General features: G+C 44.1%; 1 protein-coding gene across 3 annotated transcripts; it reads left to right on the top strand.

Annotated features, from left to right (window-relative positions):
* The first annotated feature begins 55,358 nt into the window (after nt 1–55,358).
* Nucleotides 55,359–119,851, top strand: LOC126336507 (uncharacterized). 3 transcript variants are annotated; one of them, XM_050000284.1, is made up of 6 exons: nt 55,359–55,870; nt 76,435–76,721; nt 91,433–91,666; nt 95,642–95,798; nt 105,822–106,076; nt 119,387–119,851. In XM_050000284.1, exons 1-6 carry the CDS (start codon nt 55,481–55,483, stop codon nt 119,549–119,551), a joined length of 1,488 nt encoding a protein of 495 aa, XP_049856241.1. In that variant the 5' UTR covers nt 55,359–55,480; the 3' UTR covers nt 119,552–119,851. The 3 variants fall into 3 exon arrangements, with proteins under 3 accessions (XP_049856241.1, XP_049856240.1, XP_049856242.1); XM_050000283.1 differs by having other exon boundaries at nt 91,430–91,666; XM_050000285.1 differs by lacking the exon at nt 105,822–106,076 and having other exon boundaries at nt 55,390–55,870; nt 91,430–91,666.
* The last annotated feature ends 24,328 nt before the right edge of the window (nt 119,852–144,179 follow it).

The raw sequence follows: 144,179 nt of genomic DNA, 5'->3' as shown, positions 1-144,179 counted from the left end.
TTGTAGTAGCAGCAGTAGGGCAAACACAGTTCTCGGACATTTCGACTTCAAATTTATACGTTAATTAATTAAAAAGATTAATTAAACTGCTCCCTCCCCTTAACCTATTATCTTGTAAGTGGTTTATGACCCTCTGAGGATTGATTTATAATCCCCTGGGAATAATCAGACCTATGAAACTCCCCCACCCAATCCCAACCATCTCTTCCTCCCCCACCCCTCTGGGCAAAGGGACACTTCTTCAGTTCTGAGCCACTTTTCCCCCTTCTGCGATATCCCTCAGTCTTCTCCTCCTTTCCCCCCCCCCCCCCCCCCCCACTTCTCCAATCACCCCAACCATCTAGGAATTGGTGGGAAAAAGACTCACTCTGTGCTGAACAGGATGGATTTCATGACACGAATTTCATATCAGTGTAAATAATATATTGCTGCATATACTTTATTTAATCAGTTTGTGGGAGACAGGGCTCCTCCCTAATGGGAAATAGCTCAGTTGTGGTAGCACCACTTTTGTGATGGCACCTCACATCCTATTGGTGGATACTGATGCAGTTAGGTCAAAATCCTTACTAAATTGGTCCCACAACCCATCGATTCTCCAGAAGTACTGAGGACCTTTGATTGATTGCTTACATATTTGGCAGAAAATATCTTATCAAGTTGATTTGCTGTGTGGAATGTTGCAATTTGTGGGAGAAACATTTCCCATATATCTTAGGTCTTGTAACCACTGACACATGATTACAAAAGCACCTTCCTCCACCACCACAACCCATATCCAGTGAAAAAAATCTTCTAATCACATCTTCATACTGGCCACAGGGCAGACATGACAGGAGCTGCAGCTGCATCAGCCACCTCGCGTATTCCAAGTGTAGGTAGGGAAGAAAGCTAGTACACAGCACTAGTCCACAGTGCAGAAGACAATTTTGTCCTATTACTCTACCCCAGACAGAACGAACCAGAGGTGTTCACCTTGGTGTATGGCCCTTGACTGAGCTAGTTCTCAAAACTGCCAAGGAGGGTGCTTGAAATGGATTTTTTCTCCCCCCACCACTTTCCTCAGGAACACAGCATTCAATCCCTCCCGAACATGAATAATGGTAGGAGCCAATAGGAATGTGTGAACACTACATCTGGCATGCAATAGTGAGTCAGGTTGATATGAGACAGATGCACTGTCACTGGCAGTCAGTCAGTGGGAGAACCATGAAGCATCAACTGCAGCTGAGATCTTCATCTGCCTCCACATCACAAAAGTAGCATGAAAGTAAATATTCATTACATGTCTTTGCTATTCTACTGCAAATAGCGATTCTTCCTCTTCTTTGTTCGATTTCTTTGTTCAACTCGATGTATTTGTCTGTGGATGCTTATTGTTTCTTCTTCTTCTTTGTTCAGCAGCCTTTGGAATGTCTTGACTAGTAGCACCCTCCAGCATGTCCAGATCTTCAGTCATGCCCAGTATATCTGAGACAGCAGCTGCCACTGCAATCTTCTCAGGACCTGTAGTGAACTCCAGTCTGTCAGAGTCTGCAATAGTAGCAGCACTGTGCAATCCTGTAGCGCATCTGACCAGCATGTTGGAGCAGAACAATGAGCTACCTACTCATTGATAAAGATGCCCAGCCAGCCCTTAACTCTCAGAAGAACTGTGCTAAGGTTCCTACTCTGCATAGTGCAGGTCAGTACTGGTCTCTGACGTATGCACCATCCCAGAATACTCAGGTGTTACTGCAAGGGCAGAGTGTTGATGTAGTGGATGAAAAGCTGCCGACTCCTACCAGTGCTTTACTGTCTTCCACTTCAACATTAATTTGACAACCCCAGTAGCTGATGGGTCAGCGCGACAGACTGTCAATCCCATTGGCCCAGGTTCGATTCCTGGCTGGGTCAGAGATTCTTTTGCTCGGGACTGCCTGTTGTCTTGTCCTAATCATCATCATTTCATCCCCATCGACGCGCAAGTCGCCGACATGGCGTCAAATTGAAAGACTTGCACCAGGCATACGGTCTACCCAACAGGAGTCTGTAGTCACCCTTTATTTTACTTTTAATTTAACAGCCAGAGGTTCAAAGCACTTAAATATTGTTATAGAAGCATCAGTGAACAGTGACCAATGTGGTGTATTAGAGACTGAAAATGCATTGTGAAATGTTAAAGTATGGTTTACAGAATTCGATGGGATGAACTGTATCATGCAGAATCCTACATTAATCAACAGATTAACTCTGAGTATTCTCTGCCTCCAGACGTTTACTGTGCTGGCCTGACCCTACGTGTAGCATCATTGTATGATGAGTTAAGATTCCTGGTGAGATCTGGATGCCAGCTCATTTATCCGCAGCACTTTACCATCACAAATTTGTTCGAACAGGTAAAAAACGATGGTTGCCTTGTTTCCAGCTACATAGTTTCAGCTACCTCTGCATGTAACCCAAATATTCACTTTCCGTCGCTTTGCACTATAACCATGCAAAAGACACATATGGATAATATTTTTGGCCTTCTGGCAGTGTAAGGTGTTCTTGACAAAGTAGTGAGGAGTTGGAAGATGTGGAAAAGTAGCTGAAACTAGGTAGTCAAAAACAAGGCAACCTTAATTTCTTGCCTGTATGAAGTCGCCCTCAAACATTGTAAAGCACAGGCATCCCACATTACATGATAATCAACAGTGCTCCTGTGGAAATGGTTGGAAAGACATCACCAATGGGGGCTGGTGTACTGTAGTAAACATCACAGCCAATAATGTGACAAAGAACATATGAGGATCTGCTTAAGAGAGATGATGAGAGGAATTTCTGCATATCCATGATGTTACAGCTGTATTGCCTGTCCTGTTTGTGCACTATAGTTGAACCCTTGTATAGTGTATTATGCAGATGTTTACAAAACGAATACATCACCCCTTATGGTTAGATATACTCGTCAATGTACTGAAACCACAATTCCCTGCACCAAATCTATCCTCCCCTTACTACTTGACATATGTAATTTTTTACAGGAATATGTCTCTGATCAATTCCTGCACCTCGCCCAGAACACTAACCACAGTAACTTTATATTCCAGCAGCATAATATTCCCGGCAGATGGCGTGATTATCATCTATAGGCGTATAGCGCCCGAAACATTATCGTATGTCCAAACTCACGCCTGTTAGGTGTCGTTTCGCACTTTACAGCCCACCATAGCTTCCCAGTAGCAAAACTCTCCCAACATATCATATCATGATATGATATATAATGTGCATAACTACAATTACAATTCAAAAGCCTTCAGGTCTTTTATACATGTTATGTACGTTCTTGCACAATATTCGGTGTTGGCCATAGCAGGAAGAAAGGATACCTCCAGGCAATGTCACCATGCTATGAGAGCGTGTTCCGTTAGTTAGAAGGCTGTTCAGCCCTTCACCAGTCACTGGCCATGTAGAGCTATCACAACGAGAAAATGATAGCACACTAACATTCGGGGAGAAATGCAGCACCATGCTGATGCTCAAATCCAGATATTTCTTACGAATGGTACTGCCTTTAGTGATTTGTAGTCAGTGACGTAATGGAACGCTTCCAGGTCTGTTCAGCTATTTTAGATTCAATAGTAACAATTATCTACATTCAACTCCAAAGCTCACCGATACACAGTTCACTGCAAATCGCTATAACGTAATGGTGTTGGAAACCTGCAACAGACATGGTGGTGGTTAGTGTTTAACGTCCTGTCGACAACGAGGTCATTAGAGATGGAGCACAAGCTCGGGTTAGGGAAGGATTGGGAAGGAAATCGCCACGCCCTTTCAAAGGAACCATCCCGGCATTCGCCTAAAACGATTTAGGGAAATCACGGAAAACCTAAATCAGGATGGCTGGAGACAGGATTGAACCGTCGTCCTGCCGAATGCGAGTCCAGTGTGCTAACCATTGCGCCACCTCGCTCGGTGCAACAGACATCCTCTGAGAAAGGGGGACTCTAGTTACTGTTGCCCTGGCTGTAAATGGATGTAGAAACTCAATCCTGCCTTTGTTTGTGTTTCTAAGAAAGAACTTCAGGAATAATATACTCCAAAATGGACCATAAGGAAGCGCAGGGTCTGCCTTCTCTCATCCTTGCACCATTTTATTCACCATTCCAAGGCTACAAGAGAATAGCCGGTTCTCTTTCCTGTGGACAACCATCAATCTCATTTTGATATTCCAGTGTTAGATGTAGCCGTAGAAAACGGCTTTGTCCTGCTCTTTTCCGCCACACACGTCTCATAAATTGCAACCCTTAGATAGAGCGATGTTTCGCCAATTTCAAAAATATATTAACTCTCTATCAGACCTGTGGATGAAGAACAATGCTGGAAACACAAAGACAATATATGGCATTTCATTTATAGTGATGCTATCTTTGCATAGTGCTGCTAAGCCAAGGAACATCAAGGCTGGATTTCAGATGACTGGAATCTGGCTATTTAACAGACAACAGCGTTTTGCTCTCTGCCATGATGGACCGGCCATACAGAGAATATGAAATTCCACTTTCTGCGTCTCTTACAAACTCAGTTGAAGAAAGCGTTCACAGAAAGCAACAACTGTAGAATCAAGCCCTATTGCCTGCACCTCCACATTTACTGCTGCACAGTCCATACAAACACATGTGCAACATAAACCACTGCGGCTTTTTCCAATGGCTTCTGCCCACAAGAACACAGCAAGAAGGAATAAACGAGTGAGTACTATCCTGACTGATTCGTCAGTAAAAGCAGCACTGACAGCTTAGGCAAATAAGCAAAAGGAACCTGCAGGACGACGACTGATGTTGCCCCAGAAAAATAAAAACAAGAAACTTAAAACAGGAAGACGAAAATGTCAGCTCAAGGAATCATCTGATGAGGAAGACAACTGCTTATGTATATGTATATAGAGCCCTGTTCTAGATCAAGACCACCAACCACATGACTTCAGTGGACAATATCTCAAAGCTGAGCACATGATATGTGTGTCATGCATGACAATTTTTTATTTGCAAAAACTGCAAGCTTGATAATGAAACTGTTGTTCCAAGGGTGTATGTGTTTTGGTTGAGATACATAAGCTTCCCTACTATGCTGCAAACTATCGCATCCTCTCAAAGAGCTAGGCGCTCTCATACAGAAAAAGTATTGCATATTATTTTATTTTATTTTTTTTTGAAAGGGGGGAGGGAGGGAGGGAGAACTGAGTGATATTGCAGAGCACCTCGATCACTGAGTGGTTTTATAGCCTCACCTTGTATACAATTAGGACAAGGCTTTCAGAGTTGGCTGATGGAGAATTCAGTAAAGCCATGTTCTAGATGTCGATATCCACTCACATCTCCATGACCCAATAAATGGAGGGTCCAGCTACATCAAGCTATGAAAAGATGTAGTTGACAAGAAGAGGTGTATTAATGTCCAGAATAAAACAGACAATGCCTGTTTTGCGGGGCCAATCTTAACTTGTGAAAGAAATTACAAGAAAGGCAAGCAGCACCCTAAGCAATACAATGTAGATGATAATATTTGTAAGTATTACAACTTTGATAGTATTGATTTCCCCATCAAACTTTAGGACATACCAATATTCTAGAGGCTGAGTGAGAGTATTTTGACTAAAGTTTTTGGCCTGAAGAAGAACAAGTCAGATGACGATGACGATAACAGTGGTGTAATCACCAATCAAGTCGTCGGACCCCACCATTCATTCGATTTTAAAGGTCAGTGTAAGCTGCGTGTTGAAATGCCACTGATCTGAGATGAGAAAGAACATCAACAAAATTGTGGGTCAAGGATATATCCCGACTCCTTCCCTCCCAATAGAAAAGGCCCTAGAATAAAAAGCATATTTGGTACACGTTCCTCAACTATTTTTCCTCAAGCGAATCATTAGCAGAGCATGCTATTGATTGCTCTTCATTGGATGCAGTAAGTGTTGCAATGCCGACAGAGGAAAGAAATTCTTCAAGTCTAAGAAGCATCACCACCAGGAGCGATGTCCTTTTTTATTATTTGTTACTTTTGGTGCCTCCTTGCTCGTGTGATACGTTGTGAAGGGGATACTGCAGCCTAGCATACAAGTTTCAATGAGAAACACGAACTGAATGCATTTTTGTACCAGGTGGTATATAATATTGATTTCAATCTCAGCCACCACAGATCCTCTGTCAGGGATAATCCTGAGATTTGGTTGTTCACTGAGCTTGAGAAATTTTCATGGGATGTCGGTAAGTGTTATAGCACCAACATTCCCAGGAGTGAATTGCAAGAGAATATTGATCTGTACAACAAAGTGCTTGACTGTCATGTTGGTGCATTGCTGTTAGATTGGAAAGTGGAAACTCTTCATAGGGACCACTGTCAACTTATGGGGAAATTTTGTGGTGCATCTCACAAGGCAAGCAACCTGGAGTATCAATTACCGCGATACATACTCACTTTCTTCCATAATTTGAGTATGATGCTCACTTTCTTGCTGAGCACTTAGCTAAATTCGGTATGGAGATTGATCATGGGAGTGTCCTGACTCAGGACATTAAGAAATATAGCTCATTCCCGAAACGAATGACGCCTAGAATTTCGATCCTGCTTTCAGGCAAGCACTACTCCATAAACTTGTTGAAACTTTACCTCCAAACGATATGCAGTCACCCTGTTCCAGTTTATAACTAGGAAGGGGGTTTTCCCATATGAGCATCTGGATATTATGGGAAATTGGACGAAATAAGACTACCCAACATAACTGCATTCTCCAGTAATCTCGTGGGTGAAGGCCTAATGGATGCAGAATGTGAGCATGCTGTGAATGTCTCGCAGGAATTTAATGTTCCAACTGCGGACCATGATGCTTAACTGTCCATGGACATGGACTTTAGTTTGCTAACGAACGTTTTAGAGAAATTCCAGACTGTATGCATGACCACATACAAGCTCGACCCTGCCTTTTATCACCCAGCACAAGAGTTGTACTGGGATGCAATGCTCAAGAAAGTGAACAAAGCCATCGAGCTATTGACTGACGTGAAAACATGCTTCTTTTCTTTGAGTGAGGGATGAGGCTTTTCAAGTGTGTCATTAGGCAGTGTGTCTGTAGGTATGCCAAGGCGAATAACCCACAGATGGGTGAGTTGTTCAGTACATCTGATAAGTCTAGATATGTCATGTACTTGATTATGGATAGATTATATGGGCACACCATGCACCAGTCACTGCCAACTGGGGGTTTTAACAGGTGCCTGAAGAAGATTTGAAAGTATTAGATGAGATATTTAAACACAAGTGGCATGGAGGATGATTATGATGTAGGTTATGTTGTGGAGGCAGAACTTGCCAACCCTATAGTTTGCATGATGTGCGTGCCAGCTTCCCATTATGTCCAGAACGACTAATCCCATGAGGTACAGGTTCCATCCTGAAGCTGATGACAACACTAAAAACAAGCAGCGGTAAATTATTCATTACCTTAACCTCGAGCAGTGTCATCGGTTAGGCATGGTTCTTGTTGAAGCAGTGTATTGATTTGAAGGAGACAGAGAGGCCTTCTGCAATATCTGACTTTGAAATAAGTTTTTTAAATTAATAAATAATGCAATTTTTGCTAAAACTATGGAAAATTTACGAAACCCCTACGATATCCTTATTAGAACTGAATGGGATGGGCGTTATGGTGTAAAGATATGCACTGTGAGACCAAATTTCAAATAATTCACCATATTTAATAAGATCTTTGTCGCTGTTGAGATGACGATGGTTGCAGTAGAGTTTGTAAAACCTCTCTATGTTGGAATGTATGTACTAGCTCTATCAAAACTACACATGTAGTGTCTTCTTTATGAGTTTACAAAACTTATTTCGCTAGACCAAAGTTACTTTATGTTGGTTAAGATTGTTTCATCTACTGGGTGGAAAATGTGATCCATATGAACTAGTTAGGTACCACAGTGATGGATTTGACATGTCATCATACACGGCTGATAATCCTTATCGTTATTCCATAGTACAAAAAGGTTACTGGCCTAATGAAAGACGAGGTGAATGGACTACTGATATTGAAGTATGTACATTTAAGATCCAAGACATATGAGTTTCGCACATTTCTGGAACTACCTAGAGTTGCGCTAATGGTGTGCATTGTGTTGCATCAAGAGTCCTCATGATTGAAGATTACTTGCAGTCTAAAATCAGCCTCTTACCTCATGACAATAAGTGGATCATTTGTGAGGACAGGGTTGAAACTTGCCCATACTCACACTATTCACTTCACAACATAGATGAAGGAAATGGCAGAGAGTTAATCAGACTGTAAGGTGAATGAATGTGTGTAAAACAGACATACAAAAATATGTATCAGATACAAGTGTAAATAGTCTAGTTTTTATGTTTCATCTGCTACTAGCGATCCCACTCTTATTAGTCTTTAAGTAGTTCCTTTTCCCAGTCCAATGAAACTTGTAGGTATTTCACCTACATCCAGTACTGCTATTGTAATAGTGTCCATGCATACATAGTACATTGCAAAAAAAATTTCATTTTGCTCAAAATTGCTTGGATTGTAGACTGTAGTTATTATTAGTAATAGTACTAGTTTAAGGGAAGAAAGTACCTCTGATTAACTGTTCAGTCTCATTGCAAAACATAAAAGTATTTTTTTCGAAAAGAACCAAATTATAACTGTTTTGCAAAGTAAGAAAAATGTATCTGTCCCCTAAAAAAGAAGTAAATTAGATCACATGAAACAAATTATGTCTGTGAATTGTATCTCTGGAACCAATTTGTAGAAAGAACCAAATTGTATCACTGAACATTGACACACATCTGTGTGTAAAAGAACAAATTTGTATCAAATTGTAACTGTATCCAAAAGTATCAAAATGTATACATTTTCTAAAAGAAGGAAACTGTTCACATGGAACAAATTCTATCTGCGAATTGTATCTCAAAAACAAACATGTAGGAAAAACAAAACTAAAGAAACTCTAAAACTGTATTGCTGAACATTGACATGCATCAGTGTTTGTGCCTAAAGAACTGACTTGTATCTCAAGAACTAAATGGTATCTCAAGTCAGTTGCTTCTGTAAGAAGTCAATAAACAATATATATATATATATATATATATATATATATATATATATATATATATTGTTTATTCACTTCTTATAGAAGCAATTTGATTCTTGAACTAAATGGTATCTCAAGTCAGTTGCTTCTGTAAGAAGTCAATAAACAATATATATATATATATATATATATATATATATATATATATATATATATATATTGTTTATTCACTTCTTATAGAAGCAATTTGATTCTTGAGATACCATTTAGTTCTTGAGATACAAGTCAGTTCTTTAGGCACAAACACTGATGCATGTCAATATTCAGCAATACAGTTTTAGAGTTTCTTTAGTTTTGTTTTTCCTACATGTTTGTTTTTGAGATACAATTTGCAGATAGAATTTGTTCCATGTGAACAGTTTCCTTCTTTTAGAAAATGTATACATTTTGATACTTTTGGAAACGGTTACAATTTGATACAAATTTGTTCTTTTACACACAGATGTGTGTCAATGTTCAGTGATACAATTTGGTTCTTTCTACAAATTGGTTCCAGAGATACAATTCACAGACATAATTTGTTTCATGTGATCTAATTTACTTTATATATATATATATATATATATATATATATATATATATATATATATATATATATATATCAAATAAAATATGTCAACATCCTTATGATGACCAAAACAGAAATATCATAGAATTTGATCCTGGTTTTCCAAAGCAACATCATCAAATCTAAACATGGTGTTTGATTTTATATTTTGTGGTGGAGGTATTTAACTTTTTTAACTGAGTGAAATGTATGTTACACCACTGACACTTTGTAGTATCTTCTGCATCAACTGGTACTTGTGTTGAAACAGTTTTTTTGAAAATACACATTCATGCTGAAATCAGACTTCATCCCTATGTGTTAACAGTGATATGAGAACATTTGCCATTGGATGGACCTACAATTATCACTTGTATATTATCAGGGAGGAGTATCCCACGATTCTTTTTCTTGTTCTTCTTCTAGGACCTGTCACATACAGTACAGTTATGATACTTTACCCACCCTGCCATGATACCAACTACATCAGGTATTGGCATAGAATGGATTTTAAAAGGATAAAACTTGTAATGATATATGTAGCCAAATCAGCACAATCAGCACCTTACTGGCAGAGCTAGTATAGCTACATATAATGAGAAAGTTATGAAGTAAGAAAAATGGAAGGTTTATGATAATATATTTTATTTATACTTCAGTGATTGTACATAGGATGCAGTACATCAGCAAAATCCATTGTTTCTTTCTTCACACCAGTACAGTAGTTACCAAATAATGGTTCCTTGTATGCATACAATTCAGTATGAATTTTCCTCAAACTCATGGATATTGCTTTAGCTTCTTCTTTTGCTCTCATACTGATATGGTGTTCTAAATCAGCATCCACACTATAGATATGAAGATAGTTCACAATGTCTTTATATGAACTTTGAAAATAAGGCAATCATCTGTTCAGTCTTTCAAACACATTGGATAGAAATATCCAGAGACTGAACAATTGTAACATTAGAGTGCTGTAAATAAATGTACCAATGGCTGGATTTCAGCATGAGTGGAGTGCTATCATACAGTGATGTTATGGATAGCATCAGGCCAGTACAGCAAACCTCTGGTGAACAGCGGGATGGGCCATACTCTGTTGTCATCTGCTGATTGTTTTAGGGTTCAGCATTACATAGTTCATATCCTCCAAACTCTATAAGCCTCACTTTAATACCTCTCAGTACATTTTCAATTTCTAACGCAACATGCTAGTCCCTGTCCACTCATGCTGCTATACCAATATTTAAGTGCTTTGAGACATTTATAACTTGAGCTGAATATCATTAGAGCACTGGTATGAACTGCTAGTTTAACACCCGCCACATCTACACCCTGTCCTTGGAATAACACTGGAATGTTCTTGGATGACACCATGTTGGAGACCAGTACTGACCTGAACTATGTGAAATATGATCAACAGCACACTTCTTTACAGTTTCAGGGACTGGCTGGATGTCTTTGTTACATAAATTGAAGAGTGGGATTGATCATAGCAATTGGCTGTCCTGCTACAGCATGCTAGCCAGATGCACTGCAGCATCCCACTGCACTGCAGACGTCAACAGTCCTGATGTTGCAGTTCCCAAGAAGGTAATAGCTGCCACTGCTGCTGGTTTGGACACAGCAAAGGTCGCTTTGGGTTTCAACAACCCAGTGGGTGTTGCTGCTTGTCCAGACATGCAGGAACACCCTCAACAAAGGAGTAAAAGAAACAATAAGCATCTATAAACAAAGACATGGAGCTGTACAATGAACCACAACACAGATAATATTATCTAAAACATGTAATGAGTACTTAATCTTCCACTTCTTCTGTGAGGCATAGGCAGATGAGGATCTCAGTTGCTGTTGACACTTCATGGCTACCACTATTCCAGTGCCTGAGACTGGTGAATTGCCACACTGACCTTACATTGTCCCTGCTATCATGATTATGTTACTGGATGTAGTATCCCTGCATCCCTATTGGCTCCCAGAAATTTCTATGTGGGAGGAGAGAATGCTGCATTCCTATTAGCTCCCTGAGAGGAAGTAGTAGGGGAGCAAATCCCACTTGAAGCACTCTCTGTGGCAGTTTTGTGAAATACCTCATTCAGTCTGGGATTGATGGTGAAGAACACACATTCGTCTCTTAGACATATTAATGGGGAATTTCAAGAAAGGTAGACAGTTATAACATAAGCAGCCATCAGCACAAGTTATGGAATGGATCTTCAACACATTACAATGTATTACCATTATTTGCTGAAGTTATTCTTCTTACACTCATCCATTATCTTTCCATTCCAACCCTCATGTAGGGAGCTATGAACCCAGTCTTCACTTACATACTTGAATGTAATACACCAATTAAAATCCTCAACTGAACAAATTCTGAACAAGACGACTACAATGGAGTAGATGAGCATCTCACCTCTTGTGCTTTTGAAGACTGACTGGACTATTCATGAAAGGTCTACAGTTCCAGCACAAGCATCTATCAGCATTAGTAGCGAAATATAGCTTCAGTCCATTCTGCTGCATCTTCATTATTTGATGAAACATATTCCTATTCTTACACTCATCCAAAATCTCCAGCCACAGGGGTAGCCACACAGTCTGAGACACCTTGTCATGATCCAAGTGGCTTCCACTGTCGGAGGTTCGAGTCCTCCCACAGGCATGGGTGTGTGTGTGTAGTCCTTAGTGTAGGTTAGTTTCACTTAGATTAGGTAGCGAGAAAGCTTGACCTCAGCAGTTTGGTCCCATAAGACCTTACCACAGTGTTTTCAATATCTCAATTTTCCAAGCATCATACAGGGAGCTGTGGATGCAGTCCTAACCTGCATGACTACAATTAATGTAGCTGTTGAACTACTCCTTGTTCAACACCAGAGCATGTCCTCCATTGAACACTTCTCACATACAATAAAGCAAAGAACTACATCCATATTATCTGGCAGCTCAACAGCTGAATGCAGACTGAAGCTTTCCCAGTATTGGAGGGGTGGGTGACATCACAGGAGACAGGAGTGGGGGGAAAGGGGTGGGGAGTTAGGTTAGTGGATGTACCCTAATCGCTCTATTTCTTGCCAAAATTTGAATTTTCCGCCATGACAGTGTGATGATGCTGCATCTATGGTCCGCTGTCTTAGATAAATTTGGCGACATCGCAAGCTGTGCCAGAAACTTCCTAGCCCAACTACTGATGTATCACTGTGGATCATCTGATCGCCCTTATAACAAAACACTTGTACCACAATAGTTGAAGGAAAACTTGAGGTGCAGAAGGCTGCAATGAAACCAATACGAAACAAAGTTCAAGGTTTCGTCTACCGTGAGGTCAGTGGAAGAGAATCATTAGGTCTAGTGGACAAGGATGGCATAGGAAATGACAGTGACCTCATCAGAGGAATTGTTATATTCCCAGTCAGTTCTTAAGCAGACAGTCGGTGTCTGCAGTCTTGTTAGGCACAGAACACCAACGATAAAGTTTCAGTGAAGTCGTTTTTTCATTTTTTATTTTTGTCTTTATTAAGTTATCAGCCATCATCCAGCTGGAAAGTAATTACCTGTGTTGTCCCACTAGGTTCAGTTTTATGCTGTTAGCTACTGCTGTGCATCTTTATGGCATTTCATCAGTAACATTACCAAACATGGAGTTACTCTTGTCTGCTAATCTTACAAAGTTTTTAGGGTTTCAACTTGGTATTAACTTCAACTGGGAAAAGCACAGAACAGAACAAGTGAAGCGCCTAAACAAATTTATATCTGCAGTGTGGATGTTGTCAAATGTGGTAGAATAAAAATAAAATACTAGCATACTCCGCTTTCTTTCGTTCCTAAATGTCATACGGAATCATTTTCTGGGAACTCATCAGCCCAAGCGATAGTTTTCGGAGTTAAAAAAACTACTGCTTTCCAGTATATTTATTCGTCGATAAAATTTTCCAAAATAATATATATCTTTCTCAAAGTAGCAACTAAGTGTTTTGGAATCAGTAACAAAAATAAATAAAATCTTCACAAAGATTTAAATTTAGTTAGTTTGGCCCCAGATTGTCTCAGTTATTCACACAGATAAATTTTCAATAACTTGCCTTCCTATAAGCCATAAAAAAATTAAATGCTAATAATGTTCACTTTAAGAGCAGCCTCAAGCAGTTATTGATGGTCAACTGCTACACCATGACGAGTTTCATAGTAGACCTAGTTGACGGGTATGTATTAGTAATAATATCAAATTACACTAGTGTTACTTAGAATCTGACTTTTCACGTCTTCAGAGCACCAATGTGATCTATCTAAATAACAATTTCGAATGAAATGATCCGCAGTGACTACAAAATACCTTTCATGAAAGGCCACAACTGGTTTCGCGTCAAGTGAAGACGCATCCTCATGAGACCTGTACAAAAATAATAAGGAATTTCTTTTACAAAGAATCCTTAAGAATGACCTGAAGAGTAAAGGGCTACTGAAACGCAGTATTTGGAGAGTACCCATAGAGATTCATTTTAACAAATCGTAGCGGAAAGGTGACTGCCTTATAACCACTCCTCATCACTCACGCCAAGCTATAAAGAAACAACGAGCTAAAAGCGGAAGACCATAATTTAAAAAATGGGGATAGCAGAACCTATAAAAATAACACCTGGATAAAAAAAAGCAAACGGGGCGAAATTGTCTAAGTATGTTACTAGTCTACAGTTTTGTTTGACACGTTTGTTTTTCATTCAACTTTTATTTTTGTAGGTTCTCCTAACCGCTTCATTTTAATTACGGATTATCGCTTTTAGCTCACTATTTGTTTACAGCTTGACGTGAATGACGGTGAGGGCTGTAAGGCAGTTACCTTTCCACTATGGCTTATTATAAAGAATCTCTATGACTACTCTTCGAGTATTATTATGTATACCAATTTTTAGCAGCCCGTTACTCTTCAGATCATAAGAATTCTCTGTAAAAGAAAGGAAATCCCTAATACTTTTGTACGCATCACCTGAGGATGCGTGTTCAGTTCATGTTAGTAATGACTTTTAATAAAAAGTATTTTACAGCTAGTGCGGATCATTTCATTCTAAAGCAAGTGATTGCGTTGTATAAAAAAATTAAAAATGTCTATAAAGTAAATTGCTCAATCTTATTTCTATTTGTGAATGCAGCTCACGTTTAGTACAAGCAGTCATTGAACATAACTGAGAAAATGTAAAGCAGGATTTTCGATCGTTTAACACCCGGATTCACGAACTTCAGGCAGTGGAGTAGTTCCGTGCGTCGCTGGCAGAGTGCAGCAGTTGGCAGGGCCGCCTCGCTTCCGTCACGTCGCCGGCGCTGCGCCTACTTCCGACCACATAGCACACTCACACAGCCACACAGAACACGGCAGTCGCTTGCGCAGCCACATTAGCCGGACGGTGCGACCGCGTAGCCGCTCCAGCTGCGTCGCTACTGGATAGACACTCATTTCCATCTCCAGCGTTCGTCTGTAGGTCAGAAACACGTGTAAATGTAATCAAAGGTGCACATAAAGCTGCCTATCTATAGAGGTTGGCGTCCGCTTGAAAGCTAAAATCGGCGAGTTGCCCTCGAGAGAAATCCATTGGAATGGACGACGGGTCAAATCCCCGTCCCACTATCCACATTTAGATTTACCGAGATTTCCCTAAATCGCTTCAGGTAAATGCCGGGATGGCTCGTTTGAAAAGGGCACGGCCGATTTCATTCCCTATCCTTTGGCAATCCGATCTTGTCCTCTGTCCCTAATGACCGCGCTGTCGACGATACGTTAAACTCTAATCTTGCTTCGAGAGACTGTCTAGCGCAAAACTCGCAAGCGCAGAGACGGGGGCTGAGAGTCACTCGCCGGGTTTGCCGCGCAGCTTTGAGTACGCTCCTCTATAATAGCGAGCAGCCGCTTCGTGCCGTTTCCGAGAGCAGCTTGCTATAAACGAGCAGCGTTCGTACTGTGAGAGCCGCTCTCTGGAAACGAGACGCCGAAACAGTGGTCACCGAAGAAGTAATGCGGCTGATAGCAATTTACAAAGCTAACGAGAGCTTGTGGAACATAATGTGCCGAATAGCGAGTTAGACAGAAGAAACAAAAACTTACGGAGGAACAGGAAAGAAAAGAAGTGCAGAGAAAACTGCACCATTCCAGAAAAGAGATCCCAAAGTTTAATGTTGACAGACTCCTAATCAGAAATAAACGACTTGTGTTGAACTTTTTAACATCTGATTGTGCGAGAGTAAATACCTGCAACTAGTGTTGTTAACGTTTTGTAGTAACCGAAGGCCGGCAGGGGTGGACGAACGGTTCTAGGAGCTACAGTCTGGAGCCGCGCTACCGCTACGGCCGCAGGTTCGAATCCTGCCTCGGGCATGGATGTGTGTGATGTCCTTAGGTTAGTTAAAGTAGTTCTAAGGTTCTGGGGGACTGATGACCTCAGGTTAGCTAGGTTTAAGTAGTTCTGGAGGATTGATGACCTCAGGTTAAAAAAATCGTTCAAATGGCTCTGAGCACTATGGAACTCAGCATCTGTGGTCATCAGACCCTTAGAACTTAGAACTACTTAAACCTAACTAACCTAATGACGTCACACACGTCCATGCCCGAGGCAGGATTCGAACCTGCGAACGTAGTGGTCATGCGGTTCCAGACTGACGCGCCTAGAACCGCACGGCCACACCGGCCGGCAACCTCAGGTTAGTTAGGTTTAAGTAGTTCTGAGTTCTGGGGGACTGATGACCTCATAAGGTGAGTCCCATAGTGCTTAGAGCCATTTGAACCTTTTTTTTTAGCGAAGTAATATTATTTTTATTTTATTGTCTTAGATTTTTAAAATCAGCTCCGAAGTAAAATATTCACAGGAGGCTGTAAATGTGAACCATAACGCATATGTAAGGGTACACTTGCTAAGAATAGATAGCAGCCACTTCTTTCCGGTGACTACTGAATCGTTGGCCTTCAAGAAGGATCCAGATGGAGGAGCCCGCTTGGGAGACGATGGACAGTGCGGTGGGTTCCGAGTGGCCCAAGGTGGTGCTCGAAGAATAAGTAATTACACCTGAGAAAACATAAGTTCGGTTGAAGTTAAGAGAAGTATTGACAACAGTGGATGTGCTTACGGACACGTGGAGGAGGTAAGTAGTAAAAGAGGACTGCTGTTTAAGACATGAATGGCAGCCGTTGGCACGGCAAATTGAATGTCGTAAAGTTTACCATCGACATAGATGGATGCTGGTAAAAGTCATATAACTTTCAGAGGGAGCTAGAGACATACAATTAAATATTTCAGGACGCAAATAGCATGGTGAATCTTTTCCTTGTGGCTAGAGAGAATGAGTGATGTGAGATTGTGATACTAACTAGGAACCACATATGTGGTGTCACCGCCAGACACCACATTTGCTAGGTGGCAGCCTTTAAATCGGCCACGGTCAAGTAGTATACGTCGGACCCGCGTTTCGCCACTATCAGTGTTTGCAGACCAAGCGCCGCCACACGGCAGGTCTAGAGAGACTTCCTAGCACTCGGCCCAGTTGTACAGCCGAGTTTACTAGCGATGATTCACTGACTTCTACGCTCTCATTTGCCGAGACGATAGTTAGCATAGCCTTCAGTTACGTTATTTGCTACGACCTAGCAAGGCGCCATTATCAGTTTCTATTGATATTGTAAATCATGTAATGTCAAGAGCGACGTTAAGTATTCCACCAGCCACGTCCGTTTTTCTCAATTCTAATTCCCTTGTCATGTTCGAGACCTCACGCCAGCCTGCGTGAGCTGAGAGGCGTGAATTTCGGCCTCCTTTAGTAATACGGTGTTGGCTCTCCTACCAACCATAACAACATACGTGTTGCAAGGACAAATAATCGATATTAAAACTCAGTGACCTTTATGATTCTAGTACTAGCGTTAAGCTTAGACCACCATATGCGGAGGAATCAGTGCGCTAGTTGATTTAGATAAGCCATGTCAACGCCAGCGCTTCTGCTCGACCGACTGCAACTAAAACTGAGTGAATTCGCATTAATACAATAAACATTTTTTTTAGTCATCAGTGTTCTGACTGCTTTGATGCGGCCTGTCACGAATTCCTCTCCTGTGCCAACCTCTTCATCACAGAGTAGCAATTGCAACCTACGTCCTCAGGATGTATTCCAGTCTCTGTCTTCCCCTACAGTTTTTGTCCTCTACAATTCCCTCTAGTACCATGGAAGTAGTTTTCTGATGTCTTAACACTTGTCCTATTATTCTGTTCCTTCTCCTTGTCAGTGTTTCCTGTGTATTCCTTTCGATTTTGCGCAGAACCTCCTTATTCCTTACCTTATCATATCACCTAATTTTGAACATTTCGTCTGTAGCACCATATTTCAAATGCTTCGATTCTCTTGTGTTCCGCTTTTCCCACAGTCCATATTTCACTTCCATACAATGCTGTGACACCTTCAAACACGCGACTCGCTATTGTACTGAATTTATTGTTATAACCGGTTTCAGAAACTACGTTGGCATGTGCAGGCCTTCTGCTCCACATTTCACTGAATTCTGACCAAATGTATCCTAGCACAATGGTGACATAAATTCTGCTATTGCACGAACGTGAGCTTGCATAATCAATGCATTATGTACGTTGTCTATGTAATAATTATTTAATGCTTGACTTGCTGATAGACTATTGCTCTCATGTTCATGAAATATCGTTCTACACCGGAGCGCCAAAGAAAATGGTATAGGCATGAATATTCAAATAAGGAGGTATGCAAACAGTCAGAATATGGCCCTGTGGGGGGCATCGCCAATATAAGACAAGTGTCTGACTCAGTGCCGCGCAGGATTAGCCGAGCGGTCTGAGGCGCTGCAGTCATGGACTGTGCGGCTGGTCCTGGTGGAGATTCGAGTCCTCCATCGGGTATGGGTGTGTGTGTTTGTCCTTAGGATAATTTAGGTTAAATAGTGTGTAAGCTTAGGGACTGATGACCTTAGCAGTTAAGTCCCATTAGATTTCACACACATTTGAACATTTTTTTCTGACGCATTTGGTAGATCGGTTACTGCTGCTACAATGGCAGGTTATCAAGATTTAAGTGAGTCTCGGTCCGGCACACAGTTTTAATCTGCCAGGAAGTTTCAAGATTTAAGTGATTTTGAACGTGGTGTTACAGTCGGCGCACAGGAGATAGAACATAGCATCACCAATGTAGCGATGAAGTGGGGATTTCCTCGTACGGCAATTTCACCAGTGCACTGTGGGTATCAGAAATTAAGTAAAACATCAAATCTCCGCCGCCCGCTGTGGCCGAGCGGTTCTAGGTGCTTCAGTCTGGAACCACGGGAGCGCTACGGTTGCAGGTTCGAATCCTGTCTCGGGCATGGATGTGTTTGATGTCCTTAGGTCAGTTATGTTTAAGTAGTTCTACGTTCTAGGGGACTGATGACATCAGATGTTAACTCCCATAGTGCTCAGAGCCATTGGAACCATTTTCAAATCTCCGACAACGTTCGGGCCGGAAAAATATCCTGCAATAACGGGACCAAAGAAGACTGGACAGAGTCTTTCAACGTGACAGAAATGCAACCCTTCCACAAATTGCTGCAGATTTCAATGCTGAGCCATCAACAAGTGTCAGCGTACGAACCAATCAACGAAACATCGTCGATGTGTGATTTCGAATATGACGGCCAAGAATTTCGTCTTCTACTCGATAATGATACACACTCTCTCTCTCTTTGGCGGGCCAGGAATATGCCACGCCCGAGAGACGTCACAACTTCTCTCTCTGGCGGCTCAGATGAGCCTCCAAGAAAAACTCTGCTCTCCACACGAATTCTGGAAATTAGCGCGCCTCAGGCCCTGCGCGCTCCTATGCTTCCAATTGTTGGTGTGCGCTAGATCGTTCGCCAATCATTTCCGTACCTCATGCCGCACACAGCCGCTCCAAAAACAACCAAGCAAAATCCAGCTCCAATGGCGGGACTTGCCGCCAAATTTTATCGGGGCTGTATGACGTCATGATAAACCGTCTGTAGACTTGCAATCATCTCGTGTGCGGGAGCTCAGGGGCGTGAGAAACTTCACTCAGTAGCTGTAGAACAGCGTCTACGGGAGGCGTCTATCTGTCGAGCACTCCACGGTGTCAGAGATCAAGTTGTGAGAACGCCACCCTCACGACGCACATGCCTGGTGCCGAGAGGGCGACCAGTACTTGGCAGTAGAACTACTACGCGAGGCGCCAGCCAGTCGCAGTCGCTCGAAACTGGTGCCGGGCCACTGGCCTCTACTTTCCAGTTGATACAAAGGCTTAACGCTGACCCTTCCCCAGGGGTCGCGTCTGTCGGCACTACCCCGCTACTGTCAGCGACCGGCCGCCTTTCGGGAACACTCTGGCCTGACCGCACTCGATTCTCTCAACTACATAACTCCTCGCAGGGCGACCACACTCACAGATTCACTATAAAAATGTAGAAACTAGACCACAGCCAACAGGCTGTTTAATCAGAACTCTCACCCTAATCAACCCGGCCCCACGGATGACATTTCATGTAAGTGATGAAAATGAAAAAAATGGAAGAGGAGAAGCCAACAAGGGCTTGGTGCCTTTCAGTATAGTACAGTACATCATGTGCTTCCACGGAGGCTCGAATCGCTCCCTTCACTACTGGCTATTAGATTTTTCTTACATTTATGTTTTGTTTTACCAAAATAATTAACATTGAAATGGACTGTTTTCGAAATGGAAGAAAACATTTCTCGTTGTAGGCTGTATTGTGCTTTATTAAAATCATGCTGTTAGCTAATTTCGGCCGTGAGCCATAATCAAGCACATTTGTTATGTCGTGTATTACACATCGTGCTCATCACTTTCTTTTGTATTTACGAGGGTAGTAACTTTACTAGTGGCAACTATTTATTTACAGCTCGTACAAAATAGATACGTGTTTCAAAATAGATACGTGTTTCAAAATAGATACGTGTGGGACTTAACTGCTAAGGTTATCAGTCCCTAAGCTTACACACTACTTAACCTAAATTATCCTAAGGACAAACACACACACCCATGCTCGAGGGAGGACTCGAATCTCCGCCGGGACCAGCCGCACTGTCCATGACTGCAGCGCCTAAGACCTCTCGGCTAATCCCGCGCGGCAAAATAATGCATTGATAATGGCTCAGAGCCATTTAAACCATACTCTAGCTCCTGCAGCCTGACGACATATCTTTGAAATGTTTTGCAGAACTGGGCACACCCTCGGGGACCCGTGCCTGTAGCTGCAGCCCTGGCACTCAATGTTCACATCCAGCAGGGTGGCACAGTGATTAGCACACTGGATTAGCATTCGGGAGGACGACGGTTCAAACCCGCGTCCGACCATCCTGATTTAGGTTTGTGATTTTCCTAAATCGCTTCACGCAAATGGTTGCTTTGACGGGGAACAGGCGTCTTCCTTCCCCATACTTTCCTAATCCGATGTGACCGATGACTTCGCTGTATGGTCCCCTCCCCCGAATCAACTAACTAACCTCAACGTTCACAAAACGTCGTACGTACAGCAAAAACAATCGCGGGATCTACTGCGCCGCAGCCTTTTGTTTTGACACTGCATTAACACCGCTGAACGGCGAGGAATCTGCGTGTGTGGCTGCGGCAGTCGCCTCTCCCGTGGCGAGCGGGTACTTTATTGTGTAGCGTGAGCCGTGAGAAGGCGCAGCCGTGCGTTAGCCGCGCTCCTGCTCTCGTGGCCCCCCGTTCGCTCACCACAGTCGATTATCTGCTGCCGTGTGGCGCGGCCTGCGTCTGCACGAACGAACGACCGACCCACAACCGGCGCGGAGAGGAGCGCATGGGAAGCATCGCCGCCTCCAGCGGAGCCGCTTAATTGGCAGGCTGGGACGGCAGCTTCCGGCCGGCTGGAGGCGGCGGGGGCAGGGGCGGGGGTGGCGGCCACGCCCCACTGGACGCAAATGCCGCCCCCAGCGCCGCGGCGCACGGCTGGCTGCGTGGCGTGCTGTAGGCGCCGGCGGCCGCTTCTTCCCACGACAGGAACAACTCCTCCTGTCGACGCGACGCAGACCGCCTCACGTGGCTTATGCGGTTGACGGAAGCTGCCAGTCTACTAGTGGTTCCAGCAGCCAACACTTGTAGTGAGTCTTACACACTGAAGCGTCAAAGAAACTGGTAGAGGCATGAGTATTCAAACACAGAGATACGTACAGGCGTCGGAAGGAGTGGCTGTGCGGTTCTAGGCGCTACAGTCTGGAACCGAGAGACCGCTACGGTCGTAGGTTCGAATCCTGCCTCGGGCACGGATGTGTGTGATGTCCTTAGGTTAGTTAGGTTTAACTAGTTCTGAGTTCTAGGGGACTAATGATCTCAGAAGTTGAGTCCCATAGTGCTCAGACCCATTTTTTTGATACGTAGAGGCAAAATATGGCGCTACCGTCGTTAACATCTGTGTAAGACAACATCTGTCAGACGGGTATCTGCTGCTACAATAGCAGATTATCAAAATTTAAGCGGGTTTTAATGTGCTATTATAGTCGTTGCATGAGCCATGGGACACAGCATCTCCGAGGTAGCAATGGGATTTTACCCTATGACCGTTTCACGAGTGTACCGTGAATATCAAAAATTCTGTAAACTATCAAATCTCCTACATCTCTGCGGCCGTAAAATGATGCTGCAAGAACGGGACTAGCGAGACTGAAGAAGTGCAACCCTTCCGCAAATTGCTGCAGATTTCAATGCCGGGTCGTCAACAAGTGTCAGCGTGCGAACCAGTCAACGAGAAATCATCGATATGGGCTTTCGGAGTCGAAGGCCCACTCGTGTACCCTTGATGACGGCACGACGCAAAGCCTGGGACCGTCAACGCCAACATTGGACTGTTGGTGACTGGAAACATATTGCCTGGTTGGACGAGTCTCGTTTCAAATTGCATCGAGTGGATGGACGCGTACGGATATGGAGACAACCTCATGAATTCATGGACCCTGTAAGTCAGCAAGGGACTGTTCAAGTTGACGGAGGGTATCGAGTGATGTGGGGCATGTACAGTTGGAGTGATATGGGACTCTTGGTATATCTAGATACACTTTGACAGGTGACACATACATAAGCATCCTGTCTGATCACCTACATCCATTCATGGTCATTGTGCTTTCCAGCAGACTAGGTCAATTCCAGCAGAATAATGCGACACTCCATACGTCCAGAATTGCTACAAAGTGGCCCCAGGAACACTCTTCTGACTTTAAACACTTCCGCTGCCCACCAAACCCGACAGATATGAACATTATTGAGCATATCCGGGGTGTCTTATAACGTGCTATTCAGAAGAGATCTCTACCCCCTCGTACTCTTACGGATTTAGGGATAGCCCTGCAGGATTCATGGTGTCAGTTCACTCCCATCACTGCTTCAGTCACTAGTCGAGTCCATGCCACGTCGTGGTGCGCCACTTCTGCTCGCTCGCGGGGGTCCTGCACGATATGAGGCACCTGTACCAGTTCCTTCCGTAGTTCAGTGTAGCTCCAATGACTGGTTACTCCTGGTTACACGTAACATTTCTGGATGTAAGAGCGACAATATTTAACCAGAAGTTGCAGTTCGGCGGAAAGCCCGCATCACGTGGTCGTGCGGTAGCGTTCTCGCTTCCCGCGCCCGGGTTCCCGGGTTCGATTCCTGGCGGGGTTAGGGATTTTCTCTGCCTCGTGATAGCTGGGTGTTGTGTGTTGTCCTTAGGTTAGTTAGGTTTCAGTAGTTCTAAGTTCTAGGGGACTGATGACCATAGATGTTGAGTCCCATATTGCTCAGAGCCATTTGAACCTTTTTTTTTTTTTTTTTTTTTTAGCTCGGCGGTAAGCGAGAACGGAGCTCTTTTCGGAAATAACACTGCCTTGGTAAGAGGCCCCTTTTCCAAATCTGGTAGCTGTGTATCTTATGCATCACAAAACAGCATCTCCGAAATTCTAGTGGCATTTTAAGGATCTCAGAGTAATTTTGTATAAAAATGTCACTATTTGTCATTTCATAATATTGGACAAGACAAGTGCTTTTTGGTTGATTTGAGGGTGGAAACTGAAGAGCTAGGTCATCGGTCCCATCGGATTAGGGAAGGATGGGGAAGAAATACGGCCGTGCCTTATCACAGAAACCATACCGTCATTTGCCTGAAGCGATTTAGGGAAATCCGGAACAAGACAAGCCATCCCTTTTTATATGAGAACTACAAAAGCCTACAGATCTCCCCAAATTGCAATTCGCCTTAACATAGAGTAAAAACACCAATATGCTGCCGACAAAAAGCTTCACAGGGTTCAGTAATTTCTTTCAATTTGGAGCCAATTTACTCGGTTTTAAATTTATGTACACTGTAATTTTCTCTAGCTCTGAATGTGTTAACCACAAAATGTGTAATGTTAACTCGAATAACTCCGCACCATTTGACAAAGAAACTTTTAAGGGTGATATATACATAGAATTTTTCTCTTAAATACTTTCTATTAAACGTGAAACTTTAAAACACATTATCTCAAAAAACTACTTTTCCATCAAAAATACTGAACCTGTCATAACTCATTCAAATTTTGAGATTGAAGTCATTTTCTTTCCAAACTGTTCAGAACTTATTGGTGAAGTTAGAAATTACAGTAACTCAAAGTCCAAATTTGTCGACGAGAGGTCACTTCTCGCTTTGTATCTCACGTCTAGTTGAGATTGCCTTAGCTGATAATGACATAAGAAGGTGCAGATAGCAGATAGTGCCGAAGGTACCGATTCTATGCGAACTTGTGCCAATTCAGTTATCGGATTATCTAATTAGCTGCCACAACAGTAGATGGAAGGATTACACTTGATCAAGAGCGTCTAATCTCTGATTTTCATTTACTAATATTTTTCGGATTTAATCACATTTAATCAGATACAATCGTACTAGCTATTCTCTACCTACTAAACTATCATCCACTCATTTCCAATTTCATTTCAATAACGACTTTAATAACGTTAAAATAACATCGTTCAGATGAAGCGCTTCGTGCGCCGTCGAGTACCGTCAGAAATACGCGCAGAGCAAAGTGATTTGTGCCGACCACTTCGGTCAGCAAGGAGAGGCCGTACTGCACAGTTCGGCCTGTTGTTGTTGTTATTGTTGTGGTCTTCAGTCCAGAGACTGGTTTGATGCAGCTCTCCATGCTACTCTATCCTGTGCAAGCTTCCTCATCTCCCAGTACGTACTGCAACCTTTATCCTTTTGAATCTGCTTAGTGTATTCATCTCTTGGTCTCCCTCTACTATTTTTATCCTCCACGTTGCCCCCCAATGCTAAATTTGTGATCCCCTGATGCCTCAGAACATGTCCTACCAACCGGTCCCTTCGTCTTGTCAAGCTGTGCCACAAACTCCTCATCCCCCCAATTCTATTCAGTACCTCCTCATTTGTAATGGGATCTACCCATCTAATCTTCAGCACTCTTCTGTAGCGCCAAATTTCGAAAGCTTCTATTCTCTTCTTGTCCAAACTATTTATCGTCCATGTTTAACTTCCATACATGGCTACACTCCATACCAATACTTTCAGAAATGATACTTTCAACATTTCGCGGCCCTGTCAGCAACTGTATAAATATTAAATTCAGAATTAACAGCCTCAGTTGCGGAGTTACCTAGATTTACCTAGGTTTCAATTGGGATAACCCAACCTTCTTCAGAATTACACTTACTAATGTTTGTCAGAATAACTAATGTTTGTTAAAAGAAAGATTAAGTTAAGGGAAACCTACGTTTCTAGCATTTGTAGACTTGGAGAAAGCTTTGGACACTGTTGACTGGAATACTCTCTTTCAAATCCTGAAGGTGGCAGGGGTAAAGTACAGGGAGCGAAAGGCTATTTACAATTTGTACAGAAACCAGATGGCAGTCATAAGAGTGGAGGGGCATGAAAGGGAAGCAGTGGTTGGGAGAGGAGTGAGACAGGGTTGTAGTCTCTCCCCGATGTTATTCAATTTTTTATATTGAGCAAGCAGTAAAGGAAACAAGAGAAAAATTCGGAGTAGGTATTAAAATTCATGGAGAAGAAGTAAAAACTTTGAGGTTCGCCGTTGATATTGTAATTCTGTCAGAGAGAGCAAAGGACCTGGAAGTGTAGTTGAATGGAATGGAAAGTGTCTTGAAAGGAGGGTATAAGATGAACACCAACAAAAGCAAAACGAGGATAATGGAATGTAGTCAAATTAAATCGGGTGATGCTGAGGGAATTAGATTAGGAAATGAGACACTTAAAGTAGTAAAGGAGTTTTGCTATTTAGGAAGTAAAATAACAGATGATGGTCGAAGTAGAGAGGATATAAAATCTAGACTGGCAATGGCAATGAAAGCGTTTCTAAAGAAGAGAAATTTGTTAACATCGAGTATAGATTTAAGTATCAGGAAGTCGTTTCTGAAAGTATTTGTATGGAGTGTAGCCATGTATGGAAGTGAAACATGGACGATAACTAGTTTGAACAAGAAGATAATAGAAGATTTCAAAATGTAGTGTTACAGAAGAATGCTGAAGATAAGGTGGATAGATCACGTAACTAATGAGGAGGTATTGAATAGGATTGGGGAGAAGAGAAGTTTGTGGCACAACTTGACTAGAAGAAGGGATCGGTTGGTAGGACATGTTTTGAGGCATCAAGGGGTCACAAATTTAGCATTGGAGGGCAGCGTGGAGGGTAAAAATCGTAGAGGGAGACCAAGAGATGAATAAACTAAGCAGATTCAGAAGGATGTAGGTTGCAGTAGGTACTGGGAGATGAAGAGGCTTGCACAGGACAGAGTAGTATGGAGAGCTGCATCAAACCAGTCTCAGGACTGAAGACTAGAACAACAACAACAACAACAATGTTTGTCCATAATGGACATTGTCAAACTAAAAATACAAATACACCAAGTGTCGTCATATTTTAAAACCTTAACTGAAGCTGCCTCAGCCCCACTTCTCGACCGCGATGCGGCAGCCACGAGTGTTGTACTGGAAGAGTACCTCTGCCTCGTGATGACTGGTTGTTGTGTGATGTCCTTAGGTTAGTTAGGTTTAAGTAGTTATAAGTTCTAGGGGACTGATGACCATAGATGTTATGTCCCATAGTGCTCACAGCCATTTGAACCATTTTTTAACTTAAATATATACTCGATGTTAACAGATTTCTCTTTTTCAGAAACGCTTTCCTTGCCTTTACAGTCTAAATTTTGTATCCTCTCTACTTCGACTATCATTAGTTATTTTTCTCCCCAAATAGCAAAACTCATTTACTATTTTGAGCGTCTCATTTCGCATTCTAATTCCCTCAGCATCGCCCGACTTAATTCGACTACATTTCATTATCCTCGTTTTGCTTTTGTTGATGTTCATCGTATATCCTCCTTTCAAGACACTGTTCATTCCGTTCAACTGCTCTTCCAAGTCATTTGCTGTCTCTGACACAATTGCAATGTCATCGGTGTACCTCAAAGTTTTTATATCTTCTCCATGGATTTTAATACCTACTCTGAATTTTTTTTTTGTTTCCTTTACTGTTCCAATATACAGATTGAATGGCTTTGGGGAGAGGCTACAACTCTGACTCACTCCCTTCCCAACAACTGCTTCCCTTTCGTGCCCCTCGACTCTTATAACTGTCATCTGGTTTCTGTACCAATTGTAAATAGCCTTTCGCTCTCTATATTTGACGCCTACCACCTTTAGAATTTGAAAGAGAGTTTTCCAGTCAACATTGTCAAAAGCTTTGTCTAAGTCTACAAATGTTAGAAACGTAGGTTTGCCTTTCCTTAATCTTTCTTCTAAGGTATGTCGTAGGGTCAGTATTGCCTCACGTGTTCCAACATGTCTGCGGAATACAAACTGATCTTCCCCGAGGTCTGCTTCTACCAGTTTTTCCATTCGTCTATAAAGAATTCGCGTTAGTATTTTGCAGCTGTGACTTATTAAACTGATGGTTCGGTAATTTTCACATATGTCAACACCTGCTTTCTTTGGGATTGGAATTATTATAATCTTCTTGATGTCTGGGGCTATTTCGCCTTTCTCATACAACTTGCTTACCTGATGGTAGAGTTTTGTCAGGACTCTCTCTCCCAAGGCCGTCAGTAGTTCTAATGGAATATTATCTACTCCCGGGGTCTTGTTTCGACTCAGGTCTTTCAGTGGCCTGTCAAACTCTTCAAGCAGTATCGTATCTCCCATTTCATCTTCATCTACATCCTCTTCCATTTCCACAATATTGTCGTGAAGACTTCGGCATAAGGGCCGGTACTTAAGATCTGAGAATGCGCCGTGTACAATGATATTAAGAAACCGCGATTCTATGAGCAATGCAGAGATGAGAGTATAGAATGTCTATACTGATCTATGAATGTAATTTCCACAATTTACTTAACACCAGGATTAGAAGGGTTACTTACATGAAATGGGTTTCTTGTGACTTTTTGCGCGTACCTTCCTCCAACGCTTTGTCATGAGGCTTTAGCTGCTCCTTGTGTGATAAAGAAATAGCATTAGCAGTTAACGTTCAATAATCATTTACTAACGTAGTAAGCCTTAGCCAGCGTGCTAGTATGTTTCACAGCCTCATATCAAGAACAACTGATTCGTGCTGACAGTCATTGGATCTCGACCAACGCGAGCAGCAATTTCACGATACGATAAACCGTAATCGCGATAGGGTACAATCCGACCTTTATCAAAGTCGTAAACGTGATGGTACGCATTTCTCCTCCTTACACGAGGCATCACAACAATGTTTCACCAAGCAACGCCGGTCAACTGCTGTTTGTGTATAAGAAATCGGTTGGAAACTTTCCTCATGTCAGCACGTTGTAGGTGTCGCCAAAGGCGCCAGCCTTGTGTGAATGCTCTGAAAAGCTTATCATTTGCATATCACAGCACCTTCTTCCTGTCGGTTAAATTTCGCGTCTGTAGCTCGTCATCTTCGTGGTGTAGCAATTTTAATGGTCAGTAGTGTACTAAATTTACTTAAGTCTTAGTTTGGTTGAGAAACTGTTAAACTAAGCTCTCTTCATTTATGTTTTTCAAAACATGTTTTTTACATTGTAAACTAAACTCTGAGCAGTGCACAGTGTTGCACACAATAATTAAAATACATAATCTTGCAGTATTACGAGTTATATGGTTATAATGTCATAGGTTATGTGGTCGTGACATTGGGTGAGAGCTATTTCACTGATCACTAGTAACTTATGTTGCGGGGCAATCATGTTTTACATTGAAAATACTATTTTTAGACAATGAGTAATGTTATACACACTACATGGTTTTTGTTGTTTGTTGTGGTCTTCAGTCCAGAGGCTGGTTTGATGCAGCTCTCCATGCTACTCTATCATGTGCAAGCTTCTTCATCTCCCAGTACCTACAGCAACCTACATCCTTCTGAATCTCTTTAGTGTATTCATCTCTTGGTTTCCCTCTACGATTTTTATTCTCCGCGCTGCCCTCCAGTACTAAACTGGTGATCCCTTGATGCTTAAGAATATGTCCTACCAACCGATCCCTTCTTTTAGTGAAGTTGTGCCATAAATTTCTCTTCTCCCCAGTTCTATTCAATACCTCCTCATTACTTATGTGATCTACCCATCTTCAGCATTCTTCTGTAGTACCACATTTCGAAAGCTTCTATTCTCTTCTTGTCTAAACTATTTATCCTACACGTTTTACTGCCATACATGGCTACAGTCCACACAAATACTTTCAGAAACGACTTCCTGACACTTAAGTCTATACTCGATATTAACAAATTTCTCCTCTTCAGAAGCGCTTTCCTTGCCATAGCCAGTTTACATTTTATATCCTCTCTACTTCGATCATCATCAGTTATTTTGTTCCCCAAATAGCAAAACTCATTTCCTAATCTACTTCCCTCATCATCACCCGACTTAATTCGACTACATTCCAATATCTTCGTTTCGCTTTTGTTGATAATCATCTTATCCTCCTTTCAAGACACAGACCATTCCGTTCAGCTGGTCTCCCAGGTCCTTTGCTGTTTCTGACAAAATGAAAATCTATGGAGAAGATACAAAAACTTTATGGTTCACCGATGGATGAACCTCACAGTTTTTGTATCTTCTCCATGGATTTTAATTCCTACTCCGAATTTTCCTTTTGTTTCTTTTTCTGCTTATTCAATATACAGATTGGATAAAACACTGATAAGGAGAAGGGACAGGATGATAGGACATCTGCTAAGACATGAGGCAATGACTTCCATGGTACTAGAGGGAGCTGTAGAGGGCAAAAACTGTAGAGGAAGACAGAGATTGGAATACGCCAAGCAAACAATTGAGGACGTAGGTTGCAAGTGCTACTCTGAGATGTAGAGGTTAGCACAGGAAAGGAATTCGTGGCGGCCCGCATCAAACCAGTAGGCTACAACCCTGTCTCACTCCCTTCCCAATTACTGTTTCCCTTTCATGCCCCACTACTCTTATAACTGCCACCTGGTTTCTGTACCAATTGTAAATAGCCTTTCGCTCCCTGTATTTTACCCCTGCCATCTTCAGAATTCGAAATAGAGTATTCCAGTCAACATTGTCAAAATCTTTCTCTTAGTCTACAAATGCTAGAAACGTAGGTTTGCCTTCCCTTAATCTATTTTCTAAGATAAGTCGTAGGGTCAGTATTGTTTCACGTGTTCCAACATTTCTACGGAATCCAAACTGATCTTCCCCGAGGTCGGCTTCTACTAGTTTTTCCATTCGTCTGTAAAGAATTCGCGTTATTATTTTGCAGCTCTGTCTTATTAAACTGATAGTTCAGTAAATTTCACATCTGTCAATTCCTGCTTTCTTTGGGATTGTAATTATTATATTCTTCTTGAAGTCTGAGGGTATTTCGCCTGTGTCATGCATCTTGTTCACCAGATGGTAGAGTTTTGTCAGGGCTGGCTCTCCCAAGGCTATCAGTAGTTCTAATGGAATGTTGTCTACTCCCGGGGCCTTGTTTCGACTTAGGTCTTTCAGTGCTCTGTCAAACACTTCGCGCAGTTACATTTCCAATGCATGGCTAAAATACACAATTTTAAACTATAACATGATATATTGTTTAAATTTGTGGCGCAACTAAGGTAATAAATACGAATTACGGAGCAGTATGTGTCATTGTGGCGGTTTGTGGGTGTGTAGCCGGTTGACTGAATCACGCAAAGCTTAAAAGTGGGTATGTACTCTGCTATATTTTATCATTTAGAACCAGCTGGGGATTTTGAGCTAAATGTCTGTTTACATCAAGTGCTCCTAACTCATTTAGCTTTATTCCTTTGTTGGCTATATGTAATATTTCTGTGTGGACTTGGAATCTGTCAAAGGTAGAGACTGACTTATCTAATCTCCAGCTGCATTTGTGTTGAGTCAGCCTAGTTGTTATGGCCCTGCCTGTCTGACCAATATAAAGTTTGTTGCAGTCATAGCAAGTGATTTCGTAAACACCGCTGTTACTTAGTAAATCTATTTTTTCCTTGTTGTTGAAAAGGCCATGTACTGTAGAGTCTCTTTTATAAAACGAAGTATTGTAATTGCAGGATTTGAGGGTTCTGGTCAATTGATGGATACCTTTCCTAAATGTGTTGATAATACACCAGTTGGTTCTAGTTATGGCTATTGCTGCAGAGGGGGCACACACATGGGGCAACATTTTCTTCTTTTTTTGTGTAAAATTTTGTCAATTAATTCAGAGGTATACCCATTGTTTGATGCAGTAGTTTTAATGGTGTCTAACTATGTCTGAAACTTCTGTTTTGACATTGCTACGGATTTAAAACGGTGTACTATTATATGGAAGGCAGCGTTTTTGTATGATACTTGGTGTTGTGCACTTAAGGGTATTACCGTGTTACCATGTCTGTTGTGGTAGGTTTTCTGTCAATTTTGAAATTCTGTGTTTTTACTGATATCTATTCTAAGGTCTAAGAAATTAATGGATTTTTCACCAATTTCCATTGTGAAATGTATGTTTTTGTGTTGTGAGTTGTTCCATGAATTTGTTCAATTATCTATTGGCTCCAGTCAGCAGGCTCAGCCCATCGTCTACATATCTGTTCCAATATTTGGTATTATCACTGAGAGGCTCGTTATGTAGCAACTGTTTTTCGGAATGGTCCATGAAGATTGCTGCTGAAAGAGGGCTAAGGGGAGACCTCTTTGCCAAGCCATCTAGCTGTTTGTATAGAGTACAAACTGAAAATAATTTTGTTGTAAACATGTCAGTGTCCATAGTTTTATGTCTTCTACTACTACAGGGTTGACACCTGCGCTGTATAGTAGCTGTGTCAAAATATCGAGGCATTCTTTGACTTGTATGTTAGTAAACAAGCTGCTGCTATAACCAAAAGATACTAGTACTGCACTATGTGGAATACGGAGATCTTTAACTATTTTAACGAAGTCCAGTGAATTTACAGTTCCAAACTTCGATTTAAATTTTTTATTGATTTTGATGCAGAATGTAATTCTTTGGTAATTTTGTAGGTTGGTGTGGCGTAGGTTGTCACAAGACGTCGCAAAGGTTGGCTTTCCTTTTGTATGTACTCTGCCAAATTTTATAATTTAGAACCAGCTTGGGATTTTGAGCTAAATGTCTGTTTACGTCAAGCGCTTCTAACTTGTGAAGGTTGTAAACGCAGTTTAGGAGCTACTGGGTTCATTTTGATCAAATACGTAGCCCTATATTCAGGTATTATGCTTTCGCAGAGCTTGATTTAGTTTTTCATGTCTTCTTTGAAGGTTTTCGTAGGATCTTTGGTAACGATATGAGGAATGTGGTGTGAGGAATTGTTTAACTTTCTCAACATAATCACTTTTGTCCATGAGAACCGAACTATTACATTTGTCTGCTTTCGTAAGAATGTTGCTTTTTAAGTAAGTAATTTATTTCTTTAGGTCCTTCATTGTGTTCTGGTCCATAGGTTTTGATGCATGAGTGTCTAAATCAAGCAAATTTAGTATGTCAAGAATTACTATGTGCTTACATGTTGTTGCGGAAGCATAGTCATACATGCACTCGGTCAAGGACATTTGCAGGCTATGCAATTTATCCGAACTGGCCTGGCACAATTTTATTTTCGCTGCTTCGTCACATCTGTGGGCTTTTGTAAATGGTTTTCAGAAGTAACGGAAAAAAAACGGAAAGCATTTTGAGCATTTATTGCATTAATGTGGTATTTACAGGTAATCACGCTGTAACAGTCTGAGTTCTCAGAAATGGTATGTACACAAAGGTACATGTATCACATTGGAACAACCGAAATAAAATGTTCAAAGGTACTTAAGTTCTGTATTTTAATTAAAAAAACCTACCTGTCACCAACTGCTGGCCAAAAATTGTGAGCCATATGTTTGTGACTACTACAGCGCCATCTATCACAAAGCGAAAAAAGTGGTCCAACTACAACATTTATATTTCTTTACGTACTACACGAATATGTAATAAAAATTGGGGTTCCTATTTAAAAAAAAAACGCAGTTCATATCCGTTTGACCTATGGCAGAGCCATCTAGCGGGCCAAGCATAGCACCATATGGTTTCCCCTTTTAAGCTAGACGAGTTTCGTTCTTTGTAGTTTTTTTTTCGTTTGATGTTTATTTCGTGAGGTATTTGGCCCGCTCACTATCAATGGACCACCTTCTATATTCAGACTGTCAATTCCGGTTTGTGTCAGTGCGTTCCTAGCATAGCTTCCACCACCCAGATCACTCAATTTTCCACTGACTAAAAAATCATTATGAGTGCAAAATATACCAGAGTACGTTCATTCGGAGTTAATTTTCACGGACGGAATAGGTGGGTTGAGAAACCGCAAAACTGTTGTAGCCTAAGCGCATTTTTAGGTTCATGTTGCTATGCACTGTACCTGTTCCACACTTTGGAGCAGGAGTAGAATCACCGCGAGAGGGATCTGTTATTTCAGCTGGCAAGATTGAGTTTCTTACGAAAAAAACAAAAGAGCTTGTTAGAGCGTCATACAAAGATTTTGTTTGTTACATGTGAGAGAAAACCTGACTTAGTGATACAGCCACGTTTGGATCCAATATCGTGTGTCGGGAGCTGAATTTTCAGAAAGGATTATCATGCCATGTAGAAACCTCCTATAGACCTGATTGCAAAGACTGCTTAATTACAAGTGTGCAATAAACTTTTGTTTGTCTCTCTGAGCGCACTAGCTTCATGTAACTGAGTAATCCCTATGAATCCATTGTCATTCAGTTATTCAACTTCAAGTTTGTGCTGGATGCCTGTGAATAAGGTAATAACTTAGTTCTGAGGGGTGGTAGTGAGTGTAGTGTGCGAAGTATGGTCAAGCTTTAGTTACCGCTATTAAAGGGAGATAGTGATTGCGCAACTCTGCTTGTTCAACAACAGAGCTGTAGCCACACATAAAAGAAATATTCCATAGCTCTTACGTCCTTAATATGTTACAAGGATTACTCTTGTGGACTATGGATTTGTGGGAAGTGAGAATGTTACTGCTTACAGCGTGTTTGAATGGGTGAAATCAAGAAATATGTGTAATGTGCTCTTGGATTTTTATGTGAAACTGAGAAAGAATCGTCGCCAGGTGAAGGGTTTTGATTACTACATGTTGCCTACACAACTGGTACCACTACTATGTGATACGTATTTTATTTGCCACCCGCCATATTTCAAAGTATGAGCCCCGCTTTATGCACTGTGACCAATGCGCTATATCACACTGATGGTCCACTATCAACTAAAATTTATTGTATTGGGGATATAGCTGAAAAGATCAATAATAATACCGTGTGTTGCGTAGCCACCTAAGACACTGTTAGTTTTTAATGGCTTATTTCTTTACTTCATGCTTTCTATGATGATGAGAGTAGACACATCATATTTAAAGATGCTGTATTCGTAGTGCGCTCAGAAGATGCAGGAGTAATAGAGACATTATCATTAAACATTGCACCACCGAGGTCTTTTAGGTATGTGAAGTATTCTAAGACACGTGAGCGTGCAAAGTGGTAACCCATGTCTCTCATGGAATTCACTGGTATGATACTGGCATAGCCTATAAAGATACGGTGACGTGGCTTCGATTATTTGACTAACGTCTACGTTAAGGGGAAGTAGAAGATCTCATAGATGTGTTGAATCGTCAATATTCAAGACCTGTAATTCTGTGGGGGTCCTGCTCTCCATTGTCTCAAGAAGAACAAGAAGATGTGTGAAAATAGTGTTGCTGTGTCTGCTTATGAAACAATAAAATTATTTATTTTAAGTCGCATGAGAAATAAGTGAATTTTTATCTCACAAAGTCTGTGTTTTTTTTCTGTTTCAGCTTTAACAGTGCTTAGTTTTAACCACACGCTATGTATGTGGATTTTTTCAAGCGCAGGAGATATAATTGTAGGCATGTCTTTAGAAGCAGACACAGCCACGTCCCCCTGTTCCCATAACCAAATTCGTGCTGCACGATATGCGTAACTCCATGCAACCATTCTATATATTTTGTTATCTTCCATCTTAAGCTACACCTCTTTAATAGCATTCATCTTCAGCAAAACTTAAGCCATTTGTGACCTGCAAGGCCTTTATATATAATGCAGTAGGAGACAGGTCTTTTGTAAATAACAACAAAGTCGTATGATGAATTTTTTTTCTTCGTTTATTCAGTTCACACCGATACAATATAGTTCTTGAGATTACAATATAATTCTTGATGTACAATTTGACTCTACTCTTCCAATGCACATATATTTTTAACCTACATGCTACAACAGTAACACTGGTCAAGAATTTGTTTTATAAATCTACGCTTAAAGTTAATGCAAAGATACTTTCTTTACTACAACTAAATTCCACAGCCCCAGGAATATAGCTTTTACAATAATTCTGATGGACTGTGCATGCTTAGAATCTAATTTCAACAGCCCCAGAGCAAAGGCTTTTACAGTAACAATTCTGATGGACTGTGAGCTATGTAGTTAAATATACACTTAAAAACTATTCTGACTTGGATGGCTAGCGGCTGGTGAAAAACTTAAAAACTATTCTATTCACAAGATGCACATTATATATATATATATATATATATATATATATATATATATATATATATATATATATGATGCACTTACGTTTTGTATGAATACATGAATAAATATACAGATATTTTTTCTGTTTATGCTTTTTAATATTTTTTGTTTATGCTTTATTAATTTTTTTTTTCCACTCACATGGTTTGCATATATATACACACACACTTTTTTTCTTTTTCTTTCTTTTGTATCCTCCCTTTTTCATACATCACCAATGACCCTTTTATCGTCTTGAGGCGACAGGGCGATATTGCACTGCAGCACAGTGTACACCTGGTGTCCTCTCGATCGAATACTGCCTTCAGTGCCATATGCAATGGCTGCGGTGTAGCACCGCGAACACCACTGCGCAGGCACCACAAATAGTCTTCGATAGAGAGGGCTCTGTTTGCCATACGACGCACCCGTTTAGCCCACCTCTGGGAGGCACCTTCCAGTCTGCGATACGCGTACAGTATTGAGAGTAAAACTACAAACTCCACAATCGGCAATCCATTCACCCTGTCCTTCATAAGACCGATAACCTTCTTGTTCTGTGAAATAATACGATAAGGATTGTCAGTCATGTATGAGGACATGTCGAATTCATTACCGTGGTACATCATTACTTTGTATGGATCGCAGTTCTTCACCTGATAGACGAAGCTACCTGCATTCATATAAAGTAATTTATGATCTGCAAAATGAGACTTCAAAAAAATCATAATGAAAGCGGTACATGTGGAGTATAGATAGGTCTAGTAGGCACATCCCCACATAAATAAATTTCGTAAACTCTACTGCAGTCTTCGTCATCTCCATAGCAACAAAGTTCTTATCGAGTATGGTGAACCACTTAAAATTTGGTCTGGCAATGCATTTTCTTATGCCATAACGCCCATCCCATACAGTTCTAATCAAAATTTCACGTCCTTCTTTCAAATTTTCCAATGTTTTACTTAAAGTTGAATTATTCATTAATTTGTAAAAATGCTTCTCAAAGTCACACGCCACGGAAGCTCTCTGTCTCGTATTCAAATCAATACACTCCTTCAACCAGGGGGACTGCTTGAAGGAGATAGCATGGATGATTCTAACCAGGTTCATACCCAAGCTGAGAGACTGCTGGAGATTACAATAGTGAATAATCTGTCTCTTCTTATCCCTCAGCATTGTCATCAGTTTTGGCATGGAGCCTCCTCACGGAACTAGTGGCTCTGGACACATCGGTAAATCGGCATGCACATCATGCAAACTAATACAGTATATGAGTTCTGCCTCCACCACATATCCTATAACAGAATCAACTGCCATACCCCACACGATTTTTCACCTAATACCTTGCATTTCTCTTTGGGCACCCATCGAAACTCACCATTCGGCAGTGACTGCTGCATGGCACGTCCGTATAAGTTATTTATGTCCAGGTACATTGTGTAACTCACATCAAGGGATGCACTGAACCTGTCACCCATCCATGGGTTATTAGCATTGGCGTGCCTATGGACACACTGGCAAAGTCCCCCACTGATCCCCTGCTCAAAGAAAAGAAGCATGTCAGCATATTCAATAATTCAATGGTGCACTTCGTTTTCTTGAGCATTGCATCCCAATACAGCCCGGGTGCCATGTAATGGAAGGCGGGATTCAGAGAATATGTGGTCATGCATAGACTCTAGAATTTATCGAAAACGTCGGCAAGCAAGCGCACGTCTGTGTGAATGTAAAGCAGTGCGTTCTCCCCTAAAGTGGAAATACTGAATTCTTGCCAGACATTCATGGCATGTTCATACTCTGCATGCTATGGCATCGCCTGTAAGGTTGATGGAGAATTCAGTTATGGTGGGTAGCCTGGTTTCGTTGAGTTTCGCCATGCTATCCACCTACTCATATGGGAAAAACCCCTTCCTAGTCACAAGTTGAAACTTTTCCTCGTTGGGAAATGCAGCTGGAGTGAGACGCACATCCTCCCAAGGCAGAGTTACAATGAGTTTCTAGAGTGTCGCCTGCATAAAACGTAGTCTATCACGGAAGTGGAGCATAATTCTTGGCGTCATTCATTTGGAAAATGAAATTTATTTCTCGATGCTCTCAGGTAGGACATTGACCTGATCTTTCTCCAAGCTAAAAGCAGCCAAGTGCTCAATTAGAAATTTAGTGTCATACCTGCTTAAATTATGGAAGAAAACGGGTATGTGCCTTGGTAGGTGGTACTTCAAATTGCACACATTGTGAATTGTGCCACGGAACTTCCCTGTAAGCTGACAGTGGTTCTACGAGGAGTTTCCACTTTTCTGTTTAACGGCAGCCCGCAAATATGACAATCAACTGCGTTATTACACAAATCTTCATTCTCCTTCAATTTGGTCATGGGAACGTTGTCGCTCTAAAGCTTATCAACCTCACATGAAAGTTTTTGAGCTCAGTGAGCAGCCAAACCCCAGGATTATTCTCGACATAAGGTTAAGACGGGACTCATTGGACGATACAATTTGGTATGCTGCCGCATATGGTATATGTTTTCTGTAAAGGTGGTATGTGAGGCTATAGGGTCACCTTCACAGAAGGTCACAGGAGTGAAGAGGCATTCAAAGTCAGGATACACTTCAAATGGGAATCGGTCCTGGTGGTGAGCATTCTTGAACTTTACAAATTTGTTTTCCTCCGTAGGCATAATAACAAAAAAATGGTTCAAATGGCTCTGAGCACTATGGGACTCAACTGCTGTGGTTATCAGTCGCCTAGAACTTAGAACTACTTAAACCTGACTAACCTAAGGACATCACACACATCCATGCCCGAGGCAGGATTCGAACCTGCGGCCGTAGCAGTCGCACGGTTCCGGACTGCGCGCCTAGAACCAAGAGACCACCTCGGCCGGCGCATAATAACAGATACTAAGTCCTTGGAAGCACAGTCTACTAGATGCGCTATTAATAACTTGTCCAAAGAGAAATAAGCAAATATGTTTTACACTATGATTAACTGATAGTTGGGAGAAGGAGTCGGGACATGTTTTTGATCCACGCATAGTGATAACTATCAGCTTCAGAGACGAGCAGCATGTTTACATGTAGCTCACGCTCACTGGAAAATTCTGGATAATGGAGGGGCCCAACAACAATATGCTTGTCTTGCTCATCTGACTTGCTATTCTTCTCCAGGCCATAAAAATGAACCGATATTCCAGTATTCTGTGCCTCAAATTTAGGCATGTCCTGGATATTGACGAGGAACTTGATACCATCAAAGTTAAAACACATATGATGTCAAGGTATCTACCATATCAATATGTGGGCTGTGGAACTTCTGTGTAATTTCTATCAAAAGACAGGATTGACCATGCACAACAAGCCTGATCCTTTCTATTTTCGATTTTAATGCATGCCTGCTTATTAGCTGTATCTGAGGGAGCTTGATATACCTAGACCCTACATTTACCAGATCATAGACATGTGTATGGATGCCTAGGTATAGTATTCGGGTGAGTGCTTTAGCCGATCCTCTGACTTCCATCTCTGAAAACTGGGCCAGTACAGCACTGAAGATGGATCTACAAAACCACTCGGCTATTGACATGCCACACGTTACCACGCCATTTCCCCCCCAGAGATAATGAAGACTTGTCTCCTCAATTCCAGAATTGACTTTGGGAGGATGCGACAGTTCTATGCGGAGCACCACACTGTATTTAACGGCGGGATACCGTGGATCATTGACTACTTTGAAGAGCTCTTCTTCCACGACAGGAAGGCACAACCTTAGAAAACGAACAGGTTTGCGGTACCCTCCTGCCGGGTCTCGATCCTTGTAAACGAGATTCTTTCCTCAAAGGCGTCAGCAATCATCGAGTATTCTAGTTGCGGTATGGTGTCACTGACCTGATGTCCTTCACTAAAAGGATGGGAGAGGGAACTGCCACTAGCCATAGGATCTTCTCTATTACTAATACTATAACTAACACTAGTCAAAAAATGGCTCTGAGCAATATGGGACTTAATATCTGAGATCGTCAGTCCCCTATAACTTAGGACTACTTAAACGTAACTAACCTAAGGACATCACACATATCCATGCTCGACCCAGGATTCGAACCTGCGACCGCAGCGGTCGCGCCGTTCCAGATTGTAGCGCCTAGAACCGCTCAGCCACACCAGCCGTCACAACTAGTCGATGGAACTGGTGAAGTAGACAGGGTATGTGCTGTACTTTACGTGATTAGCGAGGACGGGATGGGGGAGGAAGAGGAGGAGGCGCTGCAGAACCACGCCTCTGTGAGCAGCCTGCTTGCTGCACCCCTGAGCCGCTAGCCTGGGGAGGGCAGCCCATGGGCGCCAGAGCGGTGCTGTGAAGGCCGCCGCGATGGCGGCGGCGGCGGTGTCCCGCACAACGGCTAGTGGCGCACTTGCCGGCGAAGCTTGACGCTCAGGGACTCGTTTAGATTTATAGGCTTCGTCGCTCCTGGTACCCCAGCCACGACGTATGTAGCAAACAAAATCTTTGTATGACGCTCTAACAGGCTCTTATGTTTTTTCGTAACAAACTCAGTTTTACCAGCTAAAATAACAGATCCTTCCCGCAATGATCGTACTCCTGCTCCAAAGTGTTAAACAGGTACGTTGCTTAGCAACGAGAACTTAAAAATGCGCTTAGACTACAACAGTTTTCCGTTTTCTCCAACCACCTGCTCCGCCCGTGAAATTTAACTCCGAATGAACGTACTCTAGGCGTACTGGAGGCGGGCTGCACGATGTTGGGGCGTGAGCGGAAAACGGCCTAACGGTGTGCGGGACCGTAGCCCAGCTTCATGGAGACGGTTGCGAATGGTCCTCGCCGATACCCCAGGAGCAACAGTGTCCCTAATTTGCTGGGAAGTGGCGGTGCGGTCCCCTACGGCACTGCGTAGGATCCTACGGTCTTGGCGTGCATCCGTGCGTCGCTGCGGTTCGGTCCCAGGTCGACGGGCACGTGCACCTTCCGCGACCACTGGCGACAACATCGATGTACTGTGGAGACCTCACGCCCCACGTGTTGAGCAATTCGGCGGTACGTCCACCTGGCCTCCCGCATGCCCACTATACGCCCTTGCTCAAACTCCGTCAGCTGCACATACGGTTCACGTCCACGCTGTCGTGGCATGCTACCAGTGTTAAAGACTGCGATGGAGCTCCGTATGCCATGGCAAACTGGCTGACACTGACGGCGGCGGTGCACAAATGCTGCGCAGCTAGCGCCATTCGACGGCCAACACCGCGGTTCCTGGTGTGTCCGCTGTGCCGTGCGTGTGATCATTGCTTGTACAGCCCTCTCGCAGTGTCCGGAGCAAGTATGGTGGGTCTGACACACCGGTGTCAATGTGTTCTTTTTTCCATTTCCAGGAGTGTATACAGGGTGAGCCACCTAACATTACCGCTGGATATATTTAGTAAACCACATCAAATACTGACGAACCGATTCCACAGACCGAACTTGAGGAGAGGGGCTAGTGTAATTGTTTAATACAAACCATGCAAAAATGCACGAAATTATGTTTTTTTAAGACAAACCTACGTTTTTTTTAAACCCTGTTAGTTTTGTTAGCACATATGAACATATAAACAAATACGTAATCAGTGCCGTTTGTTGCATTGTAAAATGTTAATTACATCCGTAGATATTGTAACCTAAAGTTGACGCTTGAGTACCACTCCTCCGCTGCTCGATTGTGTGTATCGGAGAGCACCGAATTACGTAGGCATCCAGAGGGAACGGTGATGGACCTTAGGTACAGAAGACACTGGAACAGCACATCACGTCCACATGCTAACACCTTTTTATTGGTCTTTTTCACTGACACACATGTACATTACCATGAGGGGTGAGGTACACGTACACACGTGGTTTCCGTTTTCAATTACGGAGTGGAATAGTGTGTGTCCCGACATGTCATGCCAATAGATGTTCAATGTGGTGGCCATCATTTGTTGCACACAATTGCAATCTCTGGTGTAATGAACGTCGTACACGCCGCAGTACATCTGGTGTAATGTCGCCGTAGGCTGCCACAATACGTTGTTTCATATCCTCTGGGGTTGTAGGCACATCACACTACACATTCTCCTTTAACGTACCCCACAGAAAGAAGTCCAGAGGTGTAAGATCAGGAGAACAGGCTGGCCAATTTATGCGTCCACCGCGTCCTATGAAACGCCCGTCGAACGTCCTGTCAAGGGTCAGCCTAGTGTTAATTGCGGAATGTACAGGTGCACCATCATGCTGATACCATATACGTCGACGCGTTTCCAGTGGGACATTTTCGAGCAACGTTGGCAGATCATTCTGTAGAAACGCAATGTATGTTGCAGTGACGTGGTGAATTGTGATTTCAACACATTGAGGAAGATATCCTAATGCAAGGGGCGATATATTCATTTTGCAAACAGCTGCACGATATAGCAATTCAAGGGCTCAACTGGACCTGGTGTGGTGTGCTAACAGGATGGGCAATCCGGCTGTGAAAAAGAAGTCAGCTCGTCGGGACCCTAGGTGTATCCTCGGGTTTTTCTTCTCACATTATCGACATGTTGATTACAGTACACCAACCCATATTAGTGATATCCTTCAAACCCTTTCGCCCTTTGTGCATTCTTGTTTATCAAGTAGTACCAGACTCTTGTGTTTCATAACACTTGTTCGAGAGACTTTTGGCAGGATACAGCAGCTCCCAAAAGTGCTGACTAGAAAACATAAACGTCAGTTAATTTCCTATAACTGAAGAGAATCGATAAATGTAGCTGGTGTGAATGTGGACATGTCATAATATTTTCGGTTGCTGTTCACATATAAACGATCGCTGCACTGTTTGTCTGAAATGCGTATATGTCGCAGTGTAAGTTACTGTGGTTTATGTTCTGACATGGCCAGAGAAAAAGATAGTGTGTCCTATCGTAAGGGAGGTATAGATGCAGCCGTAAGGGGAATGCAAGATTTTTTATGTGAAAAATTATGTGCGCTGTAGATATTGAGATTCAATCCAGAACCACGGATGTCAAGAGGAGACATGTCCAGTACATTGCCTGATGTCAAATTGCAGCAGTAATCCTAATATTTAATAGTAGTTACACTACTAAATATGTGCCTGGTTCCCAATATACTGGTGAGTCGGGAGATGGACGTAGAAAGCACAACAGCAAGCAAATAAGTCGGGGCCGGAAAAAGCATCTCATTGGACATATTTGCACCTAGCTGGGGCTTGCACGTGCTTTGTATACCACTTCCGAGAGTCCGAGAAAGCTTCTGGCTTATGACGATTTGGCTCACGGCTCCCCCTGGAGAGGTGAATAGTCAACTAACATTAAGTTCGCGTTGACTCGCCATCGGAACCGCATCTGTCGCATGTATACTTTGCGGAAAGTTGATAAGATTCAATACGACGAGTGTTTGGGCTGGGAGTATTGATAGCGTTTAAACTCCTCCCACTCAATTCCTCCGGGGTGTGGGGTCGTCCATGGCCGGCAGGCCTCTCTATGCCAGACACGCGCTTCCGCGCTGGTTTTATGGCGGCACTTTCCTCCGTCGGCTCTGCACAGTGGCACGGTGAGTACGCAGGATGTATTTGACGATCTGTAGAACACTTTTGCGGGATTTTACTGTCAGTGCAATATGGCGATCCTTACAAAATAGTTTTGTCGCTGAAAGCCTCGTCTGCAGAAAAAAGAGGCGGACAGTGCTCTCACATCGGCACCATCAGTAATTTGGAGAGTAAATTCAGTAAGATTCAACCAGAATGCTGCATTCATTTTCAAGACGTCCATCCTGATGGGGCATAGGAGCCTCTACAAAGTAATTCAAAGAAGATGGAGGCAAGGTATCTATGGAAAGTTCTTAGAAAGCAAGTGTTCACAGACAAGTCAAAGCAGACCATCCATCTCTGGTGTGAATGCCGCCACTCATTTGCTACTGTGGCATTAGGACATCTCCAGGCCACTAGGTGGACGACACCGAAAATTCCAGACATTTTTCTCTTCTGTAGGACAGTGCTTCGAATTCTGTTTGCGTAATTGTTCTGATTTTGACGTCTGTGCTTAGGCAGTGCCCTGTTTCCAAAGAACAAGAACGCTTTTATGATTAACGGAGGTTTTGGGAGCATGCACAAACATGATGAAGGATTGTAGCAGCGAGAAAGTTTACTATTTCTGAGATGTATGTTGAAAGCAGGACGTCACGATCTCCAGGAAGGGAACATCAGGAAGAATGCAATGGGAATTATTCTGGGCTATTTTCGTAAACAGGCCCTGTTAGGACAAGAATTTCCATGCAGATAAGCTGAGACGTCACGAAAGCTCCTACGCCAACAAAAGCGACCATTAACTATTTCTGCGACACTTTAAGATTTCTGAAAGGAAGACTTGGTTTTTATTTACATATACATGTGACATTGGTATAACACTGACAAACTTTTAACTGTTCCTGCGAGGGTGAGCTGCTATGCAAACATCTCACTGAGGGTGATCTGCTACGCAAACATCTCTCTCAGTACTAGAGACAGCTATGCGTCATCGCGCCAGCAACAGTGCCTAGGTGAAGACTTATTTCGATAGATATTTTTCAGGTGCCATGTATGAAAGAGATGCCGCCACCTCATCCTCGAGTGACACGAACTGACACGTGTTTGGGCGATTGCTGGCCGCGTTGTCACTTCATGGGGGGCCGCCGGTGCATCCTGGCTCCTGGGAGTGTGAGCGGTGGCATTCTGTACGGTCCAGTGGAGGGGGGAGGGCTGGCGGTGCAAGCTTCGCGGTCGAAAGATTTTTAATTGTGTGCATTATATGTGGTGTGTGTTTAATAATGGTAGCACTTGCGCAATCAGACTAAAAAAGGTAAGCAATCGATGTAATTACTTTTTACAAGATCTGCGTCTTCCCAAACAGTAGAGAACGATGAGTGAGAGAAATCCAGCCCCCACAAACTGATTCTTTTATAAATAAACAATATACCCTTGAATTTCCTTCGTGAGATCCTTCCTCTCTACCGCAGTGCCGCCAATTTCCAGGTAAAGGGTGGGAGAGGATGAAGAAGGGGGGCGGGATGTGGTGCTGGGGAGGGGGATCCATTCCCTGAAAAATTTCTTAAGTAAATAAATAAACTATATTCCATACACTGCCTTGAATCACCTAAATTGTTTAAATTAACAATATTCCGCACATTGTCTACATTGTTTAAACAATATTCCATACATTGCAATCGATTTTTTAACTAAATATAAAAACTATATTTGATACACTGCTATAAATAATTAAACAATGTACTATACATTGCCTAAGTCGTTTAAACAATATTCCATACACTGCAGTCGAATTCCCTTCAAATGACCCATCAATTACTGGAAGGGAGGGTGGGAAGGGAGTGGGTTTACGAGAGGGGAGAGGTTAATTAATTAATCAATTTAATTAAGTAGTCAATCATATTGATAAGAGTAAGAGAAGGTAATCCAATAACTCAGACCTGAAAGTGTACCTGTAGCAGTGAAGGGGAGGGGGTGAGTTGGAGGTTTGCTGAGGGAGGGTAGGAGTGGGAGGGGGTAGGGTAACAATTGTTTAAGGACCTTTCAATCAAAAGGAAGTATCCTTTCAGCAGAACAATAGGTTAAGGACCTGTAAATCAAAGGAGAAGAATAGGTTAATGGCCTGCCAGTCAAAGGAGAACAATAGGTTTGCCCCTGAGTGCATACCTGCCCCTGATGTAGGCATCTCACACTAACAAAACGCACTGGTATGAACTTTGTCCCACTACTTCAGTGTGCCTTCCAAAGGAACCTTGTAACTCGTTGGCGATACATTTCAATTGATTATGTAGAGTGTTACAAAAAGGTACGGCCAAACTTTCGAGAAACATTCCTCACACACAAAGAAAAGAAAATATGTTATATGGACATGTGTCCGGAAACGCTTAATTTCCATGTTAGACCTCATTTTAGTTTCGTCAGTATGTACTGTACTTCCTTGATTCACCGCCATGATTTGAGGTAAGGAACCTAGCAAAGTTCGCACTGCTATTTTTTATTTTTATTTTTTTGTAACTCTTGATATAAATTTCTTGTGTTGCTCTTTGTCAATGGAATTTTTATATTAAAGGGTATGTATCTCACGCCAGTTTGGAAAAATTTAACTTGATTTATAGTGAAGTAGTATATTACCTTGCCTTAAGAGTCCAAGTCTAACATTAAATATTATTCATTTTCGAATATTTTTCCCTGTCCCAATCATCCCACGCTGAATCCCACGAGTAGCAGCAGGTGTGTCCATTCCACATCAAATCCCTCCACACCCTTTCCTGCCTCCCAAAGTTTGACTGTAAATTAAAACTGCCCGAAGTATTTCAAGATTATGTTTTACATGTTACCTCCACACATAACTCTAAGGGTCATTATTGGTCAAGACTTTCCGATCAAGGAAATAAAGTACCTCTACATATCTGCAAGAATTATGAACTTATGCTAATAACTCCATGCAGCTCACTTAAGGTATTTTGTTTGTTACATTAGACACATGTCGTCATCAGAATCAAACCCTTAATTCTTTGCAGCTTTTTCTGCTCCTAACTCCGAACTTCATTTCTCAAGTTCTCGATTTTGAATTTGATGATTGGAGTAGCAGAAACCTATCGATTAATGTAATAAAAAAAAGCTCTTGTAACAATCTAGATGGTATTATTCGCATAATGGCATGAACATAACAATATGATTGTTAGTCACTTAGTTTTATGTTGCCTGGATCTTTTTGCACCATACGGAACGAGACATTTTACATTCACATAGCAATTTGATTTTTTACACACGGTTAGATACTGAATTCTTTTTTATTTACGGGAAGAAACATTTATACAGATGTGAATACGTAATACCTACCCAGCGCCTTTTACAAATCACAGTAATGGAATTTCCACGGAATTGAATGAGCTGTCAAGGACATACTTTCTCAGTTTGTTTTCAAACTGTACCACTGGGTACATTATCAAAAACTTTTGTGCAGCATTGTTCACATCTTTTTGTGCTAAAGATAACCTTAATTTGAAGTAATGATTGTCATTCTAACTTCTAGTGTTGCAATTATGCTCATCGTGAGACAGAACAAGGCACTCTCTCACTTATTTTCATATTCAGAACTATTCATTAATGTTGTTTTTACTCCCCAGACAATATTTTCTGTGAGATGACAGGAAGTTATCAACATGAGCAGGCGTTAATGGCAGCATTGTTAATGCCTTGAAGAGCTTTATAGTAGCTCTCCTTCAAATAGTATTTCCTGGAGTTGAGAACAAGTAGGTGCTTTGGTCATATAGCAGTAAGCCTCGCAGTGGACATTTGGGGCTCAGAAGCAACATGCAGCTGCTAGGGAGAGGAACATCTCCAAGCGCTTACTGGGGAAATAATGCTGGTCCGAAGAATTTCTCACACCAGTGTGCAGACAAATGTTTTTGGTCAAAGAGGAGAAAAATAGCCTGCATTGGTCTACCTGTTAGGCATTTCTGCCCCCAGGAGGAATAGTGACACAGAAGAGAAATTAGTCACACGGCCGTGGCGTTTTGACAGTGTCGTAAACGCTCATAAAGAACCACGAGTTTCCACATTTGGACCAGACGCTATAAATGGAGCCATCAGGTGGTGTCGTCCCTCTGCCTGCTGAGTCATTTGTGGAGCCTCAGGTCTTTGGAGGAATTTTAGGATGGCCCACAACATTTATGGCGTCTCTAAATGGGTCTATTTTCAAACACAAAGGCACTTCTCTTAGTTAAAGTGAGGTCCCTGACAGGACGTGCTGTAATGTTTGGCCTCTTTAGACAATGATCCCTGTGATAAATGTGCTGTTCACTTTAGACCTGAACAAAAATCCTCAAAACTCACCACCTACAGTAGTCGTGGGAAGCACAATTCTGGAGCATAATGTCTTTTCCTCCCTGCGCATAAATTTACAAGTCTCTGGCAGGGAAAAGAGTATCATCAGCTTTGGTTAGGATTGGTCAAGAGGTTGAGCAGGCGAGCTAGTGGGGAGACATGACGCTCGTGGAGCTTGTGATTGACACAAAATCCATGTGGGGGCAGTTGCTTTGGTTACTTTTCGAGTTTACCAAGTTTTGATGGAAAGGTTTCGAGGTGTTAAATGTTTCTTCTGACTCAGATCCCGTCCTGAAGAGGAAATTTGTGTTGACTCTTGTTATGAGTGGGTTGCGCTTGGGACACTCGTCCTGAGTGTGACTTTTCACTGCCACTGGTCTTGATTGGAGAGCCTGTGGCGAAGTCTTAGCTGCACCAACAGTTTGGACTTCAATCATGTTAGACAACTCACTGTGCTGAGGACAATCTCATTTGTATAATGTCTGCTGCCTTAATGTTTCATCTTCTTGTGCACACTGCCATATAAGTGAGCGAAATTGGTCCATTGTATGACTGGCAATTGGGAGTGTCACACGTTTGAAACTACTGGCAATTCAGTGCTCCATCACAGATCCATATGGCAGATCATCTGCCTATGACTCTGCATATTTCGTGCCTACGAATTACTGGCGCCACACATCACTACTCTGCCGAGCTTTGCTCCACGACTGTCATCTAACACAGTGCTGTGCGTCAAGAAAGGCTCTGTCTTTTTAGGGCAAACAGAATAACTGTCTCACCACTTGTTGTCAGCTCCATCAATGTAGTGTAACTTCTGAGTAGAATAAATCCATCAAAGTCTTTTCAGCGTTAGATAATTTCACATGCATTATCCATGTTTTGAGCCGGGATAAACAGATTACAGATAAACCTTAGTCTTTGGCATTCAGACGCCACCCAGTGGAGTGACAATTATTTGTTGCTTACATTTGTGTAGCCAACAGTTCATGGTTTATTTCTCATCTAACTTAACTTGTGTTGTTTGTCCTATTTTGTGATTAATAAACTCCTGACTTTTTATAAAAGATTGAACCTGTGTTGATATATTAATTACCAACACTAAGAGAGTACAATAGGGCCACCATTTTATTAATTTCTCTCAGCATTCAATGTTTGCTTAAAAGTGATAACCACCAACGCAGGTTGCCAATAGTGACGACTGTCAGAGGACAGATTTAATTTAGCAGACACATGACGAGGTAGACAAGTGGAAGGCTTCCAGGTGAAAGCTACTGCTGTCAGGGTTCAAAATTGCACTCGCCTGTAAACTTTCAAAACAAAGTGCAAGACCATTGTAGTCTTGCAACTGTTCCTTTTGAACTGTAGTGGAGTACTTACAACAGACTTCATGAAAGAATAAATGTACTATGAAGCAATGGTCGGAATGCCCAACTCCTTAAACAGATTCCTGCAAGATGATCGTGGGGGAACACCACATATTATTCTTACAGTGCGTTTCTGCTCTATGAAAACTTCCTTTCTTAAAGATGAGCTACTCCAGAACATTATTCCATATGGAATTACTGAATGAAAATATGTCAATTTACCGATCTGCCTCTCCCCAGGATCTGAAATGATTCTAAATGCGAATATGGCTGAACCAGTTCGTTTTAAGAGTCCCAAAATGTGCTTTTTCCACTTTAAATTCTCATCGATCTGGAGGGCTAAGAATTTTTAAGTTTCTGCCGCATTTATTATTTTCTTACCGTGTGTTACAGTTATCATTAGTGTAGTATTTCTCAAGTCATTCGAGAGCTACGCTTATAATTTCATAACATTGTCACCCACAAAAATGCAGGCGCTAAGACTATTTTGTCCTCATAGTAAGTATTCCGCTAGTAAGCATACGTATACCAAATTTGGTTGAAACTGCTTCAAGGATCCGGAGCAATTGACCAGGTAGACAGATGAAACTTAATAACTGTGTACCCAAGGGTTCAGTTTTGACACCGGTTCTGTTCAACTTATATACATCTGATCTAGCTGAAGCAAAGTCGAGGAAGTACACCTATGCAGACTATCTGGTTTGAAGTTGGGGAAGAGGTATTCTTTGCAGATTTAATTTCAATGCAAGAATACCTTAAAATGTAGAAATTAACACCAAATCAAAGAAGATCGAACGAAGTTACCTGCTTTTATCCTACAATGACCAAAGCAAAGTTAAGTGCCTCCTTTAGTGGTCAAGTTCGTCACCAAACTAAAATATTTAGCAGTAAGTCTTGATAGAACATTGTCTCAGAAGAAACACTTAGAAAACACCGCAGCAAGTCTGAGATCGCGCAATAACATCAAAAGCATGAGGCGCAAGAGCAACACTATAATGTTCCTCCTTAGAACTCGTCTACTCTACTGCCGAATACAGTGTGTCTTAATAGTTCAAAAATGAGAAAAATAAATGTTCAGCTAAATGCAGCAATGAGATCAATAGTAGGTTGCATCAGATCTACTTTTCTTCATTGGTTACCGCCTCTAAGCCATATTGCACCACTAGGCCTCTTAAGCAATATGAAAATTTGATTAAAATTCCCCAGCTCACGGTCTCCTCTGCTGTGCCTACACTTATGATGATCTGATTAAATCAAGGAAAACTATCATACTGGTAGAATCACTGCAGGCAGTGGATTTCAACACGAGCAGGAAGCAGCCATAAATTAGGAATAGCATTGCCCATTAGGAATATCAGCCTCGCATGAGATCTGGTACAAGGCCAGCCAGCATACGATCACCATGACGAGCTTGAAAGACAATTAACAGATATTGTACAGACAATGACATCTGTTGAGAAAGCCTGCACCGAAAGGGAAAGGCTTCATCTTTTCAATGTGACTAGGGCAATGAACATCAGTTCATCAAATACCTTGTAGCAAGCTGTAGCAGATGAGTTTATCCTGGAAGTCTAGACAACGTCTTAGAAGCCACAGAATTAGCCCTTGAATTGACTAAAACTTGGGTATAAATGTGGAGATTTAGTGTTTTTGTTCTATTTATTTTTTAAAGCTATACAGTTCATGTGTGTCAGTTGCGCTGAGTTTATATTACCACGAGTTAGTTAAATTAGCCCGCACAGGTGTGTTGGTCCTGCTTGACACAGAAAGTAGCCAAGACGGACGGTCGGGGCACCTGAACTCACAGCCGGCCCGGCACGGTAGCTCAGCGTGTTCGGTCAGAGAGCTGGTTGGCCTCTGCAATAAAAAACTGAGTGAAGGGACCAACAACGAACTTGAACGGATGTTACGTGACGTCCTCAACGACCAAACACAAAAAAAATAATAATACGCTAAAGCACAATTCAGCCGCGGCCGGCCAGTGATGTAGCCGGGCCAGAAGGATGACCGGATAACACTACGGAAACTCTGAAAATCTTGGACGCAGCAGAGAACAACGAGGTAGCATTACCTCTGAAATCACGCAGGCTGGGTTATTTCCAAGGATATTTACTCTGAGAAGCGTGCCATTGTATGTATTCTTAATTAACGGGGACAGGTATTTCCTCCAAAATTTTCCACGTCGGGCAACAAAAGACTAAAATATGGTTGGTCGGCGTTTAGAAGAATCTGTAGAGAGGGAGAATATTCCATGGTTTTGAGAATATGATTCGCTTTCTGCTGTTACGAGGGAGGGGAGCCGAGCTTTGCTGGGAAACCAGAGAAAATGATCTTCCGTTTGGAGCACCCATGTTTGATGGTCGCAAAGTATCAGCTTTTGTTGGTACAGACGGATCTGCTGTCTTTGCTCTCAGGAGATTTTTTAGTTAGAACGGTTAGGCACTGTGCTACTGTTGCGAACTTATAAGATTTTGGACTTCACCTCCGGCTAGGGAGTCGTCGTTGAGTACGCAGCGTTCAGTGATTGAGAGCACTTCCTCTGCCTGTACTCACGTTGAGACGTTATCTGAACTCCATCCTTGTGGCTGGGAGTTCGCTTTCCTTGTCTGTAGAACACAGAGAGGATTGTTTGAATGAGGTTTTTTTTATATTTTGTGGCTGGAGTTCTTCCGTCATCACAGACGTCTACGAGAAGCATCACTCTGACGCACTGGACGCAGTACATTCGGTGATATTGCTAACTGCTTCAGCTTATTAGAGCTATAAAGCTAAACAGCTTCGATCACGTAAATTTTATTTCCGTTGAGGTTGCACACCGCAGTAGATCATCTTTGAAAGTAGTGTCCTCTAATATTTGGTACATAGGTGATGCCAGTCATCTCGCGTTATTTATATTAAATCGCGTAGTCATAAAAAGGGCAGATTTTGGCAACTGATGAATCATATTAGTTGGGAAATCCAGTTGTATCTCTTTATGTCCACTGGATAGATAAAGGGGTTTTAATCCACAACAAATGTATAAGCAGAAAATGCATATATGATTTGTAGTTACTACTTCCCTTAATTATTCATTTATGTTGATATAATTTATATGTTAAAGAGCAAGCAGGAGGAAATTATAAGATCTGCTTCAGGGGGTAGTCACACAGGATCAAATCTTCATTTTCTCGTTCAGTATTTTCCGTTCCGCACATTCATTTTACACCCGCCTGTAGTAGCATCTAGAAAACATAATGCGGAACATACGCTTAAAGACCTTCAAAGTAAAAGGCGTTGAGCTGTCGAAATATTGTACAGTGAACAGTTAGTAAAAACGGAGTAGCAAAAGAGCTCGAATTTTATTATGAATTAAAATTTGTTCGATATGTATATCAGTTTGAGCATTCGAAGTCTGCATTTGATACCGTGCTTGATTGTCTGGGCAGCGTAAACTTGCGCCAACGTAGTTAGGATAAGAGACAAGTATTTACTTTTTGCGAATGTCTGAGAGTGAAGCAAAATGTACCACTACACGCAATGTAACCTGGTACTTAACGTGGCAGAGAAATAGGTTTACAGTCTTCTATCCCAACAAATCCCATTCCAAGCGCCAAATTACGTTGTGGGTTGAGTACTCATGGCTTCTAGTACATTTTTAGTATTAAAAAACAGGAAAACTGTCACAAAGCATCCTCCTACTCTCTCTCTGTCCACCCCCACCCCATCCATACAACACAAACACACGCAGTTACAATCATTTTTGCATACCTAGATACTGACGTTCGCAGTCGATTAAACAGCGCAGAGTTACGCACTTAAAATGGGAAAATGAGAATGAAACTTGATACGCTGTTTCCTAGTAAGCGTCTGCGCAATTATTGCCAATGCATAGGGCTCTAAAACAGTTCATAAGCCGATTTACTAGCAAAGCATCTGGCTGGTCACGTATACACTCCAATATCGATCCTACAAAAGCGGTTCTAGCTATCGGATTTCAGGTTCCTCATTTGATGTTCAGTCCCAGGTAGACGCTATACCGTTGCTTTTTAAAACATTTGTTAATAAAGAGTAAGCATTGGCTGAGGGCTCTAGAGAATAAACTGGCTGTACTGTAGTACTTATGTTTAAAGTAGGACTGGCGCTCTAAATCTCATCATTTACTACCGTATTTTGAGCGTACTTTAAAAGTACTATAGTACAACTAGTTTAATCTTCAGAGCTGTCAGCCAACTTTAAACACGGTGTTTAATTACAATTGAAAGAAAACAGCCCTAGGTCACTATTTTTAACGAATTAACCAGGTTTCAATACTGCTAGGATCGTCTTCCTCAGAATTTAAATCAAAGATGGTCTGTAAGGAAGTCACAGAATTATGACTAAAAATGTATGATACAGAGTATAAGTACGGAATCATCGTGAAAGACTGCCAGTACTTATGTCATTTATAAAATAATAAATATGCCAAAAGGGCATTAGTCACAAAGATATTTAAGACCATGGAGACTGTGATGGCGAGCCACTAAGGGCTGCTCGTTACTTGCGTGGCGCAGGCTTAGTCCATTTTTCAACCTGCACCACTCAAGTAACGAGCAGCCCTTAGTGGCTCGCCATCACAGTCTCCATGGTCTTAAATATCTTTGTGACTAATGCCCTTTTGGCATATTTATTATTTTATAAATGACATAAGTACTGGCAGTCTTTCACGAAGATTCCGTACTTATACTCTGTATCATTCGTTTTTATCATAATTCTGTGACCATGTTATAGACCATTCCTTGATTTAAATTCTGAGGAAGACACTCCTAGCAGTGTTGAAACCCTGTTAATTCGTTAAAAATAGTGACCGAGGGCTGTTTAATTTCAATTGTAACTATTCACGGTCTCTGAACGTGCTGCCATGTACAAAATTTTACGGTGTTTAATGCTGTCAGTCAAGTTTTTGCTGTATATTCTGACGGTGCTCTTGTTCGTATGAAGAGTGAAACCAGAAAAAAAAAACGAAGTGCGACTTTTGGCTGTTTTGAAGAATTCAATTTTAATCGTCGCTTCCCCTGCAGACAATGCCTGCTCTTGCGACACTTTATCTTTATTAGACGTAAATGTTAAAAATGGCGATATGTATGACGGGTTAGAAGAATCGAAACTATTTGGAACAAGCCAGTTTTCTGCATACTCTGTTAATTTGTAGTACGCTATACACACGCTGCTCAATTTCGCGTGCACAACGAATGACAAGTGACAGACGTATCAGTTATTTTCTACAAAGGAGTATGATTGCTCCTGTACGCATTTAGGAACTTTGCTAGCCATTCGATGTCTGAAAAACGCTAGAGCACGATAAACTTCCACCTGTGATCACTTCATATTTTTTAGCTGGGCCAATGAAGCAGTTACGCACGCGTTAATTGGCCAAGGTAAAACTTTTAAACATCTCCTCTGCTACAAACTGCTTCTCCCTTTGTTACAAATACTTGTAGTCTGTAAAAAAATAGTAGAGTCTGTTTAATGAAAAGCTCAGAAAGCACTGTTAACTTCATAATGCAGATGAAACCACACAGGTGAAACCTTCTATGAGGGGGGAAGGGGGGGGGGGGGGGGGGGGAATCTCCGAAAATCGATATTTCATTGGTCTAGGAACATTGATTGAAACACGGAATGGCAATCTTTTTCCGAAATTAGGTTTTTTCTCCCGTTTAGTGTAATAAATATGTAATGTACTGAATCGACTGTGAGAAAGCTAAGTGTCAAAGAGAGACTCTATGATAATTATATCGTTGACTCGGAATATTCCTCTCTCTCTGTGGTTAACTCGTAACTAAGGGTAACTAGAGTATTCTGTTCGCTTCTTTTGATGTTATGTGGAGAATTGTACATGAAACACAATAAACCGTTATTATTTCACGAGAAGAAAGGTGAGCGTGTCGACCTTTATTAGTATTTTTGGAAATATTGAAATAGCAGAATTATTTCAGATTGAATGCGACGTGTACGGGAAGAGACGTGGACAACAGTACTCGAACCTGCAATCTCATGTTTGAATAGTTGCTAAAAACATCCAGCCGTCTCTCCCAATACTCTTCATACGCGCAACAAACAGTAATTCTTTTAACAGCACTATCAGAGACAATTTTATCACGTTGTTACGATCTTTTACTGAGGGCATAATACATCGACAAAAGACAAACAAAAAATAGACAAACACATAAAAGAATCTACCACACCCGCAAGATGCGACGCCTGTAAAAGTGGTGAATATAAGCCTGTTTCATGTCTATGTCGTATCGGCCAGTCGGAAATATAAGTGAAAAGTAATCTTACATGTCAAGTAGGGAAATTCGGGTCGGCACGGGTTAAGGTTGGCAGCTGGTACGAGAGAAATGTCGTGCGCTGCCTGTGACGTTACGGGTGAGTGTCAACACGAGCAGCCAGACGGGGCCAGTGGTCGAGCAGCGGTGCAACGCGCAGAGGAAGGGACGCCTTCCTGTCAGCGCCGACGCAGTGGGGAGCGCCTGAAGAGCTGGCGATGGCTGCACTACAACAGGCGCCGGAGCAGCAGCAGCAGCAGCCGCGGCTGCACGTGGAGGTGTGCGTGGAGCTGGCAGCGCGGGCCGCGGAGACGCGCTCGCCCGGGGGCTCCCGGAAGGCTGCGGCCACCGCGACGACCACCATCGAGGTAGAAGAGTGTGGGGAGGCGCAGGAGGAAGCGGAGGCGGCGTCCGACCCGGCGGAGGCGGTGCAGAATCCAGTGGCCCAGCCCAGAACCCTCAACTGGGTGATAGCGGACGGGCGGCGCGCCCTGCTCGAGACGGAGCCGGCCAAGAGCAATCTGGCCAGGACGCACACTCTGCAGGGAATCGCGGAGCGCATGCGCGAGCGCGTCACCGCAGAGGCACACCAGCTGCTCAGGCTGCAGGTACGGTCGCTGGCCAACACACGCATCCTCCGACCGACAAATTGCAAATGTGTAAGAGTTCTGACCGACCGACCCACTGACCAATATTCGTTGTCGGGATATCGAAGCAGGTAGCACCACCAGACTTCCCCGTTCCCCCCTCCCACCCTCGCCCAAATCATCACCACCAGCACCCCCACCCACTCCTCCAAACAAATTGAGCCTTGTGTAGCCCTGTCATGCCAACCGCTCGACTAAAGTTTTGTCACTGCTCGTGGGATTAAATGCTGCTCTAGTCTCTCTCATCACTCCATTTTTCGTTATGAGTGGTTTGATGGTCAGCACCGCCGAAATACATAATTCATATACTGTTAATTACGAAAACAATCGACCCCAGCTCCTTAAAAACATGACATGGCTAAATTTCTTTCCTTGCATTTGCTTCTTTGCCCACAGCTTTCTCTAAATTCTTTTTGGTCTTGTTACCTCTTAAATCAGCCAAAGCAAAACCCCGTTTTTGTTTGTGTAGAACCATGTGGGATCACATAAAATATAAAACCGGTGAACTTAAAAAAACAGCGTGGTGCAGTAATCGCCGTGTGCTGTCTATCGGAACGAGTGTAGGCTGCCATGAAATTGGTCGGTCGGTCGGTTGGTTGGTCAGTCAGTCGACCAAGAAATTGGTGCGTTTGTAGGGGGCCTCAACAGCTCTTTGTGGCGCGGGTTCCCAGCGGGTTTTTAAATGGTTTCATTTTCCGGTTTTCCATGTAAACGCTTTTATTGTACGATTGCAGTTCATATGGGCATCTACAAACATAAAATCAACGCAGCAAGAAAAACGTAATAGTGCATAAGCAAGCGCAACAAATTTAGTCTGTAAAATTCACACCCTCAATGGATAAAAGAAAAGGCCTTGAGCACTATGGGACTTAACAGCTGAGGTCATCAGCCCCCTAGAACTTAGAACTACTTAAACCTAACTAACCTAAGGACAGCTCACACATCCATGCCCGAGGCAGGATTCGAACCTGCGACCGTAGCGGTCACGTGGTTCCAGACTGAAGCGCCTAGAACTGTTCGGCCACCCAGGCCGGCCCAATGGATTAGAGGTCTAATTACGGCATGTAGACATTTTTAAAATAAAATGTCCTACGACCGTCCCACTCTTGCTCCGCTTTAAATAAAGATCAACGGAGGCGTCCGATCCGACCCGTCGGCTTTGACCCGTGACATAAGGGTGTCGTGGTGTATGACGTCACGACGGCTCGGAGTTTAGTTTCTGTGTGTCGTGTTTGCAGATGTTTTGTTGCGGTCGATGATGTCTTCTGGTGGTGTTTATGGTTCGCGTGTTATGCGGTGTATTGGATTCATTTTTGTATCCCTGCTTGAAGTGTTCAGTTGTCGAGTATGACTGTTCAACAGAAATTCTTCTACAGAAATTGGTTTGTGAGTTAAGAATTAAGTTTCTGTTGCGTTCAAGTTATTGTAGTGTTGTTTGCTGTATGTCGCATGGTAAGTGGTTTAATTTGTGGCTGCTTTTGTTAGGTGTGGATATGACTGATAAATACGATACTGCTCGTTTCTGGGCTGAAATGATAAGTTGTCCCTCATTAAATTATTGCAATTATTCGGGCTGCTGGCTGAGATCGTGAAATGCGGCGTGTTTCGGCAGAACATGCGGTTGGCCAGAGTTTCGGCGTCTCGGACCAGGGACATGTGGCGGTGCTTAAGGGGGACACTTTGGAGCTCCATAAAACGTCGTACCTGTTCAGAGAGGTCTAGATTGGGCATGAGAGAGAGTTTTGATGATCTATTATTTTTGTTATAGATCATCCGACAGTTTTTGTGCACATGATACTGGTGGGAGCGAGAGAACGTTTTTTGACTTGTTTTCGTTTAGTAGGGAAGTTTGTTCTGAATATATTAGGTATAGGGGTAACGTGGATGGGCCTTGGGTCGTGGTGGAGGTTGTACGGTCGTAGTTTATGGGTGTGGGGGGGGGGGGGCGCTGTCGTTTCTGGATTGTTTATTCAAAATGGGTTTTTAGGGTTTTGGAGGCGGTATGAATAGGGATTTGGTGAGATTAATTGAAGAGTACATAGAGGAGGGAAGTAAAATAGTTTCCGATGCTCTTTCATCTTATGTGGGGTTGGGCCACACTGATTGATTATTTAGTAGTTCACCATAGTTTAGAATTCAAGAATTAAGAGACTGGGGCATGAACAAATACGATAGAGGGGTTTTGGAGGCTGTTAAGTCAGTTGTTGGGAGGGGGAAGAGGTGCTCTTCTAACCTCAAGTCTCATTTAGATCAGTATTATTAGCGGAAGAGCAGTCTCTGGGGAATGCTGTATTTTGGCTTTCTAATGGCTATTAGTAAAATGTATAGGCCAGGGTGGTTGGTTAATGTTTTGTGAAGGTCTGGGGCTGTGGGTCGGGAGGCGGGGGCGGGGGGGAGGAGGAGGAGGAGGAGGAGGAGGAGGAGGAGGAGGAGGAGGAGTTGATCGCAATGTTTGTGGTTGATGTAGGTGGGTGGGAGGTGGTGATTTTGATTATGTTGTGGAGGATCGGTTTTACTGCAGTTGTTTCTGAGTTGTAGTGTGTGATTGAGATTTTTTTTTGGGGGGGGGGTTTATTTGTAGATGGATCTTTGACTTCTAGGGGAGGGTGAAGGTTGGGTGGGGGGTTGGTAGGTAGCGGGGGTGTGTGTGTGTGTGTGTGTGTGTGTGTGTGTGTGTGTGTGTGTGTGTGTGTGTGTGTGTGTGTGTGTGTGTGTGTGTGTGTGTGTGTGTGTGTGGGGTGTGTGTGTGTGTGTGGGGTGTGTGTGTGTGTGTGGGGTGTGTGTGTGTGTGTGGGGTGTGTGTGTGTGTGTGTGGGGTGTGTGTGTGTGTGTGGGGTGTGTGTGTGTGTGTGTGGGGTGTGTGTGTGTGTGTGTGGGGTGTGTGTGTGTGTGTGTGGGGTGTGTGTGTGTGTGTGTGGGGTGTGTGTGTGTGTGTGTGGGGTGTGTGTGTGTGTGTGTGGGGTGTGTGTGTGTGTGTGTGGGGTGTGTGTGTGTGTGTGTGGGGTGTGTGTGTGTGTGTGTGGGGTGTGTGTGTGTGTGTGTGGGGTGTGTGTGTGTGTGTGGGGTGTGTGTGTGTGTGTGGGGTGTGTGTGTGTGTGTGTGTGTGGGGTGTGTGTGTGTGTGTGTGTGGGGTGTGTGTGTGTGTGTGTGTGTGGGGTGTGTGTGTGTGTGTGGGGTGTGTGTGTGTGTGTGGGGTGTGTGTGTGTGTGTGGGGTGTGTGTGTGTGTGGGGTGTGTGTGTGTGTGTGTGTGTGGGGTGTGTGTGTGTGGGGGGGGTGTGTGGGTGGGTGGGTTTTCGTTTTTATGTTTATGTAACGACGTCATAGGAATCTTATTGGAGTCGTTGTGAATGGTCGTTTACGCCATATTAGTGGCGTCATTGTTCAAAGCAGACGGGTGGATTGGAAACTTCTGTAATCCTAGTTACTGCTCATACGGTAGGTAAAACATATGCTACAAAATTACCGAACAACAGTCCCAAAATGCATAAGAAAATCACACTTGCGAAAAGTGGATCCGGAAGGAGGACATTGCCTTCCATTATAATGCTGTTGTAACAGACAGAATAGTCTGTAATTCTTGTCAAGCTAACGTAAGAGTCCTATAGAGCACGGACAACAAAAAGGAGAAAATACTCACGAAACGAAACCACTTAAGCAATGAGAAAGTTGTAAAATCAAGTGGTAGATGTGAGTTTTTATTGCGGGTGAGCAGGTAGGTGTTCTTCCACAAGATTCAGGTCGCACGCAATCACAAACTAGAATTGTAAATCCTCATCTAGTGCACATCTGCGAAAATACGATCATAATGTCTGCGGCACGGGGAATCTTTGAAGGTACTGCATACTAGGTAATCTGCAAGTAAATAACACAAATCTACCTACCATATTATTTGCATCAACAGCAGATGACTGTTTTATGTACTCTAGCTGCTGTGGCGTGCTCTGCTCTCGTGCAGTTTAATTTCGTCGCACCTATAGCGCACGAATTCGTAGCCATGAATTATTTAGAGTATCTACGGTGACACTGTGCTACAAGGATGTTGTTCTTAACCTGTTTCTGTGTCGTAATGACATCTAATCTTGTGACAATGTAAATGTTGACAGACAGCACATTTGTTCTACACAGTTCTTCCGTAATGTTTTCCTTAGTGGGTTTTATTATATTTGTAGATTGTTCGATAATGACACATCAGCCTAAATTACAATAGGATAATTAAATTACAGCGAAAAGTGGAAAACGTCATTTAAAGATCCTATAGGTATTCCTGAAATGACATTAGCGATACAGACTGCAATTTTTCCACTAATGGCCAACTTGAAAGGTTTTAGTTTTTATGCTGTAGTCAATGATCGTGGGGATAAGCCGCTAAGCATCCTAGACACCATCATACAGCGTTCAAACATACTACTTGAAAGTAGTCACGCTTACAGCAGGTGTTAAAAAAATGAAGTTAGTAGTAGCCGAAACTAGAACACTATCGGGAGCGACAGAAATAACGGTCACAGCTACGTTAATCGTCAGACAAGTAAGTTGCTTATTTTTCATAGCTGATGTACAACATAGATATGCAATATGCTCCAGACTACCGGTGGAAGATTTGTAGTTTGTTGGTTGCAATAACGGTGCGTTAAATATGAAATGATCGTACAGATTGCGCTGCGTTAGTTTATAACTACAGCAAAGATTGAGTTGTTACTGTAAAACTGTAAGTTTCGTTGTTAATCATCGAATAAAACAAATATGAACGACAAACTTTTAAAAGATTGATCTAACCTTGTATTGAGACAGATTGACTCCACATACAAAGTGTGAAACAGGGTTTCTGCATGCCGATACCACATATTGTCTTTCACCCTTGACGTGTGACTTCATACTTCCTGCACAAAGAGGGAAAAACACGTCGACAATATTTAAAATTGCTGTAATTTTGGCAATGTAGGTTTCGTGACACACAGATCTGTAACGCAGCTCAAGGTTTAAGTTAGACTGGAAAGTTAGCATGAATTGGCGAAACAAAGAAATCGATTCATGTCGTAACTTTAATTCTTGTACATGGGTTTCATAGCCGGACTTAATTTCAATAAAGTTCTTCTGGGCCTGTTAGCACTTTATAATGTGAAAATACTACCCTGATGAGTTACTTGAAATAGCAGCCAAAACGTCTGCAGAATTCAGTACTCGCTGCTATGACACACAAAGCAGCTGTTTTCTTCAATTTAAAATTTTTAAGGCAAATGTTTTACGCAAGTTGGATATAGATTTGCTTTTTACGGAACGGTGTAGTTTCAGCGACATTACACAGCTCTTGGTAGAACTGAAGCAGTGATAGTCTCTTAATATTGGAGTAGAAACTTTTCACTAACGGGTAGACACTTGTAAGCTCCCTGTCCTGTATATCGACGGAGCGTTGCATTAGAACCCGCCTTGCCGTTTTTCACACGCTCAGCAGCTGACTCTGACAGACTTGCCTTTAAATTTCAGCGCATTCCAAAGATAGTTTTGTCAGTACTTTCACCGACAATCTTACCACTGCACTATTTTCAAGAGGTTAAGACTGCTGTTAATGTGTAATTCTACTTTAATATCTCAGTTCGTAGAAGATTATTCACAATATAAGAAAAATATTCGAAGCGTAACTCGAGACCTAGATTGCCCTGCGTGGTAACCTTTTGGTTTACGGGGCGAAGATAGCGATTATGACTACGAAATAATATATGGTTTTTATCTAGCAGCGGAAGTATACAGCTGCTGATTATAAAGTCTGTTTCGTTGGTTATTTCAACCTTTAAGTGAAAAGCAACTTAGTTTCGTTAATTAACTGCTCAGTTTGATTAGTAAATTAAAGATTAAATTACTCGCTTTAATTAATGATTTATTATGGACATTATGTCTTACACTTCGCAAAGAGGAGAAACGTTAAATTTATTTATAATAACTTGAATGACAAAGGGGCAAAGAGGCAGTTCTTTAAACATGTTCAACGAACGTGATGTTCACCCTGAGGAAAGAAACGTTAGATATTTGTACTGGACTCTATTGTAGCGTACAAAAAACGTCTACAAATCCAATGAATAGTTCAGCCAAATTCCACAAATAATAAATGCATTTAAATGCCGCTTTCACTGTTCTTCCAAAAGATTTCTACCATAATCACAATGTGTGCGGCTGGATGCAGGATTGCAAACCTAATAGTCTGAGATCTAGTACGCAATTGGTCATAGAATTTTGAATGTTTTCGTTTCATCTCTAGCAATGACTTGTTAATGTTACGCGGCAAGATGTTCGTTGGATCGGACTCCGTCAAACTGTCATAACAACCCAGTTCCGGCCAGTGAAGGTGAAGGCTTACCATCCCCAAACGTAGCTACAGGACTGATGTTGAAAACTTTAGTTTAGAGGGTAGCCTTGCGGTAATAACAACTTAGCCAAGATGCTGAGCGCAGTATCACCGTAAAATGTGGGAATGCATTTTTCGAGAGCCCATCTCTAAACATTTGGTGGTAGAATGAAGTGTGAATTTTAAGGGCATTAGCATAGCGCTGGTGTTCCTGAGTTGATTAGTAACTTGCCATGATCTTAAAACTGCTTTTTTGTTTTTTTAGCCGATTTTACAAACTGAATACTGCTTCTGAAACGAACAGCAATGAAACTAGGTAGCACTCTTTTAAAATAAGTCTAGTGTAAAAGATGTTCTCTAAATTTATCAAGGCTTTGGTTCCCATCCTTAGATAGCACTCTTGCTTTCAGAGGAGTGCGTCTTTCAATGGGTCAGGTGGGCGTAGCAAGGTGCGAGCTGGAAGGTGGATGAGGAAGAACGGTACAACGAACTCTTGCGATATCTTCTAGGGTGTGCAGACTGGAGGCTTTGGGTTGTCATGGAGAAGTTGGTTTGCATTTTTATTTAGGAGGCATTCATACGGGTATCACAGCGTTGTCTTAAGACATATTCTGAAAAGTTCTTAAATCTCTTTTATAAGTATTACTCTAGTGCTGTAAATATATTAAATTTTTCGTTAACGTTTGGGCTCTAACGTCAAAACAAGATTTGGTGATTTTTCTTAACTTGATAATTTTTCTGTTAGTCTGTCATTGGAGCCATATCGCTTTCATTCTCGAGAAGAATGTCTTTTCCTCAAAGTGGCTTATGTTTTTGTTACTTTTTTCTGGACCACTCTCTACTCTTTAGCTTCCTGCCTGAAAATGTTTTTTGTTGTTTTTACTTCTAGTGCAATTCATTTTGTCTCTGTTTTACGTTCACAGATAGTTTCAAAGAATTTCTCAACTTCTCAATTTAATTCAGTTCGTTAAATTTTCATGCGCCCATACTTTTAACCTGAGTATCTTATATCCAAACGGTGCTTTACTTTGGAGTTATTTGCTCTTAGGCCTTGCGATGTTACATAGGGAATTTCGGAACTCAACATTTTCTGTTTATTTTACGTTCATTAGGTTAATTTCTTCAGATTTTATATTTAAAACCTGTTTTAGGCCAGTGCAGAAAGTATGGTCTCATAATATTGTTATGAGCTGCGTTTTTGCTGTGTGAAAGCGATGGAAACAAAAATCTCATAACTTAGTCTTTGAATTGTTCCGCCTCAAATTCTTGTTGAGACTTTAGTTTCAAGCATTATCTAAAGCACGTTGCTGCTAGACATGTAATTTTTCAATAACTTTTGGAGAGCTAGTCTTCCTTAAACTTCAAAGTTTTGTTTGTGTGCTGCTTGACTTTCCAGAAGCAGGATGGCCAGTCGTCAGAAAAGTGTCAGTCTGCCGAGTTACTACTTTCCGCAATTTGATTTCTCAATTTAAGATCAGATTTGTGTTGCATTGCTTTTACAAGACGCAATTTAATTGCGATGAAAGTTCCATGACCCTGTATGTGGTGGTCAAAAATATTCTAAAGTTTCTCCCGTAACTACATTTTACACAATTCTGTGTTTCTGTGACAAGCGGTTTTAAGTTAGACTTCTCTCTCTCTCTCTCTCTCTCTCTCTCTCTCTCAAAACTTAGCAGAGAGGGTTACAGTTAGAATCGTTGTATTACATTGTTGCAATTATCATAACTAATTAATCTCTCTAATAAAAAGTTGTCATAATGTTGCTGTTTTAACATTTAAAAATTGTAAGTTTGAGAACGCAGGTGCGGTCTAGACTTAGGAAATGAGCTCTCTTCCGTACTTTCAGAAATTTCGAATGTACACAAAAGTAAAATCTAAGACTTCATTGCTTCACGTGCTTTAGTTTTCCAAATTGCTTCCAAGATTCCTTTACTGAATCCTCATAGTAATGTCAACATCACTCAGTGAATGTGCGTTGGCCTGTGCCGACTGGCCGACTGCTGTCTGTAAGGCGATATGAAGAGTGACCTACGATAGTGGCACGTGTGATAAACATGTCGCACCACCCATCTTTGGGGGGTTCGTGGTCGTCTACCACGGGGCCCCAGCCTTTGCAGAGTTTTATCCTTCCTGTGCTGGATGTCAGTCCTCTTGCTATTCTTTCTCCCCTCTCTTAAAGAAAATGTCTAGGGTGTTATTGGGAATATTCTGAATTGTCTGCAGCTGACGAAAGTAGTCTCGTCTTTGTCTTTCATCCTCTTTCTTCCGCTTCGGCGCTTGAGGTTCCTCTTTATTTCTTCCTTCCTATGTGCTCCTGAATGCTGGCCCACGCGCCTGACGCGTAACAGGTGGCTGGGTAACGCACAATCCTCAGCCCTGGGTCGACAGGTAGGGTTCGAATGTACCCCATGGTACAAGCAAGGCAAAGGAGGGGTGATTGCCTGAGCTGCAATCTTCCCAAACTGCCGATTGGTCCCTCTGTCCCACGTGCGGGAGGTGTGGCCTTAGACGTGAACAGTCACCTAAGGCGGGGTACGCCCCTTGTGAAGTGAGCCCCCCGTTGGAAGCAGCGTGCCATCGAAGACGAAGACAATCATGGGGATTTTCTCGCAATGAGTCAATCATCTTCCCAATCAACGTCAACAAAACGTAAACGTATTGAGACTAATGAGTCTAAGACCCTTCCCACTGCACCACGGTTCCTCGTGGTCTCACGTACTGGAGACGGTCAGTCCTTCACAGTAAATCCGTTTATTCAGAAACGTGCAGAAGCAATTGCTGGCCCACTGATATCCTGCTCTCGTTTACGGAATGGCATTTTGCTTTTGGAGACTGCTTCTGATTCTCAAGCACAACTACTGCTTGCTTCATCGCTTCTCCACAGCTACCCTATTCATATCGAGGTCTATAGAACTTTGAATTCTTCCCATGGTGTAATTTACACCAGGCTGCTCGACGGTCTAACCGAGGTTGAAATCGAATATTAAGTCTCTGATCAGGATGTCATTGTCGTCCATCGTGTAATGAAGGTAGATTCCTCCTTAGTGCTCACCTGCACTCTTTTCCTCACCTTTGATAGTGGTGCTGCCGTCCAAGATAAAATCAGGCTATGAAATTGTCACAGTCCGGCCGCAAATTCCGAACGCGATGCTCTTCTACCAGTGTCACCGTTTCAGCCACGCTAGAACATCTTGTCATCATCGACCCAAATGTTACCTGTGGTAGGGATGCACATAAGGGCGAATGTCCGCATCTCCTCTCTGGGTTGTCCCGTGTATCTTGATGAGCGGGCTGTCTAAGAGATTTGGGTCAACGAAAAAGTGCCTTACCCAGCAGCTCGCAAGTTACTGGTTGGTCGCAAACCCTGTGTTCTCTCGTCTGGCACCTATAGTTCTGTTCTTGTTACCCCTCGCTCTATGAAGGACATGGCCATGCAGACATGCTACCTGAATTTCAGCTCTGAAGTTGTGAAATAGTAAAGTGTCAAGGTAGCATATCATCCCCCCCCCCCCTCCCGTCCTGCTGTGTAACAAACCGTCAAACTCTACCATCAAGGGGCGAAGCCACCAGCTACACAATCTTTAGGCAGAAAAGGACAGTAGTAGTACTCCCTAGAAGACTTCCTCCATCCCTCCAACCAAACACCAGTCTTCCTCCAATGAGAAAGGCTCAAAAAGTCCACCAAAGTCAAACGGTCGTCTCCTTCGCCAACTCGAAGATCCTGTTCGACGGTGTCGCCACGTGGTACCTTATCACGGCCGGCCTCTGTCTTGCGCACCACCAATCGTTTTTCAGCCTTGGACTCCATGGATCGACTGCACAAGCAACCTGATGCTTCTGTGGACCCCAATTAAGCAGGATGCTCCTGCTTCTGTGCCCTGTAGTACTGACTCGACACCGGCTGACACTTTGCAGCCGCTGAGTTGACACCCCTGCAACTCTTCCTTCTCATGTCTGTCCTCCAATGGAAAGTTCGCAGCCTTCGGTCTCACAGAGAATTTATGCTAGCTTGTGCAGGATCCCCTTGTACTCTGCTTTCAGGAAACTAAATTGCTCCCCCATGACCGCTTTGAGCTTTCACATTTCTTACCAATTCGTATTGACCTTCCCCCTCATCCATCTCACGGGGGCGTCATGCTGCTCTTACGGGATGACTTTCCTAGTCAACCCATCTCCATGGCTATGTCTTCAAGCTGTTGCAGTTCACCTTTTCCTTCCCCACCTGACTTTCTTCCTTTGTACCATTTATGTACTTTAATCATTCAATGTCATCAGGGCAGACTTCTTTCAGTTTATTACGCAGTTACCTCCCTGATTTTCGCTACTCAGTGACATTAATGAGCATCATCCCCTTTGGGATTCTCCCAGGAGCTGTCAGAGAGGTGCCCACTTGGCTGACCTCCTTAACCAACTTAACTACTCCTGCCTTAACTCTCGAGCACCAACCTTCCTTTCCGACTCCTTGAACCCCTATTCCCATTTGGACCTATTCTTCTGCACTGCCCAGCTTCCCAATTGTACTGAGTGATTTGTTCTTTGTGACACCTACTCGAGTGACCATTTCGTGTGTGCTATCTGTTAGCTGACTCCTAACCCATATGTGTGCACTCATATGGCCGCTTACTAAGGTTGACTGGCAGCTTTACTCCTCCTTGGAGCCCTTTGATGAACAAGATTTCCTCAGTTGTGACGGCCAGGTGGACTGTCAAGAACGTTATCCTTACTGCTGCAGAACGATCCATTCCTCGCACTTACTCTTCACCACATCGTGTCCCAGTCCCTTGGTTGACTGAGGCATGCCACGATGCAATTCGCGCATGGAGACGTACTCTCCACGTTAAGTCATCTTACGATGGCAAACTGCATTCACTGCAAACAGATGCGTGCAAAGTGTCGTTGCGTTCTTCGGGATAGCAAACGAGCTAGCTTGATTTCATTAACTAGTTCCTTTAACAGTTCCACACCTTCCTCTGTCATGTGGGCCAACCTCCGACGGCTATCTGGAACAAGGCTCCAATCCCCAATTTTCGGCCTGACAGTAACTGACAATGTCATCGTGGACCCTGTTGTTGTCTCCAACACCTTGGGCCGCTATTTTGCAGAAGTTTCGAGCTCTTCCCACTATCACCCTGCTTTCCTCCATCGGAAAGGAGCGAAGGCGACTTGGGCTATGCGCTTCGCTTCTCTTCTCTTCTCCGAATCGTGCCACAGTTCCGCCTTTACTATGAGAGAGTTACACCATGCTCTCCGCCCCAGGGCCGGACGCCATCCACATAAAGATGTTGCAGCACCTTTCTCTTGCGGGCAAGCACTCGCTGCTTAGCACATACAACTGCATCTGGGTGGAGGGCACATGTCATGGACGCTGGCGTGAAGCCACCGTCATACCTGTACCTAAGAATGGTAAGGACAAAAACCTTGCTTCTAGCTACCGTCCAATCTCTTACCAGCTGCGTTTTTAAGGTGGTGGAACGTATGATACATGCCCAGCTGGTGTGGTGTCTGGAGTCTCGCCATTTACTAACGAATCCGCAGTGTGGATTTAGCGCGCGGCGTTCAGCAGCTAACCATCTCCTTTCTTTGTCCATTCCTGGTTTTCTTCGGAAATCCCATTTGCCGTGCTTTTCGATTTGGAGAAGGCCTACGACCCCTGCTGGAGGACAGGTATCCTCCACACTCTTTACACGTGGGCTTCCGTGGACCCCTGATCTGTTATCTTCGGGCATTTTTACAAGGCCGAGTTTTTAATGTGCGTAAGAGTTCTGCCTTGTCGGACACCTTTATCCAGGAAAATTTTGCTCCTCAGGGTTATGTCCTGAGCGTCGTCCTGTATGCTGTCGCCATTAACCCTATAAAGGCCTGTCTCCCGCTGGACATATCTGGCTCCCTTTTTGTTGTTTTTGCCATCTCATATTGCAGTTATCCAGACTTGACTCGCTGAGCAGCGTCTTCAGCGTTGTCTTGATAGTTTTTAGTCCACGAGCATTGAAAATGGCTTTCGCTTTTCCACTGACATAACCGCCTGTTTGAAATTCTGGTGGAGCAAATGGTTTCTCCCACCATCTCTACAACTTGGGCCTGCTGCCCTTCCATTCGTTGAAACTACAAAATTTCTGAGGCTCGTGCTCGACAGGAAACTCCCTTGGTCCTCCCTTGTACCTTACCTGACAGCCCGATATACGTGGTCTCTCAGTGCCATATGTATTCTCAATGGTACTGCCTGGGATACCGATCTAACCACTTTCCTCCGTTTCTCCCGGTCCCTTGTTTGTTCGAAACTCTACTACGTGTGCTTTGTTTATGCATCTGCACGCCCATTCCTCTTACGCCGTCTCAACAGTATCCACCATCGTGGCATCCCTTCAGCCACGGGCGCCTTTCACACCAGCTCAGTTGAGAGCCTGTGTGCTGAAGCTGCTGAACTACCACCGGCCTACCGCCGTGGCTTTCTCTTCGGCAGATATGCATGCCGTTTGTTTGCCAAGCTTGGCCACTCCTCCTATGGCTCCTTCTTCGATGATTCTTTTGTCAGTATGGGGCTCGTCCCTCTCGTGTTACCTCCTGGACTCTACTTGCGGCACTTGCTATGGCCGCTTAACTTCAGACTACAGACAACTTTACTGGTGTGTGTGAACCATTCACCACCTTGGCTTCATGAAGCGGCCCTTGTTACCCTTGGCCTTCATTCGCTTCCTAAGGACACTACTCCAGCCTCGGTCTATCGCCTTCAGTTTCACGATCTTCGCGTGGGACTTCACGATAGTATGTCTACACGGATGGCTCTCGGACTTACCATAGGGTCGGGTGTGCCTACGTCATTGGCACCCAAGCGTTTCGATATCAGCTTCTGCCACACTCACCAGTATTTACAAATGAGCTCGTGTCCTTGCATCAGGCAATGCAGTACATCCCCGACACAGCCTTTTTAACTGTGTTCTCTGCTCAGACTCCCTCAGTACCCTTCAAAGTCTGTTCGCTGTGCGCTGCTCATTTGTTGTTGAAGTGAGTCCAGGAAAACTGTCACTTGCTTATTCTTCGTGGAGCCAGTGTCTTGTTTCTGTGGGCTTCTGAACATGTCGGTCTGCCAGGAAACATGGCTGCTGACGCTGCTGCCAAGGCTGCAGTCCCCGTACCTCAGCCCGCAGTTACCTATATTCGCTCAGATGATTTCTGCGTTGCTATCAGGAGGTTGTGTCCCTTTGGGATCGCCAACGGTCCTCACTTCAAGTGAATGAGCTTCGGCATATTAAGCCTCTCCCAGTGCCTTGGACGACCTCCTCTCGGCCGTCCCGCCGGAAGGGGATTCTTTTGTGTATTGGGCACTGGCTTTCCAGCCATCGTCACTTGCTAAGCGGCGCAATACTTCGTACCCATTGCGCACAAATGATAACTGTCCACCTCTTCCTGATCGAAAGCCTTTTTATAATCAATTACGTTGCATCTTGGGTTTGCCGTTTAATTTATCAGCCGTTTTAGCTAATGACGCGCGTGCTGTCGACCGCGTTTTAAGTTTTATCGACCGCGTCTTACGTTTTATCCCCCCAATACTGCGAAGGTCATTTGATTTGGACCTCCGGCTCTGTATGGTGTCTTTTTAGCCCTACTTCAACGTGTCTGTTTAGCTGTCATCTATTTTGTCAATTGGGACTGTCAGTTTAACTGCTCTTTTTGTTTTTGCTCGTGTTCGTATTCCACAGTTCTGACTTGGACGCTTGTGAATGAAGTTGTTTCTTGCGCCCTAAAGCAAAACAAAACATGTCGCTAATTCCTCCAGCCGTTATTGCAAATAGACGAATCCTGATGCCGCTGCTTCTTCATTCAAGCAGCTCCTCCCAGGGCCTCATTAGGGCTGAGTGGAGCCTGTACTAGACGTCCTTACATCAGAAAATGATACGGTCGCAGGTTCGAATCCTGCCTCAGGCGCGCGCGCGTGTGTGTGTGTGTGTGTGTGTGTGTGTGTGTGTGTGTGTGTGTGTGTGTGTGTGTGTGTGTGTGTGTGTGTGTGTGTGTGTGTGTGTGTGTGTGTTAGGTTTAAGTAGTTGTAAGTTCTAGGGGACTGATGACCATAGATGTTAAGTCCCATAGTGCTCAGCCCCATTCGAACCATTTCAACCATTCGGCTACAGAGCTTGCAAATAGATAAAAACTGGACTTAACTGTTGTAACAGATCAGGCTAAAGTGCTGCTCATTGTAAAATTAGTAGGATATAGGATATAGGCTACAGACTATTTTATTCCTTACACGTTCTTAGGCCTAAAACTGCACTCTAATTTTCATACAAGCTGTAATAAAGAATTTAAATGCAGGAGAATTTGAGGTCTTCATAAAGGAAGCACCCAGTTAGCTCTAAACTACTGTTACGACACCCAACAGTCGTCGCACTGGAGTTACCTCTGGTTCTTGGTAGAGCAGACAGAGTAATGGCCCATTGTAGAGTGAGTCTTTTCACTGGACTATCTGCTCGAGAGGTAGAAGTTGTAAACAGAGGAGAGTGAATTGTCTGTTCTGGTATCTGTTCTACAGCCAAGGGAATCCTCCCGTAATTCTTGTTCAGCAACAGGCATTGGCAACTGCTTTTAACTCTCAGATGATTCACGTAAATTCTGAAAGTGTAGTGTGACAGTGTATGCGGGGCGATCAATAAGTAATGACACATTTTTTGAAAGCATGTTGATTTCATTCAGTATTTCAACACACCATCTTATTCTATACTCCATTGCCTATAAAAACTCTGTATTTCAATATAATGTGTTCAATGCGACAGCCTTACACCACTTTACTGGGAGGCTCCACATCCCAGAATGGTATGACTCTTCTGATCGACGTAGCAGCCAGTGTGTTGTTGCGTCAATAAGATTCCCAGCATCAACACTTTGCTTCCCGTGGAGTGCACCCGTCATTGGGCCAAACAGACGGACGTCGGAATATGGGAGACTAGTGCTGCCCTCCCTGCGGGTCCAGGGGTAAGAGGCGACTAAAAGGAGTCTCTCACGTTTTGGCCTTTATGTGATTGTCCCCTGTAGGGCTTGACCTCCATTTTTCAAAATTTTCCCGAAGAGCGATTTAATTGGGAACAGGCGCTTTACAAGGTACATCGTGTCCATCGCGCATTGAGATCTTCAGCCCACTTTCTCGTCGTCACATTGCAGTCCCCTCCCCCCACCCCCTCTTCTCCATCTCTTGGGTAGGACATCTTCCTGGGTGCGTTTCCCACCATGCACTATGCAGTGTCGCTTTCCGTTCCCACGATGACCACAGACTTGTACTTCATGTCCAGCATGGTAGCCAATCCACTGCGTTGGGGCCACCATTGTACCCTGTTGGTTGTAGCCCCTGACAACACAGAAATCGCTCTACTGATTCCTGCACCGTTAACTCCCCATGTGTGTGAACGAGTAGATGCCCATCACCCTGGGTCATCAGGACTCTCAGCAATGGCCATCCTGCCAGGTGGCTTTTGCTTAGCTGGGTGGTAACAGTGGGGAGGGCGCCTGATTGGAGTGGGTGGCATCTGGGAGGATCACTTGCCATGAAGCATAGTAAGTCATCTCTTGCTGGTGGTCTGCAGCCAGCAGTCTCTAAGCAGGCAAAGTCATAATTTTAATGATAAGAAATATGACCCCAAGTCCCCTCCCTGGTCACACCATGGGAGGAACGCCAGGCTATGAATGCAGTAAAGCTTATTCACCTCTGTACCTCTTACGTACGAGGGTTGATGGAGAATCTTTCTATGTTCACGAAGCCTCAGTTTTTTGTGGAGCATTTGGAGGAAAAGTTTGGTGAGGTGGAGGGCTTGTCCAAAATGCGCTCTTAGTCAGTTTTGATAAAAACAGCATCATCTGCCCTGTCGTGGGCATTATTCCCTTGTGGCAAGTTGGGAATATTGCTGTTACCATCACTGCCCATAAGAGCTTAAATATGGTTTGGGTTTTATATTCCACAGGGACCTTGTTTTGCTGTCTGATGACGAACTGTGCGCCAGTTCGTCTGGGGCGTCCATCGGGGTCCAGGGGATAACCAGGTTGCCACTGGTGCCTTCATCTTGCCCTTTGAGGGTGATACATTGCCCGAGAAGGTCAAGGTGATGGTCTACCACTGTGAGATCAAGATCCCTCCCCTGAGGAAGCGCTGTAAGTGCTAGAAGTTTGGCCATATGTCTTCCCACTGCACTTCCATCATCACATGTCAAGATAGTGGACGTTCATGACATCCCAATGCTGTGCCCAGACTCCCATTTGGTTAACTCTGGAAAGCATCATTCACCTTGCTTACCAGACTGCAGGATTTTATAGAACCAGAGGAATATCATGGAAGAAAAGACCCTGGACCGACTGACCTACAATCAGGCTTAGAGGAAATTTGCCTACATGATGTGGCTATGAACTCGTACGCTGTTGCTATGAGAACAGTTGTCGCCTCTCAGAACCAGGTGACAACTGCCTCTTGATGGTGGGGCACTTCTCTCACTGTTGCTCCAGCACCACCTACGTAGGTAGCAACCCCTCCCTCCCCCCCCCCCCCCCCCCCCCAAGCCCAGAAGGATTTGTCCCCACAGCTGAGTCAGAGAAGCATAAGGCATCGGCTCTTCTCGCTATGGAGGGGTTTCTGATAATGGGAAAGATGACACCACTGGCAGCTGAAGCACCCAAAAAGCAGGTGGTTGTAGGGCTTCACGCTCATCCTCACTCGCAGATACTGATTCAGTGAAGTCCTCCCAGCCAGGGAAAACCAAGGAACAGCGAGAAAATCGAAAAAGACACCTGAGAACAAGGAACTTGCGGTGGCAGCCACACCACCGCTATCTAAAAGTTCTGCGTCTGAGGATGGGTTGCAGATTCTGCCATCCACTGAGGACCTATATCTCGCCAGACCCTCGGACACAACGGATATTGACTGCACAGGCAAAAAGGCGGTAAGAGCAGGTGTCCCTGAGGCGTAAACTGCCTCATTGAATGTTCCATGTCTTCCCACTCTGACAATGTTGTCATCCTTCAGTGGAACTGCGACGGTTTTTTCCAACGCCTGACTGAGCTACAGCAGCTCTTAAGCTTTACACTTGCTTTCTTCGTTGCTCTCCAGTAAACGTGGTTTCCGGCAATGCTGACCCCTGCCCTCTACGCCTATAAGGGATGCTACAGGAACTGTAGCGATTACAATAGTGTTAAGAGTTTCTGTATGTCTCCTAAACTCAGTCTGTAGGGAACCTGTGCCCCTTCAAACCCCTATTGAAGTTGTTGCTGTCAGAATATGGAAGACGCAGGAAATAACTGTGCAATGTATATCCTCCTCCATATGGTGCAGTACCTCTGAATTTATTAGCTGCAGTGATTGATCAACTCCCTAAACCTTCCTTACTTCAGAGAGAATTTAACGGCGATAACCCCTTGTGGGGTGACACAAAGCTTACTGGCCGAGGCAAGGATGTCGAAACTTTACTGTCTACTAATTACTGGGGCTGCCACACATTTCAGTGTGGCTCATGGTAGTTACTCGGCCACTGATTTATCAATCTGCAACCCATGACTTCTCCCATCGACTGGATAGCACATGACGACCTGTGTGGTTGTGACATTTCCCCATCTTCCTCTCACTGCCACAGTGTCAGGCCCAGCGACGCCTCCCCCGATGGGCTTTAAATGTGGATGACTGGAAAACTTTTACCTCTGCTGTCACAGATAAATCTCCCCCACACGGTAATGTCGATGTCGTAGTTGAGCAGGTGACTACAACAATTGTTTCTGCGGCAGAAAACGCGAGCCCTCTCTCTTTAGTGTGCCCTCGGTGTAACGCAGTCACTTGGTGGTCGCAGGAAGTCACTGAAGCAATTACAGAGCGTCGCAAACTTTATAGTGTCAAAAGTGGCATCGTTCCCTGGAGCACCTCACAGCCTTTAAACAGCTCTGTGCCCGCGTTCGCCAACTTATCAAACGACGGATGCAGGAGTGTTGGTCGAGATACGTCTCGACCATTTGCTGCTATATGTCACCTTTCCAAGTCTGGGCAAAGATCAAACCTCTTTTTGGGTACTAGAACCCAACAGGTGTACCCGATGTTACCAGAAATGGCATGTTATCTACCGCCGAAATTGCCGAGCACGTTTCTGAGCACTTTGCTCGAGCCTCTGCATCGGAGAACTACCCTCCAGCCTTTCGCGCACTCAAACGGCGGCTGGAAGAGAAGGTCCTCTCGTTCACTAAACGTTACAGTAAATCCTATAACGCCCTATTTACAGAGGGGGAGCTCCTCAGTGCCCTTGCATATTGCCACGATACAGTTCCTGGTCCTGATCGGATCCACAGCCAGATGATTAAACATCTCTCATCCGACTACAAGTATCTCCTCGTCGTCTTCAACCGGATCTGGTGCGATGGAGTCTTTCCATTGCAATGGCGGGACAACACCATCATTACTGTGCTGAAACCCTGTAAAAACCCGCTTGATGTGGACAGCTATCACCCCATCAGCCTCAGCAACGTTCTTTGTAAGCTGCTGGAATGTATGGGGTGTCGGCAGTTGAGTTGGGTCCTGGAGTCATTTGGCCTACAGGCTCCATGTCAGGGTGGCTTCCACCAGGGGAGCACTACATCTGATAATATAGTGTCCATCTAGTCTGCCATAAGAACAGCCTTTTCCAGACACCATCACCTTATTGCCATCTTTCTTGATATACGCAAAGTGTATGACACCTCTGGCGAAATCATATTCTTGCCACACTATATCCTTGCAACATAATATGGGTGGGGTCTCCCAGGCCACTCCCGATTTTTATCCAGAATTTCCTGTCGCTCCGTATTTTGTGTCCAAGTTGGTGTCTCCCACAGTTCCCTCCGATATCCAGGAGGATGGGTTCACACAGGGCTCTGTATTGAATGTATCACTATATTTAGTGGCCATTAACGGTCCATCAGCAGCTGTAGGGCATCTGTTCCACCCTCTGTATTCAGACGACTTCTGCATTTTGTACTGCTGCACCAGCCGTGGTGTTGCTGAGTGCTGCCTACAGGGAGCCATCCACAAGGCGCAGACATGGTCTCCCACCCAAGGCTTCGTTTTCGGCCGCAAAGTCGTGTGTCATGCACTTCTGTCGGCATCGTACCGTTCATCCGGAACCAGAACTTTACCATCTGTTTTGTTTTAGTCTCTTCATCCCGTTTCTTGTATTTGTGGTTTTGTTCCCTTCTGTCCATTTACATGTTTGTTGCCCATCATCGTTCTTGTGACTTTTCCTTTCATTCTGTTTTGAGTTGTCAGTCTCATTTGTTTTATTCTCACACCTGTAACATTGTTTTATTCGGAACAGGGGACTGATGACCTCATAGTTTGGTCCCTTTCTCCCTCTTTTAACCCAACCTTCTAATCATGGTTGCAAGGGGGATGAGGAAGAAGAGTCCAATGAAGTTTTGCAGGCTTCTTTCGGGTAGAAAGAATTGAGCCTGTGCAGAAGACCGCCACCGTGATGTTAACGGCTAATGGTGTGAACTTTTTCTTCTGAGGAGAGGTGGTGTGGCGCGACTCCATGGATTCCAGCATTGTTTCCTCTTCGAAATTATGAATCCATCTTCCATTGCCTGTGACAATAATAGACAAAAAATTGTCGCGATCAGCCTCGTGACGCGCAAAATATTCCACAAAGATTTTCCTTTGCTCCTTACGGTTTCCTGATAGGAGAGTAAACCAGCAGGCACACACCTTTGAGTACCCCAGCTGGTGGATGAGTGTGTCCGCACTACCAGCAGATGCGTCCACTTGTGCTGCAAGGTGTTTGACGGGACTACCATTTCGAATGAGTGTGTCTGCACGTTGTAACATTGCAGAAGTGACAACTGTGTCATGTTTGCGTGACTTGTTGCGATGACGACAGACAACCTTGTCCAACGACTCAACGTCCCTTTGTTCCCTACCAGGTCTCCTTAGGCTTTCTGCGAGCACCTAGGGATATGTGATGATCTTGTTTTCCGAGGAAAGAAACTCAATGACAGCTCTCTACTTTGACGCCATTTTGAAGGCTGCTTATGGCGCAGCCACCTATTGTAACTATAGGGGCTGAAGCAGAAATATTCCATGAGGTCTCCCAACAAATTCAGCAAGAAAATGTTGCATTACTTACTGAACGCCAGTCGTATCTGAAGCTGACTACGCCAGAGCTACAGCAGAGTGCAGACGGCGCGTTGCTGCGGTGCTTGCAGGGGGAGGTGGAGTCTGCGACGGGGGCGAGCGCACTGGACGCGGTGCGGCTGTGGCTGCTGGAGCGCGGCCTGGAGCGCCGCGTGCACCACCACCTGTCGCTGGTGTTCCGCGAGATGCACCTGCTGCGCGAGGCGCACCACCAGTTCGACGCGCGGGCCGTCGCCCCCAGCGTCGGCAGCCCCGCGCTGCACCTGCTCCACGACCCTTCGGGCTTCTCCAGCCACATCTCTGGGCCCGGCGCACACGCGCTGCCCGCCACCGGCAGCCGCCCCGCACTGGGGGCCAGGTAAGGCACCACACACAGCCAGGTCAGCTCTGGTGTTCCCGTACTACTTCACGGCTCCATGCCGGGAAACGGTTAATCCTTAGCGTGCGCTTCACTACTTCGTAATATTCCATTTCAATCGCTATGCAGCAAAGTTAAACGTCAGAGTGCGTTTCAGGTGAAAGTACTGGCACCTTTTGGGCTGCTTAAGTAATGTTGTATAAGGTCGGGTGTTAATCACACATATTTCTTAGTCAAAATTGGTTCCATTGCGTACTGGGCACACAGAATAGCAACTGGTTATGATTTTATTGAAATAAGACAGTCTGTTGCAAAATGGTTTTTTGATTAACAGGAACTGACACGTTTAACCATTTTGGGCATCACATTGGAGTAAAAAATTTGTGGAAAACACACATTTTACACCCACATGCGGACATCTGTGGACAAATGTTGGTTTCCACATTGGCGTAAAAATCAATCTGATGATGCCCCAAGAGGGAGTAACGCATCATTTCCTGTTAATAAAAACAGATTTTGCAGCTGAGACCCTAATTTCAAGAAAATAGACATTTATTAGCATTTTTCGTCATTAAGATGTTAACGGGTCTTTGCGAGACAGTCTGAACAGACCTCTTAGTGTTTATAGATAATGCTTTAGAGCTCAGTAAAGTCATCAGGTCATTTCGAATAAAAAATAATTCGAAAAAATATCTGCATCCTGCGAAAACTGCGAAATCACCCCGAACAATAAGGAGCCTTGTCGATGCCACTACTCTTGGCTGTTAGTTTCAGTTCCATGTAAGTGTCACTCTCCTAGATGTCTTCAAAGTGTTTGTTTTTCCCAGCATTTTTCCTTAAAGAATACTGATATTACTGGCTGATAACTTCGGTAATTTTTTTTCATTTCCTTTAATAATCGTCTCTTCGTTACCTTCATGAAAGACTTCGTTTTTCTTTGCGTTGTCATTTTTCGGCCGTATCTACATTTCAGCAGCTTCAAGCCGATTCCTCTCCAATTTTGCCAGAGTCCAACTTACGCTTCCATAGAGAATTGTACGTCATACAAACGATTTTGCAGAAGTTTTTCTAACATGATGGTTTCTGGTTAAAATGTTCTTAGACACAAATGCCTGCCTTGCCAATGCTAACCTTCTCTCGACTTACATTGCCCATCTATTATCCTCTATGATTACACTGATCAAGTAACGAAATCGTTTCACCTGCTCAGTTCTGACAACCACGTTGTGTCGACAGGGCATTAGCGTTCAGAATATGATCAGTATGTATATAGGATGTCCCAAAAAACGCGGACCTCATCTGGGAAGAGAAATTCCTTGCATCAAAATAAGAATGTCTAGCAAACATTGGTCCTACAATGCATGCCTTAAGAGCTATGATCACTTGTTAATCTTTGCTAGACTGAAACAACTGAACTACTGAAGTAGTGCCCATAGCTCTTAAGGTATCCATTTTAGAGCCCATGTTTACTAGACTTTGCTTGTTTTAGTGTGAGAATCATTTCCCTACGACTTCGCTGGATACATATAAAGTGAGAGCGTGTGATTCAGTGATATCCTCCACATGGTTGCTGAAAGAAGCCATCAGATTTCGGTTGCACGATAAGTGACAAAAATTTGAAAGTTATCCATTCAATTAACTACGTAAGATTACGGTCACGTATAATTTAAACTGGAACAATAACACAATAAAATATTGTGGCGAAGGAAACCAAAGACTGAGTTTTACTGTCAGATCACCTACAAGCTCCAAAAGGTCTACTTAAGCGACTGCCTACACTATCCTTATTCCTCTACTCGAGTATGGTTGCGGAATCTGGAATCCGCATCGCATTGGACTGACGGAAGATACAGGAAAACTTCAAAGAGCAGCTTCTTTAGTATTATCGCGAACGAGGACAGTGCTAAAGATACCATACGCGAATTGTGGCGGTATTATTAAAACAAGGGCGCATACATGAAGAACTGGGGCACAACGCCCGTATTTGTCCCATCTCCCCCGATAGTATTCGCGAAAAAAATTTTGTTTCAATAATTTTATGTTTTTCATATTTAACTTTGACGAAAAGTACATATCTTTAGAAATACGAGATTTAGAATTAAAGGAATATAATATTGGTTATTCGAATATTATTCCATTTCCGGAAATGTATTCTAGAATGCGAATTCGGTCATCACTAACTTCCAAACATTTTAGGAACACGAAATTCTTCAGAAAGTAAAGGAAATATGGTTTCAGTGTCGGTATGTGAAGTCGAATATACATAACTTTTTTTTCTCGTGCAGGTAATGCGTGCTTTGTAGGTATACTAATTTCATATTTCTTTAAATAACATATTTTAACACTTTGCTGTCAGCACGTCTCGTACAGATTTATTCGTTTGGCGCCGACAGCGCTAATTCGGATTACTTGGCTTGTCCCCGGCCGTTCTTGACATCGAGAGTTTAGAAACTGTTAAGTTTTACTAATCTCATAGTTTGTTCTCATAAGTTCGCAAACCTGTTCCCCTACTTTAATGAAATTTCGAAGATTTACATACGTAAATAAATAATTCATATTTATTTGCCTTGTTTTTGGTACTTGGTATTTCTCTTCCATATGATATGCAGCAAAATAGTGGCAAAGATCTTACGCAACTCTAAAAGACTTGCACATTGTTTGTTCTTTTTTGTTTTTTGGAACACACATGGCTGTTTAGTTTCGTAAATACGTAGCCCTGTTAGTTGATGTTTTATGTGACCAGAATGTCTATCAACCGGATCATGTAGTGGCACCTCCAAGTTTGGCTCCGCGCATTCATCGTAAATATTCGTATAGTCTTTTTCGTCTGCCATGATTTAAGGGCAAAAGCACTTATGAAAACAAAAAACTTTTCGACGTGTGTAACTTACTGTTACCTAAACAAAACAACAGAACGTAAAAGATACTAAGTGCTGTCGTTGGCCACTGAGCGATACTACGCATACGACGATACTGTGGTGTCGCCGGACGCCAGAATGTTAATAAAACTAACCGAATTACTATCAGTGGCGTGATAACTAAATACTGCGTAATAAAGCTTGATGTGTAACAGCTTTAATAATTTTGGGCAGTATGTGGAACATATTGATTACACATTACGTATTTGAGAGAGCAAGTGCTATTTAGATCTTTTTACAAAATGCATTAGACTGTGCTGTCTGTGACAATATTTGCTCCACCGGTTTCGATCTTAAACCATCTTCAGTGGCAGAAAACTTATCGCAGATTTATACCTGCCATGAATGCATTGACATCAGTTACTTCTGAAATCTGTAACTACCTAGATAAATGGAAAAATCGCAGCAAGATTACGATATGATGGCTCACGCACAAAGCTGTGTGTTTCCTGCACTTTAAGATGGTTTAAGACTAAATTGGTACCAAAAAAAAATCGTCATACAGCACAGTGTAATACATTTGTAAAATTCGTACGTGCTGTTGACCAGCGCCTAAAAAAGATAAAATATTTAGAACATTAGTTCACCTTTTATTGTTAATTAGCTCCTTTATTTCTTAAACGTGCTAAGGCACCATTTTTGCTATATTTTACACATGCGTGTTTTACTTGGCTATAGCACGAAAGAAATGATTCTATTAGGTACAGTATACACTGAATGAAATTCCTTAAGTTGCCACATGCATCATGTATATTATCCACAACTTCTGTAAATATGTCTCGACTACGACGCTAAAGGAAATTTACCTGCCTACTCTATAGATAAATTTCAACCTAAACATTAGAAAGCAGTTAAGGTGGATTTGAGACTTTTACAGATTAATTCTGTGTGCCAAACTAGGACTGTGGCCCGGAATCCTGGCATTCACCAACAGAGCAGCTTATTGAGTTATCCAGGGGAGCATTCGACCTGCACTCACCAGCTTGAGCTAGTGCTTACCGTCATTTCTGATTTTTTTTTTTTTTTTTCAGACTAGAGGCTCCAGCAACTTACATACAATTTGAATGAGGTTTGTAAAGTGGTTGATACAGGTAATGGTAGATGCAATGCTGTGGAACTGGGTAGTGAGTATAATCTTCCCGGTGCTCCATGCAGGCCGCTCTGCTGCCCAGCGTGTTGCCTACCAAACAGGCCAGTCAGTCTGCGTCGCTGACAACGTTTTGAGTGCGTTTGCGAAGACCTGGTTTTATCATGGTTTAGCGTCACTTCGTTTAAAGATGCAGGAGAGGTTGCCAGCAGATTCACAGGATGTAACTACTTGCATCCATCAGTATAGTCAGTTCACTTTTTAGCTCCAGATACTGAATCTATACGTACACTTTTAAGATTGTAAGAGTGTGAGACTCGTGGCTTTTAGTCGCTTTTCTTACGTAGTTGAAAATAGCTCTGAGCTCCTCCGTACAACTACCTGCCACGACGAGAATAAATTATAGCCCTGTCAAAAGTCCACGCATAGGAGAAAGAAAATATAATCAAATTAACTATTATACAGAAGGTTGCCACTGGAATTTACCACATACGAAAACGAAAAAATTGGGTTGTCCTTCGTGTGGGTACGAACAGCGGAGCGCCAGTACTGTTACATTCTAATGGTCGTACCGTGAGGCAAAATGAAACGTAACTTATTAACTCACAAGATGAGTTTTCGTTACTCAAAGAGTGGACATTACCGGAAATTAGCGGGTACGTTTAGCATAAGAAAATCACCGTTACACACTGCTCCTATACCGAGGGGCTCTTGCAGTGATTATCACACTGGAGTCGCATTCGGGAGGACAACAGGTCCAACCCGGGTCCGGCCATTCTGATTCAGGTCTTCCGTGATTTCCCTAAACCGCTTCAGGCAAATGCCTGGACGGTTCCTTTGAAAGGGCACGGCAGACTTCCTTACCTAATTCGATGGGACAGATGACCTCTGTTTGGTCCCTTCGCCCAAATCAACCAACCAACCTCTAGTCTGATACATCAGTACCTGCTGCCAGAGACATCCTCCAAATAAGTCATATGCTAACGGTTATATGGCAAGTTCAGAAAATCTGAAAAATTTCTAAAAGTGTTGTAGGGTAGGCTGTGCTGGAAAAATGTTAGATACGCTGTATAGTTTACTATTTAATTAGCATTGAACTTAGCCAACCAGATCACTGTGCATTAAAATTAAGCACTTGCATGCCCTAAAATGCGGTAATGTGTAGGCATGACTGGGTCTGTAAATTACTTGTTCAAATGCTGGTTACAAGTAGCTGGTACCTTCTGAACGTGACTGGTCCTTCCGTCTGTTTCTCGGGAGATACAACCTGAGGTGTGGACAATAACCCAAGGTTGGAGTGGTCTCAGAGAGAGCCCCTACGAGGAGGGAGCGCGCCATCGGAGATACTTTCGCAATGGTTTTCAATGCTTCTAAAACTTCTGCCCACATGATAAAGCTAGATGAGTCTCAGCCATGGACAATTCTTCTATCAGTTCCAAACTTCCTAGTTGTTTCTCGGTCTGACGAAGGTCAAGACTTCTCCACTGTTAACCCTTCCATTATTCAGAAAGGTGTCGACGCAATTTCAGGTCCTGTAATGTCTTGTTCCCTATTACGAAATGGCACTTCGTTGTTAGAAACAGTCGGTGTCCTCCAGGCACAAAAACTGCAGTGAACTACACTGCTACAGACCTTACCTGTCTGGGTGGAAGCGCACTGTACTTCAAATTAATCATGCGGGGTGGTTTACACACGCTCACACAACGGATTATTCAACGAGGACATTCAAAATTACCTGTCTGATGAGGGCGTAACGGCAGTAAATAGTCATGCTAAGGGTTGACAAGGACATGGTATCTACCCATACTCTCTTCTTGACATTTGACAGAGTTCAACATTATAGTGGGATTTGAGGTATTTCAGTTCGCCCTTAAATCCCCAACCTTACGCGTCAGTGGCTGAATCATACCAGCCAGTCGTGTTCCAATCTGGCCAAATGCGTTACATGTGGCAGGGACCCCTTCGTTGCATCAACTACATGGGGGCCACGCTTCGTAAATACAGCACTCTCCTTGCGTCAGCACTCTCCTAAGGAGGAAGCCATGCAGACTTGCTATCTCAACTTCAGCGCCACGGTCGTCAGATCCGCCAGCCCAAAGGTCACCCGTTCAACCTCCCCACTATTATTACCTGCTCACTCTAAGGCTCACCCTTCATAGGCTCCTGGTAAATCACAGGCCCCAAAATCGGACACCTGGGCTTCCAAAAAAAAAGGCCACTCGCTAAGATGTTTTACGTACCCTGACCACGCAACCATCGATTCCTCCCTCATCTCAACGTCCTGCTTGCAAGAACGCTCATAAGAAAGTTTCTCTCCACGGTGTGTCTCATCTTCAGCGTCACCCAGCGGTAGCCGCCATAGGCCGTCTTCTGTGTCGCCGAGACACAACACTGCGGCAGGTCAACCAGCCGATCACCCGAACAACCTATGAATCATGATCTTCTGCCTTTGGCTGAATGCCGTTCCATGCCATTGGCTGCCGGCTTTCAGCGGGTGGTCGTTGAGCAGATGGCAACCGTGTTCAGTTTTCCCTTTCCTGTCCCTCCCATGTCAGTTACCCATTGGAAAATCTGCAGAATTCGTGCCAATCGGGATGCATTATCGATCCTCTTACCATCTTACTACCTGGTCGTCTTCCGTCTGCAGGAAACAAAGCTACATCCAGATGATCACTTTGTCTTCCCTCATTTCCAATCGGTCCAGTTTCATCTCCCATCTGTTGATTGCACTCCGGCAGATAGGGATTCTTCTGCGTGATACTGTCAATTATCACCCCCTCTTAAAATCTGGCCGCTGTGACCGAGCGGTTCTAGGCGCTTCAATCCGGAACCGCGCACCTGCTACAATCGCAGGTTCGAATACTGCCTCGGAGTGGATGTGTGTGATGTCCTTAGCTTAGTTATCTTTAAGTAGCTCTAAATCTAGGGGACTGACGACCTCAAATGTAAAGTCCCACAGTGTGTAGACCCATCAATCCACTTAAAACAGTTTCTTCTCTGCTGTTACTTTCTTTCCCTTCCTGGATACACCTCTCTTTTTACCATACACATCCCATCGTCCACACCAATGGCAACAGCCGATACCTTCATTTCCTTGGTCAGATAACGCCCCCGTATTTGCTGTTTGGGGACTTAAATGTCCACCACCCACTTTGGGGATATCAGTGTCCTTGACTACGAGGCTCCCTATTGATTAACCTCTTCCTCCAAACGGATCTTGTTTGCCTCAAAACTGGGAAGATACGTTTTTGTCTGCCTCCTCGTCAAACTACTCCCATTTGAACCTTTCGGTCGGTACTGTTCAGCTAGCTTGGCTCTTTGATTGGTTCGCTCTTGCTGATACACACTCGATTGACAATTTTCCATGTGTCCTTAGATTACAGCCACAACTGCCTTCTATTCGCCAAATACGCTTGAAGTTTTCCAAAGGCCATTGGAAACTTCTCTTCTCCAGCGACATTAGATGAGCGTCAATTTCCTAGTGTCAACGATCACTCTCTTGGTAGTGAAATTATTCCTATAGCCACGGAACGTTCAATACCTCGTACCTCCCCTTCGCCCCAGCACCCTCCAGTTCCTTGGTGGAATGAGGCATACCGTGACGCAATACGCGAGTGGAGACATGCTCTTCGCATTTTCCGCCACCATCCTACGTTGGCCAACTGTTTCGCTCCCCCTGTGGGTTAGAGTAGGTCAAAGATATTCCTGCCTGTCGTAAGAGGCGACTAAAATCAGTCTCACACGTTTCAGCCTTTGTGATGGCTCCCTGTCGGGTTTGACCTCCGTAGTCCTCAATTTTCCCGAAGACCGAGTCAATTGGGGAAGGGCGCCTTACCTGTTGCATAGTGTCCATCGTGCATTGAGAACTTTAGCCCACTTTCTCGTCGACGCATTGCAGAACCGCTCATTTTCCATCTTTTGAGCGAGAACACCTTCCTGGATGCGTATTCCACCATGCACTATGCAGCGTAGCTTTCTGCGCCGACGATGACCATGGAATTTTTTGCACTTCATATTCAGCTCGGTAGCCAGTCCGTTGATGTGGGGCCATCATGTACGCTGTTCGGTGTAGCCCTCTGTCAACACAGGAATCACTCTGCTGATTCCTATGCTGTCAACTCCCCATTTATTCCATGGAGTAGATGCCCATCGCCTGGGGCATTGGGACACCCAGCAATGGCCATCCTGCCAGGTGGCTCTAGCTCTTGCTTGGTGGCACTTGTTGGAGAGCTCATGGTCAGAGTGGGTGGCATTAGGCCAGATGACACGTCATGAAGCGTAGTATGTCATCTCTTGGTGGTGGTCTACCGCCAGCAGTCTCTAAGTGGGGAAAGTCTAACTTTAATGCTAAGAAATATGACCCCAAGTTGTTGCCGTCCCCAGCCGCACCATGGGAGGGACGCCAGGCTAAAGACAGCAGTGAAGCCTATTTGCCCCAGTACCTCGTATGTACGAGAGTTGGAGAAACTTTCATGTCTGTGAAGCCTTAGTTTTTTTTTTGTGGAGCATTTAGAGGACAAGTTTGGGGAGTTGGAGGGCTTGTCCAAAATGCGTTCAGGCTGTTCTGATTAAAAACAGCATCCTCCACCCGGTCATGGGCATCACTCCCTTGTGGCACATTGGGAGATATTTTTGTTACCATCACGGCCAATAAGAGCTTAAATATGGTCCAGGGTATTATATTCCACAGGGACCTTGTTTTGCTATCTGACGATGAAATGTGCCCCAATTCAGAGCGGCGAGGTGTTTTTCTCCTGGTGTATCCATCAGGGTCTGAGCAATAATCATGTTGCCACCAGTGCTTTCATCTTGGCATTCAAGGCTGTCAATTTGCCTGAAAAGGTCGAGGTGATGGTCTACAGCTGTTATGTCAGGACATACATCCCTCACCTAGTGTGGTGTTTTAAGTGCTGGAAGGTTAGCCATGTCTTCCTGCTGTACTTCCAGTATCTCATGTTGAGATAGTGGACGTCCATCTCAATACTCCATGAGCCCTGCCTCTCATATTTCAAATGTGGAAAGCATTCACCTTGCTCGCCAGACTGCAAGGTTTTATAGAAAGAGAGGAAAATCATGGAGTATAAGACCCCAGAAAGGCTGACCTACACTGAGGCTAAGAGGAAATTTGAGCACCTACATCATGTGGCCATGACCTCTTATGCTGCCGCTACGAGAACAGTTGTTGCCCCCCATCATTTCCTCGGATTCCTGCCTCCCTTCAGAACCAGAAGATTGCACCTGCCCCCTTGATGATGGTGATGGCGGGGGGGGGGGGAGGGGCACTTCCCTCCCTGTTGCTTCTGCATCCCCCAACCATCAGGGATATCAGTTCCCACTTCTGATCTGGATCTGGAGAAGCGTAAGTCTTCTTAGACTCCTCTTAGAAGGAAGGGGTCCCTTGGGTCACTCTCTTCCTAGGTTTCTGCTAGTGGGGAAGATGACACCCATCAGTGGCTGGTCATAGGTCTTCACACTCATCCTTATTCCCGGAGACTGAATCAGTGAAGTCCTCCCAGCCAGAAAACCAAAGGAGTAGCGAGAGAAATCCAAAAGAGGTCTCAAAGACTAAGGGAATAGAAGAGGCACCCACAAGCTCTGCATTTACCGATGTAGGGCCGTCCGTCTCGCCCTCTCTGTATGCAGACGACTTCTGCATTTCTTACTGCTCCACCAGTACTGGTCTTGCTGAGCGGCGCTTACATGGAACCATCCATAAGGCGCAGTCATGGACTCTAGCCCATGGATTACAGTTTTCGGCTGCAAAGTCGTGTGTTATGCACTTCCGACGGCGTCGTTCCGTTAATCCGGAACCAGAATCTTACCTTAATGACGTATAGATTCCTAGGACTGGTTTTAGACGAACGATTGACTTGGCATCTTCACCTTCATTAGCTTAAACGGAAGTGCTAACAGCACGTCAATGCCCTCTGCTGCCTGAGCAAAACCTACTGGGGTGCAGATCGATCTACGCTGCTGCAGCTCTACAGAACCCTTGTTCAATCTCGCCTTGAGTATGGGAGTATGGTTTATGGTTCGGCGACGACCTCACCGATGCGTTTATTCGACCATGTGGTCGCCTAGCGACAGGAGCTTTCAGGCAGAGTGAAGTGACCAGCGTCCTTTTGGAAGCCAGTCCCTCCATTGCAGGTTAGCGGTGCCAGTTAAGTTTCATACGTTAGTAGTTTTCCTGCGCATCCGAATCACCGTATCATTTTCCCACTCATGGCGGTTCATCTCCTGCATCGTCGGCCCATGTCAGGGCTTCCAACTGCAGTTCGTGTCCAATCACTTCTTTTCAAACTGGAGTCCTTGGATTTACCACCTATACTTCAGGTCCATTCACGTGCACCTCCATGGTGTACACCCAGCCCGCGGTTTCGGCTACACCTGAAGGACCTGGCCTGAAGGATTCAGTTCTCTTCTGCTCTCCACTCTCAATTCTTGACATGTAGCGAGGCCAGGAAGTGGTTTAAACAGAGGGTTCGATGGCTGATGCTCACGTCGGTTTAGCGTGTGTCCGTGGAGGATATACTGAACATCATTCCTTGCTTGATGGCTGCAGTGTTTACGTGCTGAGCTGGTGGCTATATCTCGTGCTCTTGAGCGCATCCGTTCATGCTCTGCCGGGTCGTTCCTTCTGTGTACTGACTCCTGGAGCAGTTTACAAGCTATCGACCTGTGATAACCTCGTCATCCTTTTGTAGCTACCGCCCAGGAATCCATCTATCCCCAGGAACGGTGCAGTCGTTCAGTGGTGTTTCTCTGGACCCCAGGTCACGTCGGAATAGCAGGCAGCGAACTTGCCGACAGGCTGGCCAAACAGGCCACTCAGAAACCACTTATGGAGGTTGGCTTCTCTGCAACTGATCTGCATTCAATATTGCACCGCAAGATTTTGCGGCTTTGGGAAATGGAATGACAGTCTCAGTACGCACAACAAACTGTGTGCCATTAAGGAGACTACGAATGTGTGGCAGTCCTCCATGTGGGGACTCGGTGGTTATCTGCTGGCTCCGCATTGGCCACGCTTGAGTGACACACGGCTACGCTCTGCGCCGTGATGACCCACCTCAGTGTCGGTGCGACGCCCGGCTGACAGTGGCCCATATCTTGGCAAGCTGTCCTTTGGCTGCCATGCGACGAACTCTTAAGTTACCGGACTCGTTGCCATTAATTTTATCTGACAACGTCTCATCGGCTGACTCAGTTTTACGTTTTATACGTGACGGTGGGTGTTACCTTTCCATATAAGTTTTAGCGCGTGCCCTTGTCCGTTTGAGTTCTCCCACTCTAATGCTTTCGTGGATGTTTTAATGTGTTATAGAGTGGCTGGCTTTTCCTTTTTATTCTCGTGGTCTGCCAGGCACGGTCATCTGCTTTTGTTTTTACCCCTTCTACGAGTTTCCTGCTTCTCTGTGGTTTTCTTTTCCAGTTTTGTCCATAGTAATTTTGGTTGTCCTCCTGTCGTTCTGCTGGTTCTTCCTTTCTCCTGTTATTGTGCTGTACGTCTCCTTTTTCTTCCTTCCATTGTGTAATTATTTTACCAGGAACAAAGGACCGATGAACTCGCAGATTAGTCCTCCCTCCCACCACCTCTTTTAAACCGGTATAAGCAGTCACGTGCGCGATGCCGTAGCATCATGTGCGATGGCAAGAACGCAATTCGAACTTCTTTGCCAGCTACTTGAACATCCCCATTCCCTCATCTGTAGTTAGGAGCCGTATTCGACGGTCATCTGGTACGTCTAGCTTCTCCCCAATCTCTGGGCTAATTATCGCCCATGATACCTTAGTGGACCCAGTCGCCATTTCTAACTCACTGGGTCAACACTTCGCTGAGATTTAGAGCTTCTCAAATTAGCGTTGGCTTTCTCCTGAAGAAACGAGCAGCGGAAGTGGGACCTCTTGCTTTCTCCTCTAAAACTTTCGAAAGCTAAAATACTGTTTCCTCTATGCAGGAACACCAACACGCACTCTCCTCTCGCTCTTCCGCCCCGTGTCCGGATACCATCCACTTCCAAATGTTGCTACATTTATCATATCTTAGTCTGCGTTACCTCCATCGCCTTCAGAATCGAATTTGGACCGACAGTACCTTTCCCAGAAGATGGCGAAGGCTATCGCAATTCCTGTTCCGAAACCTGGAAAGGACAAACATCTCCCCTCTAGCTATCGCCCCATATCCCTCAGGAGTAATGTATGTAAGGTTTTGGAGCGTATGTTGGCTTGCCGTTTAGGCTGGTGGCTGGAGTTTGGAAACCTTTTAACACCTGTGCAGAGCGGTTTCCGAAAGCATCGTTCCGCATTTAACCATATTGTTGCTCTCTCAACTTATATCATGAACAATTTTCTCAGGGAACGCCAAGCGGTATCAATATTTTCTGATATGGAGTGAGCATACGATACCTGTTGGAGTACAGGCATCCTCCGCACACAGTTTTCTTGGGGCTTTAGAAGTCAGCTACCCCTTTTCATTCGTGAATTTGACAGAATACATATTTACGGTGCGGGTGAAAATTCTCCCAAGAAAACGGGGTGCCTCAGGGCTCCGTTCTAAGTGTTCAGTTGTACTGTTTACCGTCGCCATAAATCCAATTATGGATTCTCATTCCAGATGTCTCAGGCTCCCTCTTTGTCGACGATTTTACAATCTACTACAGCTCTCAAAGGACCAGCCTTTTTGAACGATGTCTTAAAGGATGTCTCGATCGCCTCCTCTACTGGAGCATTGAAAGCAGTTTCCGATTTGCTCCCAGTAAGGCCGTTTGTGTAAATATTTGGCTTCGTATGGAGTTTCCTGGCCTTCTCTACATCTACGCCCCGTCGATCTTCAGTTCGAGGACGTCACCAAATTCTCGGGACTTACGTTTGACAGGAAACTTCCCACGTTTCATATCTTTCAGCCCGCTGTCTGCAGTCCCTCAACACTGTCCACTCCCCAGGAGGTACTACTAAGGACGCAGAGTGGTCCTCCTCCACCTGTATCGCGCCTTAGTGCGCTCGAAATTGGACTATGGAAGCTTAGTTTACTCCTCTGCACGGCCGTCTATTCTTCGGCGTGTCGAGTATGTCCACCGTGGATAGCGTTTAGGGTCTGGAGTTTTCTACACTAGCCCCATGGAGAGGCTTTACATTGAGACTGCTGAACCTCCGCTGTCCAATCGGCGAGCTGTCATGAGTCGTTACGCTAGTCATGTCTTCCATGCCTGCTCATCCGACCCATGCTCGTTTATCGACGCCTCCTTTGATTTAGGGTATGCAGGCTGCCCTTCCTCTCTACCACCACCTGGAGACGGCTTCCGTCGACTGCTGCCTTCTCTTTCCTTCCACTTAGCTAAAACATTCTTGATGAAGGGAGGTACGCGCCACCTAGGCTTCGTCCCCAGACTTGCCTTCAGTGGCCTTTGTCAGCTTCCTAAGGATGGTAACCCCCCCCCCCCCCCTTACGGTTTATGGTCGAGCATTTGCTTCTCTATGAGCACAAATGGAGGATGCCACATTTATTTACACTGACGGCTCAGAAACACATCATTTGGTTTTGAGAGTGCCTATATTTTTGGCGATACCTCGTATTAGATTTCGGCTTCCCGAGCACTGTTTGGTTATTACTGCTTAGCTTTACACTGTTTTCCAAGCTGTCCAATGCATCCGTCGCAATAAGCGGCTACAGTATGTTACATGCTCGGATTCATTCAGCCCTCTTCTCATCCTCAAAGTTGTTAATCCCATCCACTGTGTGGTCCACCGGATTCAGGACTGTCTCCATTTGCTCCACTTAGTGGGCGCCTCTGTGTCATTCCTCTGGATCCAAGGGCACGTTGGTATCCGCTGAAACGAGGCAGCCGATATAGCGGCCAAGGCTGCAGTCTCTCTTCCTCGCCCCGCTGTTTTAATGGTTCCCTTTGCCGATCCAGGGCGTTTTATGTCGTCGTGTTGCTCTTCTATAGCACACACATCGGTCTGCACGTCCCGATAATAAATTACGGGGCTTAAAAACATTCTGTGCGTGGACCTGTTCCTACCGGTCTCATCGTGGAGAGGAGGTAATCTTGACTAGGCTGAGTAATGCACTGTCTTTTTAGCTGTCGACATCTTTTAAGTGGCGATCCTCCCCCGCTTTGTCCCCACTGCTCTCAACCGTGGACGTTGAGGCACCTTTTACTTTAGTGTTTCTATTTTAATCCGATACGTGCCCGTTTACAACTGTCGCCTCATCCTACCTTCCCTTTCAGCAGGTGACACGCGCTCAGCCTATCGCGTCCTTGAGTTTGTCAGTGAGATGACATCGGTCATTTGAAGCTTTTTTTTCTTTGGGGGGGGGGGGGTGGAGGAGGAGGAGGGAGGGAAACAACTCCTTCCCTTCAATAGTAGTTTTGTAAGATTTCCTTCCATTTTTAGTTTCCCATTGCTGCTGATTTAACATAAGATTTTTTACCCTTCCCTAAGCCACTGATCGGGCGCTCATGGCCGCAGCTGTTTCGCGCCCTCAAACCATAAGTCACATTGACCCCTGTCAAAGTTCAATAATAAACTTTAGCGAACTGCTGCGAGAGGTACAGTATGCTGGTCAAAGATGTTATGCAAGGTACCGGCATGGATGTGGAGCCTCGCTGACTCATTCCCTGGTCAGCTGCGCTAGGTTTCTCGGTCGAGGATGCTCGACACGAACAGACTGTGAGTGTAGAAAGCGTGTTTACTGCCAGCAGGCGACGCGGAAGGAGCGGCGGCCCGTCGTCCTGCTCTACTGCGGCGGCAGAAGACCACCACCATCGCGTATCGGAGGCGGAAGAGCCGTCCGCCTTGGCAAGCAGCGGCGAGAGCGCGTGGGCGGCGGCCGAGGTGGCCGTTGCCATGGCGACCGCTGCGGGGGACGACGACCACGACGACGACGACGCGTGCCGCTTCTCGCCCGTCCAGTGGAGCCGCGACCGCTTTGACACGTAGGTCGCCTCCGCACACACTGACTCCTCACATACCTGGTCATACATCCAACGGTTCTGTAGCTGCTCGCATTGTCTTTCCATACTTGTGGCGCGGGTTAATTCTGAACAGAAATACGGAATACTCAAAAGTACCTCTGGGGTCTCAGAAGACTACGAAGCTTAAGCTGGCCAAAATGACACAAAAGTATATAGAGCATCCGTCTCTTACGTGCAGATACCGCGCCAGTCGGATTTCGATATTTTTTATGTTCTACATCTACATCCGTACTCCGCAAGCCACCTGACGGTGTGTGGCGGAGGGTACCCTGAGTACCTCTATCGGTTTTCCCTTCTATTCCAGTCTCATATTGTTCGTGGAAAGGAGGATTGTCGGTATGCTTCTGTGTGGGCTCTAATCTCTGATTTTATCCTCATGGTCTCTTCGCGAGATATACGTAGGAGGGAGCAATATACTGCTTGACTCTTCGGTGAAGGTATGTTCTCGAAGCTTTAACAAAAGCCCGTACCGAGCTACTGAGCGTCTCTCCTGCAGAGTCTTCCACTGGAGTTTATCTATCATCTCCGTAACGCTTTCGCAATTACTAAATGATCCTGTAACGAAGCGCGCTGCTCTCCGTTGGATCTTCTCTATCTCTTCTATCAACCCTACCTGGTGCGGATCCCACATTGCTGAGCAGTATTCAAGCATTGGGCGAACAAGCGTACTGTAACCTACTTCCTTTGTTTTCGGATTGCATTTCCTTAGGATTCTTCCAATGAATCTGTCTGGCATCTGCTTTACCGACGATCAACTTTATATGATCATTCCATTTTAAATCACTCCTAATGCGTACTCCCAGATAATTTATGGAATTAACTGCTTCCAGTTGCTGACCTGCTATTTTGTAGATAAATAAGGCACCTTTCCTTCTGTGAATTCGCAGCACATTACACATGTCTACATGGAGATTCAATTGCCATTCCGTGCACCATGCGTCAATTCGCTGCAGATCCTCCTGCATTTCAGTACAATTTTCCATTGTTGCAACCTCTCGATACACCACAGCATCATCTGCAAAAAGCCTCAGTAAACTTTCGATGTCATCCACCAGGTCATTTATGTATGTTCATGTTTATAGCATGTGAATTTCAGCGCTGGAATATCAATCACACAAATCGGTTCCACACAACTCTGGAAAGTTTTCGAGGGAATCTACATCGTTTCCGAGAACCTTTAATACCGTAAAAGAAGGCAGATTTTTCGACGGGCAGTGTGGCTCCATGGTAGAATGCTTGCTTGCAATGTGGCCGGTCTGGGCTCGATTCCAGGCCATATAAATAAATTTTTAAAAACTAAAAGTTCTACGCTCATTTCTGTGAGGAGCAAAATACCTGCATATTAAAATATGCAATTTGTCACGGTTTTTAAATATATTTTTTAACTGTCTTTTACACAATGTCAGTACCATAACCAAAATCTTTGTTTACAATGAAAACTGGATTTTTGTGCGCAAGATGGAGTTACAAATGAGACGCCAGCGCATTTTTCACTAAAATGACAGATTTCTTGAGTAGCATATCTTCTATAAATTCTTCCTTCAAACGACGTAGGCATTCGAACTCAACGGAAAACGAACGAGCGGAATCATTAGATCCAGCAACTAGTCTCGAGCGCTATCGATAAGTTCATCTACATGATGCGGGGAAAATTTAAAAATAGCAAAGATGACATAAATTAGTTTTTATCGTAAGCAAACGGTTCAGGCAATTCAAGCTGTTACCTTTTGGTCTTCAAAAAATTGTTACAAAGCACGTTCCATTATGAGTTAGTACCTCATGCCGTGTTGTCATTATGGTCGATAAAATTGACTACGTTATTTTTAGGTTTGTCGACAGTAAAACTTTTCAGTTAAAAAGCACCTTGTGCACAGGGACAAGTTCGTATACGTAGCATTTACAGGTTTGTTACTTCTTAAAACGTAAGATACACAGTGAAATGCACATTTATACATCCGTTTGCGTGACGCGTTAATCGTAGAACCACCTTAGACGAAGTATGTGGTGCAACTGCTATACTTCGTGCAAAGTGGACACAAGATGCATGTAACATACCTCGCAAACATAAACAGATGAATAAATGGTCATTTGAGTGTATATCGTGCTTTTTAAGATTTAACAAGCGTCTCAGGTATGTGAACAAGCCCATTTGAACAAGGTGCTTTTTAACTGTACATGGTTTTAGTGTAAAAAAAATCTGAAAACAATGTACTGAATTTTATCCACCATAATAACATAGCATGAGGTACTAACTTATAAAAATTGTTACGAAACGTGTTAAATTATAAGACCAGACTATGATAGCTACTACTGTCGAAACCAGTTGCCAACCATACTTATTTACGCCATCTTCGCTACTGAATGTTACTTTCCTAAGTAGAGCATAGATCGCTCCCAAGTTCTCGACAGGGGAATATTGCCATCTTCATTTACGCTTCACGGAAACTGTTGTAGAACATGAACATTCGTTTAAAAATTAGCGTGAGTTAGGAAACACGGATTCTACTACAGAAGCAAGCTGCCTGGCGAAAACTCAACAGTACTTTACGATATTAAGAATAGTCAGAAAACTTAAAAATTGATTTCTCGAGAATATTTGAGAGTTGAATCGAAGAGCTTTGTAAGATTTGTTTGGGTTCTGAATTTCATGCACAAAAATACTAAAAAATTGTAGAAGCAAGACTGCCATGCAACCTCCTTGTTTTTATCACACAATACAGATTCTAGCCATGGACACAGTTTGATACACAGCAAACGTAAATACGTCTTTGAAAAACCGATACCAATTGCTGGAAAGGCATGACAGGAAACCACTTTGAAAATCTACTCATTGGCTTGCCTAGCTGCAAGCTCCAACTAATTCGATGTGACAAGGAGCTGCTGACTAGTCAGTCTTCAGACACGCCTGATACAAATTTCAGCAACTCCACGGTGCCTGTTAGGAATCGAAACTAGCGGTTACGCTCTGTGCACAGAAGTCATTTTTGTGCATCTTGTAGTTTTGCGGTGGTATCTTCTGAAACTTCAGAGGTTTTTATGAATAACAATGTACTTGAATTAGCCAAATATTAGCTTTTACTTAAGGAATATCACCCTAAAACCACTAAAACATGCTATTGCGATTGTTTCTGGTTCGTTTCTATCATAGTTAAACAGATCCATACAGTATTTTAAGAGCAGTATGGCAGGGCGGTTTATTGGCTTCAGATATAAAAAGGAGTTACTTTTCAAAAGGCAGCCTGTAGCGACAGAAACATCTAAGATTCTTTTGACCAAGGAAGTTCCAACCACTACTTCGTTAAATGGTACGCTTTGCTACAGCTTTCTTGCTGTCGGGCACTGCTTCATGCTGCCCACAAATTCTTGCAGAAAACAAATATTAACGCAACATTAACTTCCTACAAAATAAGCACAGGTTCTGTATTGAAAGGTAAACTGTCCCAAGATAATAAAATAACGATGCTAAGTGCTAAATAACATAGTATTACATTAGAGTACATATTTTTATCACTATTGCTTCTCGATACTTTCATGAAAGGGATTTTCTCTGTTCACATAATCACAGGACGATTTACGCCTCCCCCACCTACCTGCTACATGCCTTCTATTGATATTGTTGGTCAAAAGGCAGAAGTCGTAACCTGAGAACGGAGTCATCTTTTCTTACATGCATCAGACTGGTTCGGTAGACATACCGGCTGCTGCTGACGATACAAACCTTACACCCGACTTACCACACACCGACGAGTAGACTGAAGTGTTTAGACAGGGTGTCCTGCCGCGCATGCGCAGGCAATTGGTGGCGCGACAAAAGTAAGGTGAACAGCCTTGTTTTACAGTACCGAGATCGTGTAGACTTGGCATACCAGCAGAGATTAGCTATTAGGAAATGTAAGCTGTTTATAGACCTACAGCAGAAGCTTTGCGTGCCTGCAGGGTACGGACCAAGGGCAACTCAGATTCCATCAGCAACAACAGCGACGGCCTTCTGGACACAGCGCGCGCTCTCCAGGACGTCAACGCCGGCTCCAGAGAAGATGCCGCAGTGGACAAGCTCATTCAGGCCACGAGTTCCACCACAGCTGTTACCGAGGTACACAGCAAGCGCGTCCACTAACAGTGCGTGTAAACGAGTAGTTCCGTTAGAGGGCTATATTTCTTTCAAGGTCCGGTCGGTCGTGGAATGGAAGCAGTGAAAATCGCAACATTTAACCTACACCTTTCAGATAATTCTCTACATAGTCGTCGCTCCGACTTCATCTAAGCGTGGACCTAACGTTCAGACTCGTCACAGAAGGTAGCCTCAGAGGCTTTCTGCCAATTCTTTACGCTGGTCTGCAGCTCTTTGTCTGCGCTAAAATGCTGTCCTCACAGCAGCCCGTTCCTATGATCTGAGATGAAAATCAGAGGGAGCAGTGTCAGGGCTGTTTGGTGGGTACACACTTCCTACTGAAAGCGCTGAAGCTGCGTCTTTGTTACAGTTAGTGTGTAGGACGAGCATTGTTATGAACGAAAATATCTCATAACTTCCCTCTTCACTTCTTCTGGTCGCCCTTCAAGGACGATTTTCTCCAACTGTTCCACTCGCTGGACCAGATCATCGGTTAACATTAGCTTCCTTCGTTGAACTCCTGCATCATGAACGTCTAAACGTCCTGCTTAAAAGTTCCGGCGCCATTGCCACACTTCGCTGGCATGCACGAGTTAAGTTACATGGGCTGCATGAAATCAGGTGGATCCCCTCAGCATGAAGAACTCAAGTGACAGCACGCACTTTACGCTTGGGAGGAGACTGTGTTGTTCAAGCGATCTTCACGTGCTCACCGTGTGATCAGAACTGAGAACCGTGACATGACGCGAACGACGGGTATAGTAAAGACACCGCGCAACATACGTGTGCAAAGCTTCTTCGGATTTTCACTGGTTTTCATTTCGCAAGCGATCGGACCTCAAACTAGCTTTCGTATTTACTAAGCGACGCCTTTCTCCCGTTGTCACAAGATTTTGTTACCATTGTATGACTTAGGTTTCTTCCTTCTGCATGAGCCCCACAGCCTCAATAAATTTGAGAAAACAAATTTTTCTCTAGACCACGTATACATTTTTCACTCTACTGGTTTCAGGCATTGTCCATTCTTACACTTGCGTCCAGTAACATACGTGGCTACACAGTTGTCATTAGTCACATGCCATGCAAAATTGTGCAAGCACACTCGTCAGACGTCTTCACTTTGCAATACTTCCTACGAAACACACTGTTTACACTCACAGGAGGAACTCATACGCGTAACTTGGGTGGGAAATTTCGCATGCAAACTGCACATGAAACAGTGCGTCGAGTGAGTGTAAACAGTGCGTGTCGTGGAAAATATTGCAATAAGAGTACGTCTGACTACTTTCCTTTGCACAATTATGCATGGCATGTGACTTTTAAATCCGTGACGACCATGTAGCAAGGTATGTTACTTGACATAAACTTAAGAATGGACGATGCCCAAAACCAGTAGGGTGAAAATTTAAAAAAAAAGTCGGGTAAAGTTCTTCAAACCTTGGTTTCTGATTGAATTCCCATTTTCCAGTACAAAACTGTTCCGTCCTGGAAACTGGATGTAAAACCTGAAACCTCCCTCATACGAAAAAAAATTTTGTGAAATACGGCAACAAATGTTCCGGTTAGTTAACATAACGTACTCTTTCATAAAGAACACATATCTGAATCAATAAATGTTGAATCAATAAACTTGGTAATGTTTTCAGCGGTTCTTTAATTGCTATATAAATGGATGTTATTTATTTGTAGATTTTGCAACTGCATTTTTGTTTAAAAACGTTTCACCTAATTTAGGTATCTTAAGTGTTCCACAAAAGTACAAGAAGTAGATCAACAATAAATATTTTGTGATGGAGTTGAAATTTCAATTTCATAGCAACACTTTCAGGCCATGTATAAGTAAGACATCCATCAGGAGTAGAAAGACCACTACTGGTCGATGTGGCTGACGTTGCACAACTTTTAATAGCACTTTTACTGAAACAAGTGCTTCATGTGGCAATTAAGTTCATTTTATTCACACAACTATTCTCAGTTCAATTAAATAATTAAATGTGTTAAGTGTTTATGCCAGTGAAAGGGTATACCCGTATTGAAAGAAAAGTTTGGATGAAACGCTTCGTTGTCAGCTAGGACGCCACTTCTAACAAACTCGAAAATGATGAGTCGAAACTGGTTTTCTAAAGGGAAAAATATGTAACTGGAGCACTTCGTTTAAATTAAAGGCTGAACATCTTAATCTACCTTGGCTCTTCTGTCGACACTTACTCATTTCCTCCTATATCAGTAAAACTATGTTCAGCTTATGCCAATGAGTTAATTTACTCTCTAACGTTCACCCTTCCGTCCAGTGATGTTGGGGAGTCGGGTCATAGGTACAAACAAGTGATTTATTTAACGCAACCGACTTCAAATGTAAGGTGGTGGGTGCCCTGGCACTTGGATTCCCCCCACCCCCACCCAGAAAGCGTTTGTTCATCTTATTTAGATTAATCTATCATAATGCGTATGGTTTGCCTATCCTTTTCCTAGAACTATCCTCCCCACACACCTGCAGGATACGCGACAAGTTGTCAGCCGCAGAAGTTGCAGTATATCAAATAAATCAAACATCAGTAAAGTAATTCAGCATAAATTACTACCTACAACAGAACAAATGCAGTTACTTGAATGCGTGCTGTCTGTTCCTTCGAAAGCACAGGCACCACATACATTAAACGTAATCAATGCCGACGTGCGAAAATGTGTACTGGACCGAGATTTGAACCCGGGATCTCCGGCTTAATAGGCACGTGCGATAACGACTGCGTCATCCGTGACTGAGTTATCACAACTGCTTATCAATAGCCTGGCTAGGAAATGGATCCACTTTCTTCAGTGCGAGTGTACAAATGTCAAACCACCTATGGGAATCTCTAAGTAGCGAACGGGAGTCCAATGTACAGGAACTGCGGGAAGGTGCCGCTCGGTGGGAGTGTGGATCGGCCATGAGTAATACAGAGATAGCCCGTGCAGTTGCGACGTAGCTTGTCCCGGATGGCGCAGTGGTTATCGCCCCTGCCTAGTAAGCAGGAGATCCAGGGTTCGAATACCGGTCTGGTACACATTCGCTCCTCGCTCTGGTTCGCTTAGTGTCCCGCTGCCTCTGGTAGCAGTGATTCCCCCGACCCCGTTCAATTTAAATACAGTTAGAGTAGGTATTGAATGGAACTGGGGAGAAGAGGAGTTTGTGGCACAACTTGACAAGAAGGGACCTGGTGGTAGATGTTCTGAGGCATCAAGGGATCGCAAATTTAGCATTGGAGGGCAGTGTGTAGGGTAAAAATAAGAGGGAGACGAAGAGATGAATACACTAAGCAGATTCAGAAGGACGTAGGTTGCAGTAGGTACTGGGAGATGGAGCTTGCACGGGAAAGAGTAGCATGGAGAGCTGCATCAAACCAGTCTAGAGGGCTGAAGACAAAAACATCATCTTCATCATACATGTAAGATGGAACCAATAGATACTGAAATCACTGACAAAATTAATATGCTTCAAAATTAATATGCTTCAGAAATGATGTACATATTTTCGCTGTATTGGTATCGGCTCTTCATTGCTTAGCTATGCACGCGATCGGTTTATATACACGGAAATAATCACATCCACACTGCACGAAATATTAGAAGAAATGTCTACCGCAATAACCAATGTGAAATCGCAGTGCAGAAAGAATAGTATTTGTGATATCGGCAGTTTGTCATTACGTTCGTACAGTGCTGGGGTATGCCATATCATCGTAATGACAGAAATGCGGCAACGGAGAGTGCTGCTTCTCGAAGAAGACGGCTCCAACAGCACTGCTGGAGCCTCTCAGATCTCTGGACTACGGTCCGAAAACCTTGGACGGCTAACAGCGGTCCATATACTGCTAAACGAATACTGCCTTAGCACTTCATTGTACAACAAATGAAGTGCTCTCTATCACAGTTTGCCTAAGCTGACCGAAACTCCCAACCATGGAGAGTTCAGATAACGTTTAAGTATAGCACCAAGTACAGATTCCTAACAGTTGTCTACTACAAAAAAGCACGAGACAGCAAGTTCGTCCGTCGTCTGCACAGAGCGCGTCAAGTCTGAACGAACTCTAACACGGAAGTCAGCAGACTGACCACGTCTCCGCTGCGTTTCCGGCACCAAGTCCCATTTACCCCTTCCCCGTAAGCGTGTGTGTCGAAGCATATTTCTGTGTGGCGAATCATGTTTCTGAAAGTCGCTTTCTTCCACGCGTCGACCTAGCCCCGATTTTGGCGTCGAAGCTTCTGGAATATCTCCCTACTTGATCGATGAAACGTGAAGCTAGCAATTCGCGTCAAGTCGGTTACGCTCTCCGCAGGAACACGCCGTGCCTGCGTGCTCAACAGGGTAACGGCTATCGGCGCGGTGGCGGCGGTCTCAAACCTTGCGGAATCCACTGTATCGTCTACAGTCGCGAAGACCAGGCGCCGGACGCCACCGCGTTCGGGGCCGCGACTCTTAAGCCGCTGCCCCCATTCACAGCCAAACGCTATAAAGACGGCCGCTGTGGACTGCTGACTCCTTCCCACGGCTGTCTGAAGAGCTTTCCGGAGAGAAGACTGCTTGGTATGACCATACGCTCCCAATCTTTCTTACACTGAGCTAGTACAGTATTGCTTATCCAGTCGCCAAACATGCACAGATAGTAACAATTAAACTAAGTGTACTTGATATCAATGACTCAGATCACCCATAACTACACTACTGGCCATTAAAATTGCTACACCATGAAGATCACGTGCTGCAGACGCGACAGGAAGATGGTGTAATACGCAAATAAGCTTTTCAGAGCATTCACACAAGGTTGGCCCCGGTGGTGACACCTACAACGTGCTGACATGAGGAAAGTTTCCAACCGATAGCAACCAACACAAATAGCAATTGACCGTCGGTGACTCGTGAAACGTTGTGATGCCTCGTGTAAGGAGGAGAAATGTGTATCATCACGTTTCCGACTTGGATAAAGGTCGGATTGTATCCTAACGCTATTGCGGTTGATCATACCGCGACATTGCTGCTCGCGTTGATAGAGATACAATGACTGTTAGCAGAATAGGGAATCGGTGGGTTAAGGACGGTAATACGGAACGCCATGCTTGATCCGAATGGCCTCGTATCACTAGCAGTCGAGACGACAGGCATCTTATCCGCATGCCTGTAACAGATCGTGCAGCCACGTCTCGATCCCTGAGTCAACAGATGGGAACGTTTACAAGATAACAACCATCTGCACAGACAGTTAGACGTTTGCAGCAGCATGGACTGTCAGTTCGGAGACCATGGCTGCTGTTACCCTCGACGCTGCATCACAGACAGGAGCGCCTGCGATGGTGTACTCAACGACGAACCTGGGTGCACGAATGGCGAAACGTCATTTTTCGGATGAATCCAGGTTCTGTTGACATCATCCTGATGGTCGCATCCGTGTTTGGCGACATCGTGGTGAACGCACATTGGAAGCATGTAGTCGTCATCGCCATATTGGCTTAACACGCGGCGTGATGGTATGGGGTGCCACTGGTCACACGTCTGTCACCTCTTGTTCGCATTGACGACACTTCGAACAGTGGACGTAGCATTTCAGATGTGTTACGACCCGTGGCTCTACTCTTCATTCGATCCCTGGGAAACCCTACATTTCATCAGGATAATGCACGATCGCATGTTGCAGGTCCTGGACAGACCTTTCCGGATACAGAAAAAATTCCACTGCTGCCCTGGCCAACACATTCTCCAGATTTCTCACCAATTAAAGTCTGGTCAATGGTGACCGAGCAACTGGCTCGTCACAATACGCCAGTCACTACTCTTGATGAATTGTGGTATCGTGTTGAAGCTGCATGGGCAGCTGTACCTGTACACGCCATCCAAGCTCTGTTTGACTCTATGCCCAGTCGTCTCAAATCCGTTATTACGGCCAGAGGGGGTTGTTCTGGGTACTGATTTCTCAGTATCTATGCACCCAAATGGCGTGAAAATGTAATAACGTGTCAGTTCTAGTATATTTGTCCAGTGAATACACGAGACAATTGTTCAGAGCTGAAAATACTACCTTGTTGCTGCATACTGTGACCTTCAAGTCTTTTAATGTGTGTATTTTATGATTCTACTTGGCAAACGGAAATATTAGGGCGTTAGTGCTATAGTGTTTCATAAAGACAAGCAGAAGTTAACACTAACATTGTTAGACACGTATCTGACTTCAGAAAGTGCATAACACTTCCGGAGGAGGTGTTCTTACGGATCTTCAGAAGTAGTGCAAACAGTCCATCAATAACCTAACGACTAATTTTTACATAAAGATACAACATTGCAGTATATATATATATATATATATATATATATATATATATATATATATATATATATATATATATATATATATATATATATATATATAACAAGGACAAGACGTGGATTTTTCTTAAAATCTGACTCAGGTTCAACAGGGCTATCCTTGAAGCAATCCTGGAATTGAAAAAAATTCGTATTTCGTATTCATACCTGCTGGATCATCATAACAGTTGGACAAAGGTTTCGAACGGCTAAAGGACTTCAACACAGATTTCTCCAAAAATATAAGTGGAAAAATTAAATACTGTAACAAAGCAGAATATGCTTAAATTAGCAAAATAAGCTTAATAACAGAAACTGGTGGAAGCCGACCTCGGGGAAGATCAGTTTGGATTCAATAGAAATGTTGTAACACTCAAGGCAATATTGACTCTAAGAATTATCGTATAAGATAAACTAAAGGCTGCAGACTTAAAGCAAGCTTTTGACAATGTTGACTGGAATACTCTTTCACATTCCGAAGGTGTCCGGAGTGAAATACAGGGAGCGAAAGGCTATTTACAATTTCAACAGAAACCAGTTGGCAGAAGAGTCGATGGACATGAAAGGGAAGCAGTGGTTGGGAAGGGAGTGAGACAGGGTTGTAGCCTCTCCCTGAAGTTACTCAACCTGTATGTTGAGCAAACAGTAAAGGAAACAAAAAGAAAATCTTTCCTACTTCTCAAATAGCAAAACTCTTACTACTGTGTCTTTTTCTAACATATTTCCCGCAGTCACCTGATTTAATTAGATGACATTCCAGTATACTCGTTTCTCTTTTGTTTATTTTATATCCTTTCAAGACACTGTATATTCCATTTAACTGCTCTTCAAAGTCCTTTGCTGTCTGACAGAATGACAATGTCATCGGCGAACCTGTTTTTATTTCTTCTCCATGGATTTTAATACCTACTCCGAATTTTTCTTTTGTTTCCTTTACTGCTTGCTCAATATACAGATTGAATAACATCGGGGAGAGGCTACAACCCTGTCTCACTCCCTTCCCAACCACTGCTTCCCTTTCATGCCCCTCGACTCTTGTAACTGCCATCTAGTTTCTGTACAAATTGTAAATAGCATTTCGCCATCTGTATTTTACCCCTGCCACCTTTAGAATTTGAAAGAGAATATTCCAGTCAACATTGTCAAAAGCTTTCTCTAAGTCTACAAATGCTAGAAAAGTAGGTTTGCCTTTCCTTAATCTTTCTTCTAAGATAAGTCGTACGGTCAGTATTGCCTCACGTGTTCCAGTATTTCTACGGAATCCAAACTGATCCTCCCCGAGGTCCGCTTCTACCAGTTTTTCCATTCGTCTGTAAAGAATTCGTGTTAGTATTTTGCAGCTGTGACTTATTAAACTGATAGTTCGGTAATTTTCACATCTGTCAACAGCTGCTTTCTTCGAGGCTGGAATTATTATATTCTTCCTGAAGTCTATTTCGCTCACCGGATGGTAGAGTTTCGTCAGGAGTGGCTCTCCCAAGGCCGTCAGTAGTTCCAATGGAATGTTGTCTACGCCCGGGACCTTGTTTCGACTCAGGTCTTTCAGTGCTCTGTCAAACTCTACACGCAGCATCGTATCTCCCATTTCGTCTTCATCTACATACTCTTCCCTTTCTATAACATTGCCCATGTATAGTCCCTCTATATACTCCTTCCACCTTTCTGTTTTCCCTTCTTTGCTTAGAACTCGAGAAAAGAGAACCACTTGTATGACTCAAGAGCTCAGATGGAAACCCAAAGGTCTCTGTTTCCTGTAGGCAGTATCCATCTTACCCCTAGTGAGATAAGCCTCCACATTTTTACATTTGACCTCTTTGAAACATATATTAGTCAAAATTAACTATCTCAGTTGGTACCTGGGCCCTTTTATCTGTTTGTGGAGTTCCTCCTCCTCTGTGTGACCTCAGTCTTTCGGTGTTTTTGCCGGTCTGATTGCTTATGGGTTCCACAACTTTTTTTTTTTTCTCAGGCGGTTAATATTTCCAATAGTTTCTCACATTGTGCCATTAGCGTCTTTCTTTTATTGGAAGTATTTGACCTAGTAATCTCGAGTGCACTCCGTTCCTAGTGTTCCTCACTCAGTCCAGCTTAATTCTTTTGCGTATGTGCCACTTGTCTATTGACCCATCATATGTTTCCTCGTTGGTTTGTGGTCAGACGCTGTTCTCCATTAGTCCGAACCACTAGTACGCAGTACGGTCTTCTCAGGTTTCCTTTGTTTTCTTCCGTCTCTGAGAGCACCGTAATTTTTTAAATTGGTTTTGCCTATTAAGGAGCACATGAAATAGCTTGTGTATTCTTTCTTTCCTCCTTTCCAATAATTTTTCATTCTGCCTTGTTTTCCTCTGTTTCTTCTGTCTATATTGCATTTGCTTTTTTGTTTTCTCGTGGAAGCCCTTGAAACCTTTTACTTTTATTCTGAAACTCTCGTTCTCCTGTTTCTTCCTCCATTATTTCCGTTTTCATCAGGTCTGCTTTCACTTGTTATCCATGTCACTGATATTTTTGAGTTTCTGTGAAAGAAATAAAAAAATCATTTTGTTGCCCTGCTTTAATCTAGCTTTTCTAGGTGTCCGCAGAATAGAACTCATTTCTCTATCATAGTGTTTGATAGTCGTTCCATTTTTTGATAAACTTCTGCATTATCATTAATTTCCGTTTCCAATTATATTTTGGTCCCAAGATTTTCCTGATTATTTTCCTTTCCTTAGTTTCTGTTTCACTTAACTGTTCAGCTGTTTTCAACGAAAGGCATACTGATCTATAAACATTCTGGTTTTATGGAAGTATTGTAGTGGCGAAGTTTACCATTTATGGAAATAACTGCTAGTTACAGAGCTTTTGAAAAGCCTTGAGAGTTAGCATCTTCATCTAGAGCATTTAGTTGTATTATTTCACCTAGATGTTAAAATTTTGTAGCCGTTCTTATTCTATCAGCAGCTTCCTTAACATCTGTCTTGTACTTTTTAACACATAGGGTTCCGGCTATGGCCCCCCCCCCCCTTTAAATCAGCCTATTATTTTCAGCGACATGGTTTTCACAATAGAATGAAATTCTAGATGGGGTGGGCAGGGGGGAGGGAAAGTGGGGAGTTCAATATCAATTGTAATTCAGTATTACGTTCTAACTGTAAGAACTGGTCGTTCACATATTTTATATTAATTCCATTCAGTCACTTTTTGTAGGGACCTGGCTGTCTTTTTTATCAAACATTGTCACTTCTGGTCTTATTTTGCGGTTTCTTTCTATTCATTAGGTCACCTTACAATGGAGCTAACGTTACGATATCAGTTGTACTTTTTAAATAAAGTAATTTTAGCAGACCTTCTTTATGTAACCCACTTTAGAATCGCGGGACTGATGACATCGCCGTTTGGTCCCATGCTCTCTCAATCACTTAAATAAAGTAACCATAAAGCTGCAGAGGTGTCCTTTAATTGGCAACAAGTTTCTTAGCTGTAATGTCAGTAGAAATCCTTTGTTTGTCATTAAAGTTCTTATGCAAGCAGCAGCTCATTAGTTAAGTGACGTTCTTAAAATGTTTGCAAGCAGTTGGGTGTGAAGTACTAAACTGAACGGAATGAAAGTATTGCAAGAGTCAATTATATTCGTCCCGAATTTGGCTGTCTGCCCCGCCGTACTAACCTGTTCGCTGTCGACGCCACTTCAGGCTGTGGAGGCGGCGGAGGCGTGCGCGGCCATGGCGGTGTTCCGCGAGCTGCAGCGCCAGTTCGAGTCTCTGGCGGACACGTTGCGCCAGCACGCCTTGGTGGCGGACGGCGTGCTGCGGCAGGCCGGCCAGTGGAAGCTGTCCGGGGGCGGCGTGCCGGGGGCCGAGGGCGAAGAGGAGCAGCGGCCGCCCTCGCAGCAGCAGCTGCTGCTGCACGAGGTGGCGCTCATGCACTGCGAGACGCAGCGCACACAGGTGGGGCGCGATGACGCCGCGATCTACATGCACGTCCGTTCTAGGGTTGATAAAATATCGATACATCGATGGTTCTCCTAAAAACGTAGCGATGTACAGGGTGTATCAAACAGAATCAATCGATTGCCACGTCTGTATGAAAGTCTATACAATGAGTTCAGCTTTCTTGATAAACTCGTACCTTTTCATAGGTGTTCCAAACCACACCACCACCACCCCGGGATGGTCGTTATCGTTGTGAAGCTAAGGCGAATGCGTTCGACCTCTGTGTAAAGGCAAATCACTGCGCCGTCCACGAGTGTGGTACAAACGAGTTTCTCGGAATTGCTCAGGCCGTCGTCTAATGCTTTGTGCTGTAAGAGATCCACACCATACCTCTTATTAAAGTCACACTGAATAGTTACTATTGACCCTCACTGTCTAAAACGTACAACACAAAACGCTTTTTGTCCCTGGATCATTTTTATTAGAACTGGTGTGGCTTCATACTATCGCTTCCTAGCGGGAAACATGTAAAACTCGAGTTTGCTCTTTCCAGCAGTACATTGCTCGCACACACATCTCAAATAACATTATAGTTACGTTTATCTTAAATCGGATGATTGTTTTCGATACATTTGTATATGTAGGTGATGATATTCCACTATATATCGATATCAAAACGGCAATACTGACTGTCGATATTTTTAGTTCATATATTTTTTCACAATTTTCGGAACATATTTGAAGTTATTCTTTTGAAATTGTGGTAGGACATAATCTTACTCTCAGCGCGCAAGAGTCTCTTACCAGGTTTTGAGCTCGCATCACGTCCAATCTGTCTCGTTGCCTCTATGAAACAAGTATATGTGGCACAAGAAAAATTCAAATTTAACTAGAGGGGGAGGGGTGATGAAGGGGAGAAACTGGCGGTACGAATCGAATAACAAGCTTTCAATATGAAGAAACAGTACACCAGTTCCGCTGAAAAAAAATTTTTGACGGAACTGGTTTGCTGTTTCTTCACATCGACGTTCTTCAAAAACAAAGTGCTCAAACAAAGAACAAAAACCTAAATGACAAGACTGGTCGTTGTGGTGGCAGGAGAAGTGTGGTGAGGGAGGGGGGGGCGGGGGCGGGGCGAGGACGCTGAAGTAATAGGTGCTACTAGAGGCTAATACAGGAACTGCGACGTTTAGCTTCACCACGCAATTTTGACACCCTTAAGACATGTTATTGTGCCACTTGACTGCAATTAACACAGTCATCAAAGTCGTTACGGCCAAGCGTGAACGTGCTTCGGTTTCCTTTCAATTCTTGCTCGAAGGTGCGTAGGGATCATGTTTGCTTGCTTGCTGATTTACAGAATATTTAATAATAAATCAGAACTTAAATGTACAATTCTGAAATCCGCAATAAATTTCAAAGTGCAGCCGTTATTTTTACTGTGTGTAAAACACACACACACACACACACACACACACACACACACACACACACACCACCACCGCCACCCCCTGCGGGTCCGGGGGTTAGAATAGGCCCGAGGTATTCCTGCCTGTCGTAAGAGGCGACTAAAAGGAGTCCCTCCCCCTCAAGGGGGTAGTTAGCGCCTGCGTCCGGAGACGGACGGTTTCACGACCTATATTTGAGTTCATTTTGGTTTTTCGCTTCTTCTGGTTTCTTTCTTCCTTTGGTTGGTTCCTTTCTTTGTTCTTCTCCATCTCACTGTCTTACTTACTCTTCTCCTTGCCTCCTTCTCTGGTCTCCGCTTCGGCGTTTGAGACAGTATGTCCTTTCTTTACCTCTCTCCTTTCTTTTTCCTCTTCTTCCTTCCTCCCTGTGCGTGCCTGAAGGCCGACCCACGCGTTCGCACGCGTAGCCGGTGACGGGGTAACGCGTAATTCCCGCCCTGGGTAGACAAGTAAGGCACGCACGTACTCCCTGGTAAAGGCCAGGCCCAGGGAGGGGTGGCTGCCTGAGCTGACACCTTCCGACCATGCCAATTGGTCCTTCCGTCCGTTTCTCGGGAGGTGTGACCTGAGGTGTGAACAATCACCTAAGGCGGGAGTGCCCTCTGAGAGGGTCCCCACAAGGAAGGAGCGCGCCATCGGAGACGCTGACAATCATGGGGGATTCCTCCGCAATGGATTTCTCTTCTTCTCTCTCGACTTCTGCCCACAAACGGATACTTGACCAGCCACCAGTGACAAAGTACTACCGCCTGCCCCACACTTCCTCGTAGTTTCTCGATCTGAGGACGGAAAGGATTTTTCCTCTGTCAACCCTTTCGTTATCCAGAAGGGCGTAATGCCATAGCCGGATCTGTCAAGTCTTGTACCAGGTTGCGTAATGGTACCTTGTTACTAGAAACTGAGAGCGCCTTTCAGGCACAAAAACTGCTTCGGGCCACACTCCTGTACACGTTCCCTGTCCGGGTGGAGGCTCACCGCACTTTGAGTACAGACCACTCCACGAGACGAATTCAATCACTCGATGGATTGACTGACGAGGAGATTCAGTCTTTCCTCGCTGAGCAGGGCGTGACGGCTGTCCATAGCGTCATGAAAAAGGTCAACAATGACCTTGTACCGACCCGGACACTTTTCTTGACCTTTGATAGTGTTCAGCTGCCGTCGCGCATCAAGGCGGGCTACGAGGTTATTTCTGTTCGCCCCTATGTCCCGAGACCTACGCGCTGCTACCAGTGTCAGCGTTTCAATCACACTCGCCATTCTTGTTCCAATGCGGCTACATGTGTGACTTGTGGCAGGGATGCCCATGAGGGTGACTGTCCACCTCCGTCTCCTCGTTGTGTGAACAGTCGCGGTGACCATGCAGCGTCCTCCCGCGACTGTCCCGTCTACAAGGAAGAACGCTGTATCCAAGAAATCCGGGTCAGAGTCTCCACCTCGGCTGCTCGCAAGCTATTCGCTAGTAGGAAGCCCACGTTGCTCCCAGCGGGGAAGTACAGTACTGTCCTCGCCTCTCCTCGGACTACCAGGGAGTGGCCACGCAGACATGCGATCTGACCTTCGACACTACGGTCGTCCGTTCGGCCAGTGCTAAGATCGCCCGGTCGACGTCTCCTCTTCCTCCTCTCGCCCCTCCGACACAAGCACTTTTATCAGCTTCTGCCAGGACGAAGACCCAGAAGTCAGAAGCACGGACCTTCAAGAAAGAACCGTCTCGTGCAGACCTTCTACGTACCTCGAACCCTCAGCCATCGACCAATCCTTCCACAAAACGGCCTTCAAAGAAGGCTCATAGGAAGCACAGTTCTCCTTCCCCGCCACGGCGCATTTCTCCTCCTGCGCCCCCCAGCGGTTGCCGCCCCAGGCCGTCATCCGTTTCGCCTGGCCGCACCGCTGGTAGCCGAACATCTGGCCGTTCACCAGTGGAGGAAGCTCCCCCTTCCGGCCATCTTCACAAGATGGCCGATGAACCTATAGAACAAATGGACGATGACTGTCCGCCTCCTGCTAGCGGCGGCAGTGCTCGCTCGAAGCCGGGCCCTCAGCTGCCTTCTAGATGACCCCTTCTGGCATCTTCTTCTTCTCACGTTGGCACTTATTCTCTGGAATATTCGCAGCATTCGTTCCAACCGAGAGGACCTGAAATTGCTGCTTCGCTCGCACCGTCCGCTCGTCGTAGCCCTCCAGGAAACGAAGCTACGCCCATGCGATCAAATTGCCTTCGCACACTACACCTCTGAGCGTTTTGACTTACCCCCTGTGGCAGGTATTCCGGCTCATGGAGGGGTTATGTTGCTGGTCCGGGATGATATCTACTATGATCCCATCACATTGCACACCGGCCTGCAGGCAGTTGCCGTCCACATCATTCTCCCCAATTTTACATTCTCCATCTGTATCGTTTACACTCCATCGTCGTCTGCCGTTACCAGGGCAGACATGCTGCAAATTATTGCTCAACTCCCTGCACCATTTTTGTTAACTGGAGACTGCAATGCTCACCATCCTCTTTGGGGCTCTCCAGCATCCTGTCCGAGGGGCTCCCTGTTAGCGGACGTTTTCAACCAGCTCAATCTTGTCTGCCTCAATACTGGCGCCCCTACTTTCCTTTCAGACACCTCTCACACCTATTCCCATTTAGACCTCTCTGTATGTACTACCCAACTTGCACGCCGGTTTGAGTGGTATGCGCTTTCTGATACATATTCGAGCGACCACTTCCCGTGTGTTATCCATCTCCTGCATCATACCCTCTCTCCGTGCTCAACTAGTTAGAACATCTCCAAAGCAGACGGGGGGCTCTTCACTTCCAGGGCGACCTTTCAGGATCAAACCTTCACAAGCTGCGATTATCAGGCCGCACACCTCACGGAAGTCATTCTCACTGCTGCTGAATATTCCATCCCTCACACTACTTCTTCTCCACGCCACGTACCGGTCCCCTGGTGGACCGTACCATGTAGAGACGCCTTACGTGCTCGTCGACGTGCTTTACGCACCTTTAATCGCCACCCTACAGTGGCGAATTGTATCAATTATAAAAGATTACGTGCGCACTGTCGTCGTATTTTTAAAGAAAGCAAGAAAGCCAGCTGGGCTGCTTTCACAAGCACCTTAAACAGTTATAATCCTTCTGTTGCCTGGGGTAGCCTGCGCCAGCTATCTGGCACTAAGGTCCACTCACCAGTTTCTGGCTTGACGGACGCGAATGACGTCCTTGTGGCCCCTGAGGATATCTCCAATGCCTTCGACCGCTTTTTCGCAGAGGTTTCGAGCTCCACTCATTAGCACCCTGCCTTCATCCCCCCGACAACAGGCAGAGGAGGCAAAGCCACCTAACTTCCGCTCCTCAAATTATGAAAGTTATAGTGCCTCATTCACCATGCGGGAACTCGAAAGTGCACTTGCCCGGTCACGGTCCTCCACTCTGGGGCCTGATTCTATTCATATTCAGATGCTGAAGAACCTTTCTCCTGCGGGTAAAGGTTTCCTTCTTCGTACTTACAATCGCATCTGGATTGGGGGACATGTTCCCGCATGCTGGCGCGAGTCTATTGTTGTACCGATTCCTAGGCCGGGGAAGGACAAGCACTTGCCTTCCAGTTATCGACCCATCTCGCTTACCAGCTGTGTCTGTAAGGTGATGGAGCGAATGGTTAACTCTCGGTTGGTTTGGCTGCTCGAATCTCGACGCCTACTTACCAATGTACAATGTGGATTTCGTAGGCGCCGCTCTGCTGTTGACCATCTGGTTACCCTGTCGACCTTCATTATGAATAACTTCTTGCGGAAGCGCCCGACCGCGGCTGTGTTCTTTGATTTGGAGAAGGCTTAAGACACCTGTTGGAGGGCGGGCATTCTCCGCACCATGCATACATGGGGCTTTCGCGGTCGCCTCCCTCTTTTTATTCGTTCCTTTTTAATGGATCGACAGTTCAGGGTACGTGTGGGTTCTGTCCTGTCAGACACCTTTCGCCAGGAAAATGGGGTGCCACAGGGCTCCGTTTTGAGCGTCGCTCTTCGCCATAGCGATCAATTCAATAATGGATTGCCTCCCAGATGATGTATCAGGCTCCCTTTTCGTGGACGATTTTACCATCTATTGCAGCGCGCAGCGTACATGTTTCCTGGAGCGCTGTCTTCAGCGTTCTCCTGACCGTCTTTACTCCTGGAGTGTCGCCAATGGCTTCCGTTTTTCTGCCGGGAAAACGGTCTGTATTAACTTCTGGCGCTACAAAGAGTTTCTCCTACCGTCCTTAAGACTCGGCCCCGTTGCTCTCCCATTCGTGGAGACAACAAAATTTTTAGGTCTTACATTTGACAGGAAACTTAGTTGGTATCCACATGTCATATTTGGCTGCCCGTTGTACCCGTTCTCTAAATGTCCTCCGTGTTCTCAGTGGCACGTCGTGGGGAGCGGATCGAACCGTCCTACTTCGCCTATATCGGTCGATCGTCCGCTCCAAGCTGGATTATGGGTGCTTTGTATACTCCTCTGCACGGCCGTCCATCTTACGCCGCCTCAACTCCATACAACATCGGGGTTTACGGCTTGCGATCGGAGCGTTTTATATTAGTCCCGTCGAGAGTCTTCATGTTGAAGCCGGTGAATTGCCACTCGCCTACCGGCGCGATATGCTGCTTTGTCGTTACGCCTGTGGGCTTCTGTCAATGCCAGACCAGCCATCGTATCGTTCCTTTTTTGACGACTCTCTCGACCGTCAATACGGGTTATGTGTCTCTGCCCTGCTACCCCCTGGAGCTCGCTTTCGTCGCCTCCTTCAACACCTTGATTTTTCACACCCTGCAACCTTTAGTGGGCGAGAACCACACGCCACCTTGGCTCCAGGTTCGCGTTCTCCTTGACTTCCGCTAGCTCCCAAAGGAGGTTACCCCGGTTCAGTATACCACTCCCGTTTTGTCGAACTTCGTTAGAAGTTCATTAATATGACCTTCATTTATACATATGGCTCTAAGACCAATGACGGGGTCGGGTGTTCTTTTATTGTCGGTGCACAAAGTTTCAAATACCGGCTACATGACCATTGTTCGGTCTTCACAGCTGAGCTCTTTGCCCTCTACCAGGCTGTTCTTTACATCTGCCGCCACCGACATTCTGCTTATGTCATCTGCTCCGATTCTCTGAGCGCCATCCAGAGCCTCAGTGATCCGTATCCGGTTCACCCTTTCGTGCACCGGATCAAACGCTCTCTTCAGCAGCTGTGGACGACGGGTCTCCAGTTAGCTTTGTGGGTTCCTGGCCATGTCGGTATCCCTGGGAACGAAGCTGCAGATGCCGCGGCCAAGGCTGCGGTCCTCCAGCCTCGGACGGCTTTTTGTTGTGTCCCTTCATCTGATTGTAGCACGATGATTTGTCGGCACATTTTATCGCTGTGGCATGCCGATTGGGCTGCACTTGGGGACAACAAGCTTAGGGGCCTTGAACCCTCTTCCCGTGGATTCGACATCCTCCTCACGTCCTTCTCGGCGGGAGGAGGTCGTTTTGGCCCGGCTACGAATTGGACACTGCCAGTTCAGCCATCGCCATCTGCTGACGGCAGCGCCGGCGCCGTTCTGTCCATGTGGGCAATTGCTGACGGTCCGCCACATTTTAACGTCCTGTCCTGATTTTACTACGCTGCGTCTTAACCTTGGCCTGCCGAGTACTCTGGATGCCATTTTAGCGGATGCCCCAGGAGCTGCTGCTCGCGTTCTTCGTTTTATCAGCTTGACACGCCTGTCTAAGGACGTTTGATTATGCTGTAGTTTTTTAATCCTATGTCTGTTAATACGTCTTTTATAGTGTTGCTGTTTTAACCTTGTGCCTCGCGGTACATTCCTAAATTAGTCAGGGCGTTAATGACCATTGTAGTTGTGCGCCCTAAAACCACAAAAAAAACCACCAACACCACCATCACCGTCGCGCTTAATGTCCCCATCCAACTGAAGGATCACCATCGACAGTGTCATGTGCGTGTTCGAGATGACACTCTGCGCCACTGTCCTTTGTGAAATTCTAAAATCTCTGCAAAGTATGGCGGTGAGCAACCGTGCGCCACCACCTTTCCTAGCTCGCCAAATACTAGTGGTGAACATCTCTTCCACCGTATGGCAAAAATACTTGTTCAAAACCGGTGGTAGGCAGAAAACATCTTCCGAGATTGTCCTAAATGCTTTCTCCGAAAATTATTTCGATCAGTTAGTCCACGAACCCAAGCGAATTGTAAATGGTTGCGAAAACACAATTGACCTCTTAGCCACAAACAATCCAGAGCTAAAAGAGAGCATCATGCCTGATACAGGGATTAGTGATCACAAGGTCGTTGTAGCTAGGCTCAATACCGTAGTAGCAACAGCAATTGAGAGCTTCATACCTCATAAATTGGTAAGAGATGGAACTGATCCCCCCATAGTACACAAAACAGGCCCGAACGCTGTTGCAGAGGCAGCGGAAAAGGCGTGCGAACTTCAGAAGAATGCGAAATCCCGTAGACTGGCTAAAATTTACAGACTCGCGAAATTGGGCACGGACTTCAATGTGAGATGCATTTCATAAGTTCCACAACGAAACATTCTCTAAATTTGGGAGAAAATCCGAAGAATTTCTGGTCGTATGTAAAGTACACAAGCGGCAAGACGCAGTAAATACCTGCGCTGCGCAGTGCCGATGGTACTGTTACCGACGACTGTGCCTCTAAAGCGGAGTTATAGAACGCAGTTTTCCGAAATTCCTTCACCAGGGAACACGAATGGAATATTCCAGAATTAGAAACACGAACAGCTGCTAGTTTCTTAGAAGTAGATACCTTAGGGGTTGCGAGGCAACTCAAATCGCTTGATATGGGCAACTCTTCAGGTCCAGATTGTATACCGATTAGGTTCCTTTCAGATTACGCTGACAAAATAGCTCCCTACTTAGCAATCATACAACAGCTCGCTCACCGATTGATCTGTACCTACAGATTGGAAAATTGAGCAGGTCGCACCAGTGTTTAAGAAGGGTAGTAGGAGTAATCCATCGAACTACAGACCTATATCATTGACGTCGGTTTGCAGTATGGTTTTGGAGCATATACTGTATTCAAACATTATGAATCACCTCGAAGGGAACGATCTATTCATACGTAATCAGCATGTTTTCAGAAAACATCGCTCTTGTGCAACGCAGCTAGCTCTTTATTCGCACGAAGTAATGGCCACCATCGACTGGGGATCTAAAGTTGATAATGTACTTCTAGATTTTCGAAAAGCTTTTGACACCGTTCCTCACAAGCGACTTCTAATCAAGCTGCGGGCCTATGGGGTATCGTCTCAGTTGTGCGACTGGATTCGTGATTTCCTGTCAGGAAGGTCGCAGTTTGTAGTAATAGACGGCAAATCATCGAGTAAAACTGAAGTGATATCAGGTGTTCCCCAGGGAAGCGTCCTGGGACCTCTACTGTTCCAGATCTATATAAATGACCTGGGTGACGATCTGAGCAGTTCTTAGGTTGTTAACAGATGATGCTGTAATTTACCGTCTAGTAAGGTCATCCGAAGACCAGTATCAGTTGCAAAGCGATTTAGAAAAGATTGCTGTATGGTGTGGCAGGTGGCAGTTGACGCTAAATAAAGAAAAGTGTGAGGTGATCAAACGGATTTCCTTTGGAACTCATGTGGAATTCGATTACTCGATAAATAGTTGAATTTACAGCCTTGAGAATTGTACTAAGTACCTTGGTGTTAAAATTACGAACAACTTCAGTTGGAAGGACCACATAGATAATATTGTCGGGAAGGCGAGCCAAAGGTTGCGTTTCATTGGCAGGACACTTAGAAGATGCAACAAGTCCACTAAAGAGACAGCTTACACTACACTCGTTCGTCCTCTGTTAGAATATTGCTGCGCGGTGTGGGATCCTTACCAGCTGGGATTGACGGAGGACATCGAAAGGGTACAAAAAGGGAAGCTTTTTTGTATTATCACGTAATAGGGGGAATGTGTGGCAGATATGATACGCGAGTTGGGATGGAAGTCCTTAAAGCAAAGACGTTTTTCGTCGCGGCGAGACCTATTTACTTTCTCTTCCGAATGCGAAAATATTTTTTTGAGCCCAGCCTACATAGGTAGGAATGATCATCAAAATAAAATAAGAGAAATCAGAGCTCGAACAGAAAGGTTTAGGTGTTCGTTTTTCCCGCGCGCTGTTCGGGAGTGGAATGGTAGAGAGATAGTATGATTGTGGTTCGATGAACCCTCTGCCAAGCACTTAAATGTGAATTGCAGATTAGTCATGTAGATGTAGATGGGTTCGAACACACTAGCTAAAGAGACGAACGCCGCGTGCGTTAGTGACCTGTGCTACTGAAAACACCTGGTGTTCTTCACAAATAATTGTCGTAATTTGCGCTAACACGTCAGGAAAGCTGCACGGTTTCTACATCTATATCTACATGGATACTCCGCAAATCAAACGTAAGTTCTTGACAGAGGATTCATTGGGCCACCTTCATAATTCTCTATTATTCCAATCTCTAACAGCGCGCGGAAAAAACGAACACCCACATCTTTCCGTGAGAGCTATGATTCCCTTTATTTTATTGTGATTATAGTTTTTACACATGTAAGTCGTTGTCAACAAAATAATTGCGCGTTTGGAGGAGAAAATTGGTGATACAAAATTTCGTGAGAACATTCCACCGAAACGAGAAACGCCTTCGTTTAAATGATGTCCACCCCAAATCCTGTATCACGTCAGTGACTTTCTCTCCCCCTATTTCTCGATAATACAAAACGAGCTGCTCTTCTCTGAACCTTCTCGATGTGCTCCGTTAATACTACCTGGTACGGATTTCAAACTGCGAAGGAGTATTCCAATAGAGGAAGGACAAGCGTTGTGCAGGCAGTCTTAGTAGATCTGTTAAGTTTTCTAAGTGTCCTGCCAATAAAAAGCGGTGTTTGGTTTGCCTTTCCCACATCATTTCGAGCGTGTTCTTTCCAATTAAAGTTGTTCGTAATTGTAATTCCTAGGTATTCGGTCAAATTTCGGCCTTTAGATTAGACTGATTGTTCGTATAACTGAAGTTCAGAGCGATTCCGCTTAGAACGCACGTGGATAACCTGACACTTTTCATTATTTAGTGTCAATTGCCAATTCTTCCACTATGCAAATACCTCTTGTAAATCGTTTTGCAAATTAATTTTCATCTTCTGATTTCACAAGGCGATAAACGACAGCATCATCTCCAAATAATATGACGACTGCACAGATTCTCTCAAATCGTGTATATAGATAATGAATAGCAAAGAGCCTATAACAGTACCTTATGGAACACCAGAAATCACTTCTGTTTTACTCGATTACATTCCGTCTATTACTACGAACTGTTGCCTCTCTGACAGGCAATCACAATCCAACCTCATTACTGAGATATTACATAAGCACTCAATTTCACTAGAATCCGCTTGTGTGACGTCAAAAGCCTGCCAGAAATACGGAATAAATTTTAAATCCCTTGTTAATAGCACTCAACAGTGCATGCGAATAAAGAGCTAGTTGAGTGTCCTGCCTCTCACCTACTTTAAATACGATCAGAATTTCTTTGAATTTTCTGCCAGGTTTCGAGACAGTTTAGTTGCAGAAACCATTGTAAGCAACTCGCACTGATGTCCGCGCTAAATTACGAACTTCTGTAAAATATCGCCAATCTTGGAGGTTTTGCGTTCGTTTGAATTTAGCATGCTTCTCTCCTTGTTTCTGCAACATTAATCTGACAGTGCTTAGCTATCGAGAGGTCCTGACAGAGGAATGATAGCTGGCCATTTAGCAATTTTGTTACCTACAAGAAATGATACAAGGGCATCATTAAGTAAATTCAGAGTTAGAGTAGTTCAAAGAACTGAGAACACACCGTTCAACCCTCTAATAATTTGGTTTCCAACCAGAACCTATAAACTATGTATTATCACGACGGTGTATTATGCAGAGTAAAATGGTGCAGATTTCTGTAAGAGTTTCTGTGTAGATAATTAAAATACTGTGTTTTGATCTTGTGCCATTCAGCAAGGAACATAAGCTTAATAAACTGGCATTGGTAAAGCGTAAATACTACTGACACTAAATTGTGATGGTAACCACAAGAGAACACAGGCGTCAAGTATGGAAAGGAAGATTAATGTGGGATAGTGGGTTGTACTTCTTAGTTATGACATAGATTAGAGAAATGGTACTAGGGTATTGTGGAAGCACACGCAAGACTAAGGAAAATCTCTTGGTCGTCTCGTAACGAAGCTATACCAATAAACTGCCATGTGGTTCAGTGTGCAGTGGAATGAGCTAAATTGGCAGTCCACAAAAAAGTAATGGGCAAAAAAGCCTGTACTACATGAAACTAACGATATCCTTAAAACATTTCGATAACTTTAAAAATACTTTTATCCATCTCCAGTCGTCAGCTGCACTTTGTGATGTTTCAGCAGATATGTGCAATTATCTGCAGTGTGTAACTGCAGTCGGCTCCAACAAAGCCGTGCTCCTCAAGTTTTGCTTCCGACCCCCAGTGACGACGTGGCTACGGCAAGTGCCGGTTTGTTTCCTGATACGAAAAATAATTTTAAAACGGAATTTTACACATCCATTTGATAATGGTCCCAAATCAGCCTACTTCGGTATTTTTTTATCAGTATGTATTCACAAGATAGTAAAACACTAAGAATTAACCGTACCTGAGCAGTGAGTGCAGGCCACAGCGCTACTCAGTCGCTGCTGGAATACGGGTAATTCTTAGTGTCTTACTATCTTGTGAATACATACTGACAAAAAGAATATCGAACTAGACTGGCTTGGGACTTCTCATTTTATGGCTTCCAATCGCAGGTGTCATTAAGACAGTAACAACTGTCAGTTACGTTTTACTGGTGCACATACTAATTTCTGCCACTTCTTAGTCACACGAAACATCAGCTAGTGTCTTCATATCTTCCAACCAAATACCTTGTTCTTTCGCGAGGCTGTGCTCAGGCTTCGCTTGACAAAGCGTTTGCGACCAGCACAGCGCTCTCGTGCTGTCTGCCCTGTCAGTGGTGACGTCATTACATACGTTGCTTTAATTACTCACCACAAACTCTACAACCCCAGTATCGTTATGTAAAAGAGCAGGGTGCACAACCAGCCAACCCTGTTCTGGGAAACAGGACTCTGTAAATCCTGGAAGTTTCGACGTAAATTTTCAAGCAAATACTTACCTTTCTCCCAAATATCTTAGTTAGGTCTCTGCCGAATCTGCTTTCCTGTTACATGATACTGTACGCTGAGCGTCTCTGGCTTCCCTAGATTTGCGAGTAAGTGTGGCAAATAAATTACCCCGATGAATGGCGGAAGAAACAAATCAGTGTTTCAAAACTTTTATTGCGTTCTACCAATTAGAGTGCAGATACTTACTTTGTCAGATTAAACCTTACTATGTCCACTTTCAATTAATTTCCGTGCAAAGGCAATTACTAGAAGACTTTGCCACACTTTTACATTCAGTAGTGTTTCATAGCTTTGTTTCCACAGAAAATAAATCTGTCGCTCTATTCATTTATATAGTTTGATATTTTTTATGGTCGTTTGGTTTATTTTGCAGCCAGTGCCATATATATGGTTATGAAAAAATTTAAGTACATGCAGAGTACACAGTAACTGATAAAAAATCATACCACATCATGGTAACAAGTAACAACTGAGATTATATTTGACTGAGAAGAGTAAGGTAACGACAGATCGTTTTAGACGGTCATACTTCGGGACTCGGTGGACGTGTAGCGGTGAGACAGGTGTGAGAGAGCACAGTAATGGTGCAACTACTGTGTGACGGCTGATCTGCTTGCCGCAGGTGTTGCTGTTGCGGAGCGAGAGGGCACTGCAGCGCATCGCCGACTCCCTGCCGCCCGCCCCCACGATGGTGCGGCTGCCACCGTCGCCCCCGCTCCGCCGCCGGCGCCTCGGTCTAGACTGGTTCTCCACCATCCTCAAGAGGCGCTTCTTGCGCCGCCAGTAGCCGCACGGGGTAGCAGCAGCCGCCTCCGCCTCCACCACCACCACAACTGTTCACCTCTGCAGGCGCTCCCTCACAGCACTGACAAATCTCACTTTGCGGGAGAAGACAAATCACCATTCCATCAAGTTGTGGCCCCGTTTAGTGACAGTCGGAACATCTTTAACGTTGACAAAAATACATCATCTTTCTGGGAAAATGGATTTGTATAACTGCAAGACTTGGAATCTTTTAGTGGCAACTTCGTCGCGACAGCATGATATCGTGCATTTTAGACTTGCTTTAGTGTGAAATGTTTTAACTGTATTTATAGTTTGAAGAAATTTAAATCTATCATGATAATAAATTTTAGTGACTGTACTGTAAAGTACTTGAGTATAATTTATACTTCCATACCTCCTTAAAAAATTTGACACTCAACCAATAAACTAAAGTGCCTTCGAAAGTCTGTCTTCTCATAGAATTTTAGAAGTAGCCAACCTAATACGACACGGTGCTAACTGACAGACAAATGTGAAGAGATCACAGTAGCAGACTTGCTTGACTCTTTGGACAGTACTCTTCAGATTAATCTTAAGAAAAAACTTGTCACCGTGTGTCGTCATACCTTGTACGAAATAATACTTGTACAAAATAATGTATTAGACGCCCAATGAAGGTCAAAATTGCAAGAATTTACATATCAAGCGCAAAATAAATGATTTCATATCCAATTTGTAAAATAGTTCTCTTAAAACTTGTAGGATAAAACGCCGACAAAAATTAACACTTGGCCCTGTTTACTAAATCAACCTTTGAATTCCGCACTCTACTGCGTACATACACATGTAGATGTCTTTCGTAACGTAATCATACTCTGAACTTAACACTGCGAATGGAAAAACATTAAGGCGTAAGACAGTGTCGCACTTTCTCGCTTATTGTTGGTTAGAAGTGGATACTACGTCATGTGATTTAGGTAACGTGTTTTGTAAACCTTAGCACTGACATTGCTCACATTACATGTTGTGTTATGTGAACACTCTTTTGATGACGCGCCAAGGTGTATAGAGATTAATACTGTGAAACAAAGTGCAGGACAGAATTCAGGAGTCAAGTATCATAAAATTAAGGTTCCATTACGTATCAGAGAGGCTATTGGAATCTGCAGACACAACGAAGTACAACACTTGGATTGTTTTATGAAATCGGCGTTTAAATATACAAAGCTTCGAAGTGAAACGACTGAAAGCGTTTGCTAGTGACAGTGGAATAAAGTCGCTTAACACTTAATGAAAACTCTGTTTCGGATGAAAGATAATTATTTATTTTGCACTTCGTTCGTCAAAAGAACGTGTACTACCGTTTTCAGTGGCAAAACTACTTTGATGCACACACGTACACTAATACACCGTTTGCAAACCTCTTCATATCTGTGTACTGTCCAAATTTACATCCTGCTGAACCTTCTCACTCAAAAATATTAAGATTCACCAGCTACACATTTGTTTTCAAACTGACGATTTAATCATGTCTCAGGATGATTGTCAGCCTACTATACCTTCTTGTGCTGCGTGCCATGAAGTTCTGTCTTCCTTGATTCAGGTCAGTACCTCTTCTTCACTAATCTCATGTACCGGCTTCATTCTTCTCTTGCACCTCTTTTTGAAAGCTGATACCTTGCCCGAGTCGTTTATCGTCCAAATTTCACTCCTGTACAAAACTGCACTCATTCAACAACAATGTCAGTGGTAAGAAGTTTGCCTTTCTGTGGAAAAAGATCGGTTACCAATTCCTGTTGTACTAATTGCACACCCGACATTTGATTTCACATAACGTAGAGGCTCTTAATGTAACTAAAGAGTTTCAGAACTCGAATGTTGTCAGATCTATCAAATTTATCTCGCATTTTTCCGCTATGTTACGTTACTTCTGTCTTGCATTGTCACCTATTATGACTGCGAAAATAAGCCTCTCGGGAAGAAGTGGGTAGTCTTAATCTCAAGATTTTCTTTCGTATTTGTTCAGCTTCTCTTCCTGTATCTTTGTACAATTACTTAATCCGCTGTGCGCAGCTGGAATGAGTGAGCGTGAATTTTCGTGACAGTAGCCGGTATCGGTTGCCTGCCCGTGCCGTTAAGCCAATAGTGGTAGCTTCAGCGGCAAGACAGAGGGGAGGGGCTCACAGTTACCGGGGGTCAGGTATGTGAAAGGTACTCAGTTATGTTGGCACAGGCGACCTCCTCTCCGATGAGGAGCGATTATTGAGAGTACGGCGGATAGAGGTACGTGAGTGCAATGTAATGCTTAACCATCTTTATCTCAGACATTTGAGTATTCGGGGGAAACCGTTAGTTACGGCTGGAGGTCCAAACGGTCAGTTAGGTGAATATGTTTATCGCTAGAGTAGGTCCACGGAATGTAATTGCGAGAACTGCGGGGTTAAAATTTGCATCCTCGGTGCTTAAGCGACGTTTGTGGAATTTTCCAAGTTTAAGTTGATCTTCTCTGGAAATAGACCACATGTCACTCGAAGTACGTTGGAACTAAAATCTCGATTAACCTTTGTACAGAGCGTAATTGATGGACTAAACGTCTACATGGAAACATCTTTTTCCCATTTTTTGCGTAATGTAATGAATGTTTCGTCGTTTGGGGCTTGTTCATCTAATGTGATTTCCTCCATTAGTTGTCTAAAGGAAGTGCTCCAACCTTCAGTTCTTACGTAACATAAGTCCAGCAAAAATTGGAGTTCGTAGGCACAAAACTACACATGTTCACGGATTTGAAACGGATGCCGATGTATGGATCTTAGGTACTGACACCCTTCGTCAGCCGTTACAGGACGAACTTGGCACAGCAGACGCGGTGTCACGGGTCCTGCACTGACAGGTAGCACCGTCTGTAGGGAAATTCCGGTTTCAAACTTCTTACACATGGTAAATCTTCTCGTGTGAGCTCAGATTTATTTTATTTACAATGACAATTTCTCTCTATGTAAGTCGGTCTCAACAAAATATAGCATTTGGAGAATGTTGGAGATTCAAATTTCGTGAAAAGACTAGTTGCCCCAACGCCAAACCCCTTTGTTTTAATGATTGCTACCACCGCTCCCATCCCCCCCCCCCCCCCCCCCCCCCCCTCCCATTCAACTCGCGAGTCATATCCGTGAAACTCTCCCCTGTTTTGCGACAGCACAGCACAGCACAGCACAGCACAGCACAGCACAGCAGAGCACAGCACAGCACGAGCTGCCCTTCACTGAGGTTTTTCAATGTGCTCTGTCACTCCTATCCGGTAAGAATCCCACACTCTAAAGCAATACTACAGCCCAGTATAGACAAGAATTGTGTAGGCTCTCTCTTCAATAGACATGTTGCATCTTCCGAGGTTCTGCAAATGAAACGCAGTATCTGATTAACTTTCCACACATTATCTTTGTGATCTTCCCAATTTAAGTTGTTCCTAATTGTAATTCCTAGGTATTTAGTTGAATTGACAGCCTTTAGATGTAATCGAAATTTAAGAGATTCCTTTCAGTGCTCGTTTGAATGATATGGCATTTTTCATTCGGAATGTCTCGTATATGTACGTCAGGAACAGTAAAACATTCACTTCGAGAACGCCAAATACCACTTCCGTTTTACTCGCCAACTTTCCGTCACTTACGAGGAAATGTGGCCATTGTAACAGGAAATGTTTTACTGAACCATGGTTTTACTTCGAAGAGAAACTTTTACAAACATTCTTACATAAGTCTTCCCTGAATGTGGTGCTCTGATACATTAAAGATTATAAAGAACTACGTCACATTTTGACACCAGCAGTAAGTCTTTTTTTTTTTTCAGTAAATTTTCGCCTCTCCTGGATCTTACCGATCCCGGAGCACGCTTTTGCAGACACGTGTTGGGTACGGTTTGACACGTTTTACTGTTTTACGAAAGTTGACTTAGGCAAGATAATACTTCAAACACTCCATTACAATTTATTTCATTTCTTACCTCAGCGTTCAGTGACGCAGAAATGTGGATCAATACGGGTATCATAAACTTCCCCCTCTGAATCGGAATTACTGGTCTTCTTCTTCGGCACTGACAAAACCATAGATATTCTCTACCCCTAAAACTGTGTAGAGCGCGAGCAGTGGGACAACAAAGCTATAGGTAGTAGCCTAAAGCGCCATGGGTCTCAACACAGCGCAGAAGTATGAAAGTCTCTTCTGTGGAGTACAGACAGTCGACAATTCGAAAACCACGTCGCAGGAAAGTGCGCAGACACTTCGTTGGTGAGTCTGTACGGCTACGATCAGGAGGCACGACTTCGGCTGAGTTATCGCATACCACGAGCGGGACTCGTGCGCTTACTGCTACTGTCCGAGTCGTAGTCGGCATCCGTTCACAGTACGTTGACCTACCGCAATAATCCTACCGGGGAAAGAGAACCTACAGTTCAACGTGGAATGCGAACCGCGTGTCGTTTCTGCTGTATCTTCACATCATTAAGAGGTTCGATCCCACGACCTCGCAGTTTCCACGCTCACACTCGACCACTGGCACCAAGCGTAATGACATTTACAGCATGGAGGATTCAGTGTTAATGTACGTCTACATCCATACTCCGCAAGCCACCTGACTGTGTGTGGCGGAGGGTACCCTGAGTACCTCTATCGGTTCTCTCTTCTATTCGTCTCGTATTGTTCGTGGAAAGGAGGATTGTCGGTATGCTTCTGTGTGGGCTCTAATCTCTGATTTTATCCTCATGGTCTCTTCACGAGATATACGTAGGAGGGAGCAATATACTGCTTGACTCTTCGGTGAAGGTATGTTCTCGAAACTTTAACGGAAGCCCGTACCGAGCTACTGAGCATCTGCAGAGTCTTCCACTGGAGTTTATCTATCATCTCCATAACGCTTTCGCGATTACTAAATGATCCTGTAACGAAGCGCGCTGCTCTCCGTTGGACCTTCTCTATCTCTTCTATCAACCCTATCTGGTACGGATCCCACACTGCTGAGCAATACTCAAGCAATGGGCGAACCAGCGTTCTGTAACCTACTTCCTTTGTTTTCGGATTGCATTTCCTTAGGATTCTTTCAATGAATCTGTCTGGCATCTGCTTTACCGACGATCAACTTTATATGATCATTCCATTTTAAATCACTCCTAATGCGTACTCCCAGATAATTTATGGAATTAACTGCTTCCAGTTGCTGACCTGCTATTTTGTAGCCAAATGATAAGGGATCTATCTTTATATGTACTCGCTGCACATTACACTTGTCTACATTGAGATTCAATTGCCTTTCCCTGCACCATGCGTCAATTCGCTGCAGATCCTCCTGCATTTCAGTACAATTTTCCATTGTTACAACCTCTGGATACACCACAGCATCATCTGCAAAATGCCTCAGTGAACTTCCGATGTTATCCACCAGGTCATTTATGTATATTGTGAACAGCAACGGTCCTATGACACTACCCTGCAGCACACCTGAAATCACTCTTACTTCGGAAGACTCCTGTCCATTGAGAATGAAATGCTGCGTTCTGTTATCTAGGAACTCCTCAATCCAATCGCACAATTGGTCTGGTAGTCCATATGCTCTTACTTTGTTCATTAAACGACTGTGGGGAACTGTATCGAACGCCTTGCGGAAGTCAAGAAACACGGCATCTACCTGTGAACCCGTGTCTATGGCCCACTGAGTCTCGTGGACCAATAGCGCGAACTGGGTTTCACACGACCGTCTTTTTCGAAACCCATGCTGATTACTACAGATAGATTTCTAGTCTCCAGAAAAGTCATTACACTCGATCATAATACGTGTTCCAAAATTCTACAACTGATCGACGTTAGAGAAATAAGTCTATAGTACTGCACACCTGTTCGACGTCCGTTCTTGAAAACGGGGATGACCTGTGCCCTTTTCCAATCCTTTGGAACGTTACGCTCTTCTAGAGACCTACGGTACACCGCTGCAAGAAGGGGAGCAAGTTCCTTCGTGTACTCTGTGTAAAATCGAACTGGTATCCATCCCATCAGGTCCACCGGCCTTTCCTCTTTCGAGCAATTGTAATTGTTTCTCTATCCCTCTGTCGTCTATTTCGATATCAATCATTTAGTCATCTGTGCGACAATCTAGGGAAGGAACTACAGTGCAGTCTTCCTCTGTGAAACAGCTTTGGAAAAAGACATTTAGTATTTCGGCCTTTAGTCTGTCATCCTCTCTTTCAATACCATTTTGGTCACAGAGTGTCTGGACATTTTGTTTTGATCCACCTACCGCTTTGACATAAGACCAAAATTTCTTGGGATTTTATGCCAAGTTAGTACATAGAACTTTACTTTCGAATTCATTGAACACCTCTCGCATAGCCCTCCTCACACTACATTTCGCTTCGCGTAATTTTTGTTTGTCTGCAGGGCTTTGGCTATGTTTAAGTTTGCTGTGAAGTTCCCTTTGCTTCCGCAGCAGTTTTCTAAATCGGTTGTTGCACCACGGTGGCTCTTTTCCATCTCTTACGATCTTGCTTGGCAGATACTCATCTAACGCATATTGTACGATAGTTTTGAACTTTGTCCACTGATCCTCAACACTATCTGTACTTGAAACAAAACTTTTGCGTTGAGCCGCCAGGTACTCTGAAATTTGCTTTTGTCACTTTTGCTGAACAGAAAAATCTTCTGACCTTTTTTTAATATTTCTATTTACGGCTGAAATCATCGATGCCGTAACCGCTTTATGATCGCTGATTCCCTGTTCTGCGTTGACTGTTTCAAATAGTTCGGGTCTGTTTCTCACCAGAAGGTCAAATATTTTATCTCCACGAGTCGGTTCTCTGTTTAACTGCTCAAGGTAGTTTTCAGATAAAGCACTTAAAAAAATTTCACTGGATTCTTTGTCCCTGCCACCCTATATCCGGCAAATTAAAATCTCCACCCGGAGCTATAACATGGTGAGGAAATCTACTTGAAATACACTCCTGGGAATTGAAATAAGAACACCGTGAATTCATTGTCCCAGGAAGGGGAAACTTTATTGACACATTCCTGCGGTCAGATACATCACATGATCACACTGACAGAACCACAGGCACATAGACACAGGCAACAGAGCATGCACAATGTCGGCACTAGTACAGTGTATATCCACCTTTCGCAGCAATGCAGGCTGCTATTCTCCCATGGAGACGATCGTAGAGATGCTGGATGTAGTCCTGTGGAACGGCTTGCCATGCCATTTCCACCTGGCGCCTCAGTTGGACCAGCGTTCGTGCTGGACGTGCAGACCGCGTGAGACGACGCTTCATCCAGTCCCAAACATGCTCAATGGGGGACAGATCCGGAGATCTTGCTGGCCAGGGTAGTTGACCTACACCTTCTAGAGCACGTTGGGTGGCACGGGATACATGCGGACGTGCATTGTCCTGTTGGAACAGCAAGTTCCCTTGCCGGTCTAGGAATGGTAGAACGATGGGTTCGATGACGGTTTGGATGTACCGTGCACTATTCAGTGTCCCCTCGACGATCACCAGAGGTGTACGGCCAGTGTAGGAGATCGCTCCCCACACCATGATGCCGGGTTTTGGCCCTATGTGCCTCGGTCGTATGCAGTCCTGATTGTGGCGCTCACCTGCACGGCGCCAAACACGCATACGACCATCATTGGCACCAAGGCAGAAGCGACTCTCATCGCTGAAGACGACACGTCTCCATTCGTCCCTCCATTCACGCCTGTCGCGACACCACTGGAGGCGGGCTGCACGATGTTGGGGCGTGAGCGGAAGACGGCCTAACGGTGTGCGGGACCGTAGCCCAGCTTCATGGAGACGGTTGCGAATGGTCCTCGCCGATACCCCAGGAGCAACAGTGTCCCTAATTTGCTGGGAAGTGGCGGTGCGGTCCCCTACGGCACTGCGCTGGATCCTACGGTCTTGGCGTGCATCCGTGCGTCGCTGCGGTCCGGTCCCAGGTCGACGGGCACGTTCACCTTCCGCCGACCACTGGCGACAATATCGATGTACTGTGGAGACCTCACGCCCCACGTGTTGAGCAATTCGGCGGTACGTCCACCCGGCCTCCCGCATGCCCACTATACGCCCTCGCTCAAAGTCCGTCAACTGCACATACGGTTCACGTCCACGCTGTCGCTGCATGCTACCAGTGTTAAAGACTGCGATGGAGCTCCGTATGCCACGGCAGACTGGCTGACACTGACGGCGGCGTTGCACAAATGCTGCGCAGCTAGCGCCATTCGACGGCCAACACCGCGATTCCTGGTGTGTCCGCTGTGCCGTGCGTGTGATCATTGCTTGTACAGCCCTCTCGCAGTGTTCGGAGCAAGTATGGTGGGTCTGACACACCGGTGTCAATGTGTTCTTTTTTCCATTTCCAGGAGTGTATTTTCCAAATTATTCTTCAAGTGCTCAGCCACAACGGCTGCTGAGCCCGGGGGACTATAGAGACATCCAAGTACCATGTCTGAGCCTGCTTTAACCGTGACCTTCACCCAAATCATTTCCCATTTCGGATCTTCGTCAATTTCCTTCGATACTATTGCACTTCTTATCGCTATAAACACGCCTCCCCCTTCACTGTCCAGCCTGTCTCTGCGGTATACGTTGCAATCTGAGTTCAGTGTTTCATTACTGTTTACATCTGGTTTCAGCCACCTTTCTGTCCCTAGTACTATATGGGCGTTGTGACCGTTTATTAATGAGAGCAGTTCTGGGACCTTTCTACAGACGCTCCTGCAGTTTACCATTAGCACATTAATATTGTTATTCCCTGTTGCATTTTGCCTACTCCTACCTTGCCGCATCTCAGGAGGCGTCTTGTCGGGCCTAGGGAGGGAATTCTCTAACCTAAAAAACCCCCATGTGCACTACACACGTACTCCGCTACACTTGTAGCCACTTTCGGCGTGTAGTCCACACCTGACCTCTTCTGGGGGACCCTACATTTCTCCACCCGATAGCGGAGGTCGAGAAAATTGCACCCCAGATCTCCGCAGAATCATCTGAGCCTCTGGTTTAAGCCTTCCATTCGGCTCTAAACCAGAGGACCGCGATCGATTCTGGGAACGATACTACAAATAGTTAGCTCTGATTCCACCCCGCGAGCGAGGCTTTCCGCCTTCACCAATTCCGCCAACCGCCTGTACGAACTGAGGATGACCTCTGAACCCAGACGGCAGGACTCATTGGTGCCGACATGAGCAACAATTTGCAGTCGGGTGCACCCAGTGCTCTCTATCGCCGCCGGTAGGGCCTCCTCCACATCTCGGATGAGACCCCCCCGGCAATGACCAATTAGTAGCAGTATTGGGAAGTCAATTTCTGGGAAAGTTTTGCAACACACGGGTAGATTTAACGATTGATATCTGGCTGGTGTGTGTCGACCCAGTTAAGAAATGAAATTGTGTGTGTGTTGTGGTTGGCAGGAGAACCAATACCGTGTTACTAGAGGAGGCCGAAAGGCACGCGATTTAGCTCACGCAGGCTGGCTTGAGGTCTGTCACAGGACAAGGAAATTAGAATTTAGAAACGACTGACGTAGCTGGTGGAATACTTAACTTTAATCCATTAAGGATGAACATCAGGTCTTGACGGTACATGATTTACAATGTCAATAGTATCTGATAATGGTGCCTTGCTAGGTCGTAGCAAATGACGTAGCTGAAGGCTATGCTAAACTATCGTCTCGGCAAATGAGAACGTAAGTAGGCAGTTAACCATCGCTAGCAAAGTCGGCTGTACAACTGGGGCGAGTGCTAGGAAGTCTCTCTAGACCTGTCGTGTGGCGGCGCTCGGTCTGCAATCATTGATAGTGGCGACACGCGGGTCCGACGTATACTACCGGACCGCGGCCGATTTAAAGGCTACCACCTAGCAAGTGTTGTGTCTGTTTCAATTTCTTCACTCATGCATCAGTTCTATAATTGGAACTTAAATCACACCACAAGGGTTTGCAAAATACTTAAACGAGCAACCAGAGAGTTTTCTTAAACGTGCTACTCGCAATTTGCAGTCCATCTGCAGTTATTTCAACATGCATGGGCTGAAAAACAAATTCCCACTCACTAACAAGTTTGTTTGTGTGGCTACGATCTGCAGCAAGCACAGAAATATCCGTTCTGCAAATAAAAGTCCTTTCAACTGCTGATAGACAAATATCGAATATGAAAACAAAAGGCTGTTTTATTTACAAAACTAATATCCTACTCACTAGTTTGTAGGATGTATGGAAGTAACTAAGAATTAATAATTGTATATATTCAAAAGGCCTCTTCTTCTACACACACAATGTGTTCCTCCATAACATAATTATGCTGCTCTCATCAACACTTGGCACTGTTCAGAATCTAAATTTTAAAACTTGATCCATGCATATTATAAAAATCTATCTACCGATCAATTATATATCCATCCATTGTCCTGTAGATCTATCAATAATTCAGTTTACTGACAGAACTATCAGTCGATCTATCGAACTACTAATCTAACTATTTTTGACCAATCAATAGAAATATCTAACGATCGATATAGCGACCTGTTTAACTACGTGTCTACCTATTGATCGACTTAGCACTAAACCCACCGACAGGTATGTCGGTCAAAGGATCGATCTATCGACCAACATGCTTATCGATACGTCCGTCTGTCTATATTTCGTCATTCTTTCGGTCTATCGACCCACCAATAGATCAATCGGCAATCGGTCGTCCAAACTGTTGCTCCATCGAACGAAATGTCGATCTATCCGCATGGTCTACATATCTATCGATTCTTTTCACTGATTCATAGATTCATCTGCGTATCACCCAGTCTATCGATATATCGGTGATCTACATTTTGGTCAATCAGTCGATCACTCTATCGATCAGTCCATCGTCATGCAATCTACCCATCCACCTGTCACTGAACTTTCTGTCTATCGTTCAATACACTGACCATATAGTCAGTCGGTCGATCTATCGATCTATGGGCAAAGTAGTCTTTCGAACTACCGATCAACCAATAGATATACGGGTCTAACTATCTGCCGATCGTAATATCGACCGATACATCTATTCTTTGCTGAAGGAGAGTATCGACGTATAGATATATGTATCGACACACCTATAGATCTACCTGTATTTTTATCTATAGATATGTCTGCCGATCTATGGTTCTATCGATGGGTCTATCGATGAACCTTACACATCATCTCCTAAACTAGTGGACCGATTTCAGCTAATCTCGGAACACACATCACTATCAAGAGAGAATCGCTGTGAGGGTAAGAACAAGATACCTGTCAAAGGGGTGGGAGTGTGGGGAGGAAAGTGGTGTAGCACACAACGCACGAATTCGCAAATCGTGTTCCTCCAGCACACTAAGTGATCAAACGTATCCGGACACCTGACTGAAAATGACTTACAAGTTCTTGGCGCCTTCCATCGGTAATGCTAGAATTCAGTATGGTGTTGGCACATCCTTAGCCTTGATGACAGTTCCACTCTCATAGAAATACACTCAGTCAGGTGTTGGAAGGTTTCTTGGGGAATGGCAGCCCATTCTTCACGGAGTGCTGCACTGAGGAGTGGTATCGATGTCGGTCGGTGAGGCCTGGCAAGAAGTCAGCGTTCCAAAACATCCCAAAGGTGTTCTGTAGGATCCAGGTCAGGATTCTGTGCAGGCAAGTCCATTACAGGGCTGTTATTGTCATATAATCACTCCGTCACAGGCCGTTCATTATGAACAAATTCTCGATGGTGTTGAAAGATGCAATCGCCATCCCCGAATTGCTCTTGAGCAATGGGAAACAAGAAGGTGCTTAAAACATCAACGTAGGCCTGTGCTGTGTTAGTGATCCGCACAACAACAAGGGGTGAAAGCCCCCTCCATGAAGAACACGACTACACCGTAACACCACCGCCTCCGAATTTTACTGTTACAACTACACACGCTGGCAGATGACGTTCACCGCGCAGTCGCCATACCCACATCCTGTCATAGGATCGCCACATGATTCATCACCCCCACACAACATTTTTCCACTGTTCAATTGTCCAATGTTGACGCTCCTTACACTAAGCGAGACTTAGTTTGCCAATTACCCGTGTGATGTGTGCTTATGAGCAGCCGCTCGACCATGAAATCTGTTTTCTCACCACCTGCCTAACTGTCTTAGTACTTGAAATGGATCCTCATGCAGTTTGGGATTCCCGTGTGATGGTCTGGATAGATGCCTGCCTATTACAAATTACGACCCTCCTGAATTGTCGGCGGTCTCTGTCAGTCAACAGACGAGGTCGGACTGTTCGCCTTGGTGCTGTACGTGTCCATTACGTCTCCACATCACTCACATCGGAAACGTGGACCTAGGGATGTTAAAGAGTGTGGAAATTTCGCGTACAGATTTATGTATCACTTCTTCACTACTAACTGTATTCATGCACATTGTATTAGGTAGACTTCTCATACAACACTGAATGTATCTGCAAAATTATATCATTACTCGACATATTCAGCAGATATGACGTAGTAGACACTAGGTGAGTGAAATCGAAAAAAATGGCTCTGAGCACTATGGGACTCAACATCTTAGGTCATAAGTCCCCTAGAACTTAGAACTACTTAAACCTAACTAACCTAAGGACATCACACACACCCATGCCCGAGGCAGGATTCGAACCTGCGACCGTAGCAGTCCCGCGGTTCCGGACTGCAGCGCCAGAACCGCACGGCCACCGCTGTCGGCAGTGAAATCGAAACTGAGGGTGAAATTTACTAGAGATACGGGTGAAATACACTCTAGGAAAATAAGCGTCACGACGGAATCATCCGAATAGGACTTAAATAGGTAGACATGATGAAGGGTAAAGAGATGCATGTTGCAACTGAGGTAGATTGCAACATCTGCAAGCTTCTTTCATGAAATATCCCATTAGGTGCTGCCCTCGTGTGGAAGCACTTTCAATTGCACAGTATCCTCACTGTAATGGACAGTGTCGGCACGAGGAGACGTTTTCCATTGTGGTCCATTTCTTTAATCGAAATCGTCATTGGTCAGTACCTGTTTATAGTTTCAAAAACGTTGTATGCTCGGTGTTCGGAGACAAGCATTAGATTTCAAAAGTAATAAATAGTTGCTTTTTGTAATTAAACAATGTAATAACTGATTTTAGCTCAGTCCTTGTCAGGCTATTTATATATGGTGGTGTGAAGCGCGTCATGTTGCAACTTACCTTGCTCTTGGCGAGGTCGGATTTTTGACTATTGTGTAATGTAACGCTTTTTTTTCAGTTGGTCTTGTATTTTTCGTTTGCTCTGACTAAATTTTTCCCATCAGGCAAAGAAAATGCGCCATTACGAACGAAAAACAGAAAAAGGTTTGATACCTTTAGACGTGATGAAGCTTTGGTCCTCTAAAATGGAAGAAAGAGGGACTGTTCTATTAGAAAAACAGCAAAATAATGTAGTATTTACTACTGTACCCTCTCTCGGTTCATCAAAATACGGAAACGTTACTTGTGGCCACTCTATAAACACATGAAAGTGTTTTTACCCAGCCAGGAAAAAATACTCGGGGATTATATCGTGAGATACAGCGAGATTGCGTTAGTGTTGATCAAAGAGGAAGGTGCAAAGTACTTTATCTTGATATTGGCATAATCTTGGGCGCAAGAGGGTCTTTCCATCAGACAACCTGAAAGTACAAGTCTAGGAAGAATGATAGCACTTAACAGAAAACATGTTGGAGTTTTTCCAGAAGTTAATGTTTATTCTCGGGACCGTATTCCCCCTTCCAGAATTTGGAACATGGATGAAACGGGTATAACTACAGTGCTGAAGCCAAACAGGATAGTTGCTCACAAAGGTGTGAAACAAGTTGGAATTGTGAGCTCTGCTGAACGCGGAGGATTGGCCACTGTAGTAGCTGCTATATGTGCACACGGAACATTCATTCCACCCATGATTATTCTTCCAAGAAAAAATTTCAATGATCATTTTATCCGTGACGGGCCCATTGGATGCATCTGGCACAGTTTCTGGATGGATGGTGGAGAAACTGATCTCTCAAATTACAGCTCCTTGATATAGGTGTTTATGGTCCTTTCAAGAAGATGTACTCCAGGGGTGTCGATGTCTGGTTGAAAGCAAACCCAGGAAGGACAATGACAATTTATGATTTGTCTTCCATTATGAACAAAGGACTTGTCACCACTTTCATACCAGCAAACATCACTTCAGGATAAAAATTCCTGGCAGATTAAAACTGTGTGCTTGACCGAGACTCGGGACCATTGCCTTTTGGGGACAAGTGCTCAACCATCTGAGCTATTCAAGCACAACTCACGACCCGTCGTCACAGCTCCGGTTTCACCAGTACCTCGTCTCCTACCTTCCAACTTCACTTCAAGATTCTCCGTAACAGGTTTATTCCCATTTGACACAGACAATGCCGAAAAAGTGATTTTTCTGCATCTTTTGTTAGTATTGTGCCATTTCCAGAAGAACTACTTTCAGATCCTCTGGGTAACTCCGAGAATGTGGCGAAGAGGTTAATTATGTCCCAGGTACTTAAGCAGAGAAATATCTTTCCCCTGAATACATTCGCCCTTTCCCTAAAGCTGGCCCAAGGAAAGAGAGCAACTGTGGAAGAAATAAAAGGGAGTGTGCTGCTATCATAACAGGCACACCCGAAAAATGGGCTCTAGAAAAAGAAGAGGAGGAGAGAAATCACAATCCTTACACTAAGCGAGACGTCGTTCTGCATTTACCGGCGTGATGTGTGGCTTATGAACAGCCGCTCGACCATGAAATTCAAGTTTACTCACTTTCTAAATGTCTTAGTACTGGAAGTGGAGCCTGATGCAGTTTGGAATTCCTGTGTGATGGTCTGGATAGATGTCTGCCTATTACAATTACGACCCTCTTCAACTGTCGGCGGTCTCCGTCAGTCAGTAGACGAGGTCGGCCTGTGCGCTTCGATGCTGTACGTATCCATTCACGTTTCCATTTCGCTCTCACATCGGAAACAGTGGACCTAGGGATGTTTCGGAGTGTGGAAATCTCGCGTACAGATGTACGTGTCACTTCTTCACTACTAACTGCATTCATGCACATTATGCAGAAGATCTTCACAAACACCACTGAATGTACCTGCAAAAGAATATCATTGCTCGACATATTCAGCAGATACGATGTCATAGACACAGAAGTAAGTGAAATCGAAACCGAGGGTGAAATTCGCTAGAGATACAGGTGAAATACACTCTAAAAAAATAAGAAGCACCACGAAGGAACCATCCGAATGGGACTTAAATAGGTAGATGTGATGAAGGGGAAAGAGAGGCATGTTGCAACTGAGGTAAATTGCAACATCCGCATTTTTTTCATGAAGTATCCCGTCAGGTACCGCCATCGTGTGGAAGCACTTTCAGTTGCACAGTATCCCCACTGTGATGGACAGAGTCGACGAAACATTTTTCTTTGTGGTCGATTTCTTTAATCGAAATCGTCATTGGTCAGTAACTGTTTATAATTTCAAAAACGTTGTACATATAGCAACACGTTCATTGACAAACATTATATTTCACAAGTAATAAATTGTTACTTTTTGTAATCAAACAATGTAATAACTGATTTTAGCTCACATTGTCAGACTGTTAACTTGCGATTTATATTGCGGTGCGAAGCGGGGCATGTTTCAACTTACCCTGCTCTTAGCTAGGTCGAATTTTTGACTAGTGGATAATTTAATGCTTTTCTTTTAGTAGTGCTTGTATTTTACGTTTTTTCAGTCTACATTTTTACCTTCAGGGAAAAAAATACGTCATTACAAACGAAAAACAGAAAAAGGTTTGGTATCTTTAGACGTGATTCAGAGAGCAGTCACTTGGGTTCTGAAAAATGGAGAAAAGGGCTAGTATTCTATTACAAACACTGAAGAAGAATTTATTATTTGCTACTGTACCTTCTCTCGATTCATCAAAAAGAAAAAGTAAACAGACGGGAACCTTACTTGTGTGTAGTCTAAACACATGAAAGTATTTTCAGTCAGTCAGGAAAAAATGCTTGGGGATTATATCGAGAGACACAGCGAAATTATGTCCGGTTTGACCAAAGAGGAAGAACGAAAACTGCGGCGTCTTTGTGCAAAATACTTTAACTTGAAAATGCCATCATCTGGGCCACAAAACAAAATAGCTGGGGCCGATTGGCTTTTAGGATTTTTGGAGAGAAGCTATGATTTTTCCATCAGACAAACTTGCCGGCAGAGGTGGCCAAGCGGTTCTAGGCGCTTCAGTCTGGAACGCGCGATGGCTACGGTCGCAGGTTCGAATCCTGCGTCAGGCATGGTTGTGTGTGGTGTCTTTAGGTTAGTTAGGTTTAAGTAGGTCTAAGTTCTAGGGGACTGATGACCTCAGCTGTTAAGTGCCATAGTGCTCAGAGCCATTTTTTGAGCCAAACTTAAAACACAAGACTTGGAAGAATGACAACATTTAATACAAAAAATGTTGTTTAACCAGAAATTAGATGTTGATTCTCGGCACTCTCTTCCCCCTTCCAGAATTTGGAAAATGGATGAAACGGGTGTAGCTACAGTATGAAGCTAAACAGGATGGTTGCGCACAAGTGTGTGAAACATTTTGTAATTGTAAGCTCTTCTGAATGGGGAGAATTGACTTCACATTTTGTCATTTGGAGATAGTGAGTGTAGGTGTGGACGATAGAAAATGGAGTGCCAAGAGATGAACTCGGAACATTTCCAACATATTTTTCATTAAGTTAAATAGAGGGATTACAGCGGTGGAGGCAGCCACAAACATTTGCGCCATGTACTGGGATACTGCCATTGCACAAAGCATGACAAGAAAATGGTTGTCTTGTTTTAAGGAAGATCGTGTTGCCATTCGTGACTCTCCACATTCAGGAAGACGTACGGGGCTTGATGAAGATCGTTCAAACGCATTAATCTGCTATGTTCGATGTCACTGTATTCTAGAACTAGCAAATGCGATGGCACGTGATCGTTCCACTACTATGCGACATTTGCAGACAGTGGGGAAGGTTCGAAATCGGTCGTGTGGGTACCGTACGCTTTACGCTAAAATCACAAAAAACCATTGCATCTCTGCTTGCTCGTCATCCATTGGGTCGTCAACAACAGAGACAATTTCTATCCCGTATCATTATTGGTGACGAGAAATAGTGTCTTTACCCCATCATAAGGATAAAAAAGGAATTGCTGAGCCGAAACAAAGCGGCAAATACCCGTAAAAAGACCTGCACACATCCACAAAAGATAACGTTACGCAACTGTTGGAACAGCGACAGTGTGATGTATTACGAAATTTTTCCGCGAGGTGTAACCGTCGCTACTGACATTTATTTTCAACAATGAAGACGTCTTGCAGGAGCAACAACAATGACAACCAGGAAGACGGCCAGTAGTGATGCAGCCCCACGATAACGCTCGCCCACATTCCACTAAACTGACAAAAAACACTGTACTGGAGCTGCATTGGGAATTCATTCCGATCCCACCTTATTCACCTGCTTTTGCGCACCTTCGAGTTTCGTCTTTTCCTCTCTATCGGACAACCTTCAAGGAATTTCCTTTCCGGATGGAAATGCACCCCGAACATTCCTCGGCCAGTTCTTCGCCTCAAAAACACGTGATTTCTACAGTCAAGGAATCGAAAAGTTAACCCAATGTCGGCAGACTCTTGTAAATAGTGGAGGTGAATATATTATTGATGAGTAAAGTCTGTTATATGTATGTGTTATGTTTATCATTATGGAAAGACTCTACGAAATTATGCTTCAATGCAACATTATCTGCAAAGTAATACTGTGGGCTCAAGGACCAGCAGCCTCCTAAAATTGTGTTAAAAAATTTACTTTGTATAATCGCAGCTGCTTCGTTCGCCTGCTAAACATCATTATTATATGTTACTTGTTTGTAATTTAGAATCTATTAAATACGAGATTATTTTGTTCAGCCACCTTTTGGGAATAGGCCACGAAAATTTATAGTTCGATATCTTATTCTACACTCCTGGAAATGGAAAAAAGAACACATTGACACCGGTGTGTCAGACCCACCATACTTGCTCCGGACACTGCGAGAGGGCTGTACAAGCAATGATCACACGCACGGCACAGCGGACACACCAGGAACCGCGGTGTTGGCCGTCGAATGGCGCTAGCTGCGCAGCATTTGTGCACCGCCGCCGTCAGTGTCAGCCAGTCTGCCATGGCATACGGGGCTCCATCGCAGTCTTTAACACTGGTAGCATGCCGCGACAGCGTGGACGTGAACCGTATGTGCAGTTGACGGACTTTGAGCGAGGGCGTATAGTGGGCATGCGGGAGGCCGGGTGGACGTACCGCCGAATTGCTCAACACGTGGGGCGTGAGGTCTCCACAGTACATCGATGTTGTCGCCAGTGGTCGGCGGAAGGTGCACGTGCCCGTCGACCTGGTACCGGACCGCAGCGACGCAGGGATGCACGCCAAGACCGTAGGATCCTACGCAGTGCCGTAGGGGACCGCACCGCCACTTCCCAGCAAATTAGGGACACTGTTGCTCCTGGGGTATCGGCGAGGACCATTCGCAACCGTCTCCATGAAGCTGGGCTACGGTCCCGCACACCGTTAGGCCGTCTTCCGCTCACGCCCCAACATCGTGCAGCCCGCCTCCAGTGGTGTCGCGACAGGCGTGAATGGAGGGACGAATGGAGACGTGTCGTCTTCAGCGATGAGAGTCGCTTCTGCCTTGGTGCCAATGATGGTCGTATGCGTGTTTGGCGCCGTGCAGGTGAGCGCCACAATCAGGACTGCATACGACCGAGGCACATAGGGCCAAAACCCGGCATCATGGTGTGGGGAGCGATCTCCTACACTGGCCGTACACCTCTGGTGATCGTCGAGGGGACACTGAATAGTGCACGGTACATCCAAACCGTCATCGAACCCATCGTTCTACCATTCCTAGACCGGCAAGGGAACTTGCTGTTCCAACAGGACAATGCACGTCCGCATGTATCCCGTGCCACCCAACGTGCTCTAGAAGGTGTAGGTCAACTACCCTGGCCAGCAAGATCTCCGGATCTGTCCCCCATTGAGCATGTTTGGGACTGGATGAAGCGTCGTCTCACGCGGTCTGCACGTCCAGCACGAACGCTGGTCCAACTGAGGCGCCAGGTGGAAATGGCATGGCAAGCCGTTCCACAGGACTACATCCAGCATCTCTACGATCGTCTCCATGGGAGAATAGCAGCCTGCATTGCTGCGAAAGGTGGATATACACTGTACTAGTGCCGACATTGTGCATGCTCTGTTGCCTGTGTCTATGTGCCTGTGGTTCTGTCAGTGTGATCATGTGATGTATCTGACCCCAGGAATGTGTCAATAAAGTTTCCCCTTCCTGGGACAATGAATTCACGGTGTTCTTATTTCAATTTCCAGGAGTGTATGTACAACTGTATTATTTGTCTGTAGTTCATTAGTTAATGTGTCACTTATTTTATATCCGTTGAATAATCTTACATCTCATTTACACTGAAATAATCTCCCTTATGTTATTCCTAATTCTAACATTAACATTTTTCATCTCTGTAAATGATGATACTCTGTACATGAACTAGTTTAGAATCTTTAGACCAACTAAATTTCACTTCACAACGTACTCCTCTTTGTACCTGATTATAGCGTAACAGCCGAAAAACGGTTCGTGTAACAAATAACAAATATTTTAGAGTATTACACCAGTGTTGTATGTGTTTCATTCATAATGTATAAAATACTCTACCTAGAACCGATGAAACAGTCAATAAATGCAAAAATAAATTACATTTGGAACTGTTTAAAATGGTTTTAGTATTTATAAAGGAGAGCGCTTGGCGTTGCAGCTTATCTTCACGACGATGCGTCATGATGTCAGGGTTGTTATTCGGTGCTGGTGGCGTAATTACTATGACCCCATTAGTCACGAATTGCCATGGATATATCCTCTAGATTGTTATAGGCTCCGACATGCAATGATATTATCCTCCTTTGCGTTTCTATGATCACAGGCTAGTCTGATGTAGTCATTGCTGTGTAGATCCAATATCGTATGTGAGCGATTAAAACGTTCTACACACACACACACGTTTCTGTATCTTACGTTCCTTACACCGTTTTAAAACAGTACAGTATTCAATCCCACAAATTCCGTACGCTTTTAGCAATCACGATCGCGAATTTACAGATCTGGCGAAAATAGTGCCACAAGTCACAATCATTTTGCAGGTCTCCACTGCGATAGTTAATGCTTCAGCGCGCTCGGCAACTCATTAAGCTGCACACGAGATAATAGCTAGAAAGTGCATTAGTTTGTGTAGTTCTATTAGCTGCAAACAGTTCTGTTCCCACCGTGACAATCACATTCCATTCGCGCAAGCATTGTCACTGCTGTTTATAGTACTCCGCGAAACTCTCTCCACTGACACAGTCTAACATTTTGTTCCACAACGTCCACGTTAAAGTTAAGTTTGAGCAGTGACCAAAAAAAAAAAAAAATAAGAGCGCGGCCATGAATTTTCGTGTGATCCTCTCTAACACAGAGCGAGGTGGCGCAGTGGTTACACACTGGACTCGCATTCGGGAGGACGACGGTTCAATCCAGCGTCCGGGCATCCTGATTTAGGTTTTCCGTGATTTCCCTAAATCGCTCCAGGCAAATGCCGGGATGGTTCCTTTGAAAGGGCACGGCCGACTTCCTTCCCCATCCTTCCCTAATCCGATGAGACCGATGACCTCGCTGTCTGGTCTCCTTCCCCAAACAACCAACCAACCTCTCTAACACGATTACTCGAGATAAACATCATGTGTGCCATCCATGACATTGCACGCCTTCGTACGACTTTTACTGTCTGACTGCAACTATCGATATTGCTCTCGCATCACATTCCATACAACAGCGTTGTGTACTACAATTAATTTACGCAGCGCATTGTACGTAAGCATTACATAGAAAATGAGACAGAGAATGAAACTTTTGCATACACAGTTTTCGGGAAATTCGTGTAGCAATGCAAATAAAGCCAAACACAGTCACCTTTCATATCACAGAACAAGACGAAAGATGTACGTACAAAGTAAAAAGAAGCACAAGAAGAGAAACTTATCCATCGCAATTAGCAATATCTTCAGACTGTCAGATTCCACGCCGAATGTGCCCAAAACCACAGCAGACAGGCTTGTTGGTGTACAGAGGTTAATGGTAGTCAGTGCAAAGGGCGTCGTGAGCTCTCCTTTCTGTGAACCGCCTGTTAATGGTCCTTATGGTCACGGAAGCACCTTCTTTCTTGACGCTGTGTTCGGCCATGGTTCGCCCGTTCCTGCCAACGCCATTTAACAGTGGCATCGCTCCTATTCAAATGTGGAGCAATTCTCCGATTACTCCAACCGGTTGCTTTGAGCCCAAGTACACGTCCTCTCTCAAATGCTGACATCTGTGTATGTTGCTAGAATGAAATTTTCACTCTGCAGCGGAGTGTGCACTGGTATGAAACTTCTTATCAGATTAAATCTGTGTGCCGGACAGAGGTTCGAACTACGGACCTTTGCCTTTCACTGGCGAGTGCTCTAGGTACTGGCGGAAGTGAAGCTATGAGGATGGGTGGTGTGTCCTGTTTGGGTAGCTCAGTCAGTAGAGCACTTCCCCGCGAAAGGAGAAGGTCCCGAGATCGACTCTCGATCGGCCACACGGTTTCAATCTGCCATGGAATTTCATATCTGCGTATGTTCTTCACACGCTTGTCTGCGAGGTGTAGTTCCTGTCCAATCGAATGCAATGGACGAAATTCCCCGTTACTTCATGCCCTGGTATAGACATGTCTCCTGTTTCCTGTCCTTACCAGTTGCGCGATGAAATAGCACTGTAGCGTCACACATTCCATCGGCCGCCAAAGTTTACAGTTTTGCATTTTCCATCGGTTCACGTGTAAATATCAGTGTGTGGCCAATGTTCATAACTTCTTGTTTTTGTCTTAAAGTATGTACTGCAAGCAGTCAACATTACCAGGATAATCAGAAACATCTTAATCATCATCAATGGCCGGCCTTTGTGGCCGAGCGGTTCTAGGTGCTTCTGTCCGAAACGTGCTGCTGCTACGGTCGCAGGTTTGAATCCTGCCTCGGGTGTGGATGTGTGTGATGTCCTTAGGTTAGTTAGGTTTAAGTAGTTCTAAGTCCAGGAGACTGCCGACCTCAGATGTTAAGTCCCATAGTGCTCAGAGGCATTTGAACCATCATCAATGATCATCACGGGTGGTTATAAAAAGGGGCCGGATGCGTGAACTGTGGTTGGGCCTGTCTTTGGTGCATACGCTACAGCGCGACATTTCATTTAGTATAGCGGTGTGGCTTTTTTCGGTCGCTACAACTCTCTTCAGTTGGGCAAAGTCATGGCGTAGGTGCTGTTAATTTTCCCTTTTTTTCTTGTGATGAAGGACTTCCACAGCTTCAGTGGTATTTGCATGAAAAAGAGGCGATCTAGTGACCTATCGTACAAGCCTTTCAAACTGAACGGTAGTGACAGAAGAGAAGGATCAGAATTCTCAGTAGCTATTATGCAGTCGCCATTCGACGAGTACTGCAGATTTGCTACGAAACGACATTAGAATACGACTCGGGAAGAATTTAGAGACTTAGCTGACAATGAAACAGCAAAGAATTACAACGATCGACAGATGGGGTTCACTGTTCTGCACATCAGGAATCACTTGGTGCTAAATTTGGAGGTACGGAAAACGTGAAGAAATTGATAAAATTTCTGAATTCGCACGCATATTCCACTATCGGCTGCAACAGTTTTCGATGGGATTGAACGAAGATTATAGCGACTTCTTATATTATCGAAAAGTACGTTGGTTAAGCCAAGGGACATCCCTGCAACGTTTTTTGGGTCAAACCCGCTATTGTGGAATTTATGCAGGAAAAAGAAGTACAGGAATGAAAATTATAAAATTCATAATGCTGACATCACATTTTGATTGAACTGAACTGCTCATTGACCACAGTAAGACACTGCAGGATGAGAAACAACCTATATCTGATTTGATGTGGTTGCATCTAAAAATAAATCACATTGTAGAAGGGACGAATTCTAACAAACATGGTGCACTTCGTAAGCTCAGGGCCGGCAAACAAAACGCGAGATTTGAAAAATCTATTGGCCTTGAACGAATTATGCTAGTTTTTTTTATCATTTTTAGGACACTACCAAGCTTTAATATCTTTTAGAGCTGTTTTTGAGACCGGCTACTCTTCTAGTTGAAGCGCCCCTGTACATGTGCACATATAACTGCTCGATCTGCAACGCAATTCTCATTTTAAAGACAAATTCTCTTACGTTAAAACTGCTCCACATGTGTCTGAAATACTTTTTTTTGTTATAAAATTACATAATTTCCTTTTATGTGTCAATTTCAGCACATAAATCTGTGAAACTGACAGCATCTATCGGTGGCCTGACAATCTGTGCCACATAAAAATCATATTACTACTTCATGGCGCCAAAAATAAATAGTAATGAAAATTTTCTTTGCTTGTAATCTATGTTGTTGATAAGTGTGAAATATAAAATCAGGTTGTATGCTGTGTGATTGTATTGTCATTTAAATGCAGCGCATTCGGCGTTTCCCCCCTCTTCCTCCTTCTCACGCGGTGGTGGTGGGGGAAATCAGGACCAAGACACCATTATGACACTGAGGGCATTCATGCTGGATCTCAGCTTGTGGGCCGAATTCTTGGTCCCCTGTTTTAAAGGATTTACTCCCTCATATTCAGGGGAACAGTTTTATTACATCAGCTACATTTAGCTTACTGCACATGCATGTGAGTGAGAGGGCAATCTCATCGCTGAAACCAAATTTCTCATATTTTTAAAAGTTGCATAGTTACATTTCACTGTATTGTCTTGCAACACAGTTTAACACCTTCGACAGTTTTAATTCCCTGTTTGGCATTTCTGGTGGGCCTTGGTGCCACAAGTCAATCCACATCTATATCTATACTCTCTGAGCCGTTGTAAAATGTATGGCAGAGGCTACGCCTCACTACACCAATTATTAGGGTTTTTCCCCATTAGATTCATGCACAGAGTACTGGAAAAATGAGTTTTTAAAGCCCTCGGTGAATGAAGTAATTAATCTAATCTTACGCTAAAAATCCCTATGGGAGAGATTTGTGGTTGGTTGGTAGATTGCAGTATGTTCATTTAAATCCACTTCTGGGAATTTCTCAGTAGACTTTCTCAGAATAGTTCCATCTATCTGCAAGACTCCGCCACTCCAGTTCTTTCAACATCTCTCATTTGGATCAAGCAAACCTGTGGATAGTTGTGCTGCCCTTCTCTGTATACATTCAATACTCCCTGCTAGTCCTACCTAGTGTATGTCCCACACACTTCAACAATATTCTAGTATGTGTAGCACGAGTGATTTGTCAGCAACCTCCTCTGTAGACTGATTGCACTTCCCTTGCATTCTACCGAACAGCTGTGGGCTGCATCGTGCTTTACCCAAGACTGAGCATATGTGATTGTTCCACTTCATGCAACTACTAAGGATTACATGTAACTATTTGTATGAATTTACACATTCCAACT

This window comes from Schistocerca gregaria, chromosome 2, assembly GCF_023897955.1.
Source record: "Schistocerca gregaria isolate iqSchGreg1 chromosome 2, iqSchGreg1.2, whole genome shotgun sequence".
In the NCBI taxonomy this organism is placed as follows: Eukaryota; Metazoa; Arthropoda; class Insecta; order Orthoptera; family Acrididae; genus Schistocerca; species Schistocerca gregaria.
This window is presented reverse-complemented; position numbering and strand designations above follow the sequence as displayed.

Excerpts from the sequence above, each read along its gene's own strand:
- LOC126336507 (XM_050000283.1), top strand. The coding sequence starts at position 55,481 with ATGGCTGCACTACAACAGGCGCCGGAGCAGCAGCAGCAGCAGCCGCGG. Across the intron at positions 55,871-76,434 it reads ACCAGCTGCTCAGGCTGCAG|GGGGAGGTGGAGTCTGCGAC; the intron begins GTACGGTCGCTG and ends CGGTGCTTGCAG. Across the intron at positions 106,077-119,386 it reads GCGAGACGCAGCGCACACAG|GTGTTGCTGTTGCGGAGCGA; the intron begins GTGGGGCGCGAT and ends TGCTTGCCGCAG.